At 46.6% G+C, this 121,896-nt stretch overlaps 2 protein-coding genes and 1 long non-coding RNA gene across 4 annotated transcripts; all 3 read right to left on the bottom strand.

Moving 5' to 3' along the window:
- Positions 1–702: 702 nt before the first annotated feature.
- On the bottom strand, positions 703–14,702 carry AIF1L (allograft inflammatory factor 1 like). 2 transcript variants are annotated; one of them, XM_032233287.1, is made up of 6 exons: positions 14,399–14,702; positions 13,922–13,983; positions 10,086–10,152; positions 5,765–5,855; positions 3,971–4,133; positions 703–1,439 (listed from the first exon to the last, which is right to left on the bottom strand). In XM_032233287.1, exons 1-6 carry the CDS (start codon positions 14,589–14,591, stop codon positions 1,425–1,427), a joined length of 591 nt encoding a protein of 196 aa, XP_032089178.1. In that variant the 5' UTR covers positions 14,592–14,702; the 3' UTR covers positions 703–1,424. The 2 variants fall into 2 exon arrangements, with proteins under 2 accessions (XP_032089178.1, XP_032089177.1); XM_032233286.1 differs by having other exon boundaries at positions 5,814–5,855; positions 14,399–14,694.
- LOC116519426 lies at positions 6,547–8,297 on the bottom strand. Its single transcript, XR_004256648.1, has 2 exons — positions 7,739–8,297; positions 6,547–6,709 (listed from the first exon to the last, which is right to left on the bottom strand). It is a non-coding gene; the product is annotated as an uncharacterized LOC116519426 (long non-coding RNA).
- A 5,585-nt stretch (positions 14,703–20,287) lies between the features above and the next one.
- LAMC3 (laminin subunit gamma 3) lies at positions 20,288–62,822 on the bottom strand. The gene is made up of 28 exons (XM_032233255.1): positions 62,438–62,822; positions 54,234–54,538; positions 53,441–53,571; positions 49,216–49,382; positions 48,069–48,257; positions 46,838–46,955; positions 46,633–46,731; positions 44,216–44,352; positions 43,295–43,411; positions 42,025–42,229; positions 40,540–40,643; positions 40,175–40,405; positions 39,004–39,192; positions 37,901–38,146; positions 36,610–36,763; positions 36,088–36,230; positions 34,835–35,013; positions 33,238–33,382; positions 32,350–32,555; positions 28,540–28,616; positions 27,797–27,931; positions 26,120–26,237; positions 24,994–25,146; positions 24,428–24,530; positions 23,638–23,837; positions 23,361–23,510; positions 22,939–23,038; positions 20,288–21,223 (listed from the first exon to the last, which is right to left on the bottom strand). Exons 1-28 carry the CDS (start codon positions 62,820–62,822, stop codon positions 20,994–20,996), a joined length of 4,716 nt encoding a protein of 1,571 aa, XP_032089146.1. The 3' UTR covers positions 20,288–20,993.
- Positions 62,823–121,896: the final 59,074 nt, after the last annotated feature.

The raw sequence follows: 121,896 nt of genomic DNA, 5'->3' as shown, positions 1-121,896 counted from the left end.
TGATACCAAGAAAACGAAAGAAAGTATCAGGAGTTGAATTCAACTCAACGGAGACTTGAACTGGGTGAACTCAGCCACTAAAAGGAGGAGAAAACCTTAGGAGGATTAAACCCAACTCCAGTGCCACAACTCACATACAGGTAGTCCTCGACTTACAACCACAAAACTGAAACCAGAATTTCCATCTACATGGTTGTTAAGTGAGCCATGTCCAATTTTAGGACCTTTTCCCCCCCCCACAGTTGTTCAATAAATCGCTGCAGTTCTGAGTTGCATGGTCATTAAGTGAATCCAGCTTCCCCCAGTAGTGGAAATTTTGAGTAGTTTGGAGAAGCAGCGAATGCCACCTCTGGCCGGCCCCAGAGTAGGGGGGGAATGGAGATTTTGTAGTATCCTTCCCCTGCCACGCCCACCAAGCCACGCCCACAGAACCGGTAGCATAAAATTTTGAATCTCATCACTGACCCCACTGACCCCTGGTTGTAAGTCGAGGTTTAGCTGTACGGAGAAGGGGGAGACACACTGACCTGATCAGGGAAATTGGCTTGCACAAAGACACCAAGATTAGAAATCCAGGCATCGTGAAAATTGTTTGCATTTGACAGGACGACAGAAGGGGGGGGGGGGAATCCTCAGAAATCAGGGAAACTGGTCTGGGAAGACACCTAAAACTTTTGTGGTGGCCGATATTTTTCATATGTAGGCACCGCCCCCCCCCCAACCCCTTCTTCAGAACTAACCACGATGTCACTCAAATCCGCGCCCCATCCGGCCTAGGACTGGTTCTGAATTCTAGGCTAAAACTCCTCCAGTTTACCCTTTTCGCTTTCCTTCATCACCGTTTGGTAAAAATGGCAGGTTTCCTGTTGCAAAAATCCTGGCTGGGTGGTTTCTGCTCCTTTAAAGATAGGACCCAACTTAAACCACCTGCATTTTTTTGCCTCCCTTGGGCCAGAGGGGTTGGTTTTCCTTCCGGCTGCACACAAAGCCATTTTTAGAAAAGCAGTTTCGTGCTTGGAAGAGAAGTGGCGGTGAAGAAAATCTGAATAATTTCAGATTTCTTTGGGGGAGGAGGAGGGGAGGGGGCTTTGGAGAGCGTACCATCTGTTTTGAAAAACGCCCTGTGAAATCTGGATTTTTGCCTTTAGAGTTTGCTTTGGTTCTTGAGAACAACGGGGCTTCTCTTCGGGTTAACAGTTGAGAATAAAAATCAGGGGCGACCCTCGTCTGAGTGACGTCGACTGGACTTTTCCTTGCCATTCCCTTCGGATGGAGTCTTTAAAACAAAAGCAACAGAGCAGAGATCTTGCGGTCGTCAGAGGTGGAAAATGTTCCGTATTTGCCTCTCCCTTTAAGGAAGGCTTGAGAGGTCTCGCTCTGGAGGAGGACCTAAAAATTTGGGGCTGCTTTCTTGACTCTTGCCTTCAAACATCATCACCCTAAAAGGAGAGAAGAATTAATGAAATATCACCAGGGATAACCTTCCTTCGATTTCTAGAACAAGGTGTCCCAACCTTGGGAATTTGAAGATATACGGACTTCAACTCCCAGAATCCCGCAGGCAGCATGTTTGCCGGCCACAATGAGGGGTAATTCTGAAATCCACCCATCTTAAAGAAGCAGGCTGGCTGGGGAATTCTGGGACTTGAAGTCCACTTGTCTTCGAGTTGCCAAGGTTGAGAAAGACTGTCTCAGATGTCCAAACAAACAATATTTTATGGAGAAGCTGCGTAGGGAATAAAATCCAGCAAAATAAAACAAAGACAGTGAGATGAATTGGAAAATTAAATATAAGGGGGAGGATTGCAGGAAAACAAAAGTATGTTTGACTTGATATGAGGAATAGACTGGCTGCAGGGAGTTTGTTTCCTTGCTATCAAATAAGCTGTTTGCAGCTGCTTATGCAAATTATGGGTAAAACCAAGAGACAATGTAAATTTTGGACCCACCCTCTTCGCCCAGGTTCCTGTTCCCATTCTGATAAGGCAGAGCAATTGACCCTGGTAATGAAAGATGCAAATGCTGGCATCATTTCCTTACCCAATTTTCATTTTATGGCCATGGCCATGGTGCCATCTAGGATGTTTAAGAAAATATATTTACAAAAGAAAAAAAAATCCACTATGCCCAAGTTGCAATAAGTAAAGGTAAAAGTTCCCCTCGCACAGATGTACTAGTCATTCCCGACTCCAGGGGGCGATGGTGCTCATCTCCGTTTCAAAGGCCGAAGAGCCGGCGCTGTCCAAAGACGTCTCCGTGGTCATGTGGCTGGCATGACTCAACACTGAATTCACACGGAATGCTGTTCCCTTCCCACCAAAGACGGTTCCTGTTTTCCTACTTGCATTTTTTATATGCTTTCGAACTGCTGGGTTGGCAGAAGCTGGGACAAGTCACGGGAGCTCCCTCCGTTGTGCAGTGCTGGGGATATGAACCACCGAACTGCCGACACTGCGAGTGAGCAGTGAGCCACTGCGTCCCTAGAAGTTGCAATAACCATCCTGTAACTCCCAAGAGGACGGAGAGACCAGTCTATGGACACAGCTGTGGTTCAACCCACAGGGGCTGCAGAAAAGGGGCAGAAGAGGGAAACCTGCTTCAAAAGCCGTTTAAAAAGCCTCCTGATGACTTCAGTGCTAACGCTAAGGGACAGAAAACAGTGCCCTCCTGTGGACAATGTCGGAATCGCCGGAAATAAAGAAAATAATCCTTTTAAATGAATTTCATGGTTATTATTCTGTAGAGTAGTCCTTTGCTGCAGATGTAGAAGTTTCGCACCTTATGGAGCAGATGTATTGGTTTGTGAGAAAGACCTTGAGAGAGGGAGCGAAGATAAAAGACGGCATAGCCCAGAGATGCATAATGGGAAAAGAAAGAGGCTCGGAAAGGAACCCTCCCTAGTTTCTCGAGCTGTAAAAGAGACAGTGGGAGATTTGTACTTTCAGACTGGCAAGGGGGCTGTTAATGCAGCTTTAGAGAACCTCACCAACCTGTCCAGCTTCCTCTGCTGACTATGGCTAGACTGCCCTCTGTCACTTCCCTGGCTGGCTGCCTCTAACCCCACACCAGTGATAAGTCCTTCCAACATCACAACCGAGCATCTTCTTCTCGTGAGCCTTGGGGTGAATGGCCTGGGTCAGCCATGGAGGAAGGGCACCAGCCGGAGGGCAAGGAAGAAGGAATCGGAGGGGAATTGGAAAGCTTGGATAATCCCTCGTGCCCACAGAGAGTTCGGAGTCATTGTTCCCCATCCAGGATTCAACATTTGGAACAGGAATGGAAACCAAGACGGGAACCGAAAGACAATGGGAAGTTTGTTCCTGCCACTTTTGCAATTTAGCTTTTTAAATCTTTAGCAGAATAGTTTGTAGTCTTAGCTGGAGCGGGGACAGACAAGGAACTCCTTTCTCTCTTGATGGGGCATCAACAGCTTTCTCTGAAGTTTGGGGACCAATAAATTTAAATAAATCAACACAACTTTAAAAGGTCCTATCGGGACGCGGTGGCTCAGTGACTAAGACGCTGAGCTTGTCGATCAGAAAGGTTGGCCGTTTGGTGGTTCGAGTCCCTAGTGCCGCGTAACAGAGTGAGCTCCCGTGACTTGTCCCAGCTTCTGCCAACCTAACAGTTCAAAAGCACGTAAAAAAAGAGGAACCACCTTTGGTGGGAAGGGAACAGCATTCCGTGAGCCTTTGGCGTTGAATCCTGCCGGCCACATGACCACGGAGACGTCTTCGGACAGCGCTGGCTCTTCGGCTTTGAAATGGAGATGAGCACCGCCCCCTAGAGTCAGGAACGACTGGTACATTTGTGCGATGGGAAGCTTTACCTTTCCTTAAGCTGAGCACCGAAGTAGTCAGAGAAAATCCAGCAGTTGGCAAGCTAGCCAAGATGGCTAATTGGAACCAACTCTGTTGGGAACCCTGCATCCATCTCCTGCGCCATCTCTACTCCTCTGACGGATACTCACAGTTTCAGGACGGCTGACCGCTTGCCCAGCATCATGGTTACGAAATCCTGGTAGGAGATGGTTTCGCTGGTGCCCCCAGTGACCTCGGAGATCATTTTCTTCAGCTCCAGGTGCGTCTTGGGATTCCCCAGTTTCTCCATCATCCTTTTCACAGACATGAGATCTGCAAGGAAGGGCAGACGGAGAGCGGACGCTTAGAGCCTGCGGAGGGGGACGCTGACGGGGAACCACAGAAGAGGCGCCTATCTCCAGTGGTGGGTTTCAAAATTTTTTTGAACCTACTCTGTGGGTGTGGCCTCTTTTGTGGGAGTGGCTTGCCGGCCATGTGACCTGGTGGGAGTGGCTTGCCGGCCATGTGTTTTCTCTCTCTCTCTCTCTCTCTCTCTTTCCTTCCTTTTGTCTCTGTCCCTTTTTCCTTTTTTTTTTTCATATCTCTCACTTTTTCTTTCTTTTTTCTTTTTTTATTTCTTTCTCTTTCTCTGCGTGAGTCTCTCTGTGTGTGTGTGTGTGTGTCAGTGGTGGGTTTCAAAAATCTTTGGAGCCTCTTCTGTAGGAGGTGTGTCCCGCTTTCCGGGTCCACTGGTGGAACCTCTTCTAACCGGTTTGGTAGATTTGACGAACCGGTTCTACCGAACTGGTGCGAACTGGTAGGAACCCACCTCTGCCTATCTCCCTTGCCTGGCGGTACGGGCAGCCCTCGACGTTTGACCATAGTCAAGCATAAGTCGTGGCGGTCCTAAAGGGGGTCGGTCGCATGACTTTGTGACCTCCCTGGAGGCGGTTGTTCAATGAGCACCATGGTGGTGTGAGTTTTGCTGAAAGTTGAGACTAAATGCCAGACTTTTTTCGCCAAAACTGTTTTGTAAGCTGCCTGGCTTGATCCTGAGGTAAGATGGGTGGCAAATAATAAAAATAAAACAAAACAAATAAGATAAAGTATAAAATAAAATAAATAATAAAATAATAAAATAATAATATAATAAAAACAATAAGACAATTAAATAAAATATAAGATGCAGTCATGTGACAGTGGGATTCTGCAAACAGCCATACATGTAACTGTGTTGCCAAGCACCTGAAGTTCAGATTTTGTGGTTTAGTCTCCACCCCTAAGATTTCCTAGTGGTCTCCTTTCCCAAATTACAAGCTATTAGCCCAGTTAGGTGAGCTCCATCCTGCCACTTAGGTGAGCAATCTCGCAATCTCTCTCTCTCTCCCTCTCTCTCTCTCTCTCTCTCTCTCTCTCTCTCTCTCTCTCTCTCTCTCTCTCTCTCACACACACACACACACACACACACACTCTCTCTCACACACACACACACACACACACACTCAGGCAACCTGACTCAACCTGACGTTATGAAGTTAAAAGCTGCAGGTGGCCTTCGACACACAACCACCGCTGGGAACAGAACTCACATTGCTAAGCAAGGGGGTCTTACGTGTGTCATGTCCAATTTTACCCCTTCTATTTTGCAATAGCTGTTGAGTGAATCAAAACAATGGCTATGCCAATGATGCCGGTCGTTAAGTGAATCCATCTTCCTCATTGTCTGTGTGCTATCAGAAGCCACCCGAGGGGAAGGTCACAGGTGGAGGGAGGCCACGTGATGCCACAACCATCGTAAACTCATGACGATCACGTGACTTTGGGATCCTGCAACAGTTTTTAAGTGCGAGAACCACTTGTGAGTGACTTGTTTAAGCGCCGTTGTAACTTTGAACTGTCGCTAAATGAATGGTTGTAAGTCAAGGACCCCCCTTTATGATATAAAAACAAAACAGAAAAATAACTGATTTGCTCTTTTCAAATTGGGGTCAATTGGCCACTGGACCATCTCACCGATCTCGCCGTGATTGTTCAGGTCGAACTCCATGTATTTTTCTAGGAAAGAGAAATCAAAGGTTAGCACCATTAGAACTCAGCCCTTAGGACACACCAACATAGAATAAACAGAGCTGGAAGGGACCTCGGAGGTCATCTAGTCCAACCCCCTGCCCAAGCAGGAGACCCTCTCCCATTCCGGACACAGGTGGCTGTCCAGTCTCTTCTTTAAAGACCTCCAGTGATGAAGCCCCCCACAATGTTTCCTCTCATTCTTTCTCCATCTATTTCTCCCAATTTTTTCTTCATTTCTTGTCTTCCTTTCTTCCATCTCTCTCATCTTTTTTCCTTCCTTCCCTCCCTTTTTTCATTTTCTTCTTCCTTTCTTCCCATCTCTCCCTCCATTTTTATAGTCTCTCCTTTTATTTTTCCTTCCTTCTCTCAGCTCTCTTCCCTTGCTTCCATCCATACAGCTCTTCCCCCTTCCCTTCCTTTCCTCGGGCTGCCTTCACGCCTCAATCCACACCTCATAAACCCAGTGGGGGCAATTTCTCATCATTTCCCAGGACAAGGAAAGTCAACAGTATAACAAAGTTGGAAGGGACCTTGGAGGTCATCTACTCCAACCCCCTGCCCAAGCAGGAGACCCTCTCCCATTCCAGGCACAAATGGCTGCCCAGTCTCTTCTTTGAAACCTTCCAGTGATGGACCCCCACAACCTCTGGAGGGAAGCTATGGAAGGCAGGCCTACTGAAGCCATTACGATCATTCTTTTGGAGAAAAGGAGGGCTGGGCGTGCTCTCTTCTTCTCCCTCCTCCTCCTCCTCCTCCTCCTCCTCCGTTCTTCCTTTGAGGCTGTGACTTTGAGGTGGCCGATCTCCACAAGAAAGGATTGTCTCCCTTTTTCTGGTGAGCTTTTGGGTTGAAACAAGGCAAAATGAAAAAAGAAAAATCTCTCTGTTAGCTAAGGGAAAAGATCTGATCCGTTGCATGTCCACTTGTAGACAAATGCTATCCAGTTTAGTCACCAGGGAAAATATTCTGATTTCTCACACACCCTCCTTTTCCCCCCAGTCCTTTTTGTCTTGCAACAGGTCCTCCCCTCTTTGGAAAGATCTGAAGGACGATCTCTGCGCCAAGAGGCTGGAAAATGCCCTTGACTCGCTTCCTCTTCCTGCCGGCTATTTTATTTCATTCAATGCAGCTTCACTTTGATACTTGTTTTCTGCTGTTTTCCAAGTTATTTTTTTTAGACAAAAGTAGACTTTAAATGCAGCTGTTTCCTCCTGGGAGATCAAGGCAGGGTGCTTGATATTACCAGGAAAAAAAAAGGAAGAAGGAAGGGCACGGGGGGAGAGAGAAAGAGAGAGAAGAGAAAGGGAAAAAAGAGGAAGGAGGAAGGAAGGAGAAGAAAAAAGAAAGGATGGAGAAAGAAGGAAGGAGGAGGGAGAAAAGAAAAAGGAGGAAGGAGAATAAAGAGGAAAGAGGAAAATAAAGGAGGAGGGAGAAATAAAAGAAAGGAAGGAGGAAGAGAGGGCAAGAAAGAAAGGAAGAAGGAAAAAGGAATGGAGAAAAGGAAGGAAAAAAGAAAGATAAGGAAGGAAGGAATATAGTTAAAAGTGAGGAAGGAATCTGGCTATAAGGGAGGAAGGCAGGGAGGAAGGGAGGAAAGAAGGAATCTAGTTATAGGGGAGGGAGGAATCTAGCTATAAGGAAGGGAGAGGAAGGAAGGAAGGAATCTAGTTATAAATGAGGGAGGGAGGGAAGGGAAAGGCAAATTACGAAACCAAAAATCCTGTTCCCTTCTTGTTTATCACACTTTGCTGATGCACAGAAACATGCCTTCCTTTGACCGTATGATACGTGTGACCGTATCATAAAAATGCCCCCCATCCATCCATAAAACAGGCTTAAACCGGATGATTAAAGTGCTCTCCAACAACCTGCTGAATGCTTGGTTTATGTGAATCCTTGCCTTGTTGCTCTCCCTGGCGTAACCTGTGGCCCGAATGAGTTGAAGGTTCAAATTCATGTGTGGCGTTGCTGCTCAGCGCTTCCCAGAATTTCACTTCCCAGAGAATTCATGGAAAAACAAGAGAGAGAAAAGCTTGAAGGGGAGAAAACCTCTCTGGCATCTCCAGTCTCTTTTGAGCCCAGAAGGTTTGAAAAGAAGCCTTGGAGATCCTGCCTGTACATATCCTCACTAACAGAGGGGTAGGGTACAAATCCTGCGTTTGCAGTGTGTGTGTGTGTGTGTGTGTGTGTGTGTGTGTGTGTGTTTCTGTGCACTTTGTGTCCAGTGGGAGAAAAGACCTAGAAACAAAAGCTCGATTGTTGGTCAGTTCCAAAAGAAAAAAGTTTTGGATCAGAAAAATGCTGAATTTGCTTGCCAGAAGGACACAGGAGCAAAGATTTGGAAAGAGAAAAAGTGTGTATGCTTTGTGTGTGTGTGCTCAAAACCAACACAACCTTGTGTTGTGGCCCACCAGCAGCCAGTGGAGCTGGCAGCAGAGTCGGAGAGTGGGGAGGTTGGGGAGGAACCTGGGCCAGTCCTGGAGTCTGGCAAAGGCTCTGGTGATGAGGGCTCTGTGTGGGAGGCAGAGGGGGGGCCAGAGCCGTATGCCAATTATCAGCTGCCTTCAGAGTCAGACAGCAGTGGGGCAGAAGAACAGCTGGAGCCTGTTCCCAGTGTGCGCATGTGCAGAGTGGCCAGACGAAGGGAACAGCTAAAGAGCAGGGGTCGACCTGGGAGTAAGGCCACAGGTGGACAATGAAGGGCCCCTCCCAGAGGAAAAGGAGCAAAAGGGGAGTGGAGTTCGCTTAATCCGAGACTCCTGGCCAAGTTCTGCAGATTTTATGCCTGGCAGCTCTCCAAGCCAGATAAAGTCTGTGACCGTAAATCCTCCCTTGAAAGACTTTGCTGGAGGTGAAGGAGCAGAATTCACAGTCAATTAATAAAACGGTTTTTTTTAACTCGGGACCAGGAGTTTGCTTCAGACGCTCGGGAAGCCTCGGTCAGAACCTCCGTAGTCCTCCTCAAACAGCATATAAAGACTTTTTGCCCGTTGCAGCCTTTGACACAAGGTTGAATTTTTGTGGCCTTTGCAGCAACCACAGATTTCATTTCACAACTTCGAGTCTCCATTCCTTCAGAGGCAGAAGTTTGATCATGCGACAGTGGGGGAACGTCGCAACAGTCGTAAATGTGAAGACTGACGGTTGTTCAGCACCATCGTAACTTTGAACAGTCGCTAAACGAATGGTTCTCACTCGAGGACTACATGCAGATCCGTTGCTGATCACTTGTCAATCCTGGTTTGCTTTTCCTGGTTGTGTATATTTTGCAAAACCCAGCCTGGTTGGTTACTTGGTGATCCATCCGTTTTTGTGAAACCGTACGGGCGTGGTCTGCGAGATCTCGAAGGAGGCTAAACATGTTTAAAAATCAGATGGGTTCCAATCCCATCTGTTGCACTGGCAATAATAATAATAGCAATAATATTCCCAGTCCTCACCCACACCCTGATCTCATAGCCAAAGACACATTCTTAATCCCACTTCCCAGCTGGAAAAAAAACCAGCCACCATTGCCAGTTCCTCTGACCGGGTTTGGCCACGAGGCGTGGCCGCTGGTGGGATACAAATCCCTTCCAGATGTGCTGAACTTGGAGCCAGGGAGGTGGTGGCCCCTAACATCTGGAGAAGTTCACGCTGGCGGAGACGACAATAGGACTTTAACACGTCCTCCAATTCACTTAAAGAAGAAGAGGGGAAGAAAAAGAGGAGGGTGAATGGAAGTGATTTTTTGGAATTAATTTTAAATGGCAAAGGGATGCGGTGGCTCAGTGGCTAAAGACGCTGAGCGTGTCGATCAGAAAGGTCGGCAGTTCGGCAGTTTGAATCCCTAGTGCCGGGTAATGGAGTGAGCTCCCGTGACTTGTCCCAGCTTTTGTCAACCTAGCAGTTCGAAAGAACATTAAAAAATGTAAGTAGAAAAAATAGGGAAGTGTTCTGCGCGCCTTCGGCATCTAAGCATGCCAGCCACATGACCATGGAGACATCTTCAGACAGCGCTGGCTCTTTGGCTTTGAAACGGAGATAAGCACCGCCCCCTAGAGTCAGGAACGACTGGCACAGATGTGCGAGGGGAACATCTCTCCAAAATAATAATAACATTGGGGGTGATCACATCGCACTGTTTCTCCATCCTCCGGACAACTGCAGTGCTTCTGTCCCTCACCCAAAGGGAAATTATTTTCTACAGGCGGTTCACTCAATGTGGACTACTACCTTTAAAAACCGCAAGCTTTTCTTCCAGGTCCTCTTCATCGCTAAACTTTGGGTCGCAGAGAAACTCCTGAAACAGAGAAAAGAGGATTTAAAAAAGGAGAAGATCAATAGGTTTAAGCAGCAATCAAACCTTCCCAGCGGCTTCCTTTCCACGTGGCCTCGGTGGACACAGGGGGTTTACAGAAATTTGGGGCTCAGTTGTGTTAATAAGTTGAGAACTACCAGTATAGATACAGCCTTTATCATTATCTCTTTGCAATTTGAGTGGGGAAGCCCATTTAAGCACTTTACACACCGAACAATGAAAATAGCTTTGTTGGGTGTTGCATGGAGTGAGGGAAAATATTGCAAAAATTGGGCCATTCTGCTAAAAAAAAATAAAGGAAAGAAAATGCCAGAAAAAAAAACACAGCATTAAAAACAGAGAAAAGGGTCAACAGTCCCTGAATTAAGACTGGGGGTTAGAATGAATGTTCAACAAAGTTATCTTGAAGCAGAGATTGCAGAGCCCTTGAGCAGAGATAATAAACAATTGTGTCAGCAAAGCCAAACTGGACTCCATGGGATGCAAGTCAATTCAGACAAATGGAATTCAGATAATCCTGTACTTATGGCAGCACAGGGCTGGAAGGGACCTTGGAGGTCCTCTAGTCCAACCCTCTGGCCAAAAACAGGAGACTTTTACCAGGTGTCCTTGGTGTTCGCTGAGCTTGCTTGTTTTCTCGCAGACGTTTCATTACCAAACTAGGTAACATCATCAGTGCTAGCGATGATGTCTGCAAGAAAACAACCAAGCTCAGAGAGCAACAAGAACCCCACAATCCTCTTTCTCCAACACCCCTGAGGACAGGAGAAGAAGCAATGGGTGGAAACTAACCAAGGAGAGACGCAACCTAGAATCAGTGAGGAATTTCCTAACAGTGCGAACAATCATCCAGTGGAACAGAATTTGCCTCCAGAAGTTGTGGGTGCTCCATCCCTGGAGGCTTTTAAGCAGAGTCTAGATATCCGTTTGTCTGGAATGGGATAGAGTCTCCTGCGCGAACAGGGGGTTAGACTAGAAGACCTCCAAGGTCCCTTGCATTATTCTATGTTCATTTATTGACCGTCCCACTTCAGGGGCTCCAGTTTTGGTTCCATGTCGAGGACTACTTGTAATCCTGACCATCAGCCACAGAACTTCTGCTGGCAGGCAATCCAATCCGATCCTTTAAGCATCTCCTCCTCCTCCTCCTCCTCCTGAAATCCAGCTGGTTTCCTATCCCTTATCTTTGGCAAAAGGCAAAAGAAAACGATACTCCTTTTGAGACTCTAGAGAGGTATATTTTCATAACTCCCAGCCATCCCCCAAAGGAATTTGTTGTTAAGGTTTAAACACAGAAAACACACACACACACACACACACACACACACACACACACACACACACACCCTTGGCGCAGGAAGGGAAGCAACTCCTGGAAGTTCCTACCTGAAACTTCTCAAGCAGGTTTTCCATCTTTTGTAGGCTGACACCACACAGGGAAGGCCTTGCATAAATCCCCAGTTGGAGCCAGAGGCTCTTTGGGAATCTGTTTAGATTGCACCAGCGATGGTGGCCACGTGCTTCTTTTTAAGAGCCAGCACATTCTCTGGGGAAAAACTGAAGCTGGCACGGGACAATCGGAGCCTGTGGCTCTGGGCGATCCCTTCTGAAGCGTAGGGAGGGATCAGAAGTGCAGATCTGGGCGGTTGCTTGAATGCCACAAAGTCTGATTGCCAGCCTCCACGTTTCTTTGCGCCTCTGCTCCCAAACCCACATCCAAAGCTTTTCACCAAGACAACAGGCAGCTTTATACACCGCAAATGCAAAATGAAGCTTCGACGGCTGGGGCCAAAGAGGAAGATCAGAGAGAGAGAGAGAGAGATGAGACAGAGAAAAATGAGAGATGACACAGAGAGAAACAGAGAGAGAAAAGGAGAGAGAAAGAGATGAGACAGAGAGAGATAACAGAGAGATGACAGAGAGAGAGAAAGGGGGAGAGAGGGTCAGAGAGAAAAGAGAGAGATGAGTGAGAAAGAGACAGAAAGAGAGAAAGAAAGATATGAGACAAAGAGAGAGATGACAGAAAGAGAGAGAAAGGGAGAGAGAAATAATAAGAGATGGCACAGAGAGAGAGAGAGAGAGAAAGATAACAGAGAAAGAAAGAGATGAGACAAAGAGAGAGATGGCAGGGAGACAGAGAGAAAGAGAGAGAGAAAGAGAGAGAGAAAGAGAGAGAGAAAGAGAGAGAGAAAGAGAGAGGGAGAGCAAGCAAGAGAGTTGAGAGATAAAGAGATGAGAGAGAGAAAGAGAAAGAAACGAGAGATGATGGAAAGACAGTATTTTATTTATTTTTATTTCCATTTTTTTTTACATTTTGGTCAGATGATGGACACACGTTTATCCCAAGAATGTTTAAACTCAGTTACTGGAACTGATCCCCAACCTCAGCTAGAAGTTGGATCCAAGCTTCCATTATTCCTTCCGTGAAATCGTACTTTCTAAAATAATTTTGGGACTTCCCTCCTGTCAGTCAAAGGTTGTGGCCCCCACAGTACCCTCCGCGTTCCCTTCTTGGCAACTCCCCCAATGCCCTGAGAGTTCATCCTTTAGAGAAGCCACTGGGTTAAAAATAAAAATAAACCAAAAAAAAGGGGGGGGGGAGTCTGAACAAAGAACATTGAGTGTTTCCTGGTTCACAGAGCAGAATTTGGGGCCTGGAACGGGAGTGGATGATGAATTAACTAGAAAATACCGTAGCTGGCAAGGATGAGGCCTGAAAATGGGGAAGAGAAGGGACAGGACGGTCCCTGGAGCTAGGATAGAATAGAGTTGGAAGGGACCCTGGAGGTCCTCCAGTCCATCCCCTGCTCAGGCAGGAGACTTTAAACCATTCCAGAAGTGGGGCTGCCCAGCCTCTTCTTGAAAGCCTCCAGGGACGAAGCCCCACCACTTCGGGTTCCACTGGTTCATTGTCCTCACTGTTAGGAACTTCCAGGTTGCTTCCCTCCTTGATTAGTTTCCATCCATGGTTTCTTGCCTTCTGATGCTTTGGAAAATAAATTGATCCGTGTTTTTTGTGCGTTGCCAACAGGGAGAAATCAAAACGGGCCGCCTGGCCTCCAGAGCTTAGACTCCCCTCAGCAAAAATCTCTTGAAATGCTCCTATTCAACTGGGATCAAGATACGGCGGTCCTTGACTTATGACCGTTCCTTTAGTGACCGGCTTAAGTTAAAACAGCCCTGAAAAATGTGATTCCCGACCATTCTCCACACTTACTACCATTGCAGCAGCCCTGAGGCCACGCGATCAAAACTTTAGGCACCCATCAGCTAACCCGGTTTTCGTCCTGTCCTGGTTACCGACTGGTTGGTTCCCTTCAATGGGTTAAACCTCAAAGTGAACTTTGCCAGGCACAGGAAGGCAGACCGGGGCCAACCCGAACGGAGGACGCTGGCAGAAACTGTGCCCTTAGAATGGCAAGGTTTGTTGCTGGCCGGGTTTAGAATGGAATAACAGAGTCGGAAGGGACCTCGGAGGTCTTCTAGTCCAACCCCCTGCTCAGGCAGGAAACCCTACAGCACTTCTGACAAATAGATGTCCAACCTCTTCTTTAAAAACCTCCAGTGTTGGAGCATCCACAACTCCTGGAGGCAACTTCTGTTCCACTGGTTAACTGTCCTCATTGTCATGAAATTTCTCCTTAGTTCTCGGTTGCTTCTCTCCTGGATTAGGTTGTGGGAATGCGGGCTTGACTTGACAAGAGAGAAACGGGGGGGGGGGGAGTTGGGGAGAACCAACTGTTGCACTTACTTTGTTGATTTCCTCCAACCTGCCTTCTTGTTCAGCTTTCAGCAAACGAAAGGCTTTCCCCCCTGCGGGAAAAGTCAAGAAAAACAAATCACAAAGGAGGAAAAAATGGATAGCATTTATTTACCAGCGCAATGGGATTTGATATTCCCCCCATCTAGTGGGGAAGGGGGCTTCCTTTCAACCCCAAAGAGAGAGTGAGAGAGAGAGAGAGAAGTTTCTTGGGTAGATTTCCCCTGTCTCAAAAGTCGTAGCCTTAAAGGAAAAACAGAAGAGGAGGGAGAAGGAAATAGCAAAGCTCCTTGAGCCTTTCTTTTGCAAAAGAGGAAAGTGGGGGGGGGGGTTGAAACTGTGTCCCAGGGGAATTAAAAGGACCCCCCCCTCCCTCCCTGCGTGTCTGGAAGGCAACTGAAGCAACTTTGGGCGTTTTCTTCCACCACCACCGCCACCCATTTCCCGCAGGGAACCCTCACCGCCTACCTTGGCGGGCATTGTTGAGCATCACAGACATGGTGGGATGCTGGTGGCCGGTGCTGGAGGGTGGTGGGGGGGGGGGACGGGGACGGGCTGCCAGCTCTCCCCTCGCCCTTTGCTCTGCTGCTTTGCTCCCGTCCGCCGCTGCCGCCGCCAAGCGGAGAGGGAGCGGGACTTTTGTGAGCTTAAGCCAGCCCATTTCTCTTCAATGAAGCCATTCAGAAGCCAGGGGGTTGAGCGGCGGTCCCTCGGCCGCGATTGGGGGAAGGAAGGCTCTGCAAGGGCTCCGCGCCCCACGGCTGCAGGGGCCTCCCTCCCCCTCCCTGCCCTTGCACAGCGAGCTGGCAAGTTAACCCCTTCCTGGGTCGTGCCAGGAACGCCTCTCTGCGGGCAGTGGCAGAGGGTTGTAGGGACTTGGGATCAGGAAGGCTGGAGTCACACAATAGAGAAGGCAGCTGGACGTTGAGTTGAATGCGACACAAGCCTCGCGTTGCGCCCAGGTAAATTTAGAACCAAGCTGAAAGCCGGAACTCGGGAGAAGTTTCCCCTCAGGGACAACCATCAATTGGTGGGAGAGAAGTTGCCTTCTGAAGTTCCGGGGGGCTCCGGCACTGGAGGTTTTCAAGGAGAGATTGGACAGCCCTTTGTATGAAGTGGTAAAGGGTTGGACTAGATAACCTCCAAGGTCCCTTCCAACTTTGTTATATTGCTAACTTTCCTTGCCCTGGGAAATGGTGGGAATTTGCCCCGCTGTGTGTGAGGAGGTGTGGATTGAGGTGTGAAGGCAGACCCAAGGAAGGAAGGAAAGAAGGAGGGAGGGAGGGAGGGAAGGGAAAGGAAAGGAAGCTGCATGGATGGAAGGAAGGGAACAGAGCTGAGAGAAGGAAGGGGAAAAAATAAAAGGAAGGAATATAGAAGGAATGGGACGGGTGGGAAGAAAGGAAGAAGAAAATGAAAAAAGGGAGAGAAGGAAGGAAGGAAAAAAGATGAGAGAGATGGAAGAAAAGAAGAAAGATGAAAAATTAGAGAAAGAATGAGAGAGGAAAAGAGAGAAGAAAGGACAGAAGGACAGACGAAGAAAGAGATAAAAGGGAGGGAGGGAGAGAAAGAAGGAAGGAAGGAAGGAAAGAGTGAGGGAAAGAAAGAAAGAGGTTCATCCCTGCTCTATTCTGCTTTCAAATTTCCTGGGAAGAATTATTTTTTGGTTCAGAAAGGCAACCAAACAGGCGGGGGGGGGACCTCTGGGGGGGGGGGGGGCAGGGCCTTCCCAGGGACCTCCACCCACTTGGCTTAAGCCAAGATTCTGAATCACCGCCTGATGATCCACAGCATTCCTGGAGAGGTTTGTCAACTTTGCCGAGGACGGAGAGAGCAGCCGGGGGTCTCTTCCCCCCCTGCCCATCACGTGGCTCCCCTTGCAGACCCAGTGGGCTGAATCAGGATTTCCCTCTTCCCTCCCAAGAGCCCCCTAGTCTTTCTCCCCCTTTTCAAGTGTCAGCCTAATATCTTTGCTTCATTAAAGGTAAGGATTCCCCTCGAACATATGTGCTAGTCGTACCCAACTCTAGGGGGCGGTGCTCAACTCTGTTTCAAATCCGAAGAGCCAGCGCTGTCCGAAGACGTCTCCGTAGTCATGACTCAACGCCGAAGGCGCACGGAATGCTGTTCCCTTCCGACCAAAGGTGTTTCCTATTTTTCTACTTGCATTTTTACAAGCTTTTGAACTGCTAGGTTGGCAGAAGCCGGGACAAGGAACGGGAGCTCGCTCCGTTATGCAGCACTAGGGGTTTGATCCACCAAACTGCCAATCTTTATGATCGACAAGCTCAGCGTCTCAGCCACTGAGCCACCGAATAACTTTAACAGTCAAATTTTCAAATATCACTTCCATTCACCCTCGTCCTTTTCTTTCCCTCTTCTTGATGTGGGTGGAAAAGGAGAGAGCAAAAGTTGGCTTGAAACTCAACATTAAGAAAACTAAGATCATGGCATACGGCTCTCTCAGTTCCTGGGGGAGAAATGAAGGGAGTGACAGATTTTATTTTCCTGGGCTCAAAGATCACCGCAGATGGGGACTGCAGCCAAGAAATGAAGAGACGCTTGATCCTAGGGAGGAAAGTGATGGCAAATCTAAACAGCCTACTAAAAAGCAAAGACATCACCCTGCCAACACAAGGGTGCCAAGTCAAGGCTCTGGTTTCCCCAGTTGCAAAGGACAGCTGTAAAGACTGGACGACAAGGAAGGCTGAGGGCCAAAGAATGGAGGCCTTTGAACTCTGGTGCTGGAGAAGAAGACTCCTGCATTGAGTCCCTTGGACTGCAAGGCCATCCAACCGGTCAGTCCTGGAGGAGATCCACCCTGACTGCTCTTTAGAAGGCCGGATCCTGAAGAGGAAACTCAAAGACTTTGGCCACCTGATGAGAAGGAAGAAGGACTCCCTGGAGAAGAGCCTCATGCTGGGAACGATGGAGGGAAGAAGAAGAAGAAGAAGGGGATGGCAGAGAAGGAGGTGGCTGGATGGATGGAGTCACTGAAGCAGCCAGCGTGAGCTTCAATGGGCTCCAGAGGATGGGAGAGGACAGGAAGGCCTGGAGGAACGTTGTCCGTGGGGTTGGGGTTGGGTTGGGGAAAAAAACTTTGCAACTAACAGCAACGAGACTAAAAGTTTGGAGGGGAAACACAATGGTCCAGGAATGTTCTCCTGGGCCAACCATACTTCGAAGGAACCTGGCAGGAACATTGATCCCTTAAATCTCAATCATTCCTTCTTCCCACCCATCTCCAAGGAGACCCTCAGAAGTGGGTGTCTTCTGCTTGGGCTGTGACTTTTGTCTTCTTCCTAGTCCTCTGCTCTCCATCATCCAATGTCAGGTGAGGAGATAAACCGATATTTCCCAGGGCCGAGAGATGTTGGTGCAAGGATTCCAGAGCGTTAGTCGCGTCCTTGGGGAAACCGACTCTCAGAGTTGGAATCTGCTCTCTTGATTATCTCATATATATTTTTCCTCTTCCTTTCAAGGTGGAGGAAGAACAAGGGGCCGGTTGTCTCCTTCCACGCTGTCTTTTAACCCTCGCACTGGCAGGGCTTAAAAAGATCCAGAAGGAAAGAATGCGGATGAAATACATCTGTAATAAGGAAGGCAAGAAAAATTCACATTTCCCCCCCTGGTATTAGAAAGCTACTTTCCTTTTCCTATTTTTCCTTTCCTTTTCCTCCTTTTCTCACAGAGTTTATATCCTTCCTTGTTGTAATATAGTTCCTTGTGCAGGTGTGTGTCCTCCATGGCCTAGTTCATAACAGGGCCTGCAGAGTCACGCTGAACCACACAGGAGAAAACAAACTCCTAAAACTCCATAACATTCTGATAGTGCATAACATAACATCCTGAGATGTGCCCTACCAATGACGCCCAGGATTTGACCATATATAGACTGAGCAGTAGATTAGAAATTGTACTTTTACAGGCTGTTTTTAACCACATGCTATTGCTCCTCCTGCCTTTGTCCTATCTCAATAAAAGGGGCTCTCAGACCCCCAATCTGAGTCGCTCCATCCCGAGAAAGGTCGTGTCCTGTCTTTTCTCCACATTGGCCTCATGGACGAACCACGGGAACATCACACTTCCTTCCTTTCCTTCCGTTCATTTCTTCTTCAGTAAAAAACATGATTGGACAAAGAGGAGAAGCTGTGGCAGCTCAGGTGATTCGTTAAACAGCTACCTGGAAATGCCTCTTCCGGATCTTTCTGGACTGAAAAACGGACATCCGGAGGTTGCGATTTTGGGAAGAAGTTCTGCAAAAGGACCTTCCTGGACTACAACTCCCAGGAGCCCCTGCCAGCAGAGGAATGGGTAGAGGATGATGGGAGCTGTAGTTCCGTGACATCTAAAGAGTGGATCGCTGCTTTTAAGTAGTCCTCGACTTACAACAGTTCATTTAGTGAATGTTTGAAGTTACAATGACACTAAAAAAGGGGAGTTCAGATAGTTTTTCACACTTACGACCGTTGCAGCATCCCCATGGTCATGTGATCAAACTTCAGGCACTGATTCATACTTATGACGGTTGCAAGGTCCAGAATCACGCGATTCCCCCTTTTACGACCTTCTGACACGCAAAGGCAATGGGGAAGCCAGATTCACTTAACAACCGTGTTCCTAACTTAACAACTGCAGTCATTCGTTTAACAACAACGGCAAGAAAGGTTGTAAAATGGGCCAAGACCCACTTAACAACTGCCTCACTTAACAACAGAAATTTGGGGCTCAACTGTGGTTGTTAAGCCCAGGACTGTCTGCATCGTATATCAAGCTACACATTTTCGCTTTTCGGGCCTTTTCTTCTCAGCCTTTTGGAGCCTATAAATCAAAGTTTAGGGATTGCCACGTCGTGCCAACCCAACCCATTGTTGCTCCCATACGGCGTTCTTCACTCAGCCTGAAAACGAATCTTAAAGGACTGGCGTGTCTGTTAATTTGACCCACTTGGTATTCTCTCTGAGCAGTTTTCGTCTCGTTCTTCCGAGGTGACCACGAAAAGGCACCTTTTAAATGTTTAAAATGTAAATCGATCAATTTATGCATGCAGGGAACGAGGATGTAAAGGGGATAATCCTGCCAGGGTGTAGATGAGGGAAGTATGGATTTAGCATCTCATTTGCTGATCCTTAACGAATACAATCCCAGGGTCTCCTGCCCAGGCCTGGAAAGTAAGAAACCCACAAAGAAAAGATAAACATTCACACCGTCATCTAGAAGACCTCATTGCCGATTTAAAGCAGGATTGGAAAGCTGGGGTCACAAAAAGAGATATATTAACACACGTGCCTGTACAGTACAAATCCCGTTTTCTTAAAAATTCAGATAAAGCTTTCCCGATTATATGGGTGAATGTAACTGCGGAGTTTCTCTCTTAAGCTGAACTGGGCTGAAATCACTTTTTATGTCAGCAAGTGAATGAATTACAGATCACTGAACACAAGAAGGATTTGCTGGGCCAATGTTCAACAGGGAGAGAGAAGCTGTTGTGGCCCATGCCAGCGGGCAGCAGAGCTGGCAGCCGATTCGGCCAGTGGGGAGGTTGGGGAGGAAGATGGGCCAGTCCTGGAGTCTGGGGAAGGCTCTGGTGATGAGGCCTCTGTGTCGGAGGCAGAGAGGGGGCCAGGGCCGTCTGACAGTTATCAGCTGCCTTCGGAGTCAGACATCAGTGGGGCAGAGGAACAGCTGGAGCCTGTTCCCAGTGTGCACATGCGCAGAGTGGCCAGACGAAGGGAGGAGCTAAAGAACAGGGGTGGACTTTGGAGTAAGGCCACAGGGGGACGGTGAATGGCCCCTCCCAGAGGAAATAAAAGAGGAGCAACAGGGGAGTGGAGTTTGCAGGAGACAATTAGTTCACATAATTATTGTGAAGATTGGTTTGTGACTGCAGGGGACTCCTTGCAAAGTATTTTCTTCTACAGCTGTTGCATTGGGATGATATCGGCCTGGCAGCTCTCCAAGCCTGATAAGGTCTGTTGGTTGTCAATTCGCCTTTGAAAGACTGTTTGCTGGGATTTTGCTGGAATGAGAGGAATTCACCTTAGCTTCATAAAAAAGGGGTTTTGTCGGGACAAGGAGTCTGCTTCATGATTGGGTCTTGGTTGGCGAAGGTGGTTTCTTTTTTTTTCAAGAGAAGAAGGGGGAAGATATCAATTTTTGGATCTTCTGCTTGTTTGTCGATTCCCCAGACGCTGTTCCTGTCCAGTTTTACTATTGTGGACGGGTCAATTTCACAAAATCAATTTCACAACCTGGGCCAGATCAATTTCACCACCGTTGGTCTATTCCAGAGGTGGGTTGATACCTGTTCACACCGGTTTGGTGAACCGGTAGTGGAAATTGCGACTGGGTCGCCGAACCAGTAAGGACAGCAGACTCGCAACGCCCCCAAACTGGTACCCTGGTAGCATGGTGTTTTTTTTTGGGGGGGGGGCATTTTTAATGTTCTGCGCATGTGGAGACCTATTTACAGGCAACTGTGTGCGAGAACCGAACCGGCAGTAATGCCGGCAGCAACACATCCCTGGTCTATCCAATGGCACAGCTAAGAGGCAGCTTTTGTTGGTTTTTAAAGCTTGCCTTTAAAAGGAAATGAAAATTTCTCTAGCTTCTGAAGAACCGGAAACAAGCAAATTCTATATCCTTATACTGGATTTATTCCCCATCCTGGCAGCCAATTTTCATTTTTCAGCATCAGGGTTCAAATCTCTTGGGTTTTTCCCCCCCACCCACCCCCTCCAGGGTCCAAAACTCCTGGGACCAAAAAGGCACAATGCACAGTTTCCCCAAAGACTTGCAAAGTGGCTGTTTCAGATTTCTAGTCCTCAGGACCGCCATGAATTTGGGAGGTCTCCATTTTGGGGTTGAATCTTTAAGGTTGGTTCGGCAGCCCAGAACACCAGATAGTTTTCTCAAGCGATTCTCTGTCTCTGACAAAGATGGCTCAGTCTGCCTCCTCTGGCCAGTGGCATTCTGGGAGTATTTCCTTTTCCTTTTTTAAAAGCGGGGGGGGGGGTGTCTACATTGATTCCATCACTTCCAGTCTCCAGGCCTCCTTTCACCTCTAACAGCCGCTGGGCAAGCTCTGAAGAATGGCCTCTAGGTTCCCCTTGTCACTCTGGATCTCTGCCAGATCTTCTTCGAAGGCTTCCAGCGATGCCTTCTGCTCCTCGGCTTCCTGTACCAAGATGCCCAGGGTCTCATTCAGGGCTCCAGGTCCCGCCAGACGCAGCCTCAAGCTTGCCAGCTGGACCTGGCTCGCACGGAGCACAGCTGCGGACCCATCCAGGTTTCCTGGGGAAGCAAAACAGAGCGTTGGCACTAAGGCTGGGGGGGGGATGGCACCCCCAAAATCACAGCTCCAACCTCAGCCCTGCTAAGCAGAGCAGACCAGGAAGTCAACTCCACGGCAAGAGCGGATCTCCTCTGGTTTGAGTTTGGATGTCGTTAACGATTCTGATTGTGCTGGACTTCGTCCCACCCGCCCCTCATATGCCTTGTGAATTAGGAAGGTAATCTGCCTTCTTAATTACAGATTAACAGAGTTGGAAGGGACCTCGTGGGTCATCTAGTCTCCTCCACCCAAGCAGGAGACCCTACGCCATTTCTGGCAGAGGGCAGTCCAGTCTCTTCTTGAAAGCTTCCAGGGATGAGGCTCCCACAACCTCCGAAGGCAACTTATGTGCTACGCTTAGGCCTGACCTGAGCGTAATACACAAAAATTATCTGTCACAACGTCCTACCTGTCAATGGCTCCTTCAGCTTCAACCACAGTAACACACAGGGGCAAACAATCGATGCAAACTCCAGGTAAACTCAATTGCAGCCACAGAGAGTCAACGCCTGGAATGCTCTACCCCTCTCTGTTGTTAATTTTAGGCATAACAAATTAGGGGATAATTTCTTCAGTTTATTAATTAAAGCAGGCTAGATTACACAGTTTTGGCACTCAGAAACCAACGTTAAGGAAGAAGCATCATAGACTGTTCCAAGAATCCCAAAGTGATTTAATTTAATTTAAAAAAAGAAATCTTTATGGAAAGAAGAGTCTGCCCTCTAGTGGAACTGTCTGGAAATGCTGAAAGCTCAACCATGGAACAGGTGTATTGATTCCTTGCTAGGTAAAAGCTAAAGCCACAGGTATGTTTGACCAACCCACCCTGGGATGCCTTTTAAATGCCTATTTTAACACCACTTGCTTAATCACCAGCTAGTAAACACACAGATAAAGGTAAAGTTTCCCCTCGCACATACATGATAGTCGTTCCCAACTCTAGGGGGCGATGGTGCTCATCTCCGTTTCAAAGGCCAAAGAGCCAGCGCTGTCCGAAGACGTCTCCGTGGTCATGTGGCCGGTATGATTAAACGTTGAAGGGGCAGGGAAGGCTGTTCCCTTCCCACCAAAGGTGGTCCCCATTTTCCTACTTGCATTTTTGACATGCTTTTTAACTGCTAGGTTGGCAGAAGCTGGGACAAGTCGTGGGAGCTCCCTCCGTTACGCGGTGTAAGGGATTGGAAATGCCGACATTTCTGATCGACAAGCTCAGCGTCTTAGCCCCTGAGCCACCGCGTCCCTCTAATGCACACGTTGACCTTGACTTAAAACCATTTGTTTACTGTCTGTTCGGAGTTGCAACGGCACTGAAAAAAGTGACCAATGACTGGTTTCACCCTTACGACTGTTGCAGCATCCCCGCAGTCATGTGATCAAAATTCAGACCCTTGGCAAGTGACTCATATTTATGAGGGTCGCAGGGTCCCCGGGGTTACGTGATCCTCTTTTTTGCAACCTTCTGACAAGCAAAATCAAAGGGGAATCCAGATTCACTTAACAACCGTGACAGGAAAGGTTGTAAAATGTGGCAAAACTCGGTTAACAAATGTCTCGCTTTGTCACGTAAGTTTTGGGCGGCATTGCGGTCGTAAGTGAAGGACGTACGGAAGAAGGGATCACGGAAAAAGGGATGCTTGGACCGGGCTAATCTCGGTTAGTTCGAGGGGGTACTTACCTAGTTTGGAGAGCAGATGCTGGAGGGCCTTAATGTCCATCTCCAAGGAGCGTTGGGCCGCTTGGAGGTTCTGGCCGAGCGTCTTCATGCCCACTGCAGCCTTCGACACAAGACAGGCTTTGCGTCAGCCTCCTCCCACGGGTCCCTCTCTTGAAGGCCACAAGGGTTTCCCGCCATCCAGGTCACGGTTGTCCCAAAATTGCTTTCTCAAAAGGCAACTGGACTTGGTTTCCCCCCAAAGACATTTCACTCCTCCCCCCAGAAGCTTCTCCCGTTCTGATGAACTGAACTTTGACTTGGAACTGAACTTCGGTCAGAGCGGAAGAAGCTTCTGGGATGAGGAGTGAAATGTCTTCGGGGGGAAACAAAAGGCACTTTGGGGCCATCCCTCTCCGGTTCTACCTTGGGAAAACAGGACTGACCTCCGCAGGTTTCCCAAGTTGGGCCTGAAGTTCTCTGGCCTTGTCTTCTTGCCTGGAAATCTCGGTAACCAGGGTGAGAGCAACCGTGGCAGACATTCGGCTAGCCTGCTTCCTCTCCTCCTTGGCCCGTCTTAGGACCCCTTCGGCCGCCTGCAGAACGGAAGAGTGAAAAAGAAACGGAGGAGAAGGAAGGAAGCCATAAAGCTGCCCTCATGCCACCCGATCGACAGGCTCAGCGCCTTCACCACGGACACACTGCCGCCTAACACAGCCCCACCTGGGCATTTTTCCTCGCGGCCGATTCCCCCTCACGGGCAACCGCGAAGGCCTTTGCGGAAACGGTCCCGGAATTCCCCAGGGCTTTCTGGGCCTGCCTGATCTTCCTCTGGGTCTCCACAATCGTCCGGCCACGCACCGCAACCCGCTTCCTCCTGACCGCAGCGCGGCCTTTAGGGTCTGCCATCAGGGTCTTTATTCCTGCCAGCAAAAGGAAAAACCGGTTACCCTGCTTCAAGCTGGATAAAATTACATCCCTTTATGTTCTGACCGAGGCTTCCCAAGAGCATGAAGGAGACTCCTTGTCCCGACAAAAAACCCCTTTCATTAATTGACTGTGAATTTTGCTCATTCACCTCCAGCAAAGTCTTTCAAGGGAGGATTTACAGTCACAGACCTTCTCTGGCTTGGAGAGCTGCCAGGCCGAGATCTGCAGAACTTGGCCAGGAGCCTCGGAGAGTCACGAACCAATGAAGCGAACTGATTGTCTCCTGCAAACTCCACTCCCCCTTCGCTCCCCTTTTATTCCCTCTGGGAGGGGCCATTCACCGTCCCCCTGTGGCCTTACTCCCAAGTTGACCCCTGTCCTTTAGCTGCTCCCTTCCTCTGGCCACTCTGTGCATGCGCACTCTGGGAACAGGCTCCAGCTGTTCCTCTGCCCCACTGATGTCTGACTCTGAAGGCAGCTGATAACTGGTTTTTGTTGGGACCAGGAGTTTGCTGCATGCTCTTGGGAAGCCTGAGTCAGAAGAGTTCTTGAGATTAAGTAGTTAGGATTACTTTTGTCTTACCATCCAGTGTGGTCACCAAAGCCTTCGCTTCGGACACCACGGCCTCTCCGTTGGCCAGGGAGGACTCGGCCAGTGCCTGTGCATTGTTCGTTCTCTGCCATAGCTGTGAAACAGAGGAAAGCAAGATTAGACTAAAAAAGTCCTAACTGTGAACATTCACTAAAGATGACCGGTGATTACTTAACTTTGGCGCAGGCTTGACTTGAGGTGATGCACTAAGTCAAGACAAGCCCTTGGTTTGTGGGTGAAGATAATGTCTGCGTGTGAACCCATGTGAACTCTGTGGTTATTATATGCACAGGGCAGTAGTTGATCACCAGAGGGCAGACCAGAGTTACGTACTTTGAAATACTTCTTTGCTGCCACCTAATGGCCATTTGCAGCATGACAGGGCTGATAGTGAGGCCTTTTAAAAGAGTGAGTCAATCAAATTTGTCTAGGATTGACCCCCAAGATCTGACCAGGAATGTCAGACATTCCTTCAGTCGAATGTTTCTTTGCATCCTGGTTTGTTGTGGCCAAATTTTGCTGCCAAATAAGGGCAAATCAAGCCACGAAGCACTCACCTCTTCCAAGGGCCGAATCCTCTGCAGCATTTCCTTTAACCCAGTTTCTACTGCCAAGGTTTTGTCGGTTGTCAACCCGTGTTTCGTTTCAATCAGTTGCTGGATTTCCTCGGCTTCTTGGACCAGATTTCCAGCTTTCTCCACCAGAGGGCGCTGCAAGATCAGAGTCTGTGGATTTACTTAATCGATTAAAAAAAAACCTACCTAGAATTGGAAAAATGAATTTATTACTAGGATTATGACATTTATAGATTGCTGGGGTACTTTTTTTTTTTTGGGGGGGGGGTGTTTGCATATGAGCCCCCAGAGGGTAGTTTGTGCTCCATAAATCAGCTGTTTTTAAGCACTAGCCTGCTCTCCATAGGTGGCCAGAATCTGCCTACGGGCAAATACACTATATTTTGTGCAATTAAGGAAACAATCTAGTGGAAAAGAGATGGGAAGATTTTCTACCTTATTTTTGCCTCATCCCACATCTAAATCAAGCTAGGTGTCCATCCCCGCATTACCTAAAAAAAGAAAAGAAACTTCCTTTTGCTTCCTCCAACTCTGGAAATTCAATAATTGATTTTTTTTTGGGGGGGGGGCAGCTTAATTAATATCTCTATTTTTTATTTTATTTTATTTTCCAGGCTGCTTTGCACAGTGCACCATTCTAAAAAAAAACCTTAGCAAAATGAAGAAATAAAGCAATTTCCTAAAAACCGCACCCAAAATGACAGGGACCAACACAACATTGTTATGCAAAAGGTTTTCCTTTGCAGGAAAGATATATAGGAGGGTGTTTCTCCACTTTAGCAATTTTAACATGGGTGAACTTCAACTCCCAAAGTCCCCGAGCCAACCTGCTGGAGAATTTGGGGTGTTTGGCACACAGCATGCTGGAGAAATCTGAAGTCCACCCATCTTAAAGCACGCTGGCTGGGGAATTCTTACACCGGCATTCTAGGGAATTCTTAAAGCTGAAATTGGAAAAAAAACACTGATTTAGAAGACCTGGAATCAAACTGAAAAAGCCATCAAGTGGACGAGGAACATACAAAATATAATCCACTATGTGAGAGAAAACCTGTTTCCATGAAGAAACGATGTAGGAAAAAACCCCTGTCCTGTTAGTAATGCTTACCAGCTCCAAAGTATCCGTCTGAGCCAGGGTTGTGTTGCTCTGATGGCCTGAAACCAGCTTCTCAGCATCTTCTATTTGCAAGACGAGGGTTTTTTGGGTCCTATTGATTTTCTCACCACTGCAAGGCAGACATTCTCAAATTATCAACTCATTTAAATGGTGGGATTGGTCTCGGTGGGACGTGACAGATATCCTTGCATTTAACCAAAATAAAAACTGGAAGGAAATGAGTTTTAGGATAGAAAAATTAGAGCTGAGTTTATCGTTCTTCAGGTAGGGCCTTGCCCATTTTATTTTAAAGTAGTCTGGCTGGGGGATTCTGGGAGTTGAAGTCCACAATTGCTTAAAGTTGCTTGCTGACTAGGGAATTCTGGGAGTTGAATTCTGCCCATCTTAAAATGTAAAGGATGGTTGGGAGTCGTTGTGGCCCTCCAGCGGCCAGCGGAATTGGCGGCAGAGTCGGAGAGTGGGGAGGGTTGGGGAGGAACCTTGGCCAGTCCTGGAGTCTGGGGGAGGCTCTGATGATGAGGGCTCTGTGTCGGAGGCAGAGAGGGGGCCAGGACCATCTGGCAGTTCTCAGTTGCCTTCGGAGCTAGACAGCAGTGAGGCAGAGGAACAGCTGGAGCCTCTTCCCAGTGTGCGCGTGCAAACAGCAGAAAAGAACACCTCAGAAATCAGGGTCGACTTGGGAGTAAAGCCACAGGTGATTGGCCCCTCCCAGAGGAAACAAAAGAGGAGTGAAAGGGGAGGGGGCTTTTGCAGGAAACAATTTGGTCGGTCGGTCGTTAGATTCGTTTCAGGAGTGTGAAGATCTGTCCGTGAATCTCAGAGACTCTGTGCCCAGCCTTTCCTTCATTGCACCTGATTGGGAAAATGTTTACAGGCAGCTTTCCAGGACAGATAAGGTCTGTGGTCATAAATACTCCTTTGAAAGGCTGTTTGCCAGGCCTTGGCGGAAGGTGAATGAGAGGAATTCACGTTCGTTTAATAAAAGGGGTTCTGTCGGGACAAGGACTCCCCTCTTGCTTTTTGGGGAAGCCGAGGTCGGAACAGGATAATTTACCCCATGTCCCCCAATACTCAGAGAAGCTCTACCAATAAATGCCCCGTTTGCCAGGCTTCACCTGTTCTTTTAGCTTTTTGCTTGGGCAACCTGAACAAACTCAATTTTTCTGGCCTTAATTTACTTTAGTCTAAGTTAATTTAAGTTGGCTAAATTAGAAAGTCCTTATGCAAATCTTGAAATGTGGCCGAGGCAGTCTTAGAGGAAACAGGTAGCGATGTTAAGCAGAAATGTTTAAATAGGCCCCTCTTCCTGTTTATCCCATCAATTTTAAAAGCCCATCTGGGCATCTAGTGGCTGGGAGTTCCACAGTTTAACAAATGAAGCTCCAACACTCCGTTTTTGGTTTGGTTTGTCATGCAAGAGAGTGAGGAATGCATGTTTTTAGGGGCGGCAACGTCACCCTCATCTAATGTTTCTCATCCTGCTTAGGACGTTAAAAAAAACCCCCAAAAGCGATTGCGTAGAAAGGTCCCCCGCCGGAGACATTTTGAAAGCTGAAGCCAAGTAAGGCTCTAAATGGGGTCTTCTTTCTAGACACTGTGGACCACCAACCCAGAAGACCCATGGGGCACAGCCGCCAGCATGTCACCATCCTGGACCCTCCAACTCACCTCTCTTCCATCTCTTGCCTGAACTCTTCCATCTTGCTGACATTTGCAACGTTTTGGAGAAGACGATAACTGGAGTGGGATGCCTGGATGGCTCTTCTGGCCAGGCCTTCCACCAAGGATGCAATTTCAACATGGCTGCAGAGAGGGGCAAAAAAAAAAAACCCCAACCCAGTGATTTTGGTGGTGCACATCTGCCCTCATCTCTCTACACTCTGTTGCGGCCCATTAGTGGCCACTGGAGCTGGCAGCAGAGTCGCAGAGTGAGGAGGGTTGGGGAGGAACCTGGGCCAGTCCTGGAGTCTGGGGGAGGCTCTGATGATGAGGGCTCTGTGTCGGAGGCGGAGGGAGGACCAGGGCTATCCAACGGTTATCAGCTGCCTTCGGAGTCAGACATCAGTGAGGCCGAAGAACAGCTGGAGCCTCTTCCCAGTGTGCGCATGCGCAGAGTGGCCAGAGGAAGGGAAGAGCTAAAGGACAGGGGTCGACCTGGGAGTAAGGCATGGGGCTTGCGAATGCATGCATGGGGGCAGGGCACACATGGGGGGTCATGTGCACATGCACGAGTGGCGGGGCACACAGGGGGAGGGGTTGCGTGCACATTGCATCTTGGTTGCATGCATGCTTCCGGCACACGACGACAACAATGTTAGCGATCACTGAGTTAAACCATTCCAAATATTTAATTCATTCGATCGACTGTACAAGGATGGGGCGACTTGCATTATGACGGCATCTAAACTTACCTGCGGGCCAAAGTGCTGGATCTGATCACCTGGCGGCTCCAGTTTGTAGACTGATAAGAGATTTCAGAAGAAAATTCCTAGTAGGTGGAGAGAAAGAATGAATGAATGAATGAAAGAAAGAAAAAGAGAGAGAGAGAGGGTGTTTTTTTTTTGTTTTGTTTCTGCCTGAAGCGTGGGAGAACTGAGGATAGTGGGAATAAATATTTCACAATATGAAAAGTTCAGAAAATCCTCAAATGGAAACCAGGGAGCGAGTAATGGGTTAACATTTGTGAATTTTCTATGGGATTGGAGCGTTTTAGTTCCCCTTTCAGGTAAGGTAAGCATGCTTACCCTACAAACTCTCTGATCTATGATGGTTTATTCATTGCTTATTTATTACCAAATACATTAAAGTCTTCAAAACTCGGAGCTGTAGCAGTGGGAGGACAGCTGAGTGTTTTTTTTAAAAAAATACTTCTTTTTAAAAGTCCACTTTTTCTGTTTAATATAATGGTTATTTGAGGGATTTTAAGGGCTCCCTTCCTCTCCCCGCATCTTATTATTCCCCTCCCTCCCTCCCTTATTATTATTTTGCTATTATAAGATTTTGTTTGTCATACTTTGAAGGGGCAGATGAGAGATTTTCAAAAGAATATGTTGTCAAACAGGTCGCCCTTGACTGTGAGCTGGTTGTTAAATGAATCACATCTGATTTTGTGACCCTTTTAGTCACAGTTAAGTGATTTGCTTCAGTCGTTAAGTGAATCATGTGGTTGTTAAATGAATCTGGGTTACTCCATTGACTTGTTTGTTGGAAGCTGATTGGAAAGGTTGCAAATGGTGATCATGTGACCCATCATAACAACATCAGGACATTGTATGCATCATAAAAACATCCATCAATCAGAATAGAGCTGGAAGGCACCTTAGAGGTCTTCTAGTCCATCCCCCTGCTCAAGTGACTGAAGTCCCTACAACCTCTGGTGGCAAGCTGTTCCACTGGTTAATTTTTCTCAACTAACCAACATGTTGGTGGCCAACTGCCTAAATTTTGATCCCATAACTGTCAGCATGCTACACCGGTCATAACTGTGAGGATCAATTGTAAGAATAGCACTTTTTTTCAGTGCAATTGTAACTTCAAAGGTCACTAAACAAATATTTATGTACTCTATTGGGCAGCTACTCCCCCCGGCCACTGGGTGGCGCCAGTCAGCAAATTTTGAGTTGAAAAACTAGGATTCCTTTATTATAAATGAGATCTTGAGAATACAGGAAGATTCCTGGAATAAAACTTAATAAACAGCTTCTTTATTTGGGGCCCAAAATAAGGACGTGAACATGGATGCATCCGCAAAGCCGTTGATTCAAGAGATTGTCCATAAACAACAAATAATAATGCGTAATTGGCGTGGGAAGCCAACTACAGTTGAATAAGTAAGTTGTGCTCATTTGCAACAGCCACCGAAAGATAAATGAGCAACTTACATGCTAATCGCTTTCATTTGGCACCGGGAGGCCACGGCACATAAATAAACAAGTGTGCACTCGTAATTTACAGCAGCTACCAGGAGCCAATTTCACAGGAGTAAACACATGCAAATGATTGACAATTGGCTCTGCAAGTCAATTGCAAGTAAACAAACAAACATTTGCAATGGGCACTAGACAGACACTTGCAAAGGAGGCATGGATACACAGAGACATGGAGAAATAGATAGCAATATGTCAGATGGATGGACAGACGCACGGATGGATAGGAGGAGGAACGGAGGGACAGATCGATAGATAGATAGATAGATAGATAGATAGATGATAAGCCAGATAAGGTCTGTGACCGTAAATCCTCCCTTGAAAGACTTTGCGGGAGGTGAATGAGCAAAAGTCACAGTCAATTAATAAAATGGATTTTTGTTGGTAACAGGAGTTTGCTTCAGACGCTCAGGAAGCCTCGGTCAGAACAATTACTTTTGTTCCACATTTGACAGTTTTTAAAACAATTTCCCATTTTCAGCGTATTGAATCCACGTTCATTGTGTTGTGAGACTCCAGCAGTATCTTTAATGGTGTCTTTATTGTTGTTGTTGTTGTTGTTTTTCGAAGGGAAGGGACTTCATTTATCAGTCCTTGGTCTGTTCCCTTCCGAGCAGGAATTTATTCAATCCATTAAAGTTGTTTTGAAGGACTCATTAGTTTGGACAGATGCCCCACGTTCTCCCAAATTAGATAGCTATACTTTGGAAACTCGGAGACCGAACACAGAAAAGCCTCCAGCTGGCTTTCCCGACGGCGGAAAAAATTGCAAACTTTTCTGCGTGTGTTATGAAATTATCTCATTTGATATCCGAATTAGCTTTCGATCGCCCCCCAGCTCCCTGCTGGAAGACCCCTTACACATTTAGATCACGTATCATGACTCCTGTGTCGACTGTCCCCTCCTTGTGCCTAAAACAACAAGTCACATTATTGAATGGCCTTTTGGACATTTATGTACCAATATTTATAGCTCAGGATTGAACTGTGGGGTCCTTGATGATTTCTTGGTGGTTTTTGTTCTGACCTCAGGTCCCCCAAAAAGCAGGAGGCAGAGTTCTGGTCCCCACAAGACCCCTCTTATTAAACAAATGTGAATCCCGCCCCTTCACCTTCCGCCAAGGCCTGGCAAACAGCCTTTCAAAGGAATATTTATGACCACAGACCTTATCTATCCTGGAAAGCTGCCAGGTAAATATTTTCCAAATGAGATGCTGTGCAAGGAAAGACTTTGCACAGAGTCTCTGAGATTCAAGGACAGATCTTCACACTCCTGAAATTAATCTAACGACCGATTGAACAAACAGTTTCCTGCAAAAGCCCCCTCCCCTTTTGCTTCTCTTTTATTTCCTCTGGGAGGGGCCATTCAAAGTCCACCTGTGGCCTTACTCCCAAGTCGACCCTGATTTCTAAATTGTTCTTTTCTTCTAGCAGCTCTGCGCATGCGCACACTGGGAACAGGCTCCCGCTGTTCCTCTGCCTCAGGGCTGCCTATCTCCATAAGCACCTGATCACTGCCGGATAGGCTCGGCCCCCTCTCTGCCTCCGACGCAGAGCCCTCATCATCAGAGCCTTCCCCAGCCTCCAGGACTGGCCCATCTTCCTCCCCAACCTCCTCACTCTGCGACTCTACTGCCAGCTCCGCTGTCTGCTGGCGGGTCACAACACTTTTCTTCCAGACGTTTCATGACCCAACTAAGTAATGTCATCAGTGCTAGAAGGGAGAGAGAGCAAATCCCATTCCCTTCTAGCACTGATGATGTTACCTAGTTGGGTCAGAAAACTACCTGTGGAGAGGTCAGGAGATGGAGACAGGAGAAGAAACAGGCTGTGGTTAAGATTAATACAGGCAGTCCTTGAATTCCTTTAGTGACCAAAATTACAGCAGCCCTGAAAAAACCCTGACTTACGGCCATTTTTCATACTTATGAGCATCGCAGCATCCCTGTGGTCCTCTGATCAAAATTCAGATGCTTGGCAACCGACTCATATTTACAACGGTTGCCCAGGGTCACGTGATCCACTCTTGTGAGCTTCTTGACAAGCAGTCAATGAGGAAGGAAGATTCACTTAACAACCGTGTTGCCAACTTCACCGCTGCAGTGATTTACTTAACAACCATGGCAAGAAAAGTCGTAAAATGGGGCAAAGCTCAACAACCGACTTGCTTAACGATGGACATTTTGGGCTCCGTGGCGGTTGTAGGTCAAGGACTTACAGTAGCCACCTCAGCACCTTAAGCAGCGTGGTGGATGGAAGGGGGTGGAGAAAGAGGGACTGAGAAACGTCGAGTACCAGGCTTCCCAGGACCTCCGTGGCCAGCTGGATCTCCTCCTGGGTGGACCGCAGGGTGGAGGATACGTCGGAAAGGAGCCCGCACACTTTGGCAGCCCGCTGACCATCACAAGCGATGGTTCTGCTGGCGTTGCTCAGCCGATGGCCGGCATCCTCCAACGAGTCCTTCAGATCCGTCATCTTCTCCAAGAAGGCAGCTTTGGCACCTGGAACCAAGACCACGTCATTCGGGTATTGTGGCCTGACAGCGGCCCTGGCAGCGGTGTTGGGCAGTGAGGACTCTGGGGAAGGTTCGGACAAGGGCTCTGCATCAGAGGCAGAGAGGGGGCCGAGGCCGGCAGTTATCAGCTGCCTTCGTAGCTAGACATCAGTGAGGCGGAGGAACAGCTGGAGCCTCTTCCCAGTGTGTGCATGCGCAGAGTGGCCAGACGAAGGGAAGAGCTAAATATCAGGGGTCGACTTGGGAGTAAAGCCACAGGTGGAAGGTGATTGGCCCCTCCCAGAGGAAATAAAAAGGGAGCGAAAGGGGAGGGGGCTTTTGCAGGAAACCATTAGTTTCTTCATTCATTTCAGGAGTGTGAAGATCTGTCTGTGAATATTTACATGGCCCCTTCCAAGGTAGATAAGGTCTGTGGTCATAAATACTCCTTTGAAAGGCTGTTTGCCAGGCCTTGGCTGAAGGTGAAGGAGAGGAATCCACATTCGTTTAATAAAAGGGGTTTTGTGGGGACCAGGACTCTGCCTCCTGCTTTTTGGGGAAGCCGAGGATGGAACATGGGGTGGACTCTAAAGCTGGACCACGAGAAAGCTGAGGAAGAAAAGTCAAGAACCCCCTCTTCCATTGACCCCCTGTTTGTCATCAGACGATCCTCCTTCCATTATTTTTACCTTCCAACAGGTACGGCTGCTGAAGGTTGTCTCCCCGGGGGCTCTCGCCAAGCATCACGTGATGATATCCGCCTTTGGATCGGTCACAGCTGGGCCTCTGGAACCAGGCTTCCATTTCGGTCAGCTTGTCAATCACTCTGTCCGTCTGCACAGGAAAGAATTCCTCATGAGTCTCCCTTGGAGAAAGACATCACCTCTCTCCAAACGTAACAGAGCTGGACGGGACCTTGGAGGTCTTCTAGTCCAGCCTCCTGCTCAAGTAGGAGACCTTACACCATTCCGGACAAGCGGCTGTCCAGTCTATTCTTAAAAACTCCCAGTGATGGAGAAGAATAAGAATGTAGACACAAGGACAGTTTTCCCCTGCATGTAATCACTCTGCCAAACAATTCCCACACTGTCAAACTATTTAGCAAGACTGTATTAATATTCTTCTTCTCATCTTTCCTAGCACCGATCTCCTCTTCTACTCATGACTCTAACTCTGTTGCTTGCATCTTTACTATTTATATTGTTTTAATGAGTTTCCTAGTACTATTTATGTTGATTCTACCACTAGGTGTTATATCTTTATTTTTCTTGCCATATCTATATGAGCCGAGGTGGCGCAGTGGTTAGGGTGCAGCACTGCAGGCCACTTCAGCTGACTGCTAGTTCTGCAGTTCAGCGGTTCTAATCCCACCGTCTCAGGGTTGACTCAGCCTTCCGTCCTTCCGAGGTGGGTGAAATGAGGACCTGGATTGTTGTTGGGGGCGATATGCTGACTCTGTAAACTGCTTAGAGAGGGCTGAAAGCCCTAGGAAGCAGTAGATAAGTCTAACTGCTATCTTATGATTTTTATGTTGACTATGACCATGATTTATCACTTAGAGCTTTTATGTACAATGAGAGCTTAAGCACCAAAGACAAATTCCTTATGTGTCCAATCCCACCTGGCCAATAAAGAATTCTATTCTATTCTATTCTATTCTATTCTATTCTATTCCCATTGTTGCTATTTCTATTCTGCTCCGTTCCATTCTCTTCCTCTTCCCACTCTACTCTACTCTACCATACCGTAATGTGCAGCTAGTCCTCAGTTAAAGACCACTCATTCAGCAACTGTTCAAAGTTAGTATGGCTGAAAGAAGAGATCTCAGGACAGGTTCTCATATTTGTGGCCATCACAGGGCCTGGCAGCTCTTATGGCTGTGATGCTTGTCAACTGACTCTTAATCGCAACGTCAGTCACGTGACAAAATTGCCGTTTGTGGCCCATCCTACCAGCTTCTGACAAGCAAAGTGTGTGAGGAAGCCAAACCCACTCCATAACCGTCTTACTAGCTTCACAGCTGCAGTGATTCACTTAACAACCATGGCAAGAAAGATTGTAAAAGGGATCAAAACCCACTGAACAACTTTCATGGGAATATTTGGCCCAATTCTGGTTGTTCAATCGAGGATTATCTGTATATATTTAAGGCTGATTGATCTGCTGTTAAGAGGACCAAAAGGCCGATCAAGAAAGTTGAGATTTCAAGGCTGAAGATTGAGTGAGAACCTTCAATTAATCGGCCTGAGAGGCTGACGGAGTTCGCTGATCAAAGCAGAATCCTACCTCCTCCTTCACAAGGCCGTAGCAGCGGGGACACTCCTGGCATTGCTCACTTCCCGGGTCAAAGAAGTAGTTCACATCACACTGGTCACACTTGTTACCCACAAAGCCCTTGTTACAGTCACAACTGCTGTTGCTGTGGCACTGGAGGGAAACCGAACCAATCTGGGAACAGTTGCAGGCTGGAAAGGAAGAAAAAATGGCAAATGCACCTGGAGTTGGATCATTCACGAGGCCAACACCTTCCCCAAACGTTTATCTTCAGTGGGGACCAAACAAAGGAGAAATAACAGAATTAGAAGGGACCTTGGAGGTCTTCTAGACCAACCTCCTATTCAAACAAGAAACCCTATACCTGTTCCGACAGAGGCTTCCCCAGAGCCTGAAGCAAACTCCTGGTCCCAACAAAAAAACCCTTTTCTTTACTGACTGTGAATTCTGCTCCTTCATCTCCAGCAAAGTCTTTCGAGGAAGGATTTACGGTCACAGACCTTCTCTGGCTTGGAGAGCTGCCAGGCTGAGATCTGCAGAACTTGGCAAGGAGCCTCGGAGAGTCACAAACCAATGAAGCGAACTGCAAACTCCCCTCCCCCGTCGCTCCTCTTTTGTTTCCTCTGGGAGGGGCCAATCCTCCTCCTCCTGTGGCCTTACTCCCAAGTTGACCCCTGTTCTTTAGCTCTTCCCTTCGTCTGGCCACTCTGCACATGCACTCACTGGGACAGGCTCCCCCTGTTCTTCTGCCTCACTGCTGTCTGACTCTGAAGGCAGCTGATAACTGTCAGACGGCCTCGGCCCCCCCTCTGCCTCCGACACAGAGCCCTCACCAGACTCCAGGACTGGCCGGGGTTCCTCCCCAATTGTCCATATCTGCTGGCAGGCCACAGCAATAGCATTTCAGATTGTCCAATAACTTATTGAAAGCCTCCAGTGTTGGTGCACCAACAACATCTGTTGGCAGCTGCTCTACTGATTAATTGTTCTCACTGCTGGAAATTCCTCCTTAGTTCCAGTTGCTTCTCTCCTTGATTAGTTTCCATCCTTTGCTTCTTGTCCTGCCCTCGGATGCTTTGGAGAATAGGTTGCCCCTCCTCTTCTTTGGGGCAGCCCCTCAAATATTGAGACAATGCTATCATGTCAGCCTTACTTCAAAAGATCATGGGTAGAGACTCATCTGAGCCTCATTCAGGGGTCCCCAATCCTCCCCCTCTCCCACAATGGGCCAATGAAGGCCCTGGCGGAAGGGAGGTTGAGCCTACCTTGGCAGCCCTGGGCAGAGAATCCAAAGAACTCATCCTGGCACTGATGGCACGATAGCCCTGTGACGCCAGGGTGGCAGATGCATTGCCCTGTGACGGGGTGACAGATGTTGCTCTGGGCTCCCACCGGGTGGCACTGGCAACTTGGGAGCAAGAGAGACATAAGAAGGCTTGTTTAATGTAGTCCGATTCTCCTTGGATGGGAACATCCCCAGGGCCCAAGTGTCACCTGTAGCTACTTTCTTTAACTGGGCAATTTTAAGAGGTGTGGACTTCAACTCCCAGAATCCCCCAGGCAGTATGTTTGGGTTCAACTCTCGGAATCCTTCATTCTGCAGGCTGGCTGGAGAATCCTGGGAGTTGAAGTCCACTCATCTTAAAGTTGCTAAGGTTGAAAACTCTGGAGAACCAAGTCATAATCCCAATGCATGAAAAATCACCCATTGGAAGGAAGCTGGGTTACGTCTCCCTCTTCTGCCTTCTCTGGAACCTTCTTCCCCCTCTCAATCCCACCCCTGTTACCTTCTGCACCCCACCCCTGGCTGTAGGTCAAAATAGCCTTCCAGGCACTGGGTACACTCTCGTCCGGTTACATTGGGAAGGCAGCGACACTGTCCAGAAACCGGATCACAAGTTTTGGGCCCGTGAGTGGAGCCATCAGGGTTACAGCTGCAGGCTGGGAAGAAAGCGATGAAGAGAGAGAGAAAGAATGTGTGAGAGGAGAAGAAACGGCATGATGCTGAAATGCAAAACTGGCTTAATAAAAAACCCCTGCATACTTCAATCAGAATAAAGCTGGAAGGGACCCTGGAGGTCTTCTAGTCCAACCCCCCCCCCCCGCTCAAGCAGGAGTTCCTATGCCATTTCAGACAAACGGCTGTCCAGTTTCTTGCTAAAAGCCTCCAGTGATGGAGCACCCACAACTTCCGGAGGCAACTTCTCTTCCTCTGGTTGATTGTTCTGACTGTCAGGAAGGGAGTTCTAGGTTGCTCCTCTCCTTGGTTGGTTCCCATAGTTTCTTCTCTTCTTATACAGGTAGTCCTCAACCTATGACCACGATTGACCCCAGAATCTCCGTTGCTAAGCCAGGCAATGGTTAAGCAACTTTGAATCAATGGAATGGCTCACCTACAGAGGTTGAGGACCCGGATTGTTGTTGGGGGCAAATATGCTGACTCTGTAAACCGCTTAGAGGGGGCTGAAAGCCCTAGGAAGCGGCATATAAGTCTAACTATTGCTATTGCTATATTGCTATTGTGGGTGCTCCATCACTGGAGGCTATTAAGAAGAAATTGTATGGCCCTTTGTTCGGGGATGGTATGGGGACTCCTGCTTGAGCAGGGGGTTGGACTAGAAGACCTCCAGGGTCCCTTCCATTTCTATTATTCTGCTATATCCTTGAGATCAAAAGTGGTCTTGATTTCATCCAGAGGTGGGATTCAGCCCGTTCTGGAGAACCGGTAGCGGAAATCTTGAGTAGTTCAGAGAACTGGCAAATACCAATTCTAGCTGCCACCCCCCCCCCCCCCAATCTATTCACCGTCTCCCGAGTCCCGGCTGATCGGCTTCTTCTGTTGCCCTGCACTGGGGAACGGAGCTGGGAAGCAGGTTAGTGGGGTGGGGAGGGGGATTCTACAGTATTCTCCCCCTGCAATGCCCACCAAACCACGCCCACCAAACCACGCCCACCAAGCCACGCCCAGGGGACAGAACCGGTGGTAGCAAAATCTCTGAATCCCGCCACTGGCGGTGCTGCTGACCTTCCCAGCCCACCTTAGCAGCCTTTGGGGTGGTTCTCAGCCGGGGGACTTACGTGCGCACTTGGTGGCTGGGTTGGCAGCCAAGGGATCCCCATAGAAGCCCTCCTGGCACCGTTCGCAATGCTCCCCTGCAGTGTTGTACAAGCAGCGCAGGCAGCGGCCGGTGAAGGTGTCACAATTGCCCACTGCGTTGGGGTCCGTGTTGCCACGGCAATCGCAGCTGTTGCAAGGACGCAGACTTCCGTTCCTCCCCAGGGGATCCCCAAAGAAACCGTCATCACATAATTCACAGAGGCGACCTGAGAAGCGCAAAGAGAAACAGTTTCGGTGGTAATTGAGGTTGATGATAAATTGGAATAGGTTTTATTGGCCAAGTGTGGTCAGACCCACAAGGAATTTGTCTCCTGTGCAGAAGCTCTCTCATGCAAAGCAACAGGGCAATAAGAATCAGAATAGCAATAGTGAAAGCACTTATATATACCTGTTCTGACCCAGAACCTTCCTGAGAAAGCCTGGAGCCTTGGTCCCTGCAAAACCCCTTTTACTTACACGACTGTGAGTTCCTTTCATTCCCAGTCAGCGAGGCTTAGTAAAACAGTCTTTTCAAAGGAATGTTTATCCACACAAACCTTATCTCGCTTGGAGAGCTGCCAGATAACCAGTTTCCAACCGCAGGGCAAACGCTTGGCCCAGAGTCTCTTGCAGTCACAAACAGAACTTTCTACTCTTGAAACGACCGAAAGAACAAATTGTTTCCTGCCAAAGCCCCCTCCCCATTCGCCCCTCCTTTGTTTCCTCTGTTCATCATCCACCTGTGGCCTTACTCCCATGTCGACCCTGATTTCTTAGTTGTCCTTGTCTTCTGGCAGCTCTGCGCATGCGCACCCTGGGAAGAGGCTCCAGCTGTTCCTCTGCCTCGCTGCTGTCTATCTCCCTCTCTGCCTCCCACGCAGAGCCCTTGTCTGAGCTTCCCTCAGCCCCCCCAGGACTGGCCCAGGTTCCTCCCCAACCTCCTCACTGTCCGACTCTGCTGCCAGCTCTGCTAGCCACCGACAGGCCACAACAACACCAGTTCACTCGGTGAGCATCGTGTTTGGGCCAGTGTTGCTTGCCCTTTGAGGCTGGGGGCATGGTGCACTGCTGTGAGACCACCCACCTCTCTGTCCCGGGGGACAATGCGTGCAGACAATTTCTTGGCTGTCCAGCATGGTTGCACAAGGCCCTTGCCCCGGACACGGGCAAGGTTGGCAGTCATCAGGCTGGCCAAGGAAAGGGTTGCCATAGTACCCCACAGCACATCGCTCACAAGCGGGCCCTTCGGTGTTGTGAAGACATTGGCAGATGCCTGTGGAAGGAGGAGGGGGAGGAGGGAAGGAAGATTTTCTCAGAAGGAAAAGACCTTAGGAAGTGTAACTGTAGGAGATGTCCCGGCTGAACTGGAGGGAGGGGTCAAACGTGTTATCAGTCTCAAATCCCTTCATGCTCACAACAGATCTAAACCCAGAATTCTGTTGACTTTTGTCAACCGCCAATGTGCTTCGACCGTTCGTAGTTCAGGTTCTTGTAAACCAAATAAACCAAATTCTCCTAGTCATTTGAACTGCTTTATTGCGCCTGAGATTCATAATTTGTGAGAGTGGCCCTGGGAGAGAGGTGGAATTGCTGCAGACTGGGCAATGGTCAGATAAGAGAGAGGGGAGGGGAGAAAATGACAGGCCCACTCAGGGAAACCTTCGGGAGGGACCCTCCCTAGTTTCTTGGGTTGTAAAGGAAGAGGTGAGAGATCTGTAACTTGAGACCTCCAAAACTCTATTATGGTAGCTTGAAAGAACAGTCAGGTAAGAGAGGGGAGGAGGGAGGGAGAGGGGGGGAGGGAAAAAGAGAAAGAGAGGGAGAAAGAGATGGAGGGAGAGACAGAGACAGAGAGAGAGAGAAAGACAGAGAGAATGAGTGAGAGAGTGAGAGAGAGAGAGAGAGAGAGGGAGGGAGGCCCAGAGCTGCACAAGGGGCAGAGAAAGAGGCTCAGGAAGGAACCCTCCCTCGTTTCTCAGGCTGCAAAAGGGACAGTGGGAGACTTGTCCCTTCAGACTGGCAAGATTCTCTTAATGTAGTTTTAGAGAACGGTCAGATAAGAGTCCCTAAAGGTGCTTTTTCCAAGAGGCAGCTGGACTTTCTGGTTTTTCTCTGAAGACGAAGAACCCAAGGAAGCTTCTTGGATGAGAAGCAAAACATCTTCAAAGAAAAACCAGAAATTCCAGCTGCCTCTTGAGGGGGGGGGGTAAAAAAACACACCTTTGGGATGAAGAAGGGAAGGGAAAAAAACTCACCAGAATTGGGGTCGCAGCTCCCGTGCTGGTTGCAGGTACAAGGCACGCAACTTGCAAACGGCCCCCCCCAAGGGATCGACCGTTTGTAACCCGGAGCGCACAACTGGCAAAACCGGCCTTGGAAGCCCTGCGGGCAGAGGCACTCTTCCACCCACGGAGCCCCCCGGGAGGAACCGGGGCAGGCGGAGGCCAGGCGAACCTCCTTCAGCGCAATCCTGCCTGCAGAGGAAGAAACGCAGGTTTTGGAATGGAAGCTCACCTGCCTTCCATCCGTGCTCAGCGGAGGAACTGTGGGGAGTTTCATTTTTCTACCTGGAACTAAAGGAGGGCTAACCTTCTTCGATGCTTCGGATTACCTGATATGGGTCTACTTTTAACTTGGATCTGAAGCTTCGTCAGATTGGAAAGCATCCGCTGGAACTGGAAAGGCGACAGGACCAAATTCATGGCTTCCTCCGCCTCGTGCAACCTACGAGAAACCGGCCCAGGAACTCTAATCAGACCAAACTTGCAGAAAAGTCACCTGAAGGATTAACAGGTCCCTGCTCAAACTAGGGGTGTGTGTGTGTGTGTTTGTTTAAATAAAAACCTTTAATCCTCCCCTGCTGAAACTACGACCCTTGCTGTTCTCTGGGTATTTATAGCTTTCCACAAAGAAAAGGATGTAGCATTGATCAGCTCATCCTGCTGTTTGCCAGCAGCGGTTGGAGTTAATTGAACAACATCAAGGGTATTGTAGCAACCGGCGTGGTTATTACTTGGTTAAAAAAAAAAAGCTGCCTGTCGTGGCCCATGCCAGTGGCCGGCGGAGCTGGCAGCAGATTCGGAGAGTGAGGAGGGTTGGGGAGGAACCTGGGCCAGTCCTGGAGTCTGGGGAAGGGTCGGATGATGAGGGCTCTGTGCCTGAGGCAGAGAAGGGGGCCAGGGCCATCTGGTAGTTACTTGCCGCCTCCGGAATCTGATATCTGCGAGGCAGAGGAACAGGGGGAGACTGTTCCCTGTGTGCGCATGTGCAGAGCTGCCAGAAGGCAAGAACAATTAAGAAAACAGGATTGACTCAGGCGTAAGGCTTGGAGATGATTGGCCCCTCCCATAATCGTTCCCAGCACGAGGCTCTTCTCCAGGGAGTCCTTCCTCCTTCTCATCAGGTGGCCAAAGTCTTTGAGTTTCCTCTTCAGGACCTGGCCTTCTACGGAGCAGTCAGGGTGGATCTCCTCTGGGACTGACCGGTTGGATGGCCTCGCAGTCAAGTCTTCTCCAGCGCCATCCTTCAAAGGCCTCGATTCTTTAGCGCTCAGCCTTCCTTGTGGTCCAACCTTCACAGCCATCCATTGCAACTGGGGAAACCATAGTCTCGGCTACGTGCATTTTTTTTGGCAGGGTGATGTCTCTGCTTTTTAGGATGTGTCTAAGTTTGCCACAGCTTTCCTCCCCTGGAGCAAGCGTCTTTTAATTTCTAATAACCCAGAATGATTCCCATCTTAAGATCTAAGTTTTCAGCTAATTCTACTTTTCTTTCTTTTCCCCTCCCCATATCTCTTCCTTTGCTGCTGTGTCTCTCAGCCTGTAACCCTGAGCGTTTTATCGGGGGTTTTAAAGAGCTGTTTAGCATGCAGAGCAAAGCTTCCATTTAGGCATGGCAAAAATCAGCTTTAAAACCCCAGAACAGTCAACGCCCCTCATTAGGTTTTCCCAGATCTAGAATAGTCTGGAATAATCATTTCCACCAGCTATTTATAGCTTTAATGGGGTAGCTACATCTATGGCGTTTTCTTGAAATGAAGAGTCGCAAAGGAAAAACAACACAATTTATCTTTGCAACCAAGCTGAGAATCAAAGCGGGCTGATACCTGAAGGACACGATCCGTTCTGTGCATGGAATTTCGTTCTCTCTTTCTTCCGGGTTCTCGTGTATCGCTGATAAAGAGACCCCGTTGCCTTCCAGAATTAACTGGACGGTAGGAGAAGAAGAAGCATCGGTTGAGTTGTCTCCGAAGTGAAGGACGGCCGAGAGAAGCTGGCCGTAGCTGAAACGCTGATCGCCTAGAAATTTCTCTAAGCGGAGTAGAGAGCCAAGCCAAGAACAGACAGAACAAAATTATATATATATATATATATATATATATATATATATATATATATATATATGTATATGTATATGTATATGTATATGTATATGTATATGTATATGTATATGTATATGTATATGTATATGTATATGTATATGTATATGTATATGTATATGTATATGTATATGTATATGTATATGTATATGTATATGTATATGTATATGTATATGTATATGTATATGTATATGTATATGTATGTTATATTTATGCTGATAAATAAATAAAGGGAGACTAGTATAGCTCTATTTCAAGCTATTTAGCTCTCATCAGCTAGCCACACCCTTGTTGGGAATCGAACCTGTGCTCTATATATATATATACACACATACATACACACACATACACACACACACACACACACACACACACACAAACAGAAATTACAGGTTGTGCTTGACTTACAAAACCACAGTTGAGCCCAAAATGTCTGTTGATAAGCGAGACGATAACAGCGAGGACAGTCACTTGTGTGAGATGGTGTAAGTACTCCTGCTTGAGCAGGGGGCTGGACTAGAAGACCTCCAAGGTCCCTTCCAGCTTCTCTTCTGTTCTGTGCTGTGCTATTCCATTCTATTCCATTTTACATTCCTATTCCTATTCCATTCTACTCTATTCTAAAGTGAATTTGGCCCCATTTTACAACCTCTCTTGCCACAGTTGTTAAGTGAATCCTGGAATTGCTTGGTTAGCAACATGGCTGTTAAATGAATCTTGCTTTCCTCTTGCCTTTGATTTTCAGACGGTTGCAAAAGGGGATCAGGTGAACCCCCTCTGGGTCACAGCGACCGCCATAATTAGGAGTCAGTTGACAAGCGTCTGAATTTGGACCCCGTAACCACGGGGATGCTGCAAAGGTCGTAACTGTGAAAAACGGCTGTAAGTCACCACGTTGTAACTTCGAATGGCCATTCAGTGAACTGTTATATGTCAAGGACTACCTGTGTCAATCGCTTCCAACTGCGCCTACTGGTTTACCAAGGAGCTGCCTTACCTGGTGCCTTAAACCCAGTCACCTCCTGTTCATTTCGGTCAACGAAGGCGACGTCCCCATCCCAGCGCAGTGAAGCCTCTTTCCCAGCCGAGTTCTCTGCTTTCCAGCCACCAAGCCCTGGATTTAAAGAAATTGGGGGGGGGGGGGGGGAATAAGAGGCATGAACCATATTCCTCCAGTCTAAACTGATCCTTAGCATTCTTATTCACGGAGAGCAGAAAAGATTGCATCTTTAATTACATGTCATCCAAAGACTGCAACGCTTTTATTTTTATATTTTTTTAAAGAAAAAATACAATTATTCCCGCGCTTTAAAAAATGTTGCCCTTAAGTGGCCAAGCAGAAAAGGGTTGAATTTTCCATGCTAAACAGAGGCAAAGGTTAATTCTGCTACAAACCCAAGAACACATTAAAATTAATGTGGCAATTCACATTCCATTTTAAATATAACCAGGATGGATTTTAATAGGGTGGCGTTTCACACTCCGTACACACACACACACACACACACACACACACAGAGACACGGGTTGTGCCCGTTTGTTTTTAAAGGCAAAGCTATGTGGCCTCACTTATACAAAGCTTTTTTTTTTTAATAAAGGAAACCACGAATGATACAGACGTGCACATTCACACACTGGGAACAGGCTTCCTCTGCCTCGCTGCTGCCTGGCTCCCTCTCTCTGCCTCGAACGCAGAGCCCTCACCAGAGCCTTCCCTCAGTCCCCCCAGGACTGGCCCAGGCTCCTCCCCAGCCTCCTCCTCACTCTCCGGCTCTGCTGCCAGCTCCGATGGCCACTGGCGTGGGCCGCCACAGGATCAAAACTTGGGCAGGAGACGGAGCTCCAGATAGGAGCCACAACCGGCCATGGAGTCTCCAATTCTTTGGGGGAGTTGGGAAGGTTTCATTTGCCCACCTACCTAGTCTGAAGTCAGAGACAACGTGACAGTCTTCGTACCCTGGAGCTGCTGCACAGACGGTTGAGTGTCCGTAGCAGAAGCAACTTGTGCATCCTTCTGGGTTGTCAGGTTGTAGGTTAAAACTGCCGGGCTGACATCTGTGTGAACAAAACTTCTAATGAGGCTCCCAGATTCAACGGAAAGCAGGGCCATTTCTTTATAAAATTGAAAGTCTGCTGCACCATCTTCCAAAGGAAGAAAAGAAGATTGTTAACAACAACAACAACAACAACAACAACAACAACAACGTAAGTGGACAATCTTTAAACACCGGATCTTCAATTTGGCTTGGCATTCCTCTTCTGAGAGCTGCCACATGCTCCATCACCCAGGAGATTTGACTTGATTTATTATGATTTAGTTCCTCCAAGGGCATTTTGTTCAGATTCCTTTAAACAAAAGCAACAAACAGGGAACTGTTGGCTAAGTAAAGCTTCAGCCTCTGGAATGAGAATAGCTCCTACTGGGGCAAAAGACCTTTTGGTTTTCTCCAAAATAAATCACTCGAGGAGATGAAACTTTGCTTGTGGAGAACGGAGCCGACTTGCCCATAAAAATGAAATGGAAAACAATAGTATGTTATGTTCTTAGGATGAAATGTTAAAGAAGTTGAGAGGTTTTTGTTTTTCCCCTGACCAGATGTTCCAGCTATTTGTGTGTGTGAGTGTGTGAGTGTGGGTGTGTGTGAGAGAGAGAGAGACAGAGAAAGAGGGAGAGAGAGAGATAGAGAGACAGGGAGACAGAGAGATAAAGACAGGGAGAGAGACAGGGAGACAGAGAGTAAGAGAGACAGAGAGACAGACAGACACAGAGAGAGAGACAAAGACAGGGAGAGAGACAGAGAGAGACAGGGAGACAGAGAGGGGCGGGATGAGAGTGCAATTTTGTAAGAGGAACTATGTGGGACTTTAAGTAGTTCATGATGTTCCAGAAATAATCTGGATGCCAACAATTAGTTTAACTATTCAATGGTGAATATTGTCCAACAGTTTTCTTAACTATTTGATCCAATTCTCTATTTCTTTTATTTTGACCCCCCTCTACTGAGGGCCTCTCTGATGGGTCCATGATGGTGATCCACCACTTGTCTTCTCTCTTCTCTGCATTGAGTCTTCATCACTTAAGGATCTCATAAACCTGTAGTTCAGCGTAATCATTCTCCTGACATACAACTTTTACTGAGAGTAGTAACCCTCTTTCATTCTATACAGGGGCAGTGTGTATGTGGGTGCTATTATTGGGGAAAATCCAGGTCCCAAAATTTCAATGAGAACCTCTACAGACCAAAGAAAGTCCTCAAGAAAGATCAGTGGATGGCTTAAACTGGTGAAATGTGCCATGTTTCAGGACCTTGGACAGCTCCACAGAGTTAGAAGACGTTGTTCTAACAAGGGATGGATGGAAAATAGTTTGTGGCCACTTGGTTTGGTCACTTCCTATCCCCAGCTATTGTTCAAATCTGGATTATTAATTTAGGACTTGGTGTGCTTATTTAGAATAGAATAGAATAGAATAGAATAGAATAGAATAGAATAGAACAGAGCAGAACAGAACAGAGCAAAATAGAATAGAATATAATGGAATAGAATAACAGAGTTGGAAGGCACCTTGGAGGCTTTCCAGTCCAACCTTCTGCCTAGAGTTATCCAACATCTTATAAACTTCTTATTAAGTCTTATAAACTTCCAGTGTCTAGCATTCACAATTTGTTAAATGTAATTAAATGTAAATGTTTTCGGCTATGGGGAGGGTTTCATGATTTACTCTTACAACCAGGAGAACGTCTGGTATTGTGGTGAAAAAAAATATGGAAGGAAATATTAGATAGGAAAAAATACATCGTATCTCCGATGTTCAGCACTTGCATTCTCATTCTCTCTTGGGTGTTTTCAAATTCTAAATTGCACTCCCAAAATTTCACCTTTTCCCATCAAGGTTTGGCAAGAGCCAAGGTGGCGCAGTGGTTAAATGCAGCACTGCAGGCTACTGCTAGATCAGCAGGTCAGCGGTTCAAATCTCACCGGCTCAGGGTTGACTCAGCCTTCCATCCTTCCGAGGTGGGTAAAATGAGGACCCAGATTGTTGGGGGCAATATGCTGACTCTCTGTAAACCGCTTAGAGAGGCCTGAAAGGCCTATGAAGCGGTATATAAGTCTACTGCTATTGCTATTGCTATTGCAATGCAATGAGGGATGTTTTGGGACCTTCATAATGATGGCCTCTGCGTCTATTTACTTAGATATTTAAAAATTGTTGTGCTCAACAGCATCAATGGAAACCACATGAAGAAAACAACAGATTCTTTCAAGTTATTTATGAAGAGGAAAAGAGGGGTGGGCGAAAAAGAAGAGATTTCAGTTTTCAAACATTCCGCTTACCTGTTGCACAGGTACCCTTCCACTTTCTTCTTGCACCTGCAGTGCCCTGAATTGGGGTCACACACCCCGAGACTGCCAGCGGAGTTACAAGCACAAGGCCTGCAAAAACAAAGCCAGAAGTGGGCAGCCGATTTCATATCAGCAGCTGCAGAAGATTCCACAAAAGAGCTGATGACTTTTCCATTCTTGCTTCCTTGTTACTCACCTGCACCCTCCTTCACTCAGGGAATGGAAGCCTTCCTGGCATCGCTCGCACTTCCAGCCTGTCACTGTCGCTTTGCACTCACACTTCCCTGCAGCATCGCACTGAGGATTCAAAGAACCTAGGAAGACAGAAGAGTCCTGACCTCGGCTTCCCCACAGCCCAAAGCCGAGTCCTCGTCCCGATGTAAACCCCTTTTATTTAATTGACAGTGAATCCCTCTCCAGCAAAGTCTTTCCTCGCCCACCATCTTTCAAGATAGTTCACAATTGCTGACCTTTATCAGGCTTGGAGAGTGACCAGGCCGATGTCTTTCAGACGCCGCAATACTTGGCAAGAATGCAGGAATGAACTCATTGTCTCCTGCAAAGTCCACTCCCCTTTCCTTCCTCTTTTATTCCCTATGGGAGGGGCCATTCACCATCCACCTGTGGCCTTACTGCCAAGTCGACCGCCGTTCATTAGATGTTCCCTTCGTCTGGCCACTCTGTACATGCGCATACTGGGAACAGGCTCCAGCTGTTCCTCTGCCCCACTGAGGTCTGACTCTGAAGGCAGCTGAGAACTGGCATTCATCTCTGGCCCCCTCTCTGCCTCCAACATGGAGCCCTCATCTGAACCTTCCCCAGACTCCAGGACTGGCCCAGGTTCCTCCCCAACCTCCTCACTGTATGAATCTGCTTCCAGCTCTGCTAGCCATTGGCAGGCCACAACAAGAAGGAATAAGAAGACAATGGAAGGAATAAGAAGAAGACAGAAGTAATAATGAGAAGCAGATGCAATAATGAGAAGACAGAAGGAATAAGAAAAAGACAGAGGAAAGAAGACGGGAGCAATAATCAGAAGACAGTAGCAAAAAGATTACCCAATTTAGATTTCAATGTCCATCCAGTCTTGATTAAATGTGGAACCCCCCCCCCCATTTAAGAAAGAAAAGAGGGACAAGCAGAAAAAAGACAAAAGGAGTTGCCTGCCTCTTGAAGTATAGAGGCTCCATCACTACTACAGAGTTTCAAGCAATGTCTGGGCATTACTCTGTTTCCTGCTTCGAATTGGAAGGTCCCAGGTTCCCTTCCAAGCTTAGGGTTCTATGACATGCAAATAAAAAAGAATTTGTTTTCCATTTCTGTTGGGTTGGAGTTCTTGTGGAAGATTAATGATGTTACTATTTCCCCCTTGGCTGTTCACCTTTCCAGGTACTATAAAGTACTGTGCCATCTTCCCACCACCCTACCTGCTCGGTTGCAATTGCAGGGCTGACACGCCATTTCATCATCCCAACGATAAAAATTTGGCCGGCAGTATTCACAGTGGGGTCCGGCAGTGTTGTCCCAGCAATTCACACAGTGACCACCATGCCCGGTGCGCCGGTAGAGTTCCCAGTCGTAATAGCATTCCTCCGATCTACCACTACAGTTGCACGCTGGATAGAGACAAGAGAAGGGCATCATGGATTGCTTTTATTCTCGTGAAGCTAAGCCTTGTTGACTAACTACAGATTGTAAGGTCCTTGATGGCAGGGAATTATCCTCTTTCTTTTACAGTGGTATTCAACTCTTTTTGAAACTCATCAAATGTGGACTCAATACATTTTGACATAAAACTTTTGCCCAGACACTCATCGTATTCAATGAAAAACCAGAACTTGTTGGTGTCGGCTGCCTTCTGACTCACTGCATTATTCCTTTTGGGAAAAAATGTTTGTTTTTGGTACTCATTGTGCCTCCCAGAATCAATTAATGACGAGTACCGAGGTACCAATGCATTTGAAGATAGTATTAGACTATCTATGAGCATTGGGTCACCCTTTGTCAATATTTCCTTCCCTAAAGAGATAATCACCATAGGTCAGCAAGAGAGCAATAGGAACGACTTTTGACTTCCTGCTGGCTTCCCCATTGACATTTCATATGGGAAGCTAGCAAGGAGTGCCGGAAGTCACAACCACAGAACAGTCAGGATGCTGCAGTGGATACAACTTTTGCGAACAAGACTGGACTGAACATCCTGGAAATTTCCATTCCCACAGGAGCAATGAGTCTTGGGTTTTTTAAAGTTTTTTTTTTTTTCTCTCTCTTTAAGTTAGTGGATATGAAGTACCTCGATTCAAAAATTGTTGCCTGGTGATACATCATTTTGGTTAATTGAAAGTTACAAACGGGCAGAAGGGGTATCGATACTGGAAAAAGTTTTAAACAGTTAAAAACGATGACATATGTTAAGAAATGAAATCATGATGTGTTGAAGGGTTTTCTGGCTACATTGTGATTGACTCAACGCCGACACGCAGTTTTGCTATGCTTTGCTTGTCAGTGGATACAAGTTGGTGGGAATGAGCCGCTTGTAAGAGTCGAACTTAAAAACGAGCCAGGCGGACTTACGAAGGCATTCGTTGGCTGACTCAGCGGTGCCCCTTGCCCAGGGACGGTCCTGGTAGAATGGCTGGCACATATTGCAGTCTACCCCAGTAGTATTGTGTTGGCAGAGGCAAACCAGTCGGTCTTCTTCATTAGGGATGCATTCACTGGCATGGCCGTTACACTTACACCTGGCAAAGACACAAGAGGCAGATCTCTGAGATTGGTGGCCCCGCTACTCCTGGGTGTGTTGGAGGGCCACCTGTGCTTGATGAAGGAAATTACAATGGCCGGATCCCTCCCTGCCCCATGGATTAAGTCCCCCCATTTCCCTCCGGCTCTTTAATCAATGGCTTAGTCTTCTTGAATGCTCCAACACCTTTCACTGGAACACTAGTCCGTCCTCTTTCTTCTCTAACATTACTCCAACCTACTCTAACCTCCTCCAGCTCCAATGACTACTCCAACCTACTTCAGCTCCTACTACAACATTTCTACTCCAACTTATTTCTTCCTATTCCAACCTATTCTTATTCCAACCAACACCAAACTATTCCTACTCCAGGCCATTCTATTCTAGCATTCTGCTCCAGCACTACTCCAAACTACCCTCCTGCTACTCCACCAATTTATTCCAATACTTTAATCATTGTTCTCCTCCAACTGATTGTCATTTCTTTCTTTTACCACTGAGTTTAATTGCCTTCAGAAGTTGTGGGTGTTCCTTCACTGGAGGCTTTTAAGAAAAGACTAGACAGCCATTTGTCTATCTGTCTGTTTATCTATCTATCTATCTATCTATCTATCTATCTATCTATCTATCCATCCATCCATCCATCCATCCATCCATCCATCCATCCATCCATCCATCCATCCATCCATCCATCCAATCTGAGCCATGGTGGCACAGTGATTAGAATGCCGTATTGCAGGCTGACTCTTTCCACTGCCAGCAGTTCGACCTTGACCAGCTCAAGGTTGACTCATCCTTCCAAAGTCGATAACATGAGGACCCAGATTATTATTATTTTTTTGGGGGGGTCAAGATTGTGACTCTGTAAACTGCCCAGAGAGTGCTGTAAAGCATTATGAAGCTTTAGATAATCCCAACATGCTATACTATAACCACTACACCTCTGAGTAGGAGAACTAGAACATTCCATCTCACATTAGTTACTATCTCCCTGGGTTCAACCTCAGGCCAATGGACACACACACCCAATTTCTACAACGCGTCCTCTTTCATAATGTCCTCCCTTAATCCGGGAGACGCAATCAGCAAAGTTGGAGGCAGCAACACAAATCAAGTTGTATGGCGTGGCCTCCTCTCTGCAGAACATCACTCCGACCCCTACTTTGGTCCAGAGGCTGTTGGCCTTTCCAGCTGATTGAAAAGTTCCAGCTGTTTAAGATGACTGAGTAATAAAACCAGGGTGGTCTGGTTAGGATCTGATAGGAAATATTTTTTTCCTTTTCTCCACACAATTCAGGACTCTGGCTAAGCCACAGGCAGTGAAAATTAGCAAGGTAGAAACCAAAAAAGAAAGAAATATATATATATATATGTGTGTGTGTGTGTGTGTGTGTGTGTGTGTATATTCATTCATTCATTGAGAGCAGACCTCTGGGGAATATCTCCCTTTCTTCTCCGTGCACCGAGGGGAAGCGTCCGTCATATTCAATTTGCAAGGTGTAACACACCTCATTTAAAGCCCCCACGGCATGCCGAGACCACCTAAGAATCCAAAGAAAATATATATATATCCTCTTTTCCCAAGCGGAGCAAACCACGGAATATATTAAAAAAAGACTCTGGCAAGGAGTCCCTTTCATGAAAAATAAGAAGGAGCCCTTTTCATTAAAGATAGCTACTGTTTCATCAATTTTATGAATGGGGAAGACGATGGGGCTTAGCGGGGAAATAATTAACTTAGTGGAGAAAAAAAGCTATTGCAATTTCCACCCAAGGGAACCCTCGGCGTACGATCGCAATCGAGCCCAAGAATTCTGCTGCTAAGCAAGACAGTTGCTAAGTGAGTTTTCCCCCATTTCATGCCCACCATTGTTAAGTGAATCACTGCAGGCTGTTAAGCGAAGAAAGATGATTAGGGGACTGGAGGCAAAACATATAAAAGAACGGTTTCAGGAACTGGGCATGGCTGGTCTAGTGAAGAGAAGGACCGGGGTGGGGGGGGGAGGGGGCATGATAGCAGCCTTCCGATATCTCAGGGGCTGCCCCAAAGAAGAGGGGGGGGGGGGTCAAGCTGTTCTCCAAGGCACCCGAGGGCAGGACAAGGAGCAACGGGTGGAAACTCATCAAGGAGAGAAGCTACCTGGAACTAAGGAGACATTTCCTGACAGTGAGAACAATTAATCCAGTGGAACAACTTGCCTCCAGAAGTAATGAATGTTCCAAGACTGGAAGTCTTTAAGAAGAGGTTAGACAGTCCATTTGTCTGAAGTGGTGTAGGGTTTCCTGCCTAAGCTGGGGGTTGGGCTAGAAGACCTCCAAGGTCCCTTCCAACTCCGTTATCCTATACAGAACCGTGATTCTCATTTACTCTGCTTGTTGGAGGCCGGTTGGGAAGGTAGGAAAAAGGGATACCCATGACCCTGGGGATAGCCACTTCAGCTGACGGCAGTTCGGCGGTTCTAATCTCACCGGCTCAAGGTCGACTCAGCCTTCCATCCTTCCGAGGTGGGTGAAATGAGGACCCAGATTGTTGTTGGGGGCGATATGCTGACTCTCTGTAAACCGCTTAGAGAGGGCTGAGAGCCCTAGGAAGCGGCATATAAGTCTGACTGCTATTGCTATTGCTATACGACAACCGTCACACATACAGGCCAGTTGCCACGTGCCTGGATTTTGAGGATGCAACGGCCGTTAAGTGTGAAAAACTGAGTCACTTTTTTCAGCACCGTTGTAACTTCAAGCAGTCACTAAATGAACAGTTGTAAGTTAAGGTGTTTCAAACGTCTGGATGTCTCCTCTAACTAGACTTCCTTCGTTTGGCTGAACTTCTGTGATTGTTTAAAACATTATTTCAGATAGACTTTAATTGTGCATTATAGCACTTTAATCACATTTTAATGCCTTATTCCCTAATCAAATCTGGGGATAGAATGTCTCCCTGACTGTCAGCTAAAGGAGCATCTTCCCAGATACGTTTTATTGAATACGTTTCTGCTTAAATATGATTTAACCGGGCCCTGGTGGATTATTTCCGTTATCCTCCGACACGCATGGCGCGTAAAATTTCAATCCCTCAAATGAGAGAGACATAATCTTTACGCGAAGGGCACTTTAATGAAAACCGGGGTAGAAGCTCCTGCATTTCAGGTTTCAGGTGGGAGACAAAAATGCTACGGTAGATTTAATAGAGTTAAAAACAACAAGGGCTTCTCAACACGAATGAGAAAAAGATAAATGTAGGGAAATTCCCTCCCTGTTCATGTGGCCTCACGAAGAAAATCAATTAATCAAAAGACGACCCACCTTACGTCAAAAGAAAAAAGGTAGCAATTCTAGATTATACATACAGGCAGACCTGGAATGACGGCCACAATCGAGCCCAAAATTTCTGCTGCTAAGCGAGGCGTTTGTTAAGTGAGTGTTGTCCCATTTTATGACCTCTCTTACCACCACTGTTAAGTGAATCATGTCAGAGTGTGCACAGTATGACTACTATTTTGAGACTCCCCAGGAGCAAAATACAGTGCAGAGAGGTTTTGTCTTTTAAGCAGCGGTTTATCTGCAAGAGTTATACACACATATGTACAGGTATTAGGCAAATCCTAGGCAAGCAATCAATCTTCAACTATAACACAGAGGACTACAATGGAGATTGTAGAACACGAGGAGAGAGACAGAGAGAGAGAGACAGAGAGAGAGAGAGAGAGAGAGACAGAGAGAGAGACAGAGAGAGAGGCCTCCACATGGCCTCCTTATATAGACAGCTTCTTAAAGTGGAAGCAATCCTGCTGACTCATCCTCACATCACCATCTCGGTTTACAGCCTTACAGCACTACTGGTCAGCTATTAAATGGCCATCCCCCTGGCAAATCACTTCAGTGGTTCTGTTAGTAGCCCGGTTGTTAAGTGAACCTGGCTTCCCCACTGAGGCTGCTAGTCGGAAGGCCTCCAAAGGGGAGCCTGAGTTGCAAATATTCCCTCCGACTGGCAAAGGCTACCTCGTGCCCACGCTCCAAAAGTACTCAGGGGCCTCCTCTTATAAAGTTTCACCTTACCTTCCCCCGACGGAGAAGTCTGAGATGGCGTAATAGTAAGACTGGAGCACTTTGGGGTCTTTGAAGATGTCATCCCCGAAGGTGTTAAGGCGATCCAAAGAGATCAAGAGATCGGTACAGGTCACCCATTCCTGCAGAATAACAGAAATACTGAATGCAACTCACTGGTCTGGAACGAACATTTGCAAAAGACTTGAGGAACATCAAGAAGAACCATGATTGAATTATGAATTCTTCGTGTCTTTTATTTGGTCTTTCCCAAACCAACAGAAGAGTTTTGGAGGCTTCTAAACTAGAGTTTTCCCAGTGGGAACAGATGGCTGTGAAGGTTGGACCACAAGGAAGGCTGAGGGCCAAAGAATGGAGGCCTTTGAACTCTGGTGCTGGAGAAGAAGACTCCTGCATTGAGTCCCTTGGACTGCAAGGCCATCCAACCGGTCAGTCCTAGAGGAGATCAACCCTGGCTGCTCTTTAGAAGGCCAGATCCTGAAGAGGAAACTCAAAAGACTTTGGCCACCTAAGGAGAAGGAAGAAGGACTCCCTGGAGAAGAGCCTCATGCTGGGAAAGACTGAGGGTCTAATGCTGGGAAAGATGCTGGGAAGAAGAAAGGGACAACAGAGAAGGAGGTGGCTGGATGGAGTCACCAAAGCAGCCAGCTCACACTCATACTGAGTACATCTCCATATATCATGCTTCAGAAATTCCTTTCCCTCGGATGCAACGTGAGTTGGAACGAAGCAAAAGGCAGGAAGAATTCCATTAGGGTCCTTCTACCTGTCTAGGTTTTAATACCTGGAGGAGTGGACTCTGGTCAAAACTGTAGGCACTGGGCCGGCCTTCTAAGGTGGAAAAGGCCACGTTTCCCCCACTGAGAGGAGATATGTCGCTGAACTCATCCGTGCAAAAGGCCACTCGCTCGTGTTCTCCTGATCTCAAAAACTGCCGTTCCGCCTTCCCGTAAGTCTTCTTGCAAGAGGCACTGTAGAACTGGTAGGGGATCCACGGCCCCTCGGCCCGGCTCCTTTTGTAAATGGCGAAGCTCTCCGGGCGGCTGGTGTGGAATTTCAGCCTCACGTAGGTGATTTCATAAGCCTTCCCTAAAGAGGGGAGAGGAGAATTCGTCATTGAAGTCCAGGAAGGAAATTATTCAAGGGAGTAGGACGAGAATCTTTTCAAGTGCCTCCATTCAAGGCTGTTATAGAAGGCAGAATAATAGGCTTAGGAGGGACTTTCCAGGGCTTCTAGTCCAACCTCATCCTCAAGCAGGAGACCCCATACCAGTCAGGGCTCACCTTTCTGTCGTTGCATGCTGAAAGTGTGCACGCAACAGTGCACACCCACGCTCCCGCACCCATAATGCAATGCTTGTGCGGATCCCCCCTGCGCATGCACACATGTGACTCCCTGCAGTCCCCCCCCCACACTTGTGCACGTGCCCCCCCATTTTAGGAGGAGCAAAAATGGGCTGCGAGCTGGCTCAACACACCTCCCCATGCTCCACCCGCCCACTGCATGCAATATTACATTCTAACCACTGTGCACCATGGATGGATGGATGGATGGATGGAAGGAAGGAGCAAGAAGTTATGGATGGAAGGAAGGAAGGAAAGAGCAAGAAGTTAAGGAAGGAAGGAAGGCGTAAGAAAGGAAGGAAAGAAAAGGGAAGGAGAAAAGGAAGATCAATAGCAGTAGCACTTAGACTTATATACCACTTCATAGTGCTTTACAGCCCTCTCTAAGCGGTTTACAGAGTCAGCCTCTTGGTCCCCCAACAATCTGGCTCCCCATTTTACCCACCTCGGAAGGAGGGAAGGCTGAGTCAACTGTGAGCCTGACGAGATTCGAACCGCCAAACTGCAGCTAGCAGTCAGCTGAAGTAGCCTGCAGTGCTGTGCTCTAACCACTGTGCCACCTCGGCTCTATTCTGTGATTGCAGGGCTTGAGTGTGCTCTGTCTACTCGTGCACACTCACGGGGGTTTGTTATGCTAATGTTTGATTCCCCCCTCTGAGATGTTTTCCCAAATTGGTGGCAATTCTGCATGAATGTTTGGTTGATGGTTTTTAAATTTGAAAACTATTTCAAACCTTCTTTCAGTGAGAGAAACAGCACTTAGCAATGTTTACAACGGCAGCAGAAGCAACAGCACAGGTTTCCCCCCACCCCGATTTTGACACCTTTATGATGTGCTGGAATGTCAGATCCCAGAATTCCTAGCAACATTTTGCTAAAGCATTCTGGGAAATCTGGCAGAGTTCAGATGGCAGAGAACTGGGAAAGTGGATCCAGCAACTTTTATTGCCTCCTCCTTCTTCCGTTTTTAAGGGCAGCCTCTCTGTCTCCTTTTTGGACATAATTTCTCAACAGGCTGAGATCACGACCTCCTCCTGGCTATAAAAAAAAAACCCAAGCTGCAAATTTACTTTTCCCACCGCTATCTTTTCCATCTGAACTGTAATGTTTATTGCTTTGCCCCGTCTTCTCCTCCGGATCAACAAACAGAGGAAACCCGTCCAAAGAAAATGTCTGTTGTTGCAGCAACTGGCCTCCGCCATTCCTGGCCAGGGAAGAGTAGGAAGAAAAACCAGAACAGATTAAAGCAGATTAAATCCATTTTGCAAGAAGAAGTGGCTGTTGGCTTTGGTGTGTGTGAGAGAGAGAGGGGGGGGAGGGAGGGAGGGACAGCAAGAGAAAGAGAGAGGAGAGGAGAGAGTGTGGGGGAGAGAAAGGAAGAGAGAGAGAGAAAATAGAGAGAGAGGAGAGAGAGAGAGAAAAGAAAGAGAGAGAGAAGAGATAGTATGGAAGAGAGAGTAAGACAGAGAGAATAGGTAGAGAGAAGAGAGAGACAGAAGAGAGAGTATGGGGGAGAGAGAGAGAGTAAGAGAGAGAAAATAGAGAGAGAGGAGAGGAAGATAGATAGATAGAGAGAGAGAGAGAGAGAGAGAGAGAGAGAAGAGAGAGTATGGAAGAGAGAGAGTAAGAGAGAGAAGAGAGAGAATGTGTAAGAAAGAGAGAAGATATATGGGATCCAATTAACCAGTGGAACAATTTGCCTCCAGATGTTGAAAATGCTCCAACACTGGAGGATTTTGAGAAGAGATCTGACTGCCATATGTCCAGAATGGTATAGGGTCCCCTACTTGAGCAGGGGGTTGGACTAGAAGACCTCCAAGGTCCCTTCCAACTCCGTTATCCTGTGTTATAATATAAACAAATCAGATCACCTATTTTTTTTTTCATGTCTGCAAAACTAGAGGCAATTTTTAATGCTGATGATAAGCAATTTCATGACAAAGTATGTTTCCTAAATTCAATGTGTCTGGTTGATTTATGACAATCTTCCTATCAACAGGAAAACAAATTAAAGCCATAAACAGGTTAACTGGGTTCATATGAACTAAACCAGTGTTAACAATATTAGACAATCGAATGCAAGACATAACAAGATTTTTCTAACCTGCCTTCTTAAGAATTAAGCAGAGGTGGGATGGGACTCCCGGACTGGGAGCTTTATTACAAAATAGCAGCACTAACATGGATCAGGGATTGGATAAATTTAAAAAATAAAAGAATACTAACATTAGAGGGCCACGATTTGCAAACGGGATGGCATTTTTTCCTATGGGAAGAGGGTAAAAAGAAACAAAAATACTTTCACAGAGACTATATTAGAGATGCACTGATACAGGTAGGGAATAAAATTAGAGAAAAACATTACATGAAAATACCGACATGGCTTTCCACTATGGAAGCCATGACACATCCCAATACACGAGATCTATTGAAAATAGAAATTTTAGACAGCCAAGGGAATTTGAAAACAAATCCAGAATTAAAGGAGCAAAATATAAATATAGTTTGGTGGCCATATCTCCAACTACAATCGAGATACAAAAAAGACATAAAAGAATATGGAATATACACAGAATCACAACAAATAGATAAAATTTTAACTGGCCCGGAAAATAAATTCATAACGAAAATTTACAAATATTTATTGGAAGTAACATTAGAAGGAGAAAAAGTTAAAGGTCGCATGATAGCCTGGGCCAAAAACTTTGGTTACAACATAGATCTAGTGAATTGGGAAAGAATTTGGAACACAAATTATAAACTGACACGATCAGCAGCACTTAAAGAAAATATATACAAAATGTTTTATCGTTGGCATTTATCACCAACAAGATTGGCTAAAATGTACCCAAACATGCAGCTGACCTGCTGGAAGTGTAAAAAAGTACAAGGGACCTATTATCACATATGGTGGACCTGCCCGGAAACACAAAAATGTTGGACAAAAATTTGGAAATGGGTGCAAGAAATTACAGGAGAACAGATAAAATACAAACCCGAAATCTTTCTACTGGGAGTAATCAAAGGGAAATATACAAAGAAAATTAAGTACATATTAACACATCTGCTAACTACAGCTAGAATAGCATTTGCCCAATGCTGGAAACAAAATAATACCCCCTCGGATGAATTAGTGATAAAAAAAAACTTTGGATTGTGCAGAGATGGACAAATGAACACTGAAATTCAAAGATAAAGAAGAGTCGGAATATTATGAAATTTGGAACAATTGGTACAAATGGCTGCAAAACAGGAATAAAATTAATTAAGCCAAAAAACAATAAATATATATATAGAACTGTGTGTAAAGTGTGTAAATATAGAAGTGAAATATTATATACATGTACAGGTATGATGACATAACAATGTTGATGTAATGACTGTAAGGTGTTGCAGAAGGGGGGAAAAATCTGCTAAAAAAAAAAGAATTATGTTCACAAGTTACTTTAAAAGTGATCTCCTGTTCCCAGGGCTTTTCAGTTAATTTTTAGTTAATTTTCAGTTATTTTTTTGTTCTGCAACTTAACAATTGTGGTGAGCAAATGATTGTTCATGAGTTAATGAAAGCCATGGGGGCCTGGTCTACAAACCATGGTTAAAAGAAGCCATTGTTCACTGCAATGTTACACCCAGCTGTGCTTGCTTTAATAACGCTAATCAGAAGCAGATTGAGTTCTTTTTTTAGAAAGAGGACATTTAATCTGAGTTTGGTTTGCCTTCTTTTAAAACCAGCCTCAAGGCATCATCATTATTTTTTTTTTCTTCTTCTTCTTCTTCTTCTTCTTCTTCTTCTTCTTCTTCTTCTTCTTCTTCTTCTTCTTCTTCTTCTTCATCATCATCATCATTATTATTATTATTTCAGGAAAGACTCCCTCCGTGAAGAGCAACATCATGCATGACGTCCAACACAGCACAATTAGCTGTCGGGCGAGGCGCTAAGGACACTGAACGATTATGGAAAAATTGCAGTTATTCTTAAGCAAGATTAAAACAAGCCTTAATTGCACCCATATGAACACTGTCTGCAGGGGAGGGGCTGACGCAAAAGGGCTGCAGGGCTCAGTGTGGGGAGCTACCCAACAATTCTGGCAAGGGGGGAATGTCAGCATCTGCCATGGATGAGAAGAAGAGAAGAGAAGGAAAGAAGGAAGGAAGGAAGGAAGGAGGAGAGGGAGGGTAATATGCTATGGGAAAGAAGGAAGGAAGGAAGGAAGGAAGGAAGGAAGGAAGGAAGGAAGGAAGGAAGGAAGGAAGGAAGGAAGGAAGGAAGGAAGGGGTTTCTGGTTTTCACCAAGGTGGCACCCAACAACTAATTTTTTTCAACCATTATTGTGGGATGCAGGGAAGAGGGGATGAAGGGAAAAGACAGAGGTTTGCCAATGTTTCTGGAGAGGAGGAGGAGATGAAAAGGAAGGAGAAGGAGAGAAGGAAGAAGATGGAGAAGAGGAGGAGAAGATGAAAAAGAAGGAGAAGAGGAGGAGAAGGCTATGAAAAGAAAAAACAAGGAGAAGAGGAGGGGGAGTTAGAAGCTCAAATTCACAGAAAAGTAGCTCGGGGTTGCACTAATTCCATAATATTCTCCTTCCTTCCTTCCTTCCCTTTCCTTTCCTTTCCTTTCCTTTCCTTTCCTTTCCTTCCTTCCTTCCCTACCTTTTCTGGTACAGGCCTAAGCCGTGGGTTGTAGAAGTGGGGAGATGAGTCTTATCTGAAGCCCCAGACTGGTCTCCAGTGAGCTTTCGAAATGAAGATCTGAGGCATCTTCAGCTATTTGTGCTCCTTAATGAAGCAGAGATTTGCAGAGGTCAACTTTCCTAAAAACCGGTTACCCTTCAGGAAGGGACTCAGCCAGCAATGAGAGCCACTGAAAGACGAAGGACCTGCTGGCTCGGCCTGTAGGAAGCCACCACCAACTCCTAGCCTTGATCCAACAGCCAGCCTTCATAACTCCCACGTTGCTCCAGCCTGACAGTTTTCATTTTGGTTGTTCCAGAAAAATCTTCAAGGTCTCACCAGGTCACGGCTAAGCGATGCGGCGTCCTCCCAGGAGGTCCAAGAGGAGGCCAAGAGAGTGGAAGTGTAAGAATCTGGACCCCGATCTCAGCAACCTCTGCCTGGTTTTTCACCGTAAGCAGGAAGTTCTCTCGATTTGGAACAGATGTTGGCAAAGTCACAGGAGGCTGAGAAAACAACAGGGCTCCCTTGGAGAAAGATTCTCTTTTGAAAGAGGGAGAGAGGGAGGGAGAGAGACAGAGAGAGAGAGAGAGAGAGAGAGAGAGGGAGAGAGACAGAGAGAGAGAGAGAGAGAGAGAGAGAGGGAGAGAGACAGAGAGAGAGAGAGAGAGAGAGAGAGAGGGAGAGAGACAGAGAGAGAGAGAGAGAGAGAGAGAGAGGGAGAGAGACAGAGAGAGAGAGACAGAGAAAGACAGACAGAGACAGAGAGAGGGAGGGAGAGAGACAGAGAGAGAGAGAGAGAGAGAGAGAGAGGGAGAGAGACAGAGAGAGAGAGGAGGAAAGAGTATGGGAGAGAGAGTGTGTAATAGAGCAAGAATATAGAGAGAGTGTATGAGAGAGAGTATGACAGAGCAAGAGAGAGAATAGAGAGAGGAGAAAGTATGGGAGAAAGCGAGGAGAGAGAGAGAAGAGAGAGAGGGGGGGGAGACAGGAGACAGAGAGGAGACAGAAGAGAGAGTATGGGAATGAGAGAGAGAGAAGAGGGAGAGAGAGGAGAAAATAGAAGATTATGAGGCTGGAAGCTAAACTGTATGATGAATGGTTGATGATGGAAACTAATCAAGGAGAGGACCAACCTAGAACGAAGGAGCAATTTTTTGAGAACAGTCAGCCATAGAATACCTCGCCTTCAGATGTTGTGGATGCTCCATCCCTGGAGGTTTTGGAGAAGAGCCTGGACAGCCAGTTGTCTGGAACGGTGTAAGATCTCCTGTTTGAGCAGGGGGGTAGACTAGAAGACCTCCAAGGTCCTTTCCAACTATCACTCAATCTTCTATGTTGAGAGAGAACCTCAATTGTCTCCTTTCTGAATCCCAAAACTCCTTGTTTCCGTTGGAACTTGGTATCCTCCTTTGAACATCTCATCATCTTTGGCCAATGGGATCCACCAAGGAGGTCTGGAATAATCCAGAGCTGCAGACCATGAAGTCCATTTTGGAGATTCAACCAAGAAGCCAATTTGGGTGCTACTTATTAGTAATTTTTTTTTGCACTTCTTGGAGATGATTTGACAATCAGAAGAAGAGGGGAAGAGGCAGTAGATCAATGAGATTTCTCAGGGATGGCTGAATGCCCTGGGAGTTTTGGAAAGCAGGAAAGATAGATACAGATTGACAGAGTTGGAGGGGGCCTTGTAGGTCATCTAGTCCAACTTCCTGCCCAAAGATCCAGAGGATGGGATTCTGCCAGCAAAGGAGCAGGCTGTACCTTATAAAAGTACTTTATAAAAAAAGGAATGGAAGGGTTAGCAGTAGAAAAAAGTGCTTCAACCATGTTTTTTCCCCGTGCAAAACACGGCTTAAACAAGACACTGGAATTGAATTGAAAGGGGGCATTTTTAATCCCCGGTAGTTTTTGGCTTACAGCGTTCACTTAGTGCCCATTCAAAATTACAACGGCAATGAAAAAAGTGACTTATGACCGTTTCCCACATTTACGACCGTTGCAGCATCCCCATGATCAGGTGCTTAAAATTCAGACCCTTGGCAACTGTCTCATATATATGACGGCCCTGGGGTCACGTGATCCCCTTTTGCGACCTTCTGACAAGCAAAGTCAATTGTTACTAACTTTAAATCACTAACTTAAAAATCGCACTGACTCCCTTAAGAACTGTGGCAAGAAAAGTCATTAAATGGGGCAAAATTCACTTAACACTTGCTTAGTAACATGCAGTCTGAAATAAAGAATTGTTCCCATCAAAAAGAAATAACGGTAGCTCAGGGCTGAACTGTGAATTCCTTGGTTCTTTCCTTGCAGACGTTTCATGACCTAACTAGGTAACGTCATCAGTGCTCCTGAGGTGTGGCTCGCTCCCTGTTTATGTACAATAGCTCTGAGCTTTGTTTTCTTTAAGACGTTTCCTGACCTAACTAGGTAACGTCATCAGTGCTGGTGAATGTGGCTTGCTATTTACAACTCTGAGCGTGGTTGTTGGCTGGTAGACGTTTCGTTTCGTGACACAACTCGACAACATCCTCAGTGCTCATCCCTTATTCATTACCATCCATTCATCTTTCAGAGGGTGTTTTTTTACCCAGCTAGGAAACACCATCAGTGTCCATCTGCTCAAAGTGTTGGTGGCTGGGGAATTCTGGGACTTGAAGTTCATTCATCGTAAAGTTGCCAAGTTTGGCAAACATTGATCTAAGGAAGCCACAAAAGAGGAGGAACCTGGAAGCACCTTTTCAGGTGAGCCCATTTCATTAAAAAGCGACAGTTCCCTTCATCCCCTGCCAATCGGGGAAAAAACCCCGACGCTTTTCGTGAAAGGCGTCAATCTGAAACCTGCCATCTGCTTCCTTCAGATCTTTCTTACAAAGAAACTCCCAGAGCACAACGGACGGAGACCTTGGCCACCGGGTGTCCTCCAGACGGCAAGCTTCCCCTTCCCCCAACGCCCCACCTACTCACCCAAGTGCAGAGTAATGTTGACGGAGGTGGGGTGCTGAACCCCAAAGGCCATGGACTGGCTTTGCCACCAAGTCGGCTCTTCCTGGCTGTGGAAGTCGGTCAGGTAAGAGGCGTTGTGGTGCGCCAGGGGGTCGTCCGAATCGCAACGGTGGCACAGGGTGCTGGATTCCCGCGTGCCCATCTGCAAGCAGTAGGTTTCGGGGGGGCAACCACACGTGTTGGAGGCCTGCGCCTGCCGGCCGAAGGCTGCGTTCTCGAAGATGGGCATGCAACGCTGGGCGTGGCCCTGGGAGTTGTAGCAGACGTCCATGGCTCCTGTGGCCGGGTGGAAGAAGGCGAGAAAAGCCAGGGAAGGAAGCAGCAGCAGCAGCCGCCGCTCTGCCATGACGGGTCTGTGGAGGATCTCTGTGATCTTCTTGTTTGCACAGTCCCAGCCTCTTCAGCTCTCTCTTCTCTCCTCCTCCTCCTCCTCCTCCTCCTCCTCCTCCTCCTCCTCCTTCACGGAGGATGGGGGAAAAACAAATTTCCAGCTGTGGGAATCTTTCTCTCTGTCTCTCCCACTCACTTCCATCTTGTGGACGGAATCAGGAATGGCCCCCCTCCGATCAACGCCTCTCCTCCTTGGGAACCAATAAGCTCCTTCGGAAAGGATTTATTCTAGCTGGGTGGAAAAGTAGTGAGAAAACTTACTTTTTACTGCTTTGCACAGATCTGGGACGGACAGGGGGTGGACGGACGGACGCACGGGCAAGAGGGATGCAGAAATTAAGCCCGCCAGAAGACTTGCGCCAGTTGGAGCCTGAGGGACATTTTTAAAGGCAACAGCAGCGAGGGGAAAAGACCAAATCTGCATTTGTGGGATTGGGATGGCTGAGGACTGATGCTGGGTGCAGATACATCAAGGTTGGTGCTTCCTGGAATCATCGGACAGCTGCAAATTGTCAGGTTGAAGGGCTTCCTCTCCCAGCCTCAACTTTTTTCCAGGCTTCCTGTGAAGGGGAAGAAATGCTCCAGACATTTTTCCATGGTCTAACTTTGCATTTAACACATTCCCTTCTGTTCTGTTTTTAATTCATATTCTATTCCGTTCCATTCCTTCCCGTTTTGCCCCCTGCTTCAAAGATTTGGGATGAGTTGATCCGAAGGACTGAAATATTACACATGAATCCCAATTTCTAGTGATACCTAGAAATTTTATTTTCTTCTGAACTTCAAAACCCATTTTATTCATCAGTTCTGTTTGAGCATCCAGCTTCATGTTTTTTTGTTAACATCTTCATCTTCTGTTTGTTAGTTTTAAAAATGGCTAACCCACCAAATTATTTGAGTTTCCCCATTGATGTTTCAATTCCCTTTAAAGCACCTTCCAGAATCAACAAGTCATTTGCAAAATCTATGGCTCTTTAAAAAAATAAAAACTTTATTCCCACAATCTTCTTTTTCTTGTCTTATGTGTCTATTGAGTATTTCAAGAACAAAAATAAACAAGAAATGAGACAGTGTGAACATCCTTGTCTTGTTCCTTTCTGTATCTTACAAGGTTTGGTGGTTAAATCTCCATTAATGATGTGGGGGTTTCCTTTTGTGCTTTCTGTCAAGTCTAAATCGATCTTACCATTTTATACAGGCCTCTCCAAAATTGATATCTTCCAAAATTGCAGACGTGAAACCCCAATTCAAATTGTCAAAGGCCTTCTCCGTCTGTAAGAAAATCAATGTGGTTTGTTTTTCATGATGTCTCTCCAAATATTCTAGAATGTGTAACATATGTCTAACATTACCCTTTAACTACCTTTTAGGAAAATATTACATCCATCCTCAAGAACAAATTCCTGCAAAACCATTTTCAGTCTATCAGCTAGAATGGTTGTGAACAACCCGTAGCCCTTCGTTCAATAGAAATTGGCTATTGTGTCGTCTTAAAATAAAAACTAGTCCATCGTTAGCCTATTAATGCTATATTGGATTCTTTCTCACTCACGAAAGATTGCGATATTGAATTCTTTCTAATTGACCTTTCCGGTAAGTTAGATTTCACCGTACAGGTAACCCTGTACGACCACGATTGAGCAAAAAGTTTCTGTCACTAAATGAAACAGTTGTTAAGTGAGTTTTGCCCCATTTTCTGAACTTCCTTGCCACAGTTATTAAGTGAATCACTGCCGTTGTTAAGTGAGGAACACCATTTTCAGTGAATTTGGTTTCCCCACTGACTTTGCTTGTCAGAAGGTAATGTAATGTGAAAACTGGTCCTGTCACTTTTTTTTCAGTGCCCTTGTAACTTTGAATAGTCATTAAATGAATGGTTGTAAGTTGAGAACAACAAATTTTCTGACAGTGAGAACAATCAATCAACGGCATAGCTTGCCTTGTTGGTGCTCCATCACTAGAGGTTCTAAAAAATAAACTGAACAACCATTTGATTAGGATGATGTGAGATTCTTGCCTTGAGCAGGGGGTTGGACTAGAAGACCTCCGAGGTCCCTTCCAGCCCTATGATTCTAAAGTTTTGCCAGAACAGGCGAGAGAGTGTTCAAATGTTTAGAAATCAAATGGCTTCATCCCTTTTTTCCCCCAAGATCAATGCGCTTTTTAACATACCAACATTCCCTAGACTCCAGAGAACATAAACCACGCTTTTAGAAAGATTTGAAAAGGTTTAAATGTTGAATCTTTGATGAGGTTTCATGTGATGCAAAAAGCTGTTGTTGCGTGGAACAATTGTGCTTTTGTTGCCTCTGAAAACAAAGCAGTCAGTTTGTTTTGCTGGTCGTCGCCTCAAGGCGTCTTCCAGCTGTTCCAGCAGCCAGAAGGAACCTCTGGATTGCGCATGGCTGATGGGCTGGAAGGACACCTCGAAGGGATGACATGAGTCACACCCAGAAGAAGCAAAGTGGCCTTATTCAACCTCGAAATCAAAAATTGATGCCAAAGTTTTCCTGCTTCCGTGTTTATTACCCCGCTCCCTTCTCTTCCAAACGGTCTTTTGGTTTCTGACATATTTGCAGGGTAGAATGATTTATTTCTTCGTTGTCTGTTGATGTTGGAGATGGCGGTCAGCCTCCTTCCATGGCTTTGGACCCACTGCTCCTCCACCACCGGGAGGCAAATTATGATGGAGAAGGAACGGCTCCCTCTACAAGTTGTGGGTGCTCCATCACTGGAGGGTTTCAAGAAGAGGATGGAAAACCATTCGCCTGGATAGAGTCTCCTGCTTGAGCAGGGGTTGGACTAGAAGATCTCCAAGGTCCCTTCCAGCCTTAGGATTCCGTGTTCTAGATCAAAGCAGAAGTATTTGGAGAAGCTCATAGAAGGCAGGGGGTTGGACAAGAAGACCCCCAAGGTACAATTCTAGCCCTATTATTCTATGTTCTATGTTGGCTCAGTCAACACTAATATATTTGCCAACGTCTCAGTTCCCCAAAGCCCTTTTCTTAGGAATGTCGAAAGTCAAGAAGCGATGGGTGGAAGCTTCAAGGAAAGGTAGATTCTACCTGGAACCTGGAATCCTTTGTTGTCCTTCTTGGCAACCTGAAGACAACTTGAAGAGCCTCAACAGGTGCCGGCTTCAATGTCTCCTTTCTCATCCTTCTTGGAACTTACTCACAGGTAAGTTGAGTTCATTGCTCAGGAGAGGCTCGCCACAGAAGCAGGCCAGCTTTCCTCTTGCTGCCTCTCAAACTGATACAGTACATTTTCTACTGGCAAAACTTCTCTAATTTCATTAAAAAAAAACCCTTTAAGATCTAATACTGTAATTCAGAAAAATCTAGCATGAATTTGGGGGCGGAGGGAAAAGGAACATGACATGTACATCTTTGTTAATTATTCCTGTGCTCTGACTTCCTAGAGAAATGTTGTTCCGTGTATGTCAATGTGCTTTGATCATGTTCTGTTGCTATGGCTGGCGGCTGCGATGACTCTTTTGATGGAAACTGATTGCCTTCTGCACTCGGGCATTTATTACTGGATTAAGGAAAGATAACAGTGGATGCTGCAAAATGCTACAACTTGCTTCAGCTGAGATGCAGGGTCTTTTTTTGCAAACTGGGGGGGGGTAGATCTGCTGCTCCCTGGGCAGCCAGTTGGAGATGCCTGAAACAGTTTCCAACACCTCCAATATTTGGGGGGCTGTTACAGAAAAAGTGGGGTTCAACAGTCTGTAAAGCACCCGAGGGTAGGACAAGAAGCAACAGGTGGAAGCTGATCAAGGAGAGATCCAGACAAATGGCTATCCAACCTCTTCTTAAAAACTTCCAGTGTTGGGGCATTCACAACTTCTGGAGGCCAGCTGTTCCATTGGTTATATGTTCTGACTGTCAGGAAATTTCTCCTTAGTTCTAAGTTGCTTCTCTCCTTGATTGGTTTCCACCCATTGCTTCTTGTCCTGGCCTCAGGTGCTTTGGAGAATAGTTTGACTCCCTCTTCTTTGGGGCAACCCCTGAGATATTGGAAGACTGCCATCATGACTAATTCAAATGTTGAGATCTCCAACCCAACTCCTGTTTATCCCTAAATAATTCCCGGCTTTTAATGGTGAGACAGGGGCCTCCTCTCCACTGTAAGATTGTTAGGTAGCACCCAATGTTCAATTCTGTCAAGATCCATCTGTAACTTAAACCTATCGTTCGGAGTGTTGGCTGTTCCTGCAAGCTTGGTGATCCAACCTAGAAAGACAGTTGGATGCTTTGTTCAGCTGGTCTGTCTTTATGAGATTTACTTACAAGCTGGGGATTGTGGAATGAACAGTTGTGAGAAGTGGGTATGCCTAGTCTAGCAAAGAGAGCAACAGAGGAGATTAGGGGTCCGGAGTCTAAACCCTATGATGAACAGTTGAGAGAGATAGGTTTACTCTTATGAAGAGAAGAATTAGGGGTGGCATGATAACATCTACCAATATTTAGGTGCCGTCACAGAGAAGAGGTCGTCAACTTATTTTCCAAGACACCAGAAGGCAAGACAAGAAGCAACGGATGGAAACTAATCAAGGAGAGAGAAGGAGGGATTTCCTGACAGTTAGAAGAATTAACCAGTGGAACAGCTTCCCTCCAGAACACTGGAGGTTTTGAAGAGTAGTTTGGGCAGCCATTTGTCTTAAATTGTAGAGGTTCTCCTGCTTGAGCAGGAAGTTGGGTTAGAAGACCTCCAAGGTCCACTGCAACTCTGTTATTCTGTACTCTGAGATTCTGGAGGGTTGCGTTTTGCCTACCTTCTCCACCTACAACCGAAAAACTAAAATCTCTCTCTCTCTCACACACACACAGACCATTTATTTCTGCTCGTTTGCCTGTCCAAACACCCTCCAAGGGTTCCTGAAACTTCACCCTCATCTATAATTTAAGCTTCCCTCTCTCTGTTTATGGGTATGTTCATCACACACAGGCCCCCTCCTCTTCCAAAAGGACCAGAGGGGGAAGGAAGGCATGGCAGAATCCCCCTGAATTATGAAGGGTCTTTGAACGCCTGCAACCCCCCCCTCACTCCTAGCACTTGTCATGTTTCAAAGCCTCGTTAACATCTATTGATCCGTATTTTGACAGCTGGAATAGAATCAGGGGGGATTTCCCAGACTGGGGGAAATTTGCATGGGTTGTTCTGGGACTTAATTGGAGAGAGCTAATGTGTTTGATCTACTACGATCAGACCCCAACATCTCCGCTTCTTCTGATTTTCAAGAGGAGTCTTTACATTTCTGGGTCTTTTTTGTGCCCAGATCCTCCATGCTACGGCTGATCCTGAATTTTCCTCTTAAAAAAAAGTGATGTGAAGAAATGCCATGGAGCCCATTCATATGTGGGTTGGAAACGGGAGTTTTGGATGATTTTAACTTGGGATGTTGCTGATGCGTTCACAGGCTCTCACCGTGCCAGATAGGACTCCAAATGGTCTTTGCAAATTTAAAAAAAGTTAATTAACAAGAGGGAGTGAGGAGAAAGAAAGAGGAAGAGGAAAAAGAGAGAGGAAGAGAGAAAATAAGAAAGAAATGGAGAGCGAGAGAGAGAAACAGAAAGAAGGAAAGAAAGGAGAAGACTAGAAAGAGAAAAAAAGAGGGGGGGAGGGAAGAAGAAAGGAAGGAAGGGGAAAAGAGAGAAAAAGAAGAGGGAGAAAGAAAGAGGAAAAAAGAGAAAAACAGGAGAGATAAAGAAAGGAAGAGAAAAAGAGAGAAAGAATGGAGGAAGAGAGAGAGAAGGAAAGAAAGAAAGAAATCTTGTTTCCTCTCCATTTTCTTGGCCATTTCTAAATATTAGATTGCATCTTCCTCGAAATAGTTTTATTTCCAATTTTTCTTTTGTCTCTCCCTGCTGCACGATGTTCTTACAGTTGAAAAAAAGCAGAATTTGGAAAGCAAAAGCATCAAGGATTGGACAGCCTGTACTCAAAGTGCTGCAGAAAATATTCAGTGGCCTTTTTCAAATAATCCAAAAGCAGTTTGAAGGGATTTCAGTCTCCACCAGTTTAAATTAAGTTTCCCTTCTCCCTGTTCTAAAACTGTTAAATGAAGCAATTACCTCTAATCAGAAACAGGGAAAGCCGGGCTCCCTTCGGTTCATCCTCTTTCTTTGAAGTGGCATTTATTTTTATAAAGAGGTCAAACTCCTTAGCCTGATTATTTCCCCCCTGTCTCTGCCACAGTGACAGAGAGTTAATTAAAGCAGCCGCCTCCGTGCTTGTGGCTGGGGAAGATGGGAGATGGTCTCCAAAGCCTTTGAACAAGAGAGTAACAGAGATGGAAGGGACCTCGCAGGTCTTCTAATCCAACACTGCCCCCCACTGCTCAGGGAGCAGACCCCCCCACCCCATTTCAGACCAAAGGGTGGCGGCTAATCTCTTCTTTAAGAATCCCAGTGTTGGAGAGAATCCACAATTTCTAGAGAGGCAAAAGCCGTTATTCTCAGTCAGGAAATCTCTCCTTACTTCTAGGTTCCTTCTCTCCTTGAACGGTTTCCATCCATTGCTTCCTGCCCTGCCTTCAGGTGCTTCGGAAAATAGAATTCCTCTTTCTGGTAGACCCTCAAATATTGGAACAATGCCATCGTGTCACCCCTAGAGGTAAAGGTTCCCCTCGCACATATGTGCCAGTCGTTCCTGACTCTAGGGGGCGATGGTGTTCATCTCCCTTTCAAAGCCCAAGAGCCAGCGCTGTCCGAAGACGTCTCCATGGTCACGTGGCTGGCATGACTCAATGCCAAAGGCGCACGGAACGCTTCCCACCAAATGTGGTTCCTATTTTCCTACTTGCATTTTTTTACCTGCTTTCGAACTGCTAGGTTGGCAGAAGGTGGGAGAGGTCACGGGAGAGTTCCCGCTCCATTACGCGGCGCTAGGGATTCAAACCGCCAAACTGCCTACCTTTCTGATTGACAAGCTCAGCGTCTTAGCCACTGAGCCACCATGTCCCCATGTCCCCCCTCTTGCTTCTTTTAACTTTGGAAGCACCAGGTTGGTGAAAGATGGCTGAATTTATCCTCCACATTTTTTACATTTTCTTTTTCTTTTTCTGGTTTGAGTTTTATCTTTTGCCCATCGCATGCTATAGTTACTGCAACCCACCAGGCGTTTTCCAAGCAAGGTCGTTTTCTGCTATCGATTTTTAAGCCCAGGACACGGCAAACTGGCATATAAACTTTACATAATGGCAAAATAAAACACTGATCAATAACAGGTGCTCTATCTAAAAAAAGCCGTTTGGTTCAAGATGGGAATTTAAGATGTTTGAAATTGCTACTTGTGCCTCTAAAACCGAACTTTTTAGAGAGCAGAGAATATAAATGTTATCTTGGATAAAATGGCGAGAAGCAGTTGCAAAGCCGGCATCTGATTCAGAAGGAGAAGAGAAAGATCAAATCAGGGGTGGGTTCCTGCCAGTTCTAAGCTCTTCTGTAGAAGAGGTTCCACAAATCTCCAGTGCCGTTTAGAACCGGTTCCAGCTCCCTCCCCCCCGCCTGTCCGCACATCGTCAAGATGAAGAGCGAGACGAGGAATTCTGGGAGTTGAAGTCCACAAGTCTTAAAGCTCTCAAGTTTAAACACCCCTAGGTTTTTTTTCCTAAAGGGTTAAGGGTGCAAGGGTCTTTTAACTTGACAGCTTTAAGACTTGTGTGCTTCAAATGCCAGAGTTCCTGAGCTAATATTTTGGTTGCTAAGCAGGAGCCTTGTTAAATAAGTTTCACCACGTTTTACAAGTTGGCCATGCCCAGCCAATCACATGGCCAGCAAGCCACTCCCACAAAGAAGGCCACACCTACAGAAGAGGTCTAAAATTTTTGAAACCCACCACTGGATCAAATCCATGGGAAATGATTGAGGATCCAGAACTAAACCCAAGATATTTGTTGTGGCCCATGCCAGCGGCCAGCAGAGCTGGCAGCTGATTCAGACAGTGGGGAGGTTGGGGAGGAAGATGGGCCAGTCCTGGAGTCTGGAGGAGGCTCTGATGATGAGGGCTCTGTGTCGGAGGCTGAGAGGGGGCCATGGCCGTTTGACAGTTATCAGCTTCCTTCAGAGTCAGACATCAGTGAGGCAGAAGAATAATGGGAGCCTGTTCCCAGTGTGCGAATGCACAGAGTTGCCAGACAAAGGGAAGAGCTAAAGAACAGGGGTCGACTTGGGAGTAAGGCCACAGGAGGACGATAAATGGCCCCTCCCAAAGGGAATAAAAGAGGAGCGAAAGGGGAGTGGAGTCTGCAGGAGACAAAATTAGTTTGCTTAATTGGTTCGTGACTCTCCACGGCTCCTTGCCAAGTTCTGCAGATTTTATGCCTGTCAGCTCTCCAAGCCAGATAAGGTCTGTGACTGTAAATCCTCCCTTGAAAGACTTTGCTGGAGGTGAAGGAGCAGAATTCACAGTCAATTAATTAAAGGGGGTTTTGTCGAGACCTGGAGTTTCCTTCATGCTCTCGGGAAACCTTGGTCAGAACAATATCCATTGCAGCCCTGTGGCCGCCTCCTTGGAAAACAAACCACAACGGCCCCCCAAAAAAGTTGACTTGGCCTGCAGCTCAGTTGGAAACAGATGTATTAATAACATTCACTTGACATTTCCAAGAGATATTCTTTCTTTTTCCCCAGCAGAAATGCAAGCTCAGGAAGAGAGATTAGGCTACAGATGATGAAACTATTGATCCGCGAACACGTTGAAAACCATGTTTGGGATGATTAGAAGTTCGGCACGGGGGCTAGTCCCGAAGTCATCTTGACACCTGATTTTCACCCTTCCTGCTTTTTGTAAGGATATTTTAATTCCAGCCAGGCATTTGACAAGCTCTCCCTTGGAATTCTGAGCAGCCAGCTAGTTAAATTAACGCTGGAGGGCATCCTTAATTGGCGGGCTGGAGAGGGCTTGCCAGCTTCAAATAATATTCACCCCCGGATCCTTATCACGTTGCAATGGGTTTAGCTCTGGATCCAGCCCAGTCATTTCCTTTGGGGGAAGAGAAGGAAGGAATGCTGATGAAATTTCCAAAGAGAGGAGACCTCTTTAGAAATGGGTTCTCCTTGAGCAGGTCACAGCCGGCTTCCACTTTGGGTGGAGTTGGTAGGTTCTTCCAAAACTTGGTTTCTTTCGTTTATTTTTTTTCCCGTTTTTTATACCGCTTCATAGGGCTTTCAGCCCTCTCTAAGCGGTTTTACAGAGTCAGCATATCGCCCTCCACAGTCTGGGTCCTCATTTCACCCACCTCGGAAGGACGGAAGGCTGAGTCAACCTTGAGCCGGTGAGATTTGAACCGCTGAACTGCAGATAACAGTCAGCTGAAGTGGCCTGCAGTGCTGCACCCTAACCACTGCGCCACCTCGGTTAGTCCTCAGTTTACGGCCACCATTGAGGCCCCGTGTTTCTGCAGCTAAGCGAAACCTTTGTTAAAAATGAGATCTTTTGCCCCGTTTTACGACTTTGCTTGCCAAGGCTGCCAAGTGAATCCTGGCAGTGGTTAAGTCAGGGAAGGGAGTCTGGCTTCCACATTGACTTTGCCTGTCAGGCGCTCACGCGGCTTGGCGATACCCCGAGGGCAGTGAACGGCGCTGTGCCCGGCTGGAAAGGGGGCTTGCCAGGTGTCTGCTCGTGAGCGTGGCCGCTTCATGGCTGTTCAGCCATTCGCCCCTGAGGCTGTGCCAGGCTCTTTGGGAGCCCGCTCGCAAGAGAGCAGCCGCCCGGCCACCCCAAAACAACGGAACCCTCCCCTCATAACAAGGCCCAGGCCACATTTTGTGGGTAAAAAGAAAATAAGACCCTTTCCTATTTTCGGGGAAACACGGTACGACCTTAACAACTGCAGAGATTCACTGAACACCTTGGCAAGAACGCGTAAAATTGAACCAAAAAAAAATATGACCCTGGGATTCTGCGACCGTCGTAAATATGAGTCAGTTGCCAACGGTCTGGACTTTGATCACACGACCATCGGGATGCTGAAACGGTCGCAAGTGTGAAAAACAACCTACACCGGGTTTTTCCAGTGCTGTTGTAGCTTTGAACGGCCACAAAATGAACGGTTTGATCCCGTGACTGTGGGAATGCTGCGATAGTCATAAGTGTGAGGTCCAGTCGTAAGTGTGAGGACCGACCATAAGCTACTTTTTACAGTGCCGTTGTAGCTGTGAACACTCACTAAATGGATGGTTGTAGGTCGAGGGCTACCCGCATTTGTCCTGTTGATCTACTAACCATGATTAGCAGGTGGCTAGCAGGAGGCGGCCTGTTTATCTCGGATTGGAGTTTGATGGCTCTGTCAGCCTGCTGGTGACGCCCTTTCACACTATGCTGCTTGCACGCTCCCCAGATGAGTTGGGCGACATCCTTCTGGTTTGATTGGCAGCTCAGTGGATTTGTCTTCCGCGTCCAAGAATGCCTGGCGTCTCACAGGCCCTGACAGGCGCGGGAAAGCAGCACGGCGAAACTCAGCCGCTATCAAAGCCTCCTCTGATTAGGGGCCCCTGAGCATCCCCGGGGGGGGGGGGGGGGGCGAATGCGCCAGGCATTTCTGCTCTCAGAAAGAGCCATCGGTTCTCAATCCCGGAGATCCAGGGAGTTCTCAACTTACGACCAGGTGCCCAGTGTGGGGAGATTCCTGCATTATAGGCAGCAAACAATCAAGTAGCTAGTTTGAGGTCTATAAGTATGAGTCTGGTTGTTCGCACCGGATACGAGAGCTGCAACTAACTCAGTGTAACTCCGAAAGTGCCGGGGCTTGTAGATCAGCCTCTGCTCTCCCCCTACACCGTTGCTGCCTCTTGCAAGGGTTAAGAATCCTCCCGTAACGCAAAGACGACATTCTTTGGATTTACTTAATGAACGTTAATTAAGGAGACAGGAGTGAACAGATTCCTTCAGGCTAGAGATGAAAGGGACGTTAATTAAAAGCGGGCAGAAAAGGACAACTGAGCTGTTTTCTGATCAATCTTGACAATCCAAGCCAAGTGAGGAGGAAGGAGGGGAAAAAGAAGAAAGAAATCCCAGTTCCTCATAGATTTCTCCCTGGAATTGATAAAGGAAGGGGTGGACTTCAACTTGGCTCAAGGAAATGCCGCCATTCCTTGACTTACGACCGTTTATTTAACGAGGGTCCAAAGTTAGGGGGGCCTCAGGAAAAGGAAGCCCTTTATAGCCCATATTTGCACTTATGACCATTGTACCATCCTCGCAGTCACACGATGGTCGTCATTTGGGCACCTGGCAATTGGATGGCATTCATGATTGATTGAAGGGTCCTGTGGTTAGGTGATTAGGAGGGGGAGGGGAGGAGGGTTGGAAGAGGCCTTGGAGGTCTTCAGGGAAGGAGGAGGAGGAGGAGGAGGAGAAGGAAGAGAAAGAAGAGGGGGGGAAGAGGAGGAGAAGAAGAGGAGCAGATAATGTTGAAGAAGGGAGGAGGAGGAGACGAAGAGGAAGAATTGAGCGGGAAGTTCAGAAGGCCCTTTGCACATGCCCTGAAAACCTAATCCGCCTGGGTTTCCCAAATCCATCTCAACCGCACGTAGTCATCCTTCCCCATCAAACTGGAGTTGACCTTCACAGCCCTGCAAAGCGTCGACCTTCAAGACAGAAAAACCTTCACTTTGGTTCTCAAAATAAAACTCCCTTTCCTTTTCCCCCCATTACCTTGAGTTATTATCCAGCATTATAGAAGCATCGTGGAGGATTTTTGGATTTTAAGGCTAAGAAATTATAATAGTGACATTTGCCCTGCCTTGTTAATGACTAAAGTTCCACGGTTCGGAGACGGTTTGCAAAACTCGCCGGGAATCTGCCAGTAGATTTGTAGACAATTCTCAATCTTCACAATGGCTTCCAACAAACAACTATCTGGATGGGGGGGGGGGGGGAGAAACCCTGCATTATTACCAATCTTGTGATGGAGGGCAGCTTTTAAGTGAGCTCCCTGTGCATGAAAACCGCTGAAGTTTAAAAAAAACGGAAGGGGGGGGGAATTGCACATGCAAGCATATATCAATAATATATACACGGGTGGAATAAGTAAATTAAAGCCCAGCCACATTTCCATTTTCCTTGCTTTGTCCCCAAAATGTGGGCTGCGTAAACGGGCCAAATCTAATCGATTGAAGACGGCCGGATGAGAAAGGCGCGGAGGAATTGATGCATGCACACGGCTGCCGCCCACGTTTTAAAGAACCGGCCAATCTGGGAAAGACAATTGCGCAATTAGGCTTGGAGATTTTAAGGCAAAAAGGCGTCCTTAGAAAAATTGCAGCTCTGGACTAATAGTAAACAACACTGTGGGTCGTCCTCGGTTTACAACCATAATTCAGCCTAGGATTATGGTGGTAAATTGTTGCAGTCGTACATTGAGGCATCTCATAAGCAGATTCAAAGTTACAACCGTGTTTTATGGCGGTTGTTAGGGAAATGCTACCGTTGTTCAGTGAACCCTTCAGGGTTGTTGTTTTTTTTGCTGGAAACTGGAAATAAATGCAAGAAAAGAGCAAAAGTTTGTAAACTGAGGCCATATAATCACAGGTGTGTGAGTTTGACAGGGTTTCATTTCATATTTGGAAAGAGTCAGTAGTTGGGAATGGGTAACTTGCATAGGCTAACCATATATATATATATATATATCCTTGGCTTACGACCACAATTGGGCCTAAAATTTATGTTGCTAAATGAGACAGTTGTTTTACGACCATTCTTGCCAGAGTTGTTAAGTAAATCACTGCGATTGTTAGGTTGATATGCCAGTTGTTAAGTGATCCTGGCTTTCCCATTGGATTGTCAGAAGATGGCGAAAGGGGATCATGTGACCCCGGGACATTGCAACCGTCAAAAGTACATGCCAGTTGCCAAGCCTCTGAATTTGGATCACGTGACCGTGGGGATGCTGCAATGGACCTCAGTGTGAAAAAAAGTCATTCTTGTGCCAATGTAACTTTGTAAGCTCAGTGGCTAAGACCCTGAGCTTGTCGATCAGAAAAGGTGGGCAGTTCGGTGATTCGAACCCCTTACGTCACTTAACGGAGGGAGCTCCCGTTCCTTGTCCCAGCTTCTGCCAACCTAGCAGTTCGAAAGCACTTTTAAATGCGAGTAGAAAAATAGGAACCACCTTTGGTGGGAAGGGAACTGTGTTCTGTGCGCCTTTGGCATTCAGTCACGCCGGCCACATGACCACGGAGACGTCTTCGGACAGTGCTGGCTCTTCGGCTTTGAAACGGAGATGAGCACCGCCCCCTGGAGTCGGGAACAACTAGAACATATGTGTGAGGGGAACCTTTACCTTCAAATGGCCACTAAACAAATGGTTGTAACTTAAGGAATACCTATGCAGATCCACAAAATCTTTGATCAGCCTTTTCTTAAAAACGCTGGGCATATTATAGAGCCGAGTTCCAGGAAGGCATATTAAACGGCCATGCGGTAATTTGAGATTTGCATTTGGCTATAGGAGTTTGCATCAAATTTGGTTATTTTTAGCCAGGTCATTCCTTGAAGCGATAACCAGGCTAAAGGAAGCCCTCAGGCCAAGCGACTGTCAGGGAATCAAAACCCGACTTCGATTGTGACATGAATTGACTGGGTGTTAAATCAGATCAGTTTTTAAAACTAGATGTTGGATTAATTAGACCAACAAAGGATGATAAGTAAGTGTAATTTGGCTACCCGACAAGATAACCAACAAGATACATTTCAAGTACAGGGATAGTAAGATGACAGGATGGTGAATTAATCAGCTCAGAATCTGACGTTAGGAACTCGCAAGAAAGTTTGGGATAGATAGATACATTTTCAGAAAAATTGTGGGCTGCAGCCCTACTTAAAGAAATGGGGGGTGGGGGGAACCATGATTGACAGAGTTTCAGATTGACCAGGACAGTCTTCTGAATTATCTGCAGGGGATGAAAATTGGAAGGTTTGTTTTAGCAAGAAGCTTCGAGCCCTGGAGACAGGATGGAACAAAGAGCTCATGAGGTTTCCAGGTTCTCCAAAGGAGCCATCTTCCATTGAGATGGTCTCTGTTTGTCTACTTCATTTTCAGGGACCAATTCTCCAGGTTCTAGAAATAAGGAGGAATTTCCCGACAGTGAGAGCAATCAACCCATGGAACAGAAGTTGCCTTCGGAAGTTGTGGGAGCTTCATCACTGCAGGCTTTCAAGAAGAGATTGGACTGCCATTGGTCAGAAATGGCGTAGGGTCTCCTGCTTGGGTGGGACTAGATGACCTACAAGGTCCCTTCCAACTCTATTAATGTATTCTGGTCTAGTCTAGTCTAATCTTGTGATCTGGTGTGGTCATTAAACATGCCAAACTCTTCTGGGGTTCTTCTCCCATCACTACCAGTAACCTCAATACCTGCCCATCCTTCTGACCCACAGGAAGTCAGAGACATGAAATCATAGGGCTGGAAGGGACCTCAGAGGCCTTCTAGTCTACACCAGCCCCCCCCCCCCCCCCGCTCAAGGCAGAAGACTTTATACCATCCCAATCAAGTGGTTGTTCAGTTTATTTTTTAGAACCTCTAGTGATGGAGCACCAACAAGGCAAGCTATGCCGTTGATTAATTGTTCCCACCGTCAGAATATTTGTCCTCTACAATTCCTGTTTTGACGATCCCCACCAGCTCCTGCATCCTAGCTAGGAACCGAAAACCGATATATATTTTTTTGCATCGACCAATCCTGCCCCCCCCACCCTGAACATGGCAAGTCAACTGAGCACCCCAGAGCACCCCAGAGCTCCAAGGCAAGATGAAGATAAAAGAAGCATCTGATCAATGCAGCCGCTTTGGGGTTCAAGGCTTAATCACCTTTCGGCCAGGCCTGGAATGAGATCAAATGTTTTTTGGTGCCGTGTAAATGGGCAGTTTACTAAAGACATTAGTATTCACCGAGTCCTCCTGGAACGGAGGATGAAATAACGAAAATGCCTGGGAAGCCAAGGACCACAACAAAGAGACCTTGAATCAGGCAGCCTCATTCTTCGCTTTAAATAGAGAAAAGGGAATCGAGCGGAAAGATCTTGAAATGCTCCAGAATTGGCTTTCTTTTCCAGAGCGGGATTCTTGCAGCTCCCATTTCCGACGGTGCGCAGATGGCAGCTCACAATATTTCCGACTAATTGTCAAGTGAGGGATTGCGGCAGCCGTGCCAAAGTCAGATGCTTCCATCCTTTCATTTCCCCGATAACCACATTGCCGGCATGTCAACACCTGCATCCAAGCGGTGCAACATCAGGTGTAATAAACCAACCCACCATCTGGATCAATCCGGTTTCACGCTGCACGTCAGGGAGGGGAAGGGAGCCAACATCCCCCCCCCTCCTCCGGCATCTGGATCTGGCACACGCGTTGGGGGTTTTAATGAATCCCGTGATTTGATTCGTTGTTGGGAAAGGGTTTGCTAGAACCGCCTTTGCACAGAATCCCCCAATCCACTGAGCTCTGATTTACTTACTTATTGTTTATTTTATTAGACTTTTTAACACCTCACTTTTATTACTTCGTAAGTAACTCAAGGTGGCAATCGTACATAAAGCTCCTCCTATTTTCCCCATAACAACAACCCTGTGGAGTAGGTTGGGCTGAGAGAGAAGGCCCCAAGTTGCCCAGCTGGTTTTCATGCCTAGAACTCACCGTCTCCCGCTGATTGGCCCAAAGTCACCTAGCTATCTTTCATGTCCAAGGCAGGACTAGAACTCTCCATCTCCTGGTTTCTCACCTGGGGCCTTACCCACTAGACTTCATGCAAGATTGTAAAGTTGTAAAGTTTACATCCATGGCTGCTAAAAATTGGTTGAAGAACAAAAGAGGTGAAGTTAGAAATTAAATACTTACCTATCGTTTTTAATACTTTGCTTCTTTTAACATTTATGACATTGCAATGCTGGCATTAAGCTCAAAAAGGTGTACTTTATATCATGAAAACTATTCAACGTGGTTGAACCGTTATGAATCATGATGCTGCATTAATTGTATAACTTCAGTCATTACCTAGATATTATCTTTTTTTTCGAAAATGCACCTTTGTTTTAAATAGAAATAAACAAATAGAAATAAAAAAAAAACCTAGAGACAGACTGAAGTTTCAATGTTCAAGAAAGGAAGGTATTCTGAATGAATTCACAGGAAAGAGGAAAATGATCTTATTTAACTACATATTGGAAACTATTTTGCAGCAGTTAAGAGCAAATTGGGATACATTTTTCAAAGATTATATGTGCCTAACCAAACTGATGCTTTGAAACGACTTCTTAAACAAAAGACGTTTCTTGCACGAGTTACAGCTAGGCCTCAACTTACAACAGTTCATTTAGTGACCGTTACAATGGCCTGAAAAAAGTGATTTATGACCATTTTTCACACTTGCAGCAACCCTGTGGTCACGTGATCAAAATTGAAACTGACTCGCATTTATGACGGTCGCAATGTCCCCGGTGTGTGTGTGTGTGTGTGTGTCACGTGTTCCCCTTTTGTGACCTTCTGACCAGCAAAGTCAATGGGGACGCCGGATTCACTTCATGGCCATGCGGCTCACTTAACAACAGCAGTGATCCTCAGCCCGTCCCTTTTCCCCCTCAAGTGCAGTTCTGAGCCCTTGGACCTTCCTGGCCCAGTGGCCAAAGGGTTAAAACAAACCCACTTCCCGCTTTCCCCGTAATCAGTTCCCAGGTTACCCATTTCAGGTGCCTGTGCTGGGTTTCGCGCCTGGCTTTATTTACGGCAGTGCTAATTAAAAGACGGTTCCTGCTTCAGAGCTGCATCTTTTCGACATAAGCAGAGATGATCCATAAAGACTAATATCAGATTATCCTGGAAAGGGATGTTACCGCCAGGAGTTTTAATAGAGATTTACCTATTCCCTGGCTCCCCATTCTGCTTATTCTTTGACATTTGTAAAGTTCAGGTTTACACAATAAGACCAGATTGGGAAGGGGGGAGGGAGGAAAACAAAAAACAGGAGAGACTTGAGATATTATTTACACTCAGTTTGCCATTTTCTGCTCGGCTGATCTTCCTCCCCACTTTTAAAGGGATCCTGCTGTGGGATCAAAGTTGGAAGCTGTTTTAAGAAAGATTTGGAGGCCGAATTTTAACCGAAGGGAAGAGATGCTGTCGAAAAGAGGGCTTAATCTGAAGATTACAAAGCAAATTTCATGCATGGGAAAACACTGCTTTTATTTAAATTTTGGAGGCAGGGCAAGAGGACTCACCATCAACGCTGAGAGCTGGGAAATACAATCTAATTCAAGCGGGAACATGGATGCAGATAGGCCTTGACTTATGACCACAATTGAGCCCCAAATGTATGTCACTGAGACAGTTAAGCGAGCTTTGCCCCATTTTATAACTTTTCCTTCCTTCCTTCCTTCCTTCCTTCCTTCCTTCCTTCCTTCCTTCCCCTTCTATCTTCCTATATTTTCTATATTTTCCTCCATCCCCCCCTCCTTCTTTCTCAGTGGTTAGAATGCAGCATTGCAGGCTGACTCTGCCCATAGCCAGGAGTTCAATCCTGACCAGCTCAAGGTTGACTCTTTTTCCTTCCTTCCTATATTTTCCATATTTCCGTTCCTTCCTCCCTCCCTCTCTCCCTTCTTCCCAGTTTTGCAATAAGAACCAAACTGCACAATAGTTTGGCTGAGTGTATTTGTGCCTTGTCCCAAATCTCCAGGGATCAGAGTGAATCTTAATTTTCCTGCTCCTCCTCCATTGTCAACACCTTAATGCCTAAACCACCTCTCCTGGGACCCAGAAAATGCTCTGGTCTGTGTTCAGATTGAGAAGTCTTGGAGGAGCAGACAGGATTCTTAACTCAACAGAAGCCCCAAGCCCTCTCTGTCTCCTGCAATGCTCACATCGGCTGAGAAAACACCCCCAAGAGAAATTAGAAAGCCTCAAAGTCCCAGGGGACCAGGCGGGAAAAGAAAACATTGGCAATGCAATGAGAAATAATTGTGTAGGTAGACAATTATTTTGCATTGTTTCTCTGATGTCGCCTTGGACAAAAACATTCCCTACATGACAACAACATTTGCAAGAGAAAATAAAAGGTAGAGAGAGAAGCAGCACCCAGAATTATGGACATCCTAGAGTTATGGACATGGTTTCCTTCCTCCCTCTTTTTCCTTCTTTCATTTTCCCTTCCTTTCCTCCTTCCTTCTTTCCCCTTCACTTCTCCTTCACTCTCCACCCTCCCTATATTTTCCATATTTCCTTCCTTCCTCCTCCCTTCCCTCCCTTCCTATATTTTCCATATTTCCTCCCTCCATCCATATATATTCCACATTTCCTTCCCTCCTTTCCTTTCCCCTTTCTTTCTTTCCTCCTTCCTTCTTTCACTTCTCCTCCCCTCTCTCCTCTCCCTATATTTTCCATATTTCCTCCCTCCCTCTCTCTATATTCCACATTTCCTCCCTCCCTTCCCTCCCTCCCTCCCCCTCCCTATATATTCCATATTTCTTCCTTCCCTTCTCTGCTTCTCTCTTTCATTAGCTGAAATCACTTCAAAAACCCTACTGCAATAACACTACAAACACAAAAGCCATCTAATTTTTCCAGCAAACACCTAACACTCCAGCACGAGGGAAGACAAATGTTCTCCTTGTTGTAACCATTAAGTAGGGAGGGGGGAAGAAGCACCCCAGCATACTTTTTTATTTCTATATACAGTCCAACAGAAGGCTGAAGGGAGAAGATAAGCACATGGGGAAAGGGCAGAGCAGAGGGACAGGCTTTGCTACGCTTCTAGACATATTAGATGACGTTCCCTGGAGCTTGTTGGCCAAATTGAGGAAGGCGGGATCAAAGAACCAGGCTGGGAAAGTCCGTTTTTATCCCCAACCGTCCAATCAATTAACTTGAACATTCCACATTTCAGCACTGTTTACTGGACAGCGACCTCCTCAACCCTGGAGACAAGAGGCTGAAGATGTTGGGGGCAAGCATTAAAACCCATTTCCCCAAGCCCTTCTCTCCTTCCATGCCTTGTCTTTGTCCACTACAGGCAGCCTTTGATTTAGGACCACAATTGTCACTGGAACTTCCTTGGCTAAGACATGAGGTCATTAGGTTGGGCATCATGTGGCCATGCTTGATTTAACCAACCCTTCTTTTGGTCGTCCTCTAGAGGAATTTATTCTCTTGGTCACACCTTCCTTCGGCTGGGAGTCAAGCTTGCCCACTGCTCATATGAGAGGGGGATGTGTGCTTGCTCACCACTTCTGTGCCCTGGTTCTGAAGGACTCAAGAGCCGGTAGTGGGCCATGGCCTTGGTTGGGGACAACGGCTTTATACCATTCCAGGCAAATGGCTGTCCAGTCTTCTTGTGGCCCACCACCGGCAGAGACTGCAGAGCTGGCAGAAGAGTCGGACAGTGAGGAGGTTGGGGAGGAACCTGGGCCAGTCCTGGGGGGGGGGGGGGGCTGAGGGAAGCTCAGACGAGGGCTCTGCGTGGGAGGCAGAGAGGGAGATAGACAGCAGTGGGGCAGAGGAACAGCTGGAGCCTCTTCCCAGTGTGCGCATGCGCAGAGCTGCCAGAAGACAAGGACAACTAAGAATGCAGGGTCGACATGGGAGTAAGGCCACATGTTGGAGGTGATTGGCCTCTCCCAGAGGAAACAAAGGAGGAGCAAATGGGGAGGGGGCTTTGGCAGGAAACAATTTGTTCTTTCGGTTGTTTCAAGAGTGGAAATAGCAATAGCAATAGCAGTAGACTTATATACCGCTTCATAGGGCTTTCAGCCCTCTCTAAGCGGTTTACAGAGAGTCAGCATATTGCCCCCAACAATCTGGGTCCTCATTTTACCCACCTCGGAAGGATGGAAGGCTGAGTCAACCCTGAGCCGGTGAGATTTGAACCGCTGACCTGCTGATCTAGCAGTAGCCTGCAGTGCTGCATTTAACCACTGCGCCACCTTGGCTCAAACAGAAAGTTCTGTTTGTGACTGTAAAAGACTCTGGGCCAAGCGTTGCCTTGCCCTGCGGTTGGAAACTAGTTATCTGGCAGTTCTCCAAGCGAGATAAGGTTCGTGTGGATAAACATTCCTCTGAAAGACTGTTTTACTAAGCCTTGCAGACTGTGAATGAAAGGAATTCACAGTTGTGTAAATAAAAGGGGGTTTGCCGGGACCAAGACTCCACTTCATGCTTGTTAAGGAAGCCTGGGTCAGAACAAGCCTCTTCCGATGAGGGTACACCCACAACCTCTGGAGGCAAGTCGTTCCACTGGTTAATTGTTCTCGCTGTCAGGAAATTTCTCCTTGGTTCTAGGTTGATTCTCTATCATTCAATTCTTGTGAGGTTTCCCCCCCCCCCCCGATTCTCCTGCCCACAAGCCAGACACATGCACAGATACAAAAGCACACACATTTAATAAAGAGCTAATGTACATGAATAAATACACCTTGCTAATGAGCAGACTGTTGGAGTTTCGTAGTGCAAATGTACCACTTTGCTCCAGGCTAAAAAAAAAAGAAGAATTACTCAGATGCATTTACCAGAGAGGTTTCGCCACCGTCAGCAAGACAAGATTGAGGGAATCGGAGAAGGGCCTGACATGAGAACAAGAATTCACTAAGGCAGCTTCTGAATTACTTTTGGTCTCCAAAGAGAAGCTAATCCTGAAGGGATCCGGGCGGAATCGACAATGAAGTAGCATCAGCCAAGTGCTCAATCTTCGCTCCCTGCGGCCCATCTTCCCGGCAAGCGAGAGGCTCCGAGTTCTCCAGGTTTATTCTTCTTAAACACAGTGGCGGATAAAGTGAGGCGACGGAAAAAAATGTGGTTGTGGGTGCGTGGAGGGAAGGAGAGAGAAGGAAAGCCACCACAGCCTAGAGACGTGATGGCAAACCCAGGGTGTTTGTGCCACAGGTGGCACACACAGGACTCTCCGCCGGCACGCGAGCCCTAACTTTAACCCAGCTCAGCTCCACTGTGCATGTTCGAGTGCCTCCCACCAGCCAGCTCATTTCCGGGTCCCTGTTGCACATGCTCTGGGGAGGGGATGCATTTGGGAGATGTGGGTTCATGCATGGGGTGGGTGGGTGGGTGGGTGGTGTGGGCATATGTGGGGAAGCGCAGGGCTGTGGGCATCTCTCCCATGGCCCGTTTTTGGTCCCAGGGGGCTTCAGGGTGGCCTGCTAGGCACATGATGGGGCATGGGGTATGTGCAGGTTCGTGCACATGCGGGGTGTGTGTGTGTGTGTGTGTGTCGCACACGCATTGCATCGCTTTCAGCACATGATGACAAAAAGGTTTCACTGGCCGAGAGCCCAGAGACGTTAAAACCTCGCCTGGTGCAGGAATGGGATTCAGGGATCCCGTTTCACAAGGGATGGGCTTAAACCTGCAAGCCGGGTTGATTTTGAATGAATCCAGGTTTCCCTCAGGCATCCATTTTTAGTGGCCAGTTGGACCCCCGATTGTTATAATTTTACTGCTAGCAGTCGCTAATCAAGACAAAGAGTCTTTAAGGAGAGAAAAGAATTGATGGGCATTGGATACAAGGCATCCTTAAAATAAAATAATAATTTGGACTGGACTCTGTTGTGGCTCACCAGAGGCCAGTGGAGCTGGCTGCAGAGTTGGACAGTGAGGAGGTTGGGAAGGAGCAGGGGCCAGTCCTGGAGGTTGGGGGAGGCTCTGAGGAGGCTTTGCATCAGAGGCAGCGGGGGGGCCAGGGCCGTCTGGCAGTTCTCAGCTGCCTTGGAAGCTAGAAAAGCAGTGAGGCAGAGGAACAGCTGGAGCCTCTTCCCAGTGTGTGCATGCGAAGAACTGCCAGAAGGAAGGAAAAGCTGAGAAATCAGAGTCAATTTGGGAGTAAAGCCATGGTGGATGGTGAATGGCCCCTCCCATAGGACAGAAAAGAGGAGTGAAAGGGGAGGGGGCTTTTGCAGGACACAATTTGTTCCGTTGGTCGTTAGATTCATTTCAGGAGTGTGAAGATCTGTCCATGAATCTCAGAGACTCTTTGCCCAGTCTTTCCCTGAATTGCACCTCATTGGAAAAACATTTAGCTGGCCCCTTCCAAGGTAGATAAGGTCTGTGGTCATAAATACTCCTTTGAAAGACTGTTTGCCAGGCCTTGGCTGAAGGTGAAGGAGAGGAATCCACATTTGTTTAATAAAAGGGGTTCTGTCGGGACAAGGACTCTCCTCCTGCTTTTTGGGGAAGCCGAGGTCAGAACAGGACTCTTCCTAAAAACCTCCAGTGATGGAGCACCCACAACCTCTGAAGGCAAGTTGTCTCACTGATCACACGTTGGGCAAGATGTTCCAGAGGACAGGACCGTTGGCAGGAAAGCCAGAATTCCTTGGCAGATGGGGGTCCACCACACGACCCTTCTGCCAAGGTGAGTCAGGTGGGCCATTGGGTGAGACAGCTCCTCAGAATTATCCCACTTTATCATAAACAGCCGGCTGCAAATGTCTCCATTATCATTGAAACAACACATAACTGGATCACAAGAAGGTGGTTAAGAAGGACACGCAAAAGAGCCCCCCCCCACCCTCATTTATTTCTTGTTAGCACTCATCTCCTGGGCTTCTATGTCATTCTCCCCTTGCCAACTCTGAGCAACAGACATGCCGCTTTTCATAAATCAGGCTAAAAACGAAATGACAATCCATCAATCACGTTGGAAAGAAACCGAAGGACAGGAAATCAATAGAGCTAAACGTTGGGGATATCAATTGCAGAAGCCAAAGCTTCCCAGTGTCGGTGGAACAATAGGACAACACTTTGCACCCGGGATGAGTTGGAAGAGCCAAGTTGTAATGGTCTCTCTTCCAAGCAAGAGGGCGGGAGGTGGAGATCGGTAAGATGCTCCATGGGGATGGCCATCCTTGGTGGAAGGGATGCGGGGGAAAGGCAACTTTGCCAGATCTTCTTGGATGGGCAGATAGAACTGAAATCAGGTAGATCCACAGATCGTTGAGTCTTGACCTTGTAAGGAACTGTTCTGACCTGGGCTTCTCCAAAAAGCAGGAGGCAGAGTCCTTGTCCCGACAAAACCCCTTTTATTAAACGAACGTGAATTCCTCTCATTCACCTTCCGCCAAGGCCTGGCAAACAGCCTTTCAAAGGAGTATTTATGACCACAGACCTTATCTATCTTGGAAAGCTGCCAGGTAAATATTTCCCAAATGAGGTGCTGTGCAAGGAAAGGCTGGGCACAGAGTCTCTGAGATTCACGGACAGATCTTCACACTCCTGAAACAAATGAACGAACAAACAAATTGTTTCCTGCAAAAGCCCCCTCCCCTTTTGCTCCTCTTTTATTTCCTCTGGGAGGGGCCAATCACCTTCCACCTGTGGCCTTACTCCCAAATCGACTCTGATTCCTCAGGTCTTCTTTTCTTCTGGCAGCTCTGCACATGTGCACACTGGGAAGAGGCTCCAGCTGTTCCTCTGCCTCACAGCTGTCTAGCTCCATAGGCACTGGATCACTGCCAGAGACCCCTGGCCCCCTCTCTGCCTCCGACGCAGAGCCCTCATCATCAGAGCCTTCCCCAGCCTCGTCCCACTGGCCCACCTTCCCCTCCAACCTCCTCACTGTCTGACACTGCGGCCAGCTCCACTGGTGGACCACAACAGGCACATAAGGATGTAGAGATCCTGGAAAGTGTGGCAAGATAAGCCATAACATGGGTCAAAACTCACTTAACTCCCATCTGCTCAGCCACAGACACTTGGGGCTCAATTGTGGCCGTATGTCGAGGATTATCTGTAGCGTGAAGGACGTATCTTCCCAGGGTATAGGCGGACGTTTCATTCATTGCCCCTTCGGTGAGGCTTCTTCAGCTTGGCTTAAGCAAATCTGCATGTCAACAATTCAACGTATCTCGCATGAGGAGGGGAAGGAGGGGGAGGTTTTCTGGAGCAGGGTCTCCAACAGGTACCCTTCGTGCCCTTCAACCTGACTGAGCCCCAACCCTGGGCAAGGGGTACGCTGGAAGGGTGTATAAATTATAAAGGAGTAGAAACTGAGAGGTTCTTTTTCCCAGAGGAAAAAGCAGGTTAACAGAGCTACGATTCAAGCAAAAACAAGCATTGCCATAAATATTAAAGGCATCCTGGCTGGATTTTGATGGAAGTGGCATTAAAGCTTTAGGGTTTTTCCCCCCCCCCTTGTGTCTCTGCTTTAAAAAAAACACGCATAAAGACACACAGAGAAAGAAATGTCTACCTTTGAAGAACCTGCCTTCCAAAACCCACAGAAAGTCCCTCGACTTACAACCGATATTCATGCTTATGACCGTCACAGCGTCCCTCACGACCACATGATCAAAATTCAGGTGCTTGGCAACTGGCATGGACTTACGATGGTTTCAGGATCCCGTGATTGTTCTGACTGAGGCTTCCTGAGAGCATGAAGCAAACTCCTGGTCCCGACAAAAACCCCTTTTATTAATTTCTTGTGAATTCTGCTCCTTCACCTCCAGCAAAGTCTTTCAAGGGAGGATTTATGGTCACAGACCTTCTCTGGCTTGGAGAGCTGCCAGGCCGATATCTGCAGATATCCTTGGCCAGGAGTCTCGGAAAGTCACAAACCAATGAAGCGAACTGATTGTCTCCTGCAAACTCTTCTCCCCTTTCGCTCCTCTTTTGTTTCCTCTGGGAGGGGCCATTCATTGTCCACCTGTGGCCTTCCTCCCAAGTCAGCCCCTGTTCCTTAGCTCTTCCCTTCGTCTGGCCACTCTGCACATGAGCACACTGGGAACAGGCTCCAGCTGTTCCTCTGCCTCACTGGTCCACTCTTTGCCTCCGACACAGAGCCCTCAACAGAGCCTTCCCCAGACGCCTCACTGTCCGAATATGCCACCTGCTCTGCTGTCCACTGGCCGGCCACCACAGTGATCACCATCTTCCCAACCGGCATCCAACAAGCAAAGTTAATAGGAAAAGCTGGATTTGCTTAATGACCGCATGAGTCGATTAACAACCGCAGTGATTTGCTTAACATCCGTGGCAAAAAGAAGAAGATCATAAGGTGTGATTCCCTTACCAACTGCCTTCCTTAGCACCGGAAATTATGCAACTAGTTTTTAAAAAGGATTGGAAGTGCATGTTGCAAAAACTAGTAGCTTAATGCGTCTCAAAGCTATCGAGGTAGTCCTGCACTTCTGTAGGGGAGCAGAACACCTGTTCCTGAGCAAGGCCAGATTCCCCTCCTCCCCCAATTGGATAACGGTAATCCGTTGGCTCTCCCCCAGATCTGCTTAATTCCCAATGCAATGCAGCCTCTCTAGAAGCCTGTGATTAGAAAGCCAGCCTCATCTCGCATGACAGGGAAATAAATTCTGATGAGTTTAATTCATTGCTCCGGTCCAAAGGATGAGCTCACGGACCCTATTTTTAACTCCATCGGATGGCGGCCAGTTGACAACTGATGGGTGTATTGATCCTGCTTCTTCTAAAGCTCCTTTGGAAGGCAACAGATTTTCTGTCCGTGGGACCCTTGGCACGGGGACGGCAGCTAATATCAGATGCCTTTACTGTAAGCGAGGGACGTCTGACGAAAGACCAATTGTGATGGAGATTAACAAGACACACTTCAACAACCGATCTGTTGTGTTGATGTCTTCAATGTCTCTACCTTCTCTGGGCTACGCTGCTCTCTTTACACATTCAGAGAATAGCCTGTCTGTTCTGGCCTAGGAAGCTTCCCCAGCAGCACGAAGCCGAGTCCTCGTCCCGATAAACCCCTTTTATTTAATTGACAGTGAATCCCTCTCCAGCAAAGTCTTTCCTCTCCCAAGGTCTCTCAAGATAGTTCACAATTGCTGACCTTTATCAGGCTTGGAGAATGGCCAGGCCGATGTCTTTCAGACGCCGCAATACTTGGCAAGAATGCAGGAACAAATTAATTGTCTCCTGCAAACTCCACTCCCCTTTCGCTCCCCTTTTATTTCCTCTGGGAGGGACCATTCACCGTCCACCTGTGGCATTTCTCCCAAGTCGACCCCTGTTCTTTAGTTTTTCCCTTCTTCTGGCCACTCTGTGTATGCACACACTGGGACTCCAGCTATTCCGCTGCCTCACTGATATCCGACTCCGAAGGCAGCTGATAACTGTCATATATCCCTGGTCCCATCTCTGCCTCCAACACAGAGCCCTCCCCAGAGCCTTCCCCAGACTCCAGGACTGGCCCAGGTTCCTCCCCAACCTCCTCACTCTCCGGATCTGCTGCCAGCTCTGCTGGCGGGTTACAACACTGTGTGGTTGATGTGACATTCCAGGGGTTGCCAAGGGTCCCGAAAGGTGGGCTGAATAGATAAATCTAAAAGATGTATGCCTTTATTTGTTAGGCGGTTCCACCAGATATCATTTGGCAAAGTTTTTAAAATAGTCACTGCTTTTCCCGAGATTGCAAAGAAGCAGCTGCTTTCAAGAGTTTTTATTGAAGTACGTTCTGAAGCACATTTTTCTTTTTTTAACTGCTGGTGCATGAATTTCTTTTACTTTTTGGTTCCCAAGAGATACTTTGACATATTAAAGGGCTTAAAGATGGCATCTGCTCCCAGCTCTTGACAATAGCTGCCTCTTTTTCTAGGATTGCAAAGAGGAAGCTGCTTTCAAGTGTCTTTGTTTAAGCGATGTTCTGAAGCACATTTTTATTTTCTTTTTTTTAACTGCCCATACAGCCAACATTCATTTTTCTTTTTGGGGCCCAAGAGGTATTTTGAAGTTTTGTGGGGCCTAAACATGGCATCTGCTTCCAGCTCTTGAAGTTACAGAGAAATCAGCAGCTGCTTCCAAGAGTATTTAAGCATATTCTGAAGTGGGCTTTTTTAAAAAGCCAAATTGGGATTTTCCACAATGCAGGAAAACAAGGCATGCATTAAAAAAAATCCATTTGCTGTAGAAAACTGCTTCCTTGTTCATCCAGATAGAGTGTCGATCTCACAAATAAATGCCAATTAAAACAGAGATCAATAGTGGGGAAAAAATGAAGAAATCAGTACCTATCCAGCTATTTAGAACTGAATTTTGCACCCCTTGGTACCTTTAGTAAAGATTTTGATGTGTGTGTGTGTTTTTGTGTGTGTGTGTGTGCGCGCGCATGCGTGTTATTGTAAATATATTTTTTTCATTTCTGGGCTCTGGGTGCAAGAAAAGTTTGAAACTCGGATGTGTATCCCTAACTTAGATTTCTCTGGGTTTTTTTCAAAGCTCTTTTCAAGTATGACCTAGAGGATTCTGGAGGTATCCGTTTTAATTACGATTCGGTTACAAAACTAATTTAGAAAGAAGAGGGAAGGCGGCGAGAAAGCAGACGTAAGATCTTTTATCTTGGTTTCGCTCCCATCCCTCTGCCGGGAGATCACAGTGGGGTTTCCCCCCCCCCCCTTGCAATTCCAATTCACGGTTCATCCCCGAGCTTTTAATGTGCAAAGTGTTTTACATCGCATCCTCCCGCTTGCTCGTCTGAGTAGGCGCTTCTGCGAAGTGTCCCTTTAATGTTTCCACTCCCCCCCTTTTTCCTCCCCGATTCTTCTTTCATGGAAGCAACATTTGAAGAAGGAAAGAAAGGAGGAAGGGGGGGGGAAACAAACCCACTGAAAATTGGAATTAGAAGGTTGCCACTCCTTCTTCCCAATGCACTGCAGGTGGACCTTTACTGAACTTTCGAGATTACACCAGCCTGAAAAAGTCACTTATGGACCAGTTTTTATACTTAGCGACTGTCGGGGCATCCCTGTAGTCACATGGTCGAAATTCAGAGGCTTGGCAACGGGTATGTACTTATGACAGTTGTGGTGTCCTGGGGTCATGTGATTCCCTTTTGTGACCTTGTGTTGTGACCCACCAGTGGCCAGTGGAGCTGGCAGCAGATTCGGACAGCGAGGCAGTTGGGGAGGGAGATGGGCCAGTCCTGGAGTCTGGGGAAGGCTCTGAGGAGGGCTCTGGGTCGGAGGCAGAGAGGGGCCCAGGGCCGTCTGACAGGTAACAGCTGCCTTCAGAGTCAGACATCAGTGGGGCAGAAGAACAGCTGGAGCCTCTTCCCAGTGTGCGCATGCGCAGAGTTGCCAGGTGGACGATGAATGGCCCCTCCCAGAGGAAATAAAAGAGGAGCGGAAGGGGGGTGGAGTTTGCAGGAGACAAAATTAGTCAGCTTCATTGGTTTGTGACTCTCTGACACTCCTTGCCAAGTTTTGCAGACTGGCAGCTCTCCAAGCCAGAGAAGGTCTGTGACCGTAAATCCTCCCTTGAAAGACTTTGCTGGATGTGAATGAGCAGAATTCACAGTCAGTAAATAAAAGGGTTTTTTGTTGGGACAAGGACTTGGCTTCATGTTCTTGGGAAGCCCAGGTCAGAACAAGTAAAAAGAGAGAAAAAAGAAAGAAAGAAAATTGAGGCATAAAAACCAATTTTTTTAAAAAGTCACATGGTTTTTCTTCCAGAGTCATTTAAAATTTCATCTGAGGTTTTTATGATACAGTTCAGGCAACCCTCGACAGAACACAAAAATGCAATTCCCCCTTCTATTATTTTGTGCTTTGGATAAATGTTTCCCACTTCACCCACGCCCAAAGACATGGGTGGGCTAATTCGCCTTTTTAAAAAAAACACCCCACATTAAAATAATGACTTTGGGGGTTGTTCCTGGGACACGGAGGGGTGCTTATGGGAATTAAAACTTTCAGGCCCAAATAAAAATAGAAAATTCCCATGGATTGTACAGATATCTTTTCAAACGGTCGAGTGTTGACGGAAAAATAAAAGAGAGGAAGAAATGGTTCATGTATTGATCTGATTTGCCACCAGAATTGGCTGCTTTTCCTGCACTTTCTTTTCATCCCTCGATTTTCAGAAGAAATCCATTTGGAGAGCCAGAACAACAGGCATGCCAGATTTGCCGCTGTAATGAGAATAATTATCAAACTGCCTTCGCTTTGGCTGTGCGAGCACCAGAAAAACCGAAGGAATTCAGAAGAAATGAATGCCTTGCTAAAAAAATCATGCTTTATTCCCCTCTCTCCTTAATAAAAAACGAGACAGAATTCAGCAATTGTTGTGCAGAATTCCAGCTGCTCTCGCGTGATACTTTTGAAAAAAAAGCAGGTTTTTTTTTAAAAAAGAGTGCGTATCCATACAATGATGCAAAAGATATTATGGACTAACATTACGATGAAACCACAGTTATTCCTTGTTAGGATTTATGGACATGGAATTAGAAATGTGGGAAATTGATACCGTATCTCTATCTTCTCTCTTCTATACCTCTGTATCTGTATCTCTGTATATCCCCCCCGCCTCTCCCTATCTATCATCTGTATCTCTCTCTCTCTATCCATCCATCCATCCCTCTAATCTATCATCTATTTATCTATCTTCTCTCTCTCCATCCATCCATCTGTCCTTCCGTCCATCTACCTACCTACCTACCTACCTATTATCTGTATCTCTATCGCTCTCTCTCCATCCATCCATCCAATCTATCATCTTTCTATTTATCTATCCTCTCTCCATCCATCCATCCATCCATCCATCCATCCTCCATCCATCCATCCATCCATCCATCCATCCTCTCTCTATCATCTGTATCTCTCTATCTCTCTCCATCCAGCCATCCATTCATCCAGCCATCCCTCTAATCTATCATCTATTTATCTATCTTCTCTCTCTCCATCCATCCATCCGTCCTTCCGTCCATCCATCTAGTTTTTTTTTCTTTATTATTTATAGGCCGCCCTTTTCCCTGAGGGGACTCAGGGTGGCTTACAATTCATAGGAGGGGGAGTGCAAGACAAAACATAAGACAATACGTGAGTAAAAATAGAAATAAAATAATAAAACACAACATTCATTCAACATTCGGGTGGGGCGGATTAGAATCTTTATCCCCAGGCCTGACGGGATAGCCAGATCTTAAGGGCCGTGCGGAAGGCCTGGACGGTGGTGAGGGTACAAATCTCCATGGGGAGATCGTTCCATTGGGTCGGGGCTACCACCGAGAAGGCTCTCCTCCGCGTAGTCGCCAGTCGGCACTGGCTGGCGGATGGAATTCGGAGGAGGCCTAATCTGTGCGATCTAATAGGTCGAAGGGAGGTAATCGGCAGTAGGCGGTCTCTCAAGTACTCAGATCCACTGCCATGGAGGGCTTTATGGGTGGTAAGTAGCACCTTGAAGCGCACCCGGAGATCAACAGGTCTCCCTACCTACCTACCTATTATCTGTATCTCTATGGCTCTCTCTCCATCCATCCAATCTATCATCTTTCTATTTATCTATCCTCTCTCCATCCATCCATCCTCCATCCATCCATCCTCTCATCTCTCTCTATCATCTGTATCTCTCTATCTCTCTCCATCCATTCATCCAGCCATCCATATCTATCATCTATTTATCTATCTTCTCTCTCTCTCTCTCCATCCATTCATCCAGCCAGCCAGCCAGCCAGCCAGCCAGCCAACCTATCATCTATCTATCTATCTATCTATCTATCTATCTATCTATCTATCTATCTATCTATCTATCTATCTATCTATCTCTAGCTAGCTAGCTATCATCTGTATCTCTATCACTCTCTCTCCATCCATCCATCCATCCATCCATCCATCCATCCATCCATCCATCCATCCATCTAATCTATCAACTTTCTATTTATCTATCCTCTTTCTGTCTCCATCCATCCATCCTCCATCCATCCATCCTATCATCTCTATCATCTGTATCTCTCTATCTCTTTCCATCCATCCATCCATCCATCCATCTAATCTAGCATCTATCTTTATCTAGCTTCTCTCTCCATCCATCCATCCATCCATCCATCCATCCATCCATCCAGTCTATTCTTTCTCTCTCTTTCTCTCTCTCTCTCATCTATTATTATCTGCTATCTATTCTCTCCCTCCCAATTCCCCCCTCTCTAATCCATCTTCCCTCTCTCTTTCTCTCTAAATCTATTTACTTTCCCTGTCTAGTCTTTCTTCTCCCCCCCCCCCGATGAATCTTTTGATAGGTTGGCTTTTCTGGGTGTGTGTTTGGGTGTATACCAATTTGCCAATCAAGGAGACTCTGTGTGTGTGTGTGTGTGTGTGTGTGTGTGTGTGTGTGTGTGTGTGTGTGTCTTGTGGGGGGGGGGGATTTAAAGGAGAGATGTTACCCTTACCCACCAAAGCCTTGCTTGGCTCCTGGCCAGTTCTGTTGATTCTCAGATCCCAAAAGATTAAGGACTGTGAGTAATCACAGCAATGATAATGGGTGATAATATGACTCATCGGAAGCATCCAGGCTGCGGAGAATATTGATTGTTGGGAAAGCCTGAGGCCCATAAAGCATTTGGGCATTGACAAAACAATACTCTTGCTAAGTGGCATGTTCACACCACCAATGGCGCTCCTATGTCATGACTTGTGGTTACAACAATACCCTTATTTACTGACCCACCCAATAAACCTTTAATCGGGGGGGGGGGGGTGGGCGGCTGCTTGACATCGCACTGCAATAAACCACTTTCCTTTTCACCATCCAGGGGCTCAAAATCTGTGTCTCTATCAGCAGCCTTGGGGGTTAGTTAATTTATGATTTGGCACCCTGTACGAGCTCAGAAAACGTACAAATGCAAATGCACTGAATAAATGATATTGAATATCAATGCAACCAAACAAAAAACAAAAACAAAAACAAATGAACAATATTTTCCACAGCCTCCCCAGTAAACTCTGATCCTGGCCTACCTCGCAGGGCTGAACAGGGCAATGCAAGCAAAGGTACATTTATCAATTATTTGATTTATGTAGCCACCCATCTCATGTTTACCAGACTCTAGGCGCCTTGCAAAAACAACAACAACAACAAACCACAAAAACACACAATACAAAACACGAATAAATACCGAAAGCACGCAGTCGTAGCTGGGCATATACATCTTCCAGTTTTGACTGAGAGAGGTTGTCTGTTTTTCTTCCACACACAAAAAAATCCGTAGCAGACATGCTGTATATCACCCTGAAGCAGTTGTGATAAAACATTTGGTAGAAATATAAATCTTGCTTGGTGGAAGCACGAAGAAAAGCAGAACCGCCTCGACGGAAGGGGAAGGTGGTTTAACTGCATTCAGACCAGCATTGAAACAGGGATTCCCGAATGCTGGTCTAAGTGCAGTTAAACCACCTTCGGTTGAGATGATTCTGATTTTCAGGTTTCGAATCAGAGGTCCAGAGAATTACTGCAAGGGTTGAGCCGAAGAGCAACAAAGATGATTAGGGGACTGGAGGCTAAAATACCTCAATGTTGCAGGTTGCAGAATTGGGTATATCTCGTCTAATGAAGACAAGGGACACGGTGGCTCAGTGGCTAAGACCCTGATCTTGTTGATCAGAAAGGTCGGCAGTTCGGAGGTTCGAATCCCTAGCGCCGCGTAACGGAGGGAGCTCCCGTGACTTGTCCCAGCTTCTGCCTACCTAGCAGTTCGAAAGCAGGTGAAAAATGTGAGTAGAAAAATAGGAACCACCTTTGGTGGGAAGGGAACAGCGCTCCGTGCGCCTTCAGCATTGAGTCATGTCGGCCACATGACCACGGAGACAGCGCTGGCTCTTTGGCTTTGAAATAGAGATGAGCACCATTGCCCCCTAGAGTCGGGAACGATTAACACATATGTGCGAGGGGAACCTTTATCTTTAGTCTAATAAAGAGAAGGACTAGGGGGGGGGGACATGATAGCAGTCTTCCAGTATTGGAGGGGCTGCCCCACAAAGCCCCCGAGGGCAGGAGATGAAGCAACGGATGGAAACTCATCAAGGGGAGAAGCAACCTGGAATTAAGGAGAAATTTACTGACAGTGAGGACAATTAACCAGTGGAACTCCTTGCCTCCAGAAGTTGTGGGTGCTCCATCACTGGAGGTTTTCAAGAAGAGGCTGGGCAACCGTTTGTGTGGAATGGCCGAGGGTGTCCTGCTTGAGGGGGGGGGGGGTTGGGCTAGAAGGCCTCCAAGGTCCCTTCCGACTCTGCCATTCTGTTATTTTCAACCATTGTACACCACTCTGCAAAGCTATTTACTCCAGGATTTTCATGCTAATATAGTTTGGCATCAAACCATCAGCAATTTGCAAAAATAAGTGCAGAAAATACCTAATGCCTTTTTGAAGGCTTGCTGTGAGACGAGATAGACAGACTGACAGGTGAACCTCAATGTGTTGCACCGTGCTGTGCCTCTGTTTTCTTTCCTGACATATCACTCCTTGCCTTCCACATTTATTAATTATTAAATTTATCTGCCACCCATCTCATGGTCTGAGGCAACCCCAAGTGAGGGAATATGAGCTAGGGAGAGCTTAATTTAAAAAAAAGAGGATTAGGCTATTGTTTTCCATTATTTCCCACACTGATTTGGTCCAGACCTTCCTAGAACCGATTCTCCAACAGTTGATTCTTCTGTTTGAGGGAGGAACGATAAACTCTCCTCTGCTTTGAGCTCAATGAAGGCTGCAGAGGGTTACTTGCACCTGACACATCATTAGGGCTGTTTCTGAGTTGGGGGGGGGCCTGCAGTGAGCAGCAAAATGGAACCAACTTACACGAGAGCCTTTCATTTTCCAAGAGATGGTGAAGTAGCGCTAGGAAGCCGCCGAGGTGATGTAGTGTTCGGCCGCTCCGATGGAACAGCCGAATAGATATTAAGAGAATCGGCTCAAGCGGCGGTGGAGAAAATGGATGCTTTTCCCAAGAGCGGAATGAGAAGCCGAGGACGGTCAAGCGACGGAATGAAATTAAGCCCAGGGAGGCAGGAGAGGAACGTTTTAGGAAACAAGACAGCTTGACAGTTACAGCTCTTAGTCCTCGGGACGGCTTCCCACGGGAAGGGGAAGAGAGAAAGGAGCTGTAATTTAAGATATTTCAAGCAAGACTGGACCGAACAGCACACAGGCCACATCGGAAAGAGGATGCTTGCTTGAGAAAAGGGGAGTTCAGAGCAGCCGAGCCCATCAAAGGGATGCTCAGAGGAATCAGGGTTGGGGGGGAACCTCAGCAGCATCACGTAGGACCCTCTGCAACAGGAACACTGAGGCTCTGGAAAGAAGGAAGCAGGTGCACAGTGGGAGGCGTTTGTTCTAGTGGCCAGGGCACAAGGCTAGGTACCAGGAGACAGGGAGTTCTAGCCTCACCTCAGGCAGGAAAGTCAGCTGGGTGACTTTTTGCCAATCACCAGGAGACTGTGAGTTATAGCCCCACCTTAGGGAAGGAAGGAAGGAGGGAGGGAGGGAGGGAGGGAGGGAGGAAAGAGAGGCAAAAGGAGGGAAGGAAGGGGAGGGAGGGAAGGAAGGAAGGAGAAAAAGTGGGGAAGGGAAAGGAAGAGAAGGGAAGGAGGGGGAAGAAAGACTGATTTTAGATGATGTGCTAGCAAATCTGAGTGCTCTGTGAATGAGCTTGTGACTTGCAAAGTGCACACATCTGGCCTATAGTAAAATCCTAAAGCTTGCTGCAAATGAAGAATCACACTATATCACATCCTGCACCGTGCAATAGGCATCCTACTTCCTAAAACACCACATGGCAATCTGCTGAAATGTTTGACCCTAATTTGTAGGTGTTTTTGTTTATGTGTGCATAAACATTTTTCTCTTTTTTTTGAAGAAAGAAATTGGAGTTGCTAAAAGAGAACCACGCTTACCCAGCCCTAGAAGAGATTTTAGCATCATCTTGTTAAGATCCAAGGAGATGCACAGAGCCACAGACTTTCAAGAGGCAGCTATGGGGAAACTATTCAACTTTTCTGAAAAGAAAATGGGACAACGCAGCGGATTGTATTCCTGCATCTTTGATTTATATGATCTGGGAAGCTCCCACGGGACCCATCAACAAGCGGCATTGTTTACTGCCACAAAGGGGGGGAAAAAAGGACATTTTTGGTCTCGCAAAAGCTTCTCCAGTTCTGAGAAAAAGAAACCTGCAAAGATCTTTTAGGAACCCAACTTTTTGCTAATGGCAGATGGTTTACAGATATTGGAAAGGCACAACCTTGAAATCCGTTTTGGTCCATACAGGGAAGCACAGGGAGTTCTTGACTTATAACCGATAGATTGTGGGTTTTGCTCCTTTTCTGTGCGCTAAATTGAGCCTTGTGGGAAAAGCAAAGATTGAATACAGAGTAATGACAGAACAACAGACTTGGAAGGGACCTTGGAGGTCCTCTAGTCCAACCCTTGCTCAAGCAGGAGTACCTAAGCCATTTCTCACAAATGGCAGTCCGGTCTCTTCTTAAAAACCTCCAGTCATGGACCACCCACAACCTCTGGAGGCAACTTCTGTTCCACTGGTTCATTGTTCTCACTGTCAGGAAATTCCTCCTCAGTTCTAAGTTGCTTCTCTCCTTGATTAGTTTCCACCCGTTGCTCCTTGTCCTGCCCTCAGGTGCTTTGGAGAATAGCTTGACTCCCAAATCTTCTTTGGGGCAACCCCTGAGATAGTGGAAGACTGCCATCATGACTAATTCAAATGTTGAGATCTCCAACCCAACTCCTGTTTATCCCTAAATAATTCCCTGCTTTTAATCGTGAGACAGGGGCCTCCTCTCCACTGTGAATTTGGTTCTAAACAGTTTTCATTGGACAAACTTGATTATTTTCCTTTCTTTCATCAAAGCCCGCTTTTTTCATGTTTTGATGTGTTGATTCAAATAAGCTTTCTGTGATTAGATCTTCCATTAAAAAAAAAGCCGTGTGGGCTGGCTTTGTTTTATCGCTTGTGGTTAACAGAAAAAGGTACAGAAAGAAGACCCTTCTTTCTGAGTGTTTAATCCTTGCGTAGCCAAGACAACCCCTCCCCCTCACAGGAAGATTCAGGGGGAAATAAATAAATAAACCTCTGTTTTTGCAAAAGGACAAAAAGAAGAAGGGAAAAAAGCCGAACCCTTATTCAAAATCAGGAAGAATAAACATTTTAACGGCTAGCATTTATGTAAATGTCTTAATGGTTATTTACTTTATTCTTTGGTATCCCCATCCTTTTATCTGGCAACATGAAACTTGCCACTTGGTTCTATTTAGCTGTCACTCAAACAGCAACTGTTTAAAGAATTGTGGATTTATGTAAGGAACGGGGAGAAATGCCAGCTAGAGCAGCCCAAGAGGGAGATAAGGGGCAAATACAGGGAGACCTCGACTTTTGCCTCATTTTATGACCATTCTTGCCACCATTGTTAAGTGAATCACTGCGGCTGTTAAGTTATTAGCACGGTTGTTAAGTGGATCTGGCTTCCTCACTGGCTCTGCTGGTCAGAAAGGGGATCAGCAAACGGGGATCACGTGACTCCGGGACACTGCAACCGTCATAAATATGAGTCTGTTGCCAAGCGTCTGAATTTTAATGGGGATGATGTAACGGTCGTAAGTGTGAAAAATGGTCACTTTTTTCAGTGTCTTTGAAACTTCAGACAGTCACAAAATAAATAGTTGTAAATTTAACAAATAATTTAACAAATAATTATGATAATTTATTTAGTTCTTTTGTATAAACTTACCCAATCTATTGCCCTGGCCAAGAGGGTTGGTTTAGATGACCTCGAAGATCCCTTCCAACTCTTCCTTCCTATGGATTCAGGTAGAATGTATTTATATCCTGAAAGAAGCAGGCATTTGTCAAAACCCTGAAATGCAGCATAAAACTACACACACACACACACACACACACACACACACACACACATACACACACACACACTCCCCTACATCAAGAAAATGACAGGTATTAATTTTCCTTGTCAACAATGTATATATTAGGAGCACATCCAAAACGCTCAGAGAGGGGGAAAAACGGTATAGAAAATTACAAAGATTGGAACTATATTTGCCCAAGAGTTCAAGAAAGCTTTTAAAAAAAAATCACAAACCAATCCAGAAATTAATGCTCTCAATTTGAGGCTAAGGAAGAAAAAAGAGGCGAGAAACTGAATAAACCATGGGCTAGTTAATTGCTAATTTCTCAGGAGTTGTACGGTTTAAGCATTTTCCTTAACTATTTCCTTAACACATGAAGAACGGTTGCAGGAACTGGGTATGTCTAGTTTAATGAAAAAAAGGTCCAGGGGAGACAGGACAGCAGTCTTCCGATATCTCAGGGGCTGCCCCAAAGAAGAGGGAGTCAAGCTATTCTCCAAAGCACCAGAGGGTAGGACAAGAAGCAACGGGTGGAAACTAATGGAGGAGAGAAGCAACTTAGAACTGAGGAAGAATTTCCTGACAGTGAGAACAATTAACCAGTGGAACAACTGGCCTCCAGAAGTTCTGGGTGCTCCAACACTGGAAGTTTTTAAGAAGAGACTGGACAATGGTTTGCCTGGGGTGAGCTAGGGTTTCCTGCTTGAGCAGGTGGTTGGACTAGAAGACCTCCAAGGTCCCTTCCCACTCTATTCTATTCTAAATTTTCATTCTGGATTTTTTTAAAGAACCTTTTTCTACCTTCACTAGCATACAGTTTTGTTCGCAATGCTTTCTAAAACATTTCCCTAATTTCCTGTGGTCCCGTGTGGCTGGCCCCAGATAAATGCTGCTTTATAGACACATTTTGCTAAATATATAACAGGGGAAAAAGCTGAGCGAATTTTGGGCTGAAGAATGATAGCCGTGTCAAGTGCTGTTTCTTGTCATCCTGTCAACACCACCACAAAAAGCTATTGTGAGCCACACTGATATTTTCCTGTTATAGAAATCTTTTGCTGATAAACAAATGAAAGGGAGACTAGTATAGATCTATTCCAATCTATTTAGCTCCCAAACTTGGCCTGTTTTTACATATTAGGCAGTTGTATTAACCTCTAAGCCACAAGCTCTCCTCCCTTATCAGCTGAGCCAAGGAAATATTCAGGGAACTTAGAGATCATCTATGCAAACCTTTGTTCACTGCAAGGTACATCTGAGCTTTCCAAACAGGAGACATAGCAGAGAACCAACCTTGGATTTAACTGACATTTAATGACCCCCCCCTCAACTTTAGCCATGGGGAAGAGCCTGTGTGTGTGTGTGTGTGTGTGTGTGTTGTGTAAAAAAAAAAAGCCAGAAGAGCTTTATTGTGAAAAGTTCCTTTCCTCTCCAAAGTCTTTGCCCAGCCTCTCAGTTCTGCTCCTGCACTTTCAATTAAGCCCTGGAATTAATCTCTCACAACAGACTCGGTGTCATGATTGTTGCCTTTTTTGGAGGGAAATAATCATTTGCGATGGAACTCCTAATTACTTTTTCTGCAGATGCTCAATGGAGGGAGGGGAGGAGGGAAAGAGGGAGGGAGGGAGGGAAGGACTCACGAAGAAGTGGGAATGAAAACTGGAAGGGCTCAGCAGCTTTGCAGAGGTTTCCTTCCTTCCTTCCTTCCTTCCTTCCTTCCTTATCTTTCAATCCATCCCTCTACTTGCCCCTCCCAGCCCCTCCTCGCCTGCCCACCCGGGCTCCCTAGGGCCCCCACAGAAAGCAGCTGCTGGAGCTAAGCAGCCCCCAGGAGAAAGAGTTGGCAAAACAGCTCAGTTCAAGTTGGATCTGGCCGAGGAGGAGGCTCAGCAGAAGCACCTCACTGAGGACTAGGAGCATGGGCTTTCCAAGCAGAGGGAAGACCTGCGGGAGTTCAAGGCCAGGTGCCTGGGGGCTCAGTGGGCTGAGATGCTCAGCCAGTTCCAGGCCATGATGCCGTCCCACTGGAACGAGGCCCTCCGGCTCTTCGCCCCCAGCGGCTCTTCCCTCCAGCCTTCGCCCAAAGCCCCCCACCAGGAGGCTGAAGCAGACCCCCAAATCAGAATTTCTGCCCCCCTCCGACCCTCATAAAAAGACCCCGAAGGGGGAAACTCTCTGCAGCAACACAAGCGTCCATTGCGCGTATCCGTCCCAGGGGCCGTAGTTGGAGGACTCCTGATTTAGTGCAATATAAAAAAGGCAAATAATTTTTCTGCAGACCACCAAAATTTTCTCCCGCACCCCCAGTTGGTGACTGCTGCCTTAGATCATAGTTCATTTGTCTCGACTGCTCTTTTTTCCTTTAAAAAAAAATCATTTACAGGGGACAAAAGAGGATTTTTTTTCCCACTAAGAGGAAGGAGCAGAGTCTCAATTATTAGCCGTTTTCGTGGGTTTTAATCTCGGAAGCCGCAGTCTGGTGGAAGGCAGCCCAGAGGGGAGGAAAGGGGGCCACGGAATAAGCCAAACATCTTGGCTGCCTCAGTTTCCCATTAGCCAGGGTCACGTCAGGTACAAAATGGGAGAGGACAGTCGTCTTCCTCTTTTAAATCTGTCCCTGCAGACATCTCTCTCTTTTCCATGATTATTTTCTGAATCGCGGCCCACTTGCTCTTGTTAAGTAGAAAAAGAAAGCAGCTGCACTTAACAATTGGGTTTGGAGAGAGAACAAGAGAATAAATCCTTAGTGATTCTAATGGGGGTGGGAATAGGGGGTCTTCCTTGCACAGAACTCCTATGCCTTTTTTTAAAAAAAATAATAATAAACTATTGTCTGTAGTTGGGGTTTTTTTTTAGGCCACTGGATAACGAGTTCTTTTCAGTAGATGGTCAAGCAGCCTTTTCTTTTGGCTGGGAGAAAAAAAAACCCCATTTACCAAGGACTCTTTGAGGGCTTTCTAAATAGCCTCCTGAAAGCTTCCAGGTTTGGTAGACAATCTTTTCTTTCTTTCTTTTTCTTTTGGTCGGCTAGTAGATGTTCCCTCTTTTCTCTCCCTCTTTTCTCTCTCTTCCTTTTGTGAAAGAAAGAAACTCAAGAGAGCTGCCTCCCCTCACCCCACGCCTGAGATGAATCCGGAAGACTTGCTCTCTCCCTATTTTCCCCCCACCCCGCCAGGTAAATTCTTATGACATTTTTTTTTACAAAGAAGATAAAATGGAAGCCAAACTAATAAATGGTAAAAGTAGTTGGGAAAGGAAAGAAGATGAAGGGGGTGGTGGGAGAGCAGAAACTGCAGAAAGAAAGTAGAAAAAAGAATAAGAGAATAACAGAAGAGAATAAGAAAGTTGGAAGGGACCTTGGAGGTCTTCTAGTCCATCCCCCTGCTTGAGCAGCAGTCCCTACACCATTTCAGACAAAAGGCTCTCTAGTCTCTTTTTAAAAATTACACACCCGTACACTGTCAGGGCTGCAGCCTTCTTTTCCTTTGGGTCTTTGGCCTGACACGCTTTCTATTCTTCTCCTAGGCATTTTCTATGGTGGGGAAATGGGAGGAGGGGGGATTTGCACGGAGTGAGACGCTATGTAGCCATAACAACATTCCTTTCTAGAAAGCCAAGGTCATTATCCTTTCTCTTTGCACCTCTGCACCTGACCGGAACTGGATGGGTGGAAGCTGCCAGCGTGGCAGTGGGAGATTGGACCATGGGGTGGACTGGTGGGCGTGGGGGAAAGATCTTGAACTTTCAACTGGATGGGGAAAAGCTTTCAGATTCAGGTTTTCCCAGATGTGCCAACATGGCTGTCTTCATAAATTAGAACTTTGAGGAATGTTTTGCCTCGGACTCTGATTTAATTTTGGATGCTATTTGGAACACGCACACACGTGCGACGAAGCAGCTTCTGATTTCCTTTGCAGCCAAACGTGTTGGATTACAAAATTATCTCTTACTTTGAGATTATAAAATAAAAACCTTCCCTGTGCTTATTTTTAAAAGTATGGAAAGGAGAATTGCCAGGAGAATACAATGCATATGACTGGAACGGGGTCTGCCTATTGCAGTCGTGTCTTCTGATTGTCAAGAAATGGATTGGTCATGTGATCAGCCTGATTTTAAGTTCTTCGAGGCAGTTGTTAAGCTCTGTTCTTTGTATCTTGTCGTACTTCCCCGCCCCCTCCCGCCATACAAATATATCCTTCTGTCATTGTTTAAGTGGTACATCAGTTATCAAAACAGGTATTGTCTGAAACAAAAAAGACATTCTAGTTAAAGCGTTGTGGACTTGAATTTGCATAGAAGAAAGGAGGAAGGCTGAATAACTAGAAGAAAGATTCCATTTTTATTTTTGCATTCTTGCAAGCCAGGCTAAGAGATTGGATGGCAATTCAAAAGCCATCTAGAAAAACACAATTGGTCTCTTCAAGGTATTTCTGGCCTGGGATACAGCAGCCATCAACAGACACAAAGAGATAAAACACATTTACACACCATGGAATAGAGTCAACAAAAAGCTAAGGAGGAAACAAAAAGACCAGAACACAGCCTTTCCAGCCACCAACCTCTAGATAAGCAGGGATTAATCCCAAACAATCAAACAGGAAACAATACTCTAATCAAGGAGAAAAACACACTCCTGCCAAAATTGGTGGGGGGAGGCTACTGTATGCTGTATAATAAGGAGCAAAACCCCCCCAAAACTCCTCACAATGACAAGGTAAGTTGGGTCATGAAATGTCTGCAAGAAAACAACCAAGCTCAGAGCTTCTCTATGTAAACAGGGAGCAAACCTCACACTCACTAGCACTGATGATGTTACCTAGTTGGGTCATGAAATGTCTGGAAGGAAACAACCAGGCTCAGAGTGAGCCCTTTTTGTCCATTTCTGTCTGCATGGCATAACAAGATTTTTCTCCTAGAAATTAAGGAGATCTTTAAAAGTTATTTAATGTTTTCTTAAAAGCTATCTTTAAATAAAGGCCTGTATAATTCTTGTGCTGGTTTGTCCTCATTACTTCAGTTTCCCTACCAGGCAAAACCAGGACCTGAGATTCTTAAGAACCAAAGGAAGAATTGCAAGGGGGAAAACTTGGCCTGCCCTGCTGAGATTCTGGGGCAGAGAAAGTGACCTCTGGGAGATGCTTTAGCTCAGATTTTTTTTTTTTACGTTAAACAGGATTTACTCTAGGTAGTTTTCTAGCTTCTGAAGTTCTACGCTTTCCAACGGGAATTCCTCCAGACAAGGGTTCAAGTCACAGATGCTCTCCATTTGAGAGAGAGAGAGGGGGGGGGGGAAATCATATTTAACAAGATTTTCTCAACCCCCACCCCAGACATTTCTCCAATAGAGATATCTGTTATATCGACTGATTAAATGACGGGTTTTTATAAGCTCCTTCTATCCCGTGGGCTCACCTTGGCTTAGAGTTTTATAATAGATTCTCCCCTCCCCAAATATTAATAATCCCAGTTTCACAGAACAGGGGGATGACACTCGAAGGAAATCAAATAACCTGGGGGATAAATGAGGTTAAAGACAATAAAACCGACTTGGAAAAATGGAAGCCCTATTTATCAACAAAATGAGCAAAGAACTGACCACAAACACCCTACCGGATGGTGGAAAAAACAAGAACAACACCAAACTCTTCTAAGGAAAGGAAAGGAAAGCACTGAATAATTAGCTGCTAAAGGCGGCACCAAACGGGAGAGGAAAATTATCCCCGCTTTGTTTTAGGACCCCTTAGGATCCTTTTTGGAGGAAATTGTTTTAGAGATCAATCTGGGTGGGGAAACTTTAGGCCATACAGGTGAAAACTCCCGGGAGGTAGAATAGCAACTCCATGATTGACAGACAGCAGAGTTCAGGACCACAAACAGCTCCAAGCCCATCCGGGCCTTCCACAGGAGGACAGAAGGGTGTTGACTTAGACCAGTGTTTTTCAACCTTTTTTGTGCAAAGGCACACTTTTTTCATGAAAAAAAATCACGAGGCACACCACCATTAGAAAATGTTAAAAAAAATTAACTCTGTGCCTATATTGACTATATATAAAGTAATTTTCCCACGGCACACCTTACACTATGTCACGGCACACTAGTGTGCCGCGGCACAGTGGTTGAAAAACACTGACTTAGAAGAACATAGAATGACAGGGTTGGGCCTTGGAGGTCTTCTAGTCTAGCGGTCATCAACTGTTGGTCTGTGGACCCCTGATGGTCCGCAAGAAAATTTTGGTGGTCCGCAGAAAAATGATTTGCATTTTTTATAGTGCATTAAATCAGGGGTCCACAGAGGCCCCTGGGACGGATATGTGCAATGGACGCTTGAGTTGCTGCAGAGAATCTCCCCGGTTCCTGCCTCAGCTCCTGCCAACCTATCAGTTTGAAAGCATGCAAATGAGAGTAGATAAATAGGTACCACTTCAGTGGGAAGGTGGACCTTTGGTGTATAATCATGCTGACCACATGGCCACGGAAGCAGAGCTCCCATTCCTTGTCCCAACTTCTGCCAACCTAGCAGTTCAAAAGCATGTGAAAAATGCAAGTAGAAAAATAGGAACCACCTTTGGTGGGAAGGGAACAGCGTTCCGTGCGCCTTCGGGCGTTGAATCATGTCGGCCACATGACCACAGGGATGTCTTTGGACAGCGCTGGCTCTTTGGCTTTGAAATGGAGATGAGCACCGCTGGGAATGACTAGCACGTATGTGCGAGGGGAACCTTCACCTTTACCTTAGAGTCGGATACAACTGGGCAGGGGAAACTTTTACCCTTGATAGAAAGTTCCAGACTTTTTAGTTGTTATGCCCCGGGGCAGCCCCACACATCATCTCAGAAATACTAATAGCCTCAAAAGAGAAGATAATAAAACGGCGGCCTCCGTTTCCTAAGGCAAAAACCAAGCTCTGGGTCCACCCCGCATCTCATCTGTGCTTTCGGGCCACTGAAACAGAGGAAACATCACAAATCACAACCCCACACTAGGAATTGTTTCTTGCTAGGCTGCGCAAAGGCACGAGCGACTCAACAGCAAATAGAAAGTGGTGATTACTTCTCTCTTAAGAGCTTCCTTTCTTAATTTTAAAATCAGTATGCTGCCTTCCGTATCTAAGCCTCCCCGTAATTGCCAGAGCTTCACTTCACAAATAACAAGGACACACAATTTGAAGCGGCAGCACCTGGGTGTTTTCCTAGGGATGAAAAAGACCACGATGCTTTAACTGCTTATTCCAAGTAATAAAGATCTCCTACTGCAGACCGAAGCAAATTGACCCTCTTTATAAATCAGCTCCAGGGATTGAATTTTACATTTCTTTCCAAGAAACATCCAGGGTTATTAGAAGCACATCTAAAGTGCACGTGGTGGGAAAAAGTTATATTTTCTTCTACTTCACTTGGATGTCTACGGCAGGATAAGTATAAGCTTTATTGACATTTTACTTAAATACAACAAAATTGGTTACAACTAATTGACCCACTTGATGTATTTGCTTTTAACAGAAAAATAACAGGGGGGAAAAAAATAACAGGTTTGAAAGGGACCTTGGAGGTCTTCTAGTCCAACCTCCTGCTCCTATCCCATTTTGGACAGATGGCCGTCCCAGTCTCTTCTTAAAAACCTCCAGTGTTGGGGCACCCACAACTTCTGGTGGCAAGTCATTCCACTGATTAAACTGTTTTTTTTTTAATAATTCAGCTAATCAGAATAGGGCTGGAAGGGACCTTGGAGGTCTTCTAGTCCAACCCCTTGCTCAAGCAAGAGACCCTATCCCATTTTGGACAAGATGGCTGTCCAGTCCCTTCTTTTGGGGTGGGGGCAGAGCCTGCTTGGTTGGCAGAAGCTGGGACAAGTCACAAGAGCTCACTCCGTAACACAGCACTAGGGATTCGAACCGCCGAACTGGCGACCTTTCTGATCTACAAGCTCAGTGTCTTAGCCACTGAGCCACTGCATCCCCTTAATAAATCACTAACAATAGCTATTTTTTTTAATAAAAAAATCATATTTGCTTCAACTTGTTTCTGTTTGCAAAATAGAAACCTAGAACACCCCCGTTTTTAAATATTTTTAAAGGAATAGAGGCTGGGTAAATCAACATCAGTCCTCAGCTAATTTTCCCCACTGTTTGCTAAAAGAAGATTGTGTGTGTCTATGTGTTTGTGTTGCATGTGTTGTAACGCAATCCCCCTATTTTATTTTCCCATCTCTTGCTTGGCACAAGCATGCCTCTACTTTGCATACAAAGTGGGAGTTGAAATCCTGGGGAAAATGGCCCTTTCATTATTAATACGATGGTGATGGCAGTGGAGAACTGGGGGGTGGATGCTGTGGGGCTTCGAAATGCATCCAGGGGGGGAGCGGAAGAAGCAGAAGGTGTGGCTTGGGCTTTTATTGCGAGGGATTCCTAGTCTCATGCCTGCAAGGCTTCTTTTGCACTTCAGCCCTTCCACACTATCTACTGTCTATTTTCTACTGTGGGAAAATGGGAGGAGGGATTATAGGGAGTTGGGTGAGATGTAGCCATAATATCATTCTTCTTAGAAAGCCAAGGTCATCTTTGTCTCTGCACTTGGCCAGAACTGGATCAGTGGAAGTTGCCAGCGTGGCAGTGGAAGATTGGACCATCTGATGGGCTTGTGGATGTGGGGGCAAGATCTTGGACTTTCAACTCTGTGGGAAAACCTGGAAGCTTTCGGCTTCAGGGTTTCCCAGATGTGCCAACATGGCTCTTTTAATAAATTGGAACTTTGAGGAATTATTTGCCTCGGACTCTGCTTTAATTTTGGATGCTATTTGGAACCCCGACACATAGATTGGGAGACAAGATGGACAGGTAACCACTCAAATGCAAAACCGTCTATTGAAAGTTTACGCAAGGATTGATACAGGTGTCCAGTTCTGGTCACCACGATATAAACAGGATGTGGAGATTCTAGAAAGAGTGCAGAGAAGAGCAACAAAGAGGATTATGAGGCTGGAGGTTAAAACATAACAAGAACGGTTGCAGGAACTGAGCTTGTCGATCAGAAAAGGTTGCCAGTTCGGCAGTTCGAATCCCTAGCGCTGCATAACGGAGTGAGCTCCCGTGACTTGTCCCAGCTTCTGCCAACCTAGCAGTTTGAAAGCACTTAAAAATGCAGGTAGAAAAATAGGAACCACCTTTGCCGGCCACATGACCATGGAGACCTCTTTGGACAGCGCTGGCTGACCATCTCAGCCCGCTGAGCCTCCAGGTACCAGCACCTGGCCTTGCACGCCCGCCTAGTCCTCACTGAGGTGCTTCTGCTGAGCCTCCTTCTTGGTCAGATCCAATTTGAGTTGTTTTGCCAACTCTTTCTCATGGTGGCTGCTTAGCTCCAGGAAATGCTTCCTGTTGGGGCCCTAAGGAGCCCGGGTGGGAAGGCGAGGAATGGCTGGGAGGGGAGGGGCAAGTAGCAATAGCAATAGCAGATATTTTTTTTTAGCAATAGCAGATTTTTATATACCGCTTCATAGGGCTTTCAGCCCTCTCTAAGCGGTTTACAGAGTCAGCATATCGCCCCCAACAACAATCCGGGTCCTCATTTTACCCACCTCGGAAGGATGGAAGGCTGAGTCAACCTTTGAGCCGGTGAGATTTGAACCGCTGAACTGCTGATCTAGCAGTCAGCCTGCAGTGCTGCATTTAACCACTGCGCCACCTTGGTAGAGGCCGGCGAGGTGCCCCTCAACGTGAGTGACATTAAGTTGGCCATGCCCACCAGGTCACATGATCACCTAGCCACGCCCAGCCAGCCGGTCATTAGGCAGATCATATTAGTGGTCCGAGGGATTTAAAATTATGAGTTTAGTGATCCCGGAGGTCGGAAAGGTTGGTGACCCCTGGTCCAGAAGACCTCCAAGGTCCATTCCAGCCCCATGATCCTAGGTTCTACTTTCTGTGAAATTTGAAAGAGAAGAAAAACAAGGGGAAGAATGCCTGATATAGTAGGCTAAAAACGTTGGTTATGATATACAGATGGGACAACAGGAAAATGCATGACTGAGAGAACTGAATTGTACGCTGCGTTATCATCTTTTACAGAAGAAGCTCAGTTTGTGTCCCCAGAGACTCTCTCTAGAATGCAGAAAGGCACTTCAAGTACACGTTGGAAATCTGAACAACAAGAAGGGGCACTTGGTGGTTGTGTAAGAAAGCTAGAAAATTCTGGATTCAAACGCATAGAGGGGATATGAAAAATTAGTGCATAACGGAGAGGATTGTCTTCTGGGAAGGCATGGACAAAGAGTTGGAAAAATGGAATTTAACGTCCAATCCACCCCTATTTTTTTTCCCCTTTGCTCTAAAATAATCCATTTTCTGCTTCTTCATCCCCAGGCAGCCGCCTCAAAAGATCCCTCTCCCATATCAAGCTGAGCCATCTTCGCTTAACCAAAGTTCATTGAATAAGCACCATTGGCCCAGTCCGTATACACCCCTCTAAGCCGGCATGGCATATAGTTGAGCAACTACAAAAAGCAAATTTGTACGATATCTCAGTGGTCCTGAATCTTTTCTTCACCACAGACTCTCTTGAAATACCTTTTGGGGCTATGGACCACGGGCAGAGATTTCATTAATTAAAAGAATTAATTCAAGATTTGAATCATAACCTTTTTTTTCCAAGTTTTCGTAGACCCCCTTGGGATGACATTGTGGGGGTCCGAGAACCACTGCATTATGTTTTTCCAACAATATAGATATACATGCATTGATTTGCCATCTTCTAACTGATAGTTCTCACCTTATCACTGCAGTTGAGCCCCAAATTTCTGTCGCTAAGCAAAACAGTTGTTAAGTGAGTGTTACCCCATTTTACAACCTTCCTTGCCATTGTTATTAAATGAATCACTGCAATTCTTAAGTTCTTAAGTGAATCTGGTTTCCCCCTTGATTTCGCTTGTCAGAAAGTCACAAAAGGGGATCACGTGACCCCAGGACACTGCAACTGTCATAAGTACATGTCAGTTGCCAAGCCTCCAAATTTTCATCATGTGACTGTGGGGATGCTACAGCAGTCGTAAGCGTGAAAAATGGTCATAAGTCACCTTCTTCAGCACTGTTCGAATGGTCACTCAATGCACATTTATCAGTCAAGGCTGCATTTCAGTTTTCACTTTTCCCATGATGCTCAATTTAAGGTGCTGAAAAGGAACAAAAAACCCCTGAGAAAATAAAATATATTGGAGAATTTCCATTCTGCCTCTCGGAAGGAGAAATGCTCTCCACCTCTTGAAAGTTCAGGCAGCAAAGCTTTACAGGGAGAGTGAGCTTTGACTTCTGCCTCCCGCTCGGATCTAAAAACACGATCACCCTGCGCCACCCGGAGCCGAGGTGGCGCAGTGGTTAGGGTGCAGCACTGCAGGCCACGTCAGCTGACTGTTATCTGCAGTTCGGCTGTTCTAATCTCACCGGCTCAAGGTTGACTCAGCCTTCCATCCTTCCGAGGTGGGTGAAATGAGGACCCAGACTGTGGGGGTGATATGCTGACTCTGTAAACCGCTTAGAGAGGGCTGAAAGCCCTATGAAGCGGTATATAAGTCTAACTGCTATTGCTATTGCTATCTTTGTTCCTATAAATTGCCCCCAAACCGGAGAATCCTTCACCCTCGGCTGTTCTCAGAACGAATGTCAGGAAGGCGTAAAAAGTGCCTTGCATATTAAAAGCGCTGTAGAAATGATGAATAATAACAGTAAAATGCTTCCCCCCCCACTGCGCCAAGGTGGCGCAGTGGTTAAATGCAGCACTGCAGGCTACTGCTAGATCAGCAGTTCAGCGGTTCAAATCTCACTGGCTCAGGGTTGACTCAGCCTTCCATCCTTCCGAGGTGGGTAAAATGAGGACCCAGATTGTTGGGGGCAATATGCTGACTCTCTGTAAACCGCTTAGAGAGGGCTGAAAGGCCTATGAAGCGGTATATAAGTCTACTGCTATTGCTATTGCTTTTTTTTGTCTTGGGAGAAGAAGTCCAGAGAGAGGGGGGGTGAGAGGGAGAGGGAGAGAGAGAAAGCACGAGTTTTTAGTTTTTTTTTTCTCCCCCCAAATATTATGATGTGTGTTTTTGGTTTCGCGATGCTCTCAAATCTGGAGACGCACAGCGGAAGAGGAAAACAAGAGCATTAATCTGGCTCACTAATATGTTCAACTTAAATCAAATGCCAGCTAATGCAGCTTATTAAGTTTGCAGGTTTCCCCTAAATGAGCCAGAAAGAGATTTCCATCTGTGGAAATACATCCCTTCACCAAGACTGAAATCCATGATTGATTGGTTTCATTATGGGCGTTCAAGTCGATGTTGACTCTTAAACAACCACATAAATAAAACTTCTCCAGGTTGATCTGTCCCCAACTTGGTTCTTCAGATCTTCCAATGGTTGTTCTTCTCTTTCTAACTTTCTCAGAACTATGGACGTCTCCAAGGGAGCTACGTCTTCGTATCAATCAATTGACTGATTCTATCCTATCAGGTTGATGTGGACTCCTAGGAACCACAAAGCTAGAACTTCTCCATCTGTCCTCAACCTGGTCTTTCAGGCCTTCCAACCATGCACCCATCCCTCTCATACCTTAGTCCATCCAGGTTACTTCTGGTTGTTCTCTTCTTCTCTTTCCTTCTGCCTTTCCCAGGATTTTCACCTTCTCTGGGGATTGGACAACTTGACAGGATAAGCTTGATGTGCCCTCCAGTCCATGTTAACTTCTAGCAACTATATCCATAAACCTTCTCCAGGGAGATTGGAACCCAGAGTGGTCCTTCAGGTCTTCCAACTCATTCTTCAGGTCCAACTAGTCCTTCAACTCTTCCAGCTCATCGTTGCAATAACTGAATCCATCTGCCCTCCTGCTGGTCGCCCTCTTCTCCTCTTATCTTCTCATTGATCAATTTACTGACTAAGGGCCGTCAAGTCAGTGTTGATTCTTGGGAATGACATTGATTCTCCAACCTTCTCCAGATGAGGCATCCCCAACATGGTCCTTCAGTCTTCCAATGGTGTACCCATCACTGCTACAACTGACTTCATCTACCTTGTTCATTCTCATCATCTTTTTCTCTAACTTCTTATTGATTAATTGGCTGATTAGGTGTCATAGAGTCAGTGTTGACACTTAGCAACCATATTGATTGTCAATGTGGATCCAGCCATCTCTGGATCCAGCTGTTCTTAATAACTATCGCCCAGTCTCCAACCTTCCCTTCCTTGGGAAGGTTGTTGAGAAGGTGGTGGCCTTCCAGCTCCAACGGTCCTTGGAGGAAGCAAACTATCTCGACCCCTTCCAGTCAGGCTTCAGACCCGGTTACAGCACAGAAACCGCTTTGGTCGCATTGACCAATGATCTCTGGAGAGCCAGAGATGGAGGACATTCCTCCATCCTGGTCCTCCTTGACCTCTCAGCGGCTTTCGATACCATCGACCATGGTATCCTTCTGCGACGACTGCGGGAGGTGGGAGTGGGAGGCACCGTGTTGCGGTGGTTCTCCTCCTACCTCTCGGACAGGTCGCAGTCGGTGTTAGTGGGGGGGCAGAGATCGTCCCCTAGGCCCCTAACATATGGGGTGCCTCAGGGCTCGGTCTTATCCCCCCTACTATTCAACATCTACATGAAACCGCTGGGAGAGATCATCCGCAGACACGGGATCAGATACCATCAATATGCGGACGATACCCAGTTGTATCTGTCCGCCCCGTGCCAACTCAATGAAGCGGCAGACGTGATGAACCGAGGCCTTGAGGCCGTTATGGACTGGATGAGGGTTAACAAGCTGGTGCTCAACCCAGAAAAGACCGAGTGGCTGTTGTGTTTCCCTCCCAAAGATTCGACCAATATTCCATCACTCAGGCTGGGGGGTCAAATTTTATACCCCTCAGAGAGGGTCCGCAACTTGGGAGTCCTCCTGGATCCACAGCTATCGTTTGACCACCACCTTACGGCTGTGACCAGGGGGGCATTCGCCCAGGTTCGCCTGGTGCGCCAGTTGCGACCCTACCTGAACCGGGAGGCTCTCACAACAGTCACTCGGGCCCTTGTGACCTCTAGGCTGGAATACTGCAACGTGCTCTACATGGGGCTGCCCTTGAAGAGCATCCGGCGACTTCAGCTAGTACAGAACGCGGCCGCGCGAGTGATTGTGGGTGCACCTCGGTTCACCCGCATAACACCTATCCTCCGCGAGCTGCGCTGGCTACCTGTCGATCTCCGGATGCGCTTCAAGGTGCTATTAGTCACCCATAAAGCCCTGCATGGTAGTGGATCTGGATACTTGAGAGACCGCCTCCTGCCAATCACCTCCCTGCGACCAATAAGATCACACAGATTGGGCCTCCTCCGTATCCCATCGGCCAGCCAGTGTCGGCTGGCAACTACAAGGAGGAGGGCCTTCTCAGTAGTAGCCCCGACCCTTTGGAACGAGCTCCCCGTGGAGATTCGTACTCTCACCACTGTCCAGGCCTTCCGCACAGCCCTTAAGAACTGGCTAGCCCGTCAGGCCTGGGGACAAGGATAGCCGCCCCTCCCGAATGATGAATGTATGTTGCTTATTACTTTTATTATATGTGTCTACGTCATTGTTTGTATTCCCCCTCCCTGATTTTATGTGAGCCGCCCTGAGTCCCCTCAGGGAAAAGGGCGGCCTACAAATGTTAATAAAATCTCAAAAAAAAAAATCTCAAATGTTGATGATCACGTGCCCTCTGGCTTGCAGCTATTCTTGCAACAAACACCCTCACCAAAGATCACCCTGTTGTGGCCCACCAGCGGTCAGTGTAGCCGGCGGCAGATTCAGACACTGAAGAGGTTGGGGAGGAACCTGGGCGAGACTTGAAGTCTGGGGAAGGCTCTGATGAGGGCTCTGTGTTGGAGGCAGAGAGGGGGGGCAAGACTCTCCGAGACTCCTTGCCAAGTTTTGCCGATATCGGCCTAGCAGCTCTCCAAGCCAGAGAAGGTCTGTGATTGTAAATCCTTCCTTGAAAGATTTTGATGGATGTGAATGAGCAGAATTCACAGCAAATTAATAAAAGGGGATTTTGTCGGGACCAGGAGTTGGCTTCAGGCTCTTGGGAAGCCTCAGTCAGAACACACCCTTTAACTACATTTTTCCTTTACCATTAAAATATCTCCATCGCTGCAACAGACATCCCCAGGTACCTAAATTTAACTACTCACTCTAAGTTTTTCCTGCCCTTAATACAACTTGCAAGCGTTCATTTCATTCCGCCCCTCCATCCAATCCAGCTACCTTGGCCCTCAAGATATTAATTTGCAAACCCAGACTCCACGTTGCATCATAAAATCTATCTAGCATTCGCTGCAAATCATTCAAGCTTGCAGCCGATGAGGTGTCATCATCCTGCATACCGAAAGCTCAGGTGATGCTCGGCTAAGGTCGCCAGAAGCAAACCTTTGTACACTGCTCTGCAAACAGATTGAACAACCAAGGTAACAACACACATCTACCTTTTCCTCCCTCGCTCTGGGTTCATGCTCTGCTACCGTTACGTTCTGCTCCTATCGCATCCAGCAAACAACCTTCAGTTCTGCATTTGCACCAAACTGGCATAATTCAAAGCTGCTCGGTTGTTCGGCTGCTGTCTCCAATCAACAAGCCTTGTTCTGACCGAGGCTTCCCAAGAGCCTGAAGCCGACTCCTGGTCCCGACAAAACCCCCTTTTATTAATCAACTGTGAATTCTGCTCATTCACCTCCAGCAAAGTCTTTCAAGGGAGGATTTATGGCCACAGACCTTTTCTGGCTTGGAGAGCTGCCAGGCCCATATCTGCAAAACGTGGCAAGGAGTCTCAAACCAATGAAGGGAACTAATTTTGTCTCCTGCAAACTCCACTCCCTTTTCGCTCCTCTTTTGTTTCCTCTGGGAGGGGCCATTTATCTTCCACCTGTGGCCTTCCTCCCAAGTTGACCCTGTTCTTTAGCTGTTCCCTCTGCCTCCAACACAGAGCCCTCATCACCAGAGCCTTCCCCAGACTCTAGGGAAAATATAACAGATTACACAAATACGTTTCCCTACAGTCTGTCTTCAAAGGCACACATGTAAATGAGCAAAACAGTATTAGAGGCTACCCAAACAAATTAGCAAGGGAATAATTACTGAACAAGCAAGCATACGAGGCTCAGTTATTTGGGGAGAACATTTACAGAAGGCAAAAATAATCTCCATTATTAATGGTAGGGTTTGGAAAATTGAGTTTTGGTGCCCTAATATTAGGGTCGAAGAAGAAGAAGCTGTCTTCCCTGCAGCCCCAGGAGAACATCAGATGGGGATCTCTGACAGAGTTTGTTTGAGAATGGTACAGAATCAGCTACGGAGTTTTGTGTGCAGTTTATGGCATGTTGTTCTCTGTAATTGTGTCGAGAGTAAGCCGTAAACTTGTCCTGATGCAGAACGTTCATGAGGAATACAGTAAGTCAAGCCCCACTTTCTGTCCCTAGAATAATTCTGCAAGCAATGATCTTCCCTGGGGGGCTGCACAGAAGTGAAAGTTGAACTTGGAAGAAGCAAAATAGGAATATGATTGACACGTTTGAATTTTAGAAGACCATGGATGGCCAAGAAAACAAACAATGATCAATCAATCAATCAATCAATCCCATCCTGGATATAAATTGTTTCAACTTCTACCCTCAAAGTGGCGCTATAGGGCCCTGCACACCAGAACAACTAGACACAAGGACAGATTTTTCCCAAATGCCATCACTCTGCTTAACAACAAGATCGCATCGATTAGGCCTCCTCCGAATTCCATCAGCCAGCCAGTGTAGACTGGCAACTACCCGGAGGAGGGCCTTCTCGGTGGCTGCTCCAACCCTCTGGAACGAACTCCCCATGGAGATCCGGACCCTCACCACCCTTCAGACCTTCCGCGCCGCCCTTAAAATCTGGCTATCCCGGCTGGCCTGGGGTTAAAGACTCTAACCCCTACTCGAATTGTGTGACTGTTGAGTTCTTAAATGGTGTAGTGCCTTTATGTTTTATGTTGGAAAATTGTTTGTCCTTCCCTTCCCCCTTTTGAACTGTGAGCCGCCCTGAGTCCCCCCAGGGAAAAGGGCGGCATACAAATAAAGTGAAACGAAACGAAACTAATTCCCTCAACACTGGCAATAATTTACCAAGAATGTATTACTATTATTCTTCTCTTCCTTCCTATTATCTACCTCTCCCCACTTATGACTGTAACTTTGTTGCTTGTATCCTTACAATTTACATTGATTGTTTCCTAATATGATTTGAGTGCTTATTAGTAACCTATGACTATCACTAAGTGTCGTATCTTTTTACTCTTGATGAATGTATTTTATTTAAATCTAATAAACCTAAACCTAACCCATTCCCCTTATGTACAATGAGAGCATCTGCACCAAAGACAAATTCCTTGTGTGTCCAATCACACTTGGCCAATAAAGAATTCTGTTCTGTTCCTGTTCTGCTCTATTCAATAAACACAGAGTTCTCACTCAAGTTACAAATTAACCTACTTAGGACACCTTACGTGAAGACTCGTCTCCCCGGAGAAGATCAGATGTTGGGAAAGGTGGAAGGATGGAGAGGAAGAGCACAACCAACAGGTAGGTAGGTGGAATCAGTTACAGGAACAATGGGGAAGACTTGGAGAACTGGGCTGAGGACAGATGCTCCTGGAGGTTCATCTAAGGGTCCCTATCAACTTGACAGCATGTAATGAATTAATTGACTAATGCGAAGTCGGAGTCCCTTTGAGGAGTCTCAAAGGTGGGAGGAAAGAGAAGAAGAGGAGGGCAACCAGCAACAGGAGCTCAGTCCCAGTGGAGACAGGGACACAGTTGGAAGACTGTAAAGGACCAGGTTGAAGACAGGCCTGGAGAAGGTCTAAACTAGATGGCTCCTAAGAGTCCATATCAACCTGATAGGACATAATCAAATCAACTGACCGATGCAAAGACCCATCTCCCTTCGAGGAGTCCATAGTGCTGGGGAAGGAAGACAGAGAAGAAGACAACCAAGCTGGGTGACTTCCATTAAAGGAGTGATATGAGCACCCTTGGAAGACCTGAAGGACCCAGTTGGGGACAATTTATCTTTGACAAGATTTATTTATGGGGTTTCTAAGAATCAACAGTGACTTCAGGGAAAAGGTAGAGAGGTTCCCTTCACAGATATCTGCTAGTTGTTCCTGACTCTAGGGGGTGGTGCTTATTTCCATTTCAAAGCCAAAGAGCCAGCGCTGTCCGAAGACGTCTCCGTGGTCATATGGCTGGCAGGACTCAACGCCAAAGGCACATGGAACATTGCTACATTCCCACCAAAGATGGTTCCTATTTTTCTACTTGCATTTTTTAATGTTCTTTCGAACTGCTAGGTTGGCAGAAGCTGGGACGAGTCACGGGAGCTCACTCCATTACGTGGCGCTATGGATTCAAACAGCCGAACTGCTGACCTTTCTGAGGGACAATCTCAGCGTCTTAGTCCCTGAGCCACCGCGTCCCTAGACTTCATGATACACGATGAATCAATCAGATTTCTTTTGCTGCATTCAGATGCAGCCGGGTGTCCAATCTACTCTCCCTTCGTGATATATTAAACCACAAGCTAACTAACCGCACTGTCAACAAACCAACTGACTTGAAACTAACCCGGGTTAAATCTGCCACAAACCTGGTTTAAATCTGAACAGAATTAGCAGTCTGCACAAACTCGCTTTGCGAAAAACCACTTTGGAAAAACCCACAACAGGATCCAGCCAACGAGTTTTTAAAAGTCCCTTTTTACATTTAATAGCCAGCCTTCTGCATTAGGCAAGAAACGGGGGGGGGGGGGGGGGAAACCACACAGATCCAGAAATATTTAAGAGCAAACATGTCTAATTTTAAGACAAGCAACAGAACAAACCAATTACAGTTTTTCATTTTGCAAAGAAAGAAAGAAAGAAAAAAGTTATGGAACAAGGCAGCAATTAAACTTCCTTTTGGAAGGTCTGTGGTCCACTTCAAAATAGATGGTCCTCCCTTGCCTTGCTCTTAAATTACCAAATAAAACAAAATAGATCCCTGCCCCAAAACGCCTGGATCCCACCGGAAAGGCTCCATTCATAGCCTTTGGCAGTCATTAGGACAAGGTTTAATAAATCAGTTGTGCTTAGCTTCATCGGAGGCAATTTACTCTCAGAGAGAGAGGGGGAAAAGCAGCAAATGAGTACTTTTTACACATTTTATGATTATTAACATCTTCGTCGGCGCGGGCCGTAGATTTGAGAAGTCAGCGTTTAAGACCAGGATATGAAAATTAGATCTGTGGGTTTGCTGGAAGACTGGAAGCAACCGAGAAAAAGGCTGTCTATTAACATCTTAAATGAGTTCAGATTTGTGCGATGGTGTGCTCTGGCCTCCCTCCACTTAATCCTTCCTGTCAGCAAAAATTAAAAGAGAGAGGGAGCGAGGGAGGGAGGGAGGGAGGGAGGGAGGGAGAGATCTACAATTTTGAGATAAACCACTGTATTGAGTTGTCAGAAACAGCTGGTGGTGGGAAGGGGGTGAAAGAGGGAGGGAGCGAGAGGGGGAGGGAGGAAGGGTCTGTAAGTTGGAGAAGGGAGGGAGGGAGGGAGGGAGGGAAGGATCCGTAAAATGGAGAAAGAAGGAAGGAAGGAAGGATTGAAAGATGCTCAATGGAGGGAAGGAGGGAAGGGCCTGTAAGATGGAGAAGGGAGGGCGTGAGGGAAAGAGGAAGGAAAGAAAGAAGGAAGGAAAGACAGGCAGGTATTTCTCCGCTGCCCTGTTGCTGGCAGTGAGCAGTTAAAGGGGCTTTTGGAGGCAAGCGATACTTGCCAGCGTAACCAGACAGGGCTGGGGTGGGATTGGACCCTCACCAAGTGCTCAGTGTGAGAGAGGGGCTTTTCCTGGGAGGATTGGAAGGCAATGAGCCAGCCGTGTCTGAGTGAATGAACACGGGACGTAAACGAGGGGCTTTTATGCCTCTGGCTGCTAAGACTGAGATAAACATTGCTGCCTCCCCTCCCACCCCCATTCTCCCTCTCAGCTGAACACGAAATGTAGAAACAGCTTCTCTCCAACGCTCCCGTTGGAGGCCTCGTCCTTGCTTGGCCAAGCCATGATGACCGCTTCTCATCCCCCTCGGGCTCCACTTTTTTAAAAAAAATTATTTTTTTTTAAAAAAATGCTTTTAAAATAATAACAAAAGAAAAGCCCCCAAGGAAGGTGAGGCAAAGATACTTATGCACAATCAGACAATACATAATAAGGTGGGATTCCATAAGCACCGGAAAAGAAAAGAAAGAAATACAAGAAATTTTATTTCAAGAAAAACTAAGAGAAAGAATAAGGCTCCCCTCCACAAGTGATTTGTTTAACGGCGGTTCAAAAGGGAAAGGATTGTTTAGCAACGCCTCAGAGCTGCAACGATGGCTTGGGAAAAATTCACTTAAAGGCCACCAACAAAAAAACGATGGTAAAACAGAGGGCAAGTCGACTTATGACCACAACAACTTTAGGAGAGAAATGAGAGTCCCAACTATGGTTGTAAGTCCAAGGATCACTGGTATATTCGTTACAGGAATAAACAGTTAGCATTCTACATATAATTACCTAAAACAAACATTATTCACATACATATACGTGTGAGTGTGAGAGAGGGAGCGAGTGTGTGTATGAATATAAACTACCATGAATTATATACATAAATTGTTGGTCTCTATGCAGTTCCTAAGAATTGACTTCATCAGATAGGTAAAAGCTAAAGGTTCTCCCCTCGCACATATGAGCTCGTCATCGTTCCCAACTCTAGGGGGTGGTGCTCATCTCCGTTTCAAAGCCGAAGAGCCAGCGCTGTCCGAAGACGTCTCCGTGGCCATGTGGCCGGCATGATTCAACGCCGAAGGTGCACGGAACGCTGTTCCCTTCCCACCAAAGGTGGCTCCTATTTTTCTACTAGAGTCAGATACAAGGGACACAGTGGCTCAGTGGCTAAGATGCTGAGCTTGTTGATCAGAAAAGTCGGCAGTTCGGTGATTCGAATCCCCACTAATGGAATGAGTTCCCGTGACTTGTCCCAGCTTCAGCCAACCTAGCAGTTTGAAAGCACGTAAAAAATGCAAGTAGAAAAATAGGCACCACCTTGGTGGGAAGGGAACAGCCTTCCGTGCGCGTTAAGTCATGGCGGCCACATGACCACGGAGACGTCTTCAGACAGCGCTGGCTCTTGGGCTTTGGAACGGAGATGAGCTCCACCGCCCCCTAGAGTCGGGAACGACTAGCACCTATGTTCGAGGGGAACCTATACTTTTCCCTTACTGATAAATATCCTTCCAAAGTTTCAAGGGATCCTTTTGGACTCAAAAACTACATAGGAAAAGAAAAAGGAAAAAACCTCCAGGATTTACGATGGGTCTGTGGAAGATGGTCCTGGAGATTTTAAAGCCTAATGTCTTTTTTTTTATTGGTGTTTGTAGATATGTGGACTGCGTTATTGGCCGTTTACACACCGGAATTGGATCCTGGAAATAATGTTGAGCAACGTCTGAGTTGTGTGGAACATTTTTTTAAAAAAACCAAAATTTCAAGGTACCCATCTGAATTTCCTGCTGGGGATTCTGCTCCCAAGCTGCCCTGGAAGCCAACCGGTCATCTAAAGTCCCTCCTTGCAAATGTTTTGAATTTAAGGTAGACTGCCCCTGTCCCTGGAGGTTTTGGTCCGACTGGATCTTGCAATGTGCTGTTCTAGAGGGTTTCTGCAGGGATCAGGCCTTGAAACGGGTCTATCCTGGCAAATGCTTAGTGATGGGAAGAAACAAATGTTTATTCGCGTTTCACAGTTTCTGACCGACATGGAAGCTGACGGACAGTTTATGTATAATTCATATGTCTCGGAATATCTGCGGTTGCAAGAAAAAGCTTGCAAAAAAAATCTGTGCATTTCATGTTTCTCAGAAAGTGCATTTTGGAGAAACAGGCTGGGGTTAGCAGGGGGATTCCTCGTGCACTGGGTTTCTTTTTCATAGGAGAAAAACCCAAAATGGGACAAATTGAGTTGGAGGAAACGTGTACACGTTTCACATCAATTGGGGAGACAGGGTTGTTTAAAACCCAGACAAACCGAAAGGAGGAAAATCAACTCTCAGACTGCTGAATAATATTGCTGCAAATCCATAGCTTAGATGCATGCTTCCCCCCCCCCCCAAATAAGGAAGCCTGGGATTCAAGGCAAAGGCAAGGACCCCCAAGGCTTGAGAGCGTATGGGGTTGCTTTCTGGCATTAAAAATAGGAAAAAGGGAGGGAGGGAGGGAGGGAGGGAGGAAGTTGAAAAATGCAGAAGAAAAGATGGAAAGAAGGATTAAAAGATGCTGAAGGAAGGAAGGAAGAAAGGGATGGACGGAGGGAGAATTAAAAGAAAAGGAAGGGAG

This window comes from Thamnophis elegans, chromosome 16 (assembly GCF_009769535.1).
Source record: "Thamnophis elegans isolate rThaEle1 chromosome 16, rThaEle1.pri, whole genome shotgun sequence".
NCBI classification, from domain to species: domain Eukaryota; kingdom Metazoa; phylum Chordata; class Lepidosauria; order Squamata; family Colubridae; genus Thamnophis; species Thamnophis elegans.
The sequence above is the reverse complement of the archived record's forward strand: the minus strand, read 5'-3'. Positions and strand labels throughout refer to the sequence as shown.

Bases quoted from the DNA above. Each gene is read 5' to 3' on its own strand.
- LAMC3 (XM_032233255.1), bottom strand. From the start codon at position 62,822: ATGGCAGAGCGGCGGCTGCTGCTGCTGCTTCCTTCCCTGGCTTTTCTC. The intron at 43,412-44,215 runs GTAGGTGGGCAA...CTTTAAATCCAG, and splicing joins TGTCTCTGACTTCAGACTAG to GGCTTGGTGGCTGGAAAGCA. The intron at 35,014-36,087 runs GTAGGCTCAACC...CTTCCTTTCCAG, and splicing joins CTCTGCCCAGGGCTGCCAAG to CCTGCAACTGTTCCCAGATT.
- AIF1L (XM_032233286.1), bottom strand. From the start codon at position 14,591: ATGGGCTGGCTTAAGCTCACAAAAGTCCCGCTCCCTCTCCGCTTGGCG. The intron at 13,984-14,398 runs GTAGGCGGTGAG...CTTTTCCCGCAG, and splicing joins GCTCAACAATGCCCGCCAAG to GGGGGAAAGCCTTTCGTTTG. The intron at 4,134-5,813 runs GTGAGATGGTCC...CCTTCCTTGCAG, and splicing joins GAACAATCACGGCGAGATCG to ATCTCATGTCTGTGAAAAGG.